The 119,803-nt window shown below is 39.4% G+C and overlaps 1 protein-coding gene across 2 annotated transcripts; it reads left to right on the top strand.

Annotated features, from left to right (window-relative positions):
• The first annotated feature begins 36,492 nt into the window (after window positions 1–36,492).
• cab39 (calcium binding protein 39) lies at window positions 36,493–115,847 on the top strand. Of its 2 annotated transcripts, XM_073040901.1 has the most exons (9): window positions 36,493–36,676; window positions 66,552–66,693; window positions 89,107–89,271; window positions 101,573–101,691; window positions 104,774–104,942; window positions 105,203–105,262; window positions 107,516–107,581; window positions 108,768–108,911; window positions 112,839–115,847. In XM_073040901.1, exons 2-9 carry the CDS (start codon window positions 66,580–66,582, stop codon window positions 113,025–113,027), a joined length of 1,026 nt encoding a protein of 341 aa, XP_072897002.1. In that variant the 5' UTR covers window positions 36,493–36,676; window positions 66,552–66,579; the 3' UTR covers window positions 113,028–115,847. The 2 variants fall into 2 exon arrangements, with proteins under 2 accessions (XP_072897002.1, XP_072897003.1); XM_073040902.1 differs by lacking the exons at window positions 36,493–36,676; window positions 66,552–66,693 and adding an exon at window positions 68,319–68,558.
• The last annotated feature ends 3,956 nt before the right edge of the window (window positions 115,848–119,803 follow it).

Here is a 119,803-nt window from a genome sequence, read left to right as displayed (position 1 = left end):
GAACATTACAATGATACTGCTAATATTGCTGTTAACTCATTTTTAGTGATTGCACTGGCTTCTTTCTTATCAGTAAGTTTTATGTCACCTCTGTTTGCTTGATACCAGTTTGTATTGAGACAGGGTCTGTTGTGGATCTATTGACTATGGTTGCATCTGGCAGGCTATCAGATATCAGGAATAAAATAGAAATATTTCGATGTTAACTAATTTTGAGAAGGATTCTGCACCACCTTGAATTAACAGAGGTCATAAAAAGTCACATATAGTGGTTGATGTTGCAATTGTCAATTTTCAATGTCATGAAGATCATATCCAGAGGGCTGCTTGATGAATGAAGTCCTCATTGTTTTCAGCTCATTGGCCACTGAAACGTATTGGTGAGGAGAAATCAAGTGATGTCCTTCTCTATGGCAGAAATAACGAGACCCAAATGTAGTTGCCACAATTGGAGTTGTCTCTTTTCTTGCAAATTATCTATCACCATCTCTGGGGTGCCCTGCCTTGTCTTCCTCTTTCCAGTTGTTGGAACTAAAGTGGTAAATTTATGATTGAAGTTTCATTTTGCTAAGTTTTACAACATGGATGCAGGGATATTACATGTCCCCGAGGCTTTTTAAATTCCCCATTTGGCATGTAGCCTTTTAAATTCATTTTTGGTCTAGGGTGGCAGAAAGAGTCTGAGTTGGATTGGAGTCAAGGACAGTTCACACCAGAGGAGTTTCTGTGGAATGGAGGAAATGTATAATATTAATGGAAACCACCCCCCTATGATGCCATCATTCCAACTTTTATCATCAAACTGTAGATTGCAATACAGCCTCTGATGATAGATGTTCATGCAGAAAATGTGGACGATTTCCCATATCTCAAGAATCTCTCCTGATAAGGCAGACATCAGTGAGAAAATTTCATCTTCAGTGTGTTGGCACAATATTTGATTGATTGATTGATTGATTGATTGATTGATGAAGAGGACATCGGAAGATGAAGACCCCAGACCCAGCACACAATTCATGGCAGTAGCAATCATTGCCTCTTCTGAGATCTGGACTACCTTTAGCCACTTCAAAGAAGGCATGGGAACACCTTGACTGACTTAGAAGTTAGTGCAGATCAGCATATTATCTAAAACTTTATAGATGTGCAGTGGAGAGTTTCCTGACTGGTTGCATCACAGCCTGGTATAGAATCACCAACGTGCAGGAATGGTTCACAAAGAAACAGCATTGATCAGCAAGGATCTCAGTATCCAGGCCTCGCTCTCTCCTCACTGCTTATTGGGAAGGACATGCCTTAGGTTCCGCAACAACAGGTTCAGGAACAGTTATTACCCTTCAACAATCAGTCTCCTGAACCAGTGTGGATAACTTCACCCACCTCAGTGCTGAACTGATTACACAAACTTTGGACAGTTTAGCATATTGACTGCTTGCCAGTCTTTTTTGTGTGCAGTTTCATTGATTCTATTGTATTTCTTTGTTCTGCTGTGAATGGCTGTAAGAAAATGAATCCCGGGATAGTATATGTACTTTGATAATTACTTTTCATTGAACATTGAACCTCTAGCAAGCATCTCAAGGCACTCAAAAGATACCTGAAACACTGTCTCTGCAAATCTCTCCAAATTTACTGTAAGGGTGAGTACATCATCATCATTGTATTCCTCCCGGGCACAGCCCCCATCCGACCTGCATGTATTTGCTTCCAAAGGGTGAATCATGACTGGCTGCATTACAACCTGGTATGGAAACACCAATGCAATTGAATGGAAAATCCCTACACAAAGTAATGGGTGTGTCCGAGTCCAGCACAGGTAAAGCCCTCCTGAGCAGTGAGCATGAAACATTGTTGCAGGAAAGCAGGATCCAACATCAAGGGCTCCCACCATCCAGGACATGCTCTCTTCTTGTTGCTGCCATCAGGGAGAAGGTAGGAGAGCCTCAGGACTCACGCCACCTGATTCAAGAATAATTACTACTCCTCAGTCATCAGGCTCTTGAACTAAAGGGAATAACATCACTCAACTTCACTTGTCTTATAATCAAATGGACTCACTTTGAAGGACTCTTCATCTCATGATATCTATTGTTTATTTATTTATTATTTCTTATTTATGTATTTACATTTTGTTTTCTTCTGCACTCTGGTTGAACAACTAAGGTGTTTTTCATTGATTTGGTTATGGTTATTATTCTATAGACTTACTGAGTAAGCCCACAAGAAAATGAATCTCAGGGTTGTATATGTTCTTTGATAATAAAATTTACTTTGAACATTGAAATTTTGAACTTCAAATGAGATGCACCAGATTCCCAAGACAGACATTCTATCACAGTCCAGATTGGGGTCCCTTTAAATTTACCTTGTTTGTGTTATGATCTGGACTGTTGACTCCTTGTTCCCCTTTAATTCCCTGTTTTCACGTGTCCCTCGGGCTTGGGGATTAAAGGCAATTTACTCTCGACTGAACCAGCGGTTTACAAGTCTCAGGCTTCAGCCGTTCGGCACAAGAACATTATGGAGCGTTAACGAAGTCACCGAAGCTAGTGTGAGCCAAAGTCATCTAGCCGGAGCCAACTAAGTTTCTTGCTGGAGCAAGCCAAGTCTCCTCCCGAAGCAAATGCCAGCGAGCTGCCTTCCCTCGCCAGAGTGGATCCGGCAAGGTTAACCTGCCAGGGTGAGTCAAGAACTCTCCACTGCTTGGAGCTAACTTGGGCCCAGTTATAGTACCGTCTATCGTTCTGTGGTCTCCGTATCCATGTCCTGTGTTTAAAAAGGATCCCGGTCCTGTACCCTAGAAGGGTCCTGACCCTGTGTCAAGAAGAGTCCTGACTCCGCCCTGTGTCTAAGGAGGATTCCCGGCTTAGTGTTTCATGTTTTGTGTTGGAGTATCAAATCCTGGCTCTGAGGTTCCGGTATCAAGTCCTGGGTCTGGTGTTCAAGTATCAAGTCCAAGCTTTGGTGTTCAAGTATCGAGTCCTGGCTCCGAGGATCATGTTCCAAGCCTTGGCTCCGAGGATAGTGTTCCAAGTCCTGGCTCCGATCTGCAAGCTCCGAATCCTGGCTCCGATCCGCGAGCTCAAAGTCCAAGCCCAGACCCTGAGTCCCAGCCTAGTCCAGGGCCTGAGTCCTTGTCCATTACGCCTATTCCTGCTTCCGCTTTGCTCTTCTTGATTTCTCTCTGTTCTATCCTTACATCATGGCTCTCCTTGTAACTAGTAATAAACTCTATTTAGTTAACCCCGCAACACAGTGTTTTGTGTCCTGCATTTGGGTCCTCCCCCAGCACCCTTGCCCCCATACAGTGACACATTCATTCTGGGCTCTGTCATGAGAATAGATTTTCTGAGCAGTTAGAGCAAATCCTTCTTGGAAAAAAAATGCAAAATCCTTGGGAGCCTATGGCTGATGACCATTATAAATAGAGAAGGAGCATTTGGCAAGGTATTGATGACCCTATATCCATGAACAGGGACCACACCAGAAGTCCTGTGTGAACATCAGAAAGAACAATCCTACAACAAACTACTCATCTATCTCCTGCCCCATCTGTGGAAGAAGCTGTGGTTCCTGTATTAGCCTTACTGGCAACTTCAGAATCTACAGAATTGGAAAAGGAGCAAGTCACTCTTCATCCCAGAGAAGAAGAAGTCAATGGAAAGTTGATCAGGGTTTGGAGGGTGGATTGTGAATATAAAGCAGTGGTCAGGGTTAGGAAGAACAGAAGCCATGGTTTTCAGGCTCATGGAGTCACAGGAGATTGTCGGCTGGCAACAGTTTGTATTAATTTCATTTGGGCCAAAAGGAGCACTCTCATTTCTTGCTTCCAATTCTGTTAAGTAAGTTGTAAAAACTCACTGTTGGCCATAACCTCTATATTGAAACCATTATTAGGATTCATGTAGATTTGCCATTTCACATTAGAACTGGATACTGCTTCCTCAAAATCTGAAGCGACTATTAGAACTTAATGGTTTCGGTAAATACCATAATGCTTATTTTATGACATGTCTGCCAATATTGTCCATTCACTCATGGGTTGTGAACATTTTCTTACTGTATTGGAGGCTTTTCTGCTGCACCACTGGATCTCTAGATCTGTGATATATTTTGAATTCCAAAGTAACTTCAAAATAAACAGATTTAGATGGTATGAGTCATGTTATTTAAGATAAATAACAATGTTTATAGGAATTCTCTAAGCTTATTAAGAATTAAGAAGAAAACCCAGCCATTCTTGTCCAGGTTCAGCAAAGTGTAATTCCTTTTAAACCATTGATCTGCTTCACAACATGTCAAAGAAAACCTATAATCTGCAAATTTTGAGCAGAAGTTATATACTTATTTGAACTCAGCATTAATGTCGATTCGGAAGAATTTTATACATATTTAAATGCAACTGATTGAAATTCACATGGTTAAATATTACACCAGGCTACTCGGTTGGCAAACTTAGTCTGGCCTTTCTATTTGATGTTTTTAAGTACCGTTGAACCATCTGGACACGCGACTCAATTGCATCAGCTGGAGCGTGGGAAACATCCCTAGACAATAGGCCTTTGATAAACAAGCCATTCATCCCTCTCTGCTTTCCAGCTCCACTTCTAATTGAGGTGAATTTAGATTACAAACTGAAACTTATTTTATCTCACCATCTAGAATTGCAAACATAAGGTTTTACAGTTTGATCATAAAACTCAACTGGAAGCTTTACATGCTTTTAAAAAAAAACCTACTTAAAAACAGAAAAAAATTTGCATAAATCCAGGTCAATTAAAATACAAACAGTATATTTTGACTTCAATATCCATATTCTACTAAATTATCAAAATATCAACTAATGCTCTTATAAATGATTCAAAACTATGCCAAACGCACTGCAATAAGCCATTTGGCATCACATCTCTGGAAATAAAAATTCCTTATTTTATGCTGTTTTCAGATAGGAATAGCTCTTTGTCAGCCTGACAATTTTTGTTAGCACATTAGAAACTTAGCATTAAAATCACCCACTGTTCCCTCTCCTAAAGAGTGAGGATGAAGTCAGATTTGATGGCAATATCTTCCATAATTTAGTAAGCTGTGAACACTGACTCTTAAACTAATGTATGGGTTACAATCTTTTCAGAGATACAGCAGGCAGCCATTGAGGACAGTGTAAACGAATCCCAGCAAAGACTCCGAGATCAGAGAGATGGTCAGAAGAAATTCAGGAAATGCAGCAAAATAATGCATGCAATGATTAATATTGCAGCCAAATCATTAGAAATGATAAAATAATTTACAGACATAGAAGAAGAATAAAAATGGATGGAATGTTAGGTACCTCAAGAGTAACATTTTGTGTTATTTATATAATGGATCAGCTAAACCACTTTTTGGATATTACACACAACTCTGGGCATCATACCTTACGAATGATATATTTATCTTGGGGTAAGACGTAGCATTGCTCCAGCAGAACAAAGAAGATCAAATTATGTATTCTACTGATGTCTATTATAAACCCACTGACTCACACAGCTAACTGGACTATACTTCTTCTCACCCTGTTAATTGTAAAAACACCACCCCCTTCTCTCAATTCCTCCGTCTCCATCGCATCTGCTCTCAGGATGAGGCTTTTCATTCCAGAACGAAGGAGATGTCCTCCTTCTTTAAAGGAAGGGGCTTCCCTTCCTCCACCATCAACACTGTCCTCAATGGCATCTCTTCCATTTTGTGCACGTCTGCTGTCACCCCATCCTCCCGCCACCCCACCAGGGATAGATAGGGTTCCTCTTGACCTCACCTACCACCCCACCAGCCTCCGCGTCCAGCACATAATTCTCCGTAACTTCTGCCATCTCCAGTAGGATCCTACCACCAAGCACATCTTTCCCTCCCCTCCCCACATTCTGCTTTCCGCAGGGATTGCTCCCTAAGCAACCCTCTGTCCATTCATCCCGCCCCACTGATCTCCCTCCTTGTGTTTACTCTTGCAACCAGAACAAGGGCTACACCACCCTCAACACCTCCTTCCTCACTACCATTCAGAGCCCCAAACAGTCCTTCCAGGTGAGGGGACACTTCGCCTGTGAGTCTGTTGGGGTCATATACTGTGTTCAGTGCTCCCGGTGTGGCCTCCTGTATATCGGTGAGACCCGATGTAGATTGGGAGACCGCTTCACCAAGCACCTACTGATAGAAAAAGTGGGATCTCCCAGTGGCCACCCATTTTAATTCCACTTTGCATTCCCATTCCGACATGTCAATCCATGACCTCCTGTCAGGTTGGAGCAGCAACGCCTTATATTCTGTGTGGGGAGCTTCCAACCTGATGGCAGGAACATCGATTTCTCAAACTTCTGGTAATCCACCCCTCACCATTCCCCATCCCCTTTTCCCTCTCTCATCTTTTCTCCTTGCCTGCCCACTGCCTCCCTCCGGTGCTCCGCCCCCTTTTCTTTCTTCCATGGCCTTCTGTCCTCTCCTATTAGATACCCCCTTCTGCAGCTCTGTATCTCTTTCACCAATCGGCTTCCCAGCTCTTTACTTTACCCGTTCCCCCCTCCCCATTTGACCCATCACCTTGTGTTTCTTTTGCCCCCCTCCACCTTCTGATTCTGACTCCTCATCTTTTTTTCACCAGCCCTGCTGTCGGTAAACGTAGACGGTACTCTTTTCCACAGGTGCTGCCTGGCCTGCTGAGTTCCTCCAGCACTTGAGGAACTTGAATTTCCAACATCTGCAGATTTTCTCTTGTTTGTGATCAAATTATGAGGACAGGTTCCAATATTTTGTCTTTCTTTCCTGCGAATACATGGATAATGTGGTGATATGTTTCAGCAATATGAAATGATAAAGGGTTCATAAGGGAAATAGAGTGGAGATATAAATTAAAATTAATACATACATTTAAGAGAAGTGTGAAATGTTTAAAAACTATGTAAGCTATTGACATAGTTTACATAGCTGTGATCCTATACATTGGATTCACTTTGGATCCAATCTCCATGCAAATGGAGACGAAGCAGAAATTGGATCCATTTTGAATCCAATGAGCTATTTTCATCCTATTTTTCAGACCCTCCCACTGTGATGTTCTGGATGAAGTGGAGTTAGTACATGTATTAGTGTGTAATGTCAGCATTTATTTCAAGATGACTAGAATGTAAAAACAGCAACACATCGCTGCAGCTTTATAAGGCATTTGTCATTCAGCACTTGGAATACCGTGAGTGGTTTTGGTTCGCTATCTAAGAAAAGATCTCCAGAGGAAATTCACAAGAATGATCCTGGGAATGAAAGGGTTAATGTATGTGGAGTGGTTGATGGCTCTGGCCCTGTACTCACGAGAGTTTAGAAGAATGAGGGGGGGATTGCATTGAAATCTATCAAGTATTGAATGGCCTACAGCGAGTAGACATGGACAGGATTTGTCCTATAGTAACAGAATCTAGGACCAGAAGGCACAGCCACTGAATTGAAGGACGTCCCTTTTGAGCAGAGATGATGAAGAATTTCTTCAGCCAAAGGGTGGTGAATTGTCACAGACAATGCCATGGTGGCTATTTTATTCGTTATATTTAAAGTAGAGATTGATAGGTTCTTGAATAGTAAATGTGACAAAGGTTATGCAGAGAAGGCAGGAAAATGGGATTGAGAGGGATAATAAATCAGCCATGATGGAATGGTGGAACAGACTCAGTGGGTGAATGACTTAATTCTACTGCTATATCTTATGGTCTTATTTTCACCCTATAAACAAGATCACTTGGTCTTATTACAGTAAATGGTGCTTGGGTATGTGTATAGTCAGACACTGAGTTCCAACTTATAATTGACCCTTCAAAGAAGCATGCAACAGTTTGGACATTGCACTAAATATCCAAAAGATAGAAGTCCTCAACCTATCTGCCTCAATGCAAAACATCAGTCACTCACAATAAAAGGCAATGAGATGACTATGAGATTTACAGGAGTGAGACAGATTGGCTGGTTAAGTGGTGTTACAACAAAGTTCAGGGCTCAAAGTTCAAAGTAATGTTATTATCAGATTAATGTTATTCGCTGTCTCAGAAAGGCAGTGCCCATTATTAAGGACCTCCAGCACCCAGGGCATGCCCTTTTCTCACTGTTACCATCAGGTAGGAGGTACAGAAGCCTGAAGGCACACACTCAGTGATTCAGGAACAGTTTCTTCCCCTCTGCCATCCGATTCCTAAATGAACAGTGAATCTTTGGACACTACCTCACTTTTTTAAAAAAATACAATATTTCTCTTTCTGCACATTTTTAAAAATATTCAATATACATATACTGTAATTGATTTACTTGTTTACTTATTATTATTTTTTATTTTATTTATCACTATATTTTTCTCCCTGCTAGATTATGTATTGCATTGAACTGCTTCTGCTAAGTTAACAAATTTCACGTCACATGCCGGTGACAATAAACCTGATTCTGATTCTGAAGTATATCTATGTCACCATACTCAACCATGAGATTCATTTTCTTGTGGGCATTCAGAGTAAATACAAGAAACACAATGGAATCAATGAAAGACCACACCCAATAGGACGGTCAAACAACCGATGACCAAAAGACAACAAATTGTACAAATCAGGAAGAAAAATAAGTAAATAAATATGCTGTAAATATCAAGAACATGAGATGTAGAGACCTTGAAAATGAGTCCATAGGTTGTGGGAATGGTTCATTAATGGGGTGAGTGAAATTATCCCCTCTAGTTCAAGAGCCTAATGGTTGAGGGATAATAACTATTCATTAACAAGATGGTGTGGGTCCTGAAGCTCTTGTATCTTCTTCCTGAAGACAACATCGAGAGGAGAACATGTCCTGGATGGGTGGGATCCTTGGCTGATGGATGTTGCTTTCCTCTTGCATCTATTTTTCACATTAAATGTGTTTCTGGGACTGTTAGAGCCTGTGATTTACAGTTTGGAGATCGTTTGAGTGATCCAGCACTTTGCTGGCTCCGAGAAGATTCCGAAAAGCAAGCACATACTCCGACAGCCTTGATGTGAAGAAATTCGAGACGGGGCACGACTCCATTTCACCATTTATAGCGCCCATTAATTGCCGATTAAAATATCTACAAAGACTGAGACATCGAGTTGAATGCAGAAAGCGAAAGAGAGTTTCAGCGCTGACTGCCTACCTTTTGATCGCTACCAGAGAAGGATTTTGTGAGCAGTCTATCACTGTGTGGTTCCCTGTGGCAGGTGGGTAGGCCTCTCTTCTTCATGTGATGTCCCTATCTTTCAATGAATGTCAGTGATGGTGTAGGATGGTATTGTGTTTCTGCATTTATGGATTGGACTATTGCGTTTAAGGACTGTGGACTTTTTCAGACTAATGCCTTTTATATCCTGTGCTTTTTTAAATCACCCGTTCCTTTTCCATTTTGTTGTGTGAGGGGAGGGTGTTTGAGGGTTGATGCTCTGTTGAGTTCTGCTAGTTTTTTTGTGCAGGGGAGAGGTTGATCTTCTGGGGTTGATGTTCCTGTTCTGTTTTGTGCAGCAGGTGAGGGGTTTTGTGTGTGGGCGGTGTTGATGATTGGGATGCCATTCTTTTTTGTACAGGGGAGTGTGTGTGATATTATGCTCTGAACGACTTTCATGTTCTTTGTTTTGTGGCTATCTGGAGAAGCTGAATTTCAGAGTTGTATATGGATACATGTGCTTTGGCAATAAATGAGCCTTTGAAACTTTGAACTCTGTGTAGATGTGCTCAATGGTGAGGAGGGCTGTATCAATGCTGGATGGGGGTGTATCCGCTACTTTTTGTTGGCATTTGTGTTCAAGGGTATTGGTGTTTCCATATCAGGCTGTGATGCAATTAATCAATATGTGCTCCACCACACATCTGTAGGAGTTTTCCAAATTTTAGATGACATGCCAAATCTATGTAAGCTTCTAAGAAAGAAGAGGTGCCACCATGCTTTCTTCCTAATGGCACTTACATGCTGGACTCAGAACAGATCATCTGAAATGATAACACAGAGGATTTTAAAGTTGCTGATGCTCTCCACCTCTGATTCCCCCCAAGAGGACTGGCTCACGGACCTACAATTTCATTCTCCTGATGCCGATAATCAGCTCCGTGGTCTTGCTGACATTGCGTTGATGTTGTAGCACGACTCAACCAGATTATCAATCTCCTTCCTACATGCTGATTCATCACCAGCTTTGATTTGGCAGATGACAGTGGTGTCGTCAGCAAACTTAAATATGGCTTTGGAGCTGTACTTAGCCTCACAGTTATAAGTAAAAATTGAGTAGAGCAGGAGCTAAGCATACAGCCTTGTGCCAGACCTGTGCTGTTGGAGATTGTAGAAGAGATGTTGTTGACAATCCAAACTGACTGGGGTCTGTAAGTGAGGAAATCGGGGATCCAATTACACAAGGGCATGGTTTTGAAGGTTATTAATCAGTTTTGAGCTGATGATGATGCTGAATTCCAAGCTGTAATCAATGAAGAGCATTCTCATGCTTGCATCTTTGCTATCCAGTGTTGAGTGAAGAGCTGGTGAAATGGCAACTGCTCTGACTTGTTGCAACTTTAGGAAAATTGATGCGGATGTAAGTCGCTTCTCAGGGAGGAGATGATATGTTTCTTCACCAGCCTCTCAAAGCACTTCACGACTATTGATGTAAGTGCTACTGGATGATAGTCTTTGAGGCAGGGTACCACATTCTTCTTAAGCACTGACAACATTGAAGCCTGCTTGCAACAGGTGAATACTGCTGAAGGGAGATCAGTGAACATCCAGCCTGATAATCAGCACAAGTCTTTAGTACTCGGCCAGGTACCCTGTCTGGACTGGATGCTCTCCATGGTTTCACCTTCCTGAAGAATGCTCTGCATCAGCCTCTGAGACTGAAATCACAGTGTCATTGGGGGCTACAAGAGTTTGTGTAAGTTCCTCCATGTTTTGATGGTCAAAGAAGCATAAACGAGCTTATCTGGGAGCGAAGTTTTGTTGTCACCTCTGTTGACTGGTTTCACTTTGTAGTAGATGATTGCACTCAAGTCCTGCCATAGCTGTTGAACGTCCTTCAGTGATTCAAGCTTGGTCCAGAATTGCCACTTCGCCAATGATATGGCGTCCAGTTTGTATCTTGACCTCTTGTATTTTATTTGGTCACAGGACCAGAATGCCACTGACCTGCCTCTCAGCATATTGTGGATCTCATGGTTTATCCATAGCTTCGTGTTGGGAAAGACTCAAAATATTTTGTATGGACACAGTTGTCTACGACTGATTTTATAAGGTTTGTGACAACCGTGGTGTACTCATTCAGATCGCATGATGAGCCCTTGAACACAGCCCTGTCCACCGTCCCGAGGCAATCTGCTCCTCTCTGCCTCTGGCAACCATCTCTTTGTTGTCCTTATCTCCAGGGCCTTGACCATTAGCCTCTGCCTGTATGACAGTAGGTGGAGGACAGTCAAGAGATCAGACGTCCCGAAATGCAGTCTAAGCATTGAACGGTAGGCTCTCCTAATCATAGCACAGCAGTGGTCGAGTGCTTTGGGATCCCTGGTGCAGCAGGTGATATGCTAAAGATAACTGGGCAGAGATTTCTTCAAGCAAGCCTGATTGAAGTCCCCAAAAATAATTTGTAAAGCACTTAATCATTAGATGTTCCAGGTTGGGGGAAGTTGGAGCATCACAAAGAGTTTATTATGAAATGCAGACCTTCACCTTTTGCCTTCTCTAAGTCAGCAGTCTGGTCCTTCCTGTGCATCGAGTAGCCCTCGGGTCTTACCAACATTTCTGGCATGTCCAGAGTTAGCCTTGTTTTCATTAAACAGAGAATTCAGCAATACCTCATTCCCCTAGGATACAGCAAACTTGCCCTTAGGTCCGTATTCTTGTTCTCCAGTGATTAAAATTGCTAACAAGATGCTGGGTGGAGGAAGTTTCGTACCCCTCTGTTTTAGCCAGGCTTGGAGTCCTCCTGTCCCCGCCCCCCCTTTTCAGCCTTGGTGTTGTACTTTCATCCACTTTCAGGTTCCGTATCTGCATGCTTGAGAATCAAGTCCACCAAGTCCCTCAGAAGATTGTAAAATCACTAGATTGGTAAGATGGTTCAAAAGTATGTTACTTAAAGGGAAATTAAAGGCTGCAGATTGCAGTGAGAGGAATTTAGAAGAGGTACATTTAGAAGTTTTGTATGTTGCATGCAACACTGTGGTTCACCAATACCATCTTGCATCAACCTTGCGCTCAGTATCAGCAAGACCAAGGAAATGATCGTAGACTTGAAGAAGAGAAAGTCAGCAGAAAGTCCTCATTAATGGGTCAGCAGTGGAAAGGATGAGCAGCTTCAAATTCCTGGGCATCATCGTCTCAAAGTATCTACCTTGGGCCCAACACATTGATGCAATCAAAATTAAGGTACACCAATGGCCCTGCTTTCATTTCCTGGACTAGAAGCAAAGCATCCTTGTCCTATTGTAACTGCCAAAGAAGAAGGAGAACTGAGGGCTCCACTCGCCTTCGGAGGTTTTTAGATTTCGTGGCTCTGGAGATGGGCGGGATCAGAGGTCGTTGTATGGGCGGGAGATTGGTGTGTCCTGGGAGATGGAAGATCTAAGGCTGTGTTCCCAGAGACCTGAGATATTTGCCAGATCTCGGAAAAAGCAACACAATAGACTTTTAACATTGTAAACCAGCGAGTTGTTTGTTATGTCTCCCCTCTCACTTGAAACAGTGACACCTCTTTCTGCCTTATTAGGGAGAGAGGGAGAGGGAGAGGGAGAGGGAGAGGGAGGAGGGAGAGAGAGAGAGAGAGAGAGAGAGAGAGAGAGAGAGAGAGAGAGACAGAGAGAGAGAGAGAGAGAGAGAGAGAGAGAGAGAGAGAGAGAGAGAGAGAGAGAGAGAGAGAGAGAGAGAGAGAGAGACACTGTGGTATGTCGAATGCCGGGTGAGCGAGCAGTCTTTGGGTTAACTGCAATTCTGTGTCTTTGCTGTTGCTTTGCTCACGCTTGAGTGGTTGGTGGCGGGTGCCAAAGCTTTTTTTTGCCAGTGGGAGGGGGGGGGGATCGTTGCTTGCTGCCGCTTACGGGGAACTTTGGAGTTCTAACATTTAACTGTCATTCATTCTTTGGGGCACTCCTCGGTTTTTCGTGGATGGTTGCAAAGAAAAAGCATTTCAGGGTGTATATTGTATACACTTCTCTGACATTAAGTGTACCTTTGAAACCTTTGACGTAAGAAAGTTAATTAATTTTAACACAAACAAGTACAAGTACAAAGTTAATAGATGTGAAATTAAATTACGGGCTAAGGAATAAATTTCCTTGTGATTTTCATCTCTTCAGTGAACATCTGGAATGAACGCTCAGAATTTGTTGCTATCATGTTATAAATGAACACTGTTATGGCTTCCTGATTGACATTTTGAGAAGATATTTAAATGTTTAGAGATATTACTGTTATTTTTTTTCATGGAAGTTAGTTCTATAAACTGGAGTAAGCAAGTTTGAAATTTGGATCTAGTGTATGTGTGCCACTCAAGATCCTACCACTGGTGTCCAAAATATTCTACTGAAAATGCAGGAGTGAGAAGGGGTTAACAATATGCAAATGTTGGAGCGAATCAGCTAGATGAGTGTGTAGCTCTGCCTGCACAGTGCATTTGCTGTTGTGGAAATCCATGGTGAATTGAACATGTGCTGATTCATTCAGTGGAATGTGTCACTGATTGGCATGGAGAGTTCTTGCCAGTGTTGCTCAGGGCATTGTTTTCCCCAGCTCTAGCATTGTTCAGCCTTTAGCTGGCCTGCACAGGGACCGTTCTGGCTACACTTGCACTGCTCTTGATCGTTTACTTCAAAAGCGACCAGCCTCCAACATGGCTGGTCTGGCAGTAAGTGCTTTGGAAGTAGAAAAATAATATCTGGGAGTATGATGAAAGAAGCTGCAAGTTACCAGCAGGGCAAGCGAGAGGTCACCCAAAGGGCAGCCGCATCCACAGAGAGCTGAAAGGATGCATAGAAATATGCCTGTGTCTTATCTAGCGGGTTATTGTTGAGCTATGGTAGTTGCTTGCAGATACAACAGTGTCCCCAAACTAAGTCATATTCATCACTGCCTGTGGCTGTCAAATTTGTCAATTGCCTTGGCTTTCATTTCACAAACTATTTCAAGCTCTGACAGGTGATACTAACAATATTTGTCATTCATATTACTTCAATATACCAGGGTTCTCTAATCTGTGCAATGCCATGACAAGCACCTATACCTCTTTTTCTGCTGGAAGCAAGAGGGGACACAGTGCTTTTTTTCCAAATGACAGGCCTTCCAGTGTGTAAGTTGTCAATGTCTGCACATGCATTGCTCTCCACACTCCCCATTGGAACCCTGCAATATTCGGTTATAAGTATTATGAATTTTGTCATGGTACTTGCAGTGCATCAGATCATTGTTGTCCTTGACCTGTTCTTCTGTACTAAGGAGCAACAGACTACTGGGTCTGCATAGCATTTTATTGTTCATATATCAGCAACTACCACCTCCACCCTCTACATCTCTCATCACCGCTCCATTCGCATTTCACAAAGTGCCAGGAAAGGGAAGTCCTGGACAAGAATGAAAACAATAGATGAGAAATCTTATGCTGCAGCCAATTATTATTATGCTCTACATAGTATATTTGAAGTTTGTTACTTAATCATGATTGCCACTTCCAAGTTTGCAATATCTTTGAGGGGAAGTATGCCTCTGTCCTCCATGCCCAAGATGCAGTTGATACAGAGTCTGGTGGCATGCAGCAGTGTCATCAGTTGGCATACAGCAGATATTTACTGTCTCCCAGCAACACTTAAACAAATGCTAGCATTTCAAGTTAGCTTCAAATGCAATACTTGGCCTTTATGACAGGAGGATAGTCTGCTCGAGTGTAAATTATAAGACTTCTCCATAACAGAGTCACCTTCAAGCTCCTGTACCAGAAGAAGACAATGAAGCCTTTTGCAATACATGAGATATTTTTGACATATGCCATCTTTTCTTTGGTGAGAACCCTGACCAATACTTCCTCCATGATGTCTCTTTGTCCATTGGAGATGCTTTATGCCATCTTTGATCTGACACTCAGAAAGCAATCCCCATTAGTTAGAAGTGATGGTTCTCATAGAGAACTTCCCCCTGAATAGATCCCAGCATGGTGGGTGGCAGAGTGTGTCTTTAAGGTGGGAATTTCCCTAAGTCTTTTGAAATGGCATATTGGTTACTATAAATATTCACACAGAATACCTGGTAACCACGAGGAAATCTGCAGATGCTGGAAATTCAAACAACAACACACACAAAATGCTGGTGGAACACAGCAGGCCAGGCAGCATCTATAGGGAGAAGCGCTGTCGACGTTTTGGGCCAAGACCCTTCGTCAGGACTAACCGAAAGGAAAGATAGTAAGAGATTTGAAAGAATACCTGGTATTTGTGTTTCTATAGGGAATACTTCACTGTATATCATGTGAGGAAATTTCTAAGCAAATGTTCATAAAAGGAAATGTCAAGTTCTCTGCACAGCACTATTTCAGAGAAGATTATTATGTCGTCTAAACAATAGTATTTCTGTTTGTACTATTTTGTGTCTGTACAAACTTGACCCTGAATAAAAATTGGTGAGGGGGTGGGGGGCAGGGGGTGACCGTTGATGATCAGGATGCAATTCTTTCTCATCTGGGGTGGGGGTGGGGTTTGATCTTTCTCTCTGAACGACCTTCAAGTTCCTTCTCTCTTCGTAGCTATCTGGAGAAATACAAATTTCACAGTATATGGAAACATGCTTTGATAATAAATGAACTTTTGAATATATCCTAGGAGTCCATTGTAATGTGAATGTAACATTCTTTAGAGGTTTAATGTGGTGTTCACTGGTCACCTTAAAGGCGAGTTTTTTTCCTATTATACTGTATTATCACAAACTGTTATCAACTCTCCATTTTGCAGCAGGAATTATCTGGAACTGATAAACACAAGAAAACCTGCCAATGCTGAAAATCCCAATCAACACACACAAAATGCTGGGGGACCTCAGCAGGTTTCCCTATTGGATTTGATGACTGGTTTACAAGAACAGCTGCTGCAGAGACCCCCCCTGAATAAACATTGTTCATATGGTTGGTGCATGCTCGCTACCATTGGTTATGTGTTTGCTTTATTCAAACCACACTGTTGGACTCTAGATGGTTTGCCCACATGTGTGTACAACTGCTCGGCTTCTTTGGAATTCACCTGGAAGAGTATCTGGTGTGCTGAGGTGCAATGGGGTAGTGGAGCTAAAGGGCAGATTGGTGTTTGGGAAGTTTGGACAAGAGAGAGATGCTACAACATATATGCCACATGTAGTATCGGTTGGGGATACGTTAAGAATTGTTCATTGTGATCAACTGCCTTCTTTGTGCATTTCAATACTGTTTTGGATAGCATATTTCAAAAGACTCTCTCCTGCCTTTCTGGAGAAGTTGACTGTAACAAGGAGAGAAAAGAGAAATATGTTTTGCATAATCTAATTTCTTTCACAGATAAAGTACTTTCTATTACTTCAAAATGACTGTACTCTAATATATCTGTGAGGATACTGAGATATTACTGTATAACAAAATTGTGTGTAATTGAAACTAGTAAGCCTTAATTCTGTACCTGGACCAGAATACCAAATGTTAGACACGATCCTTTCTATTAGGACATGTGCCAAAAATACAGACTCAATTGAGATAGTATAGCAAGACATCAGAAATGCTGGATTTCCAACAAGTGACCTTTCAGTAACAGTGGAAAGAAAATTGAACTGGCTGTGGTTGGTAAACCAAAATAGTCAAAATTTCAAATGGTATTGTTTGCATTGGTTATCTGAGAGAATGGTACCAATCCAAGAAAGTCCATAAACTGGACCCTGGAGAATATAATCAGTGGTATTACAAACATGTTGCAATCCATAATTACAACCAGGATCACTGAGACTTGTTTGACATCAAGCAGGGCTGAGAGTACTAGCAGGTAACAGCAGTCACACAGATTTGAAGTACTAACTTATCAGTCAGGTTATTTCTGGAATCCCAAGGCCAGCCTGAGGTTGATTCTTTCTACTGTCTGAAAAAGAATTAACTTTTGAAAAGTACATGTAAGGTTGCAAAGTTGCAGAGTGATTCAAATATGCACAGCTAATAGAAACAAGTATGGTAACAAAGGGCAAGAAAAATGCAGCCAAGGTGGCTAAGGCATTATAAACAGTTGTGAAGGTCGACATGAAGGCTGTGAATGAAGTTTCCTGGCTGTGGGGATAAATTTCCTGTATGTGGATTGTGGATTAGCAAATTATTCTTGCAATCATGCTGGAAGAAGTAAACATCAGAAGAATCTAAAGATTAAAAGTACCAATTATACAAAATGTACCTGCAACAAACATTCACACAATGTTGTTGATGCCAAGACACGTCAACTTGCTTTAGGAGAAATGTGTAATGTCTTCCCACAGAAAGCTATGAATCACAAGAGTAAACCAAGCAGTCATGTTCTAATGATGAAGACTGTACAAAAGCTTTCCGGAGAGCTTCCTAAAGGTGAAGAACAACAGGAATGCAGAAAACCATGAAGTGATGATCATTCTAATAGACTCATGAGATGTGACTCCAATATATTAAGCTGCATCATGATAGGATTACCAACATTATTACGATGCAAGCAATTAGCACAGTTGCACAACTTCACAAGTGAATGTGCAACTGTTCTGCAGAAGTGCAAGAATATGGAGACAGCCGAGGAAAACAAGTGTAATAGTAAACTGAGGTGGCAAAGAACTGCCCCCATTGGGGTTTGGATAGGACGAATCCTATATTAGATCAATCCCAGACACAGCAGCAGGAGATGGTTACTTGACACTCATGCACAACAAATCATACAAAGCATGACTGATGAGGACGTCCCATATTAGGTGTATAGACTGGCACTGTCTCAAGAAGACTTCTTACTGAATGGAACCACTTGTGGAGATACTAAAACATGCACCACTCTTTTTAAGGAAAGAGAAAACCACAACTCACCAACAAGCCCGAGGAGAACTACAATCAGTCATGGCCAGATCTGGAAGGAGGGTAGGATTTGTGCACGACTAAGAATAGAGATTGGGCAGTTACTTATTTTTATTTCTCTTTGTTATCCATTATTGAAGGAAGGGTCTAATATATGTGAATTATGTAATATTGTTGATACCACTGTAAAGATCATAGCATGAGAGTTATTGCTCCCAAAATATTGCAGCAATGTACAGAATGGAGAAGGATTTTCCAGACTCTACATTCTGGACAGAGGCTGTCTGCCTGTGTAACATTGCATTGAGATGCACGACCAGAATCAGGTTTGTTATCACTGACATGTGTCCTGAAACGTGTTCTTCTGCTGCAGCACTACAGCGCAATACATAAAACATACTATAAATTATGATAAGAAATAGATATAAAAACAAGTAGTGCAAAAATAGAGAATAAGAGTGAGGCTGTGTTCATAGATTCATAGGACACTGTGTGTCCTCTTCCCTGATGGTAGAAGTGAGAAGAGGACACGTCCTGGTTGTGGTGGTTCTTAATGATGGATAGCACCTTTTGAAGATGTCTTCTGTGGTGGGGAGGCTAGTGTCCATGATGGTGTTTAAGTTTACAACCCACAGAAGCTTTTCCTGGTCCTTTGCAGTGACCCGTACACTGGCGATGCAACCAGCTAGAATGCTTTCCACAGAACATCTGTAGAAATTTGCTAGAGTCTTTGGTGACAAACCAAATCTCCTCAAACACCTAATGAAATATGGCTGCTGTCATGCCTTCTTCATAATTGCATCAATATGTTGGAGCCAGGATAGATTTTCAGAGATGTCGACACCCAGGAACCTGAAACTGTTCACCCTTTTCACTGCTGACCCCTTGACGAAGACTAGTTTGTGTTCCCTCAACTTCCCTTCCTGAAGTCAACTCCTTGGTCTTATTGATGTTGAACACAAGGTTATTGTTGTGACACCACTCAACAAGCTGATCTATCTCACTCCTGTACACCTCCTTGTCACCATGGCAGATTGTGCCAACAACAGTTGTGTCACTGGTGAATTTATAAATGGTGTTTGTGCTGTATCTAGCCACACAGTCATGGGTGTAGAGAGAGTAGAGCATCGGGCTAAGCACGTATCCTTTAGCTGTGCCAGTGCTGATTTTCAGTGAAGAGGAGAATGTTATTTTCGATTATCACTGACTGTGATCTTCCTACAAGGAAGTTAAAGATCAAGTTGCAGAAGAAGGTACAGAGGCCCAAGGTTTATTTATTATTAAAGAATACAACTCTGAAATACCTTTTCTCTAGATAGCCAAGAAACCAAAAAGGAAAAGAACAGCAGCACGATCATCAACCCCCAAATCCCTCCACTCACACAAAAAACGAACAAAGATGGGACAGGCACATCAACCCCCAAGTCCCCCTCCACCACACATAAAACAATGAGAAAGGCCAGATAAAAAAAACAGAATATAAAAAAAAACTATAAGACTGGAAACATGCTTATAGTGCAAGTCCATATCCAAAGTGCAGGAAACCTGGGTAAAATTCTCTGGGCAGAGCAGCAGCCTTTCACCTGTGGCAGCAGAGCGATCCCACTAGTGATCAAAAGGCAGTCTCCCCTCTCCAGTAACAGAGCGATCCCACTGGCGACCAAAAGGCAGTCTCCCCTCTCCAGTAGCAGAGTGATCCCACTAGTGATCAAAAGGCAGTCTTCCCTCTCTGGTAACAGAGTGAGAAAAGGCAGTCTCCCCTCTCCGGTAACAGAGTGATCCCACCGACGGTCAAAAGGCAGTCTCCCCTCTCCGTAGCAGAGTGATCCCACCAGCGATCAAAAGGCAGTCTCCCCTCTCCAGTAACAGAGTGATCCCACCAGCGATCAAAAGGCAGTCTCCCCTCTCTAGTAGCAGAATGATCCCACCGACGATCAAAAGGCAGTCTCCCCTCTCCAGTAACAGAGTGATCCCACCAGCGATCAAAAGGCAGTCTCCCCTCTCCGGTAACAGAGTGATCCCACTGACGATCAAAAGGCAGTCTCCCCTCTCTAGTAGCAGAATGATCCCACCGACGATCAAAAGGCAGTCTCCCCTCTCCAGTAACAGAGTGATCCCACCAGCGATCAAAAGGCAGTCTCCCCTCTCCGGTAACAGGGTGATCCCACCGACGATCACAAGGCAGTCTTCCCTCTCCAGTAACGGAGTGATCCCACCAGCGATCAAAAGGCAGTCTCCCCTCTCCAGTAACAGAGTGATCCCACCGATGATCAAAAGGCAGTCTCCCCTCTCCAGTAGCAGAGAGATCCCACCGGCAATCAAAAGGCAGTCTCCCCTCTCCGGTAACAGAGTGATCCAACCGACGATCAAAAGACAGTCTCCCCTCTCCGGTAACAGAGTGATCCCACCAGTGATCAAAAGGCAGTCTCCCCTCTCCGTAGCAGAGTGATCCCACCGACGATCAAAAGGCAGTCTCCCCTCTCCAGTAGCAGAGTAATCACACCAACGATCAAAAGGCAGTCTCCCCTCTCCAGTAACAGAGTGATCCCACCGACGATCAAAAGGCAGTCTCCCCTCTCCAGTAACAGAGTGATCCCACCGGCGATCAAAAGGCAGTCTCCCCTCTCGAGTAACAGAGTGATCCCACCGACGATCAAAAGGCAGTCTTCCCTCTCCAGTCGCAGAGTGATCCCACTGACGATCAAAAGGCAGCCTCCCCTCTCCAGTAACAGAGTGATCCCACCGACGATCAAAAGGCAGTCTCCCCTCTCCAGTAGCAGAGTGATCCCACCGACGATCAAAAGGCAGTCTCCCCTCTCCAGTCGCAGAGTGATCCCACCAACGATCAAAAGGCAGTCTCCCCCCTCCGGTAACAGAGTGATCCCACCGACGATCAAAAGGCAGTCTCCCCTCTCCAGTAACAGAGTGATCCCACCGACGATCAAAAGGCAGTCTCCCCTCTCCAGTAGCAGAGTGATCCCACCAGTGATCAAAAGGCAGTCTCCCCTCTCCAGTAGCAGAGTGATCCCACCAGTGATCAAAAGGTGGTCTCCCCTCTCCAGTAGCAGAGTGATCCCACCGACGATCAAAAGGCAGTCTCCCCTCTCCAGTAGTAGAGTGATCCCACCAGTGATCAAAAGGCAGTCTCCCCTCTCCAGTAGCAGAGTGATCCCACCAGTGATCAAAAGGTGGTCTCCCCTCTCCAGTAGCAGAGTGATCCCACCAACAATCAAAAGGCAGTCTCCCCTCTCCAGTAGCAGAGTGATCCCACCAGTGATCAAAAGGCAGTCTCCCCTCTCCAGTAGCAGAGTGATCCCACCAGTGATCAAAAGGCAGTCTCCCCTCTCCAGTAGCAGAGTGATCCCACCAGTGATCAAAAGGCAGTCTCCCCTCTCCAGTTGCAGAATAATCCCACCGACGATCAAAAGGCAGTCTCCCCTCTCCGGTAACAGAGTGATCCCACCGACGATCAAAAGGCAGTCTCCCCTCTCCAGTAGCAGAGTGATCCCACCGACGATCAAAAGGCAGTCTCCCCTCTCTAGTAGCAGAATGATCCCACCGACGATCAAAAGGCAGTCTCCCCTCTCCAGTAGCAGAATGATCCCATCGACGATCAAAAGGCAGTTTCCCCTCTCTAGTAGCAGAGTGATCCCACCGACGATCAAAAGGCAGTCTCCCCTCTCCGGTAACAGGGTGATCCCACCGACGATCACAAGGCAGTCTCCCCTCTCAGGTCACAGAGTGATCCCACCGGTGATCAAAAGGCAGTCTCCCCTCTCCAGTAACAGAGTGATCCCACCAACGATCAAAAGGCAGTCTCCCCTCTCCAGTAACAGAGTGATCCCACCGGTGATCAAAAGGCGGTCTCCCCTCTCCAGTTGCAGAGTAATCCCACCAACGATCAAAAGGCAGTCTCCCCTCTCCAGTAACGGAGTGATCCCACCAGCGATCAAAAGGCAGTCTCCCCTCTCCAGTAACAGAGTGATCCCACCGACGATCAAAAGGCAGTCTCCCCTCTCCAGTAGCAGAGAGATCCCACCGGCAATCACAAGGCAGTCTCCCCTCTCCGGTAACAGAGCGATCCCACCGACGATCAAAAGACAGTCTCCCCTCTCCGGTAACAGAGTGATTCCACCGACGATCAAAAGGCTGGCGCTCACCTTCTTCATTCATGTCGATATTTCAATCTCCCTTGTCGCCTTTAATAGGTGAACAATGTTAGCTTTAAATGGCAAAATTGAGTCAAACATTGGCTCACACCCCATCCTGCAGCCTTCTCGCTATGAGGCTCGTGCACGCTGCCTCTGCCACACTGGCTGTGGTCTCCTTACGAGGAAGCCAAATGCCCAGTTGCAGAGGGAGGTACGGAAGCACAGGTTTTGAGCCGTATTAATTAGTACTGAAGGGATGATGCTGTTTGAAAGCTGAGCTTTGAAAGCAGCTCACCCTGCTATTCTTGGACGTTGGTATGATTGATGTCATTTCGAAGCAAGGGACCTCTGACTGCAGCAGTGACAGACTCAAGATGTCCTTGAACACGCCTGTTTTTCGGCATAGGTTTTCAGTGCCCTACCAGGTGCAGCATTGGGTCCTGGTTCACCCTCTCAAACGAGGTCCTGACATCAGCCTCTAGGACAGATAGATATCACAATGTGAATTTTTTTTAAGAGATATAGCACCCTTGCCTGTTAGCTCAAATAGGTTATCGATCATTATCTTAGTGAGTGAATTCAGACTCTGGCCATGGGAGTATGAATTTCTTTAGATTTCATTTTAATTTTATTATTTTACTATTTGAAACAAAAATGAAGTCTTTAGTTGATAGTTAAAAATATTGAATTGTCTCATTGTGGTCAAAATCTAGAATAGTTAAAGGAGCTTTTTTGATGTAATCTAAATGCTTTAAGACTAATTTTGCCTATGAAAATGAAATGTCAAATGTATTTTATCAAAGCTTGATAATATTAATATCACTGATGTATTATTTTCAAATGGCAGGCAAATATCCAATGAAGAATAATTATATGAAGAATGCCATGTGATCAAATATCACATAAGTAAGACTGAAGAAATATATTAAACTGTCGTTAGCAACCATAGTAACACAATAGTCGACTGTCTTCTTTTCATTCACACTTAAGCTTATTTAATACTATTTAATACTGCTCTTAGTTTGCTTTATCTGTTCATTGAATGCCTTTATTGAATTGTATAACTGTATAAAAATATGTTTACTTATTTTTGTGACCATCCATTACAGTGATGTTCTCAGTTCAACATGCACATCAATGAGATCTTCAGCTTGCAGGAAGAATCCTCAACCAGAAGGCAGTCTGGAAAGCATTATTGCTCTGCCTCAGTCATAGATCCAATGTAATATCCCTACTTTGCCAGCTGATCCCTTGTCCTGCCTTTCTGGGTGCAAAAATTTAGGGTTGTTCAGGTGGTACTTCCTCACTTTTTTTTCCCCGCAGGAGGATGCTAAGTCACCCAAATCTTTAAGTTGACCCACTCAAAATACTCTAAGTTACAGCTGACCTCATGTCCTCTTGGGTGTTTGGAGGGTGATATTTCCTGGCTCTTGCTCCGAAGAAGCCCTTGTGCAACTCCAGACATTTCTGTATTGGCATGAAGAGTATATCTAGTGTCCACTGCCTGTTGCTTTTCTGGTATCAACTCTCAGAGTGACTATTCCAGTCGGTATATATCATACAGGGTCAAGGTAGTATCTGATGATTAGCTGCTGTTTTCAACACTGAATATGGGCAGTGCTACACCTGGCAAACGTACCTGCTTATAGAAAGAACTACGTTTCCATTATATGTGTTTAGGATATTTGTGCTTTCTATGTTTAATCTATCTATTCACATTAACAGTAGTTTCCCAGACAGGCAGCAATGTTGACTAAAGAAGCTGTTCCCAATTCTTCATCACTGCATTAAAGGTGTTTCTTTTTTTTTCAAAAATCTGGGATTAATTATAGATTTTCACTACTTTGAGTCTACTAATTAAAAGTGCACATGAAAGCTGATTACTGAATGTTAAATCTAATTTATAATTATTCTTTGATGTTTTATGTTAGAAAATTAGTATAATTTGCACTATAATATCCTCTACAGGTAAAATAATAGCAGTGTTCTTAATATTTTATTTTATTTTCATTAACTGCCATTTTTTGCTTCATTCAAATGCTGATTTAAGTACAATCTTTCCTTATTCTTGTCTTTTTTGAGAGCATTTATTTTAAATTGTCTCCATCAATTTTCTCCTCTCCAGTCAACTCATAAAGATATAGTCTCATAGCAGTCAGTTGTTCGTTAACATATTACTGGAGGATTCATCCTGCAATTACTGATCTTAGGAGCACTGATAAACAGGTTGATTGTCGGGTTGCGCCTTAATTATCTGATGTTCAAACATATACAAGAAGTTGCTGGTGGTGCTCAGTCACAGCGCTCTTGTCACACTTTCGTTTCCCTGACTGGAACATTTACTGATTAAGTGCCAACTAAGAGAATTCTCCTTCTGATCCTAACCACAGTTTACATGCCACAAAAATCACGTGAGGATCTGAGTGCTGCCATCAGTAAACAAGAGGCAGCCTACCTGACACCTTTCAAATCATTGTTGGGGACTTCAGTCAGTCAGTGGTGTTCCGGTCTGTTGACCAAGTAAAATACAAGAGGTCCAGATGGAAGGCTGTTTCATGTGCAAAATGGTAATTTCAGACCAAACTTGAATCACTGAAGTATGTTGAACAGGTGTGGCAAGTCTTGAATGCTATCCCCTCCTGCAAAGGGACATAGTTGATAGGGTGATAGTATTGAAAGCTGAGCTATAGTCAACAAAGAGCATCTTCGCTGACCAGACATTTCAGGATTGAATGAAGAGCTAATGAAATGGAATCTGCTGTTGACCTTTTGTGACTATAGGCAAAATGGAATGGATCCAAATCCTAGATAAGCTCAATATTCATTTTGACCATCAAAACATGGTGGCAACATCACAAATTCACACAGCACCTGATGATCATGTGATTTCAGTCTCAAGAAGGCGAAGCCACGCAAATCATCTGGTGCAGATGGGGTACTTGGCCAAGTACTAAAGTCCTGTGCTGATCAACAGCCTGGAGAGTTCACTGATATCTTTAACCACTCACTACGGCAGTTTGAGGTACCCACCTACTTCAAGAAGGCTTCAATTGTACGAATGCCTATGAAGAACGTGGGAACCTGCCTCAATGACTATCGTTCAGAGGCACATACATCCACAGTGATGAAGTACATTGAGAGGCTCGTGATGGGCACATATGTCAAAAGATAAACTAGCGCATATTTTTCTAATATAAATCCCACCTATGATAGATGCAACACTGAGGTGGCTACCTTAACTCATACGTTTTGGTCCTGCATAAAGTTAAATAATTTTTGGAGAGATGTTTTTAGAACGTTATCAAAAGTCATAGGTTTGGTCTTACAAGCTAATTCATTTACGGCAATCTTTGGGATTATTCCAACGGAAGCGGGAAATGTTCCTGCTTTCGCTCAACGCATGAGAGCTTTCTCAACTTTATTGGCTAGGGGAGCTATTCTATTGTACTGGAAGGATCCCAATCCACCGACTGTTTTTTTTGTTGGCTCTCCTCCATTATGTTATGTTTAAGTTTGGAGAAAATTAGGAGTCGGACATTTGATACATCTTTTAAATTTCAGCAAACTTGGGGACCTTTTATTCAATATTTTCATATGATCTAATTCCTTTTACTTTTTCAGTTTTTTTTCTTCTCCATGAAGTTTTAGATTTGAACAGAAGGATTTTTCCTTTTTTTTACCTGTATCCTCGAAATGGACTGCCCAGTCCATTTTTTTTTTGTTTTAAGTTAGTTTAGTGGTTCTTTTTCTCCCAAGTAACAGAAATTTTGAATTTTTAAAAAATGAATTGTTAAGAGGAGCTGTGGTTCTTTTTATTTCTCTTTTTATTAGCTTAATACTATATATGATTTTGACAGTGTGTATTCCTTTCTTTCTTTGTACTATTATTGAAATATGTATTTGCGATAACTTCTCCTCTGACTTGTATTTATCCTTATTCTTTTAAATCAATAAAAAAGATTGAAAATGAGAGGTTGGTGATGAAACATATAAATTTTTGCCTGAGAAGCAATTTGGATGCATTCCAGTTTGCCTATAGTCACAAGAGGTCAACAGCAGATACCATTTCATTGGCTCTTCGCTCAATCCTGGAACAGCTGGACAGTGAAGATGCACACACCAGGATGCTCTTTGTTGATGACAGCTCAGCATTCAAATCTATCATCCCCTCAAAACTAATCAATAAGTTTTAAGTGCTAGGCCCAAATACCTCCTTGTGCAACTGGATCCTTGATTTCATCACTTGCAGACCTCAATCAGTTCAGATTGGCAACAACGTCTTCCCCACAATTTCCAAAAGCACAGATGCACACCAAGGTTGTTCTTTCTTTCTTTTTCAATCGTTTTATTAGTATTAAAAATATTATGAACAAAATACAGTTAATATATTAATAAAGGGATTACAAACCTACAAATTCCCATTACACATGAAGGAATACATAAGCAATGAATACAGTATAAATAAGTTTTCCCAAAACATGAACCATATAGTATATATATGAACAAGGTAAATCTAGATATTTCATAATATATAATATATAAAAAAAGAAAAAGAAAAAAAATATATGCAAAATTACTAACCTACTAATCTAATATCTAAGGAAAAAAAGAAAACAAAAAAAAAGAGAAAAAACTAAAGAAAAAGAGAAAAAAAAGGGCTGTTTATAGTATCTCACAAGAATACATAAACATCAATGTCGTCAACTCTGATCCTCTCAACATACATACAATTAAAGCTGAAAAAACCAATAAGCTTGACACAGGGCCATATTACATCATATGAAAATATTGAATAAATGGTCTCCATATCTTTTCAAATTTAATAGAAGTATCAAATACAGCACTTCTAATTTTTTCTAAATTTAGACATATCATAGTTTGAGAAAGCCAATGAAATACCGTGGGAGGATTAATTTCCTTCCAATTCAACAAATTAGATCTTCTAGCCATCAAAGTGAGAAAAGCAACCATTCGACAGGCGGAAGGAGATAAATGGAGTGAGTCCATCATCGGTAAACCAAAAATTGCAGTAATAGGATGGGGTTGTAAATCGATGTTCAGTACCGCAGAGATAATATCAAAAATATCTTTCCAATATTTTTTCAAAAGCGGACATGACCAAAACATATGAGTTAAAGACACAATTTCTAATTGACATCTGTCACAAATAGGGTTTATATAAGAATAAAAATGAGCTAATTTATCCTTGGACATATGGGCCCTATGTACAACCTTAAATTGTATTAATGAATGTTTGGCACATATAGATGATGTATTAACTAATTGAAGAATTTTATCCCAATTCTCAATAGAAATAATAAGATTGAGCTCTCTTTCCCAATCATTTTTGGTCTTATCAAAGGGCACTGAACGTATCTTCATAATTATATTATAAAGTTTTGATATAAGCCCTTTTTGAAAAGGGTTTAATTCAAACAAACTCTCCAAAATATCTGAAAACACAAAATTTGGAAACGTAGGAAGTACCGTACTTAAAAAATGCCTAACCTGTAAGTATCTAAAAAAATGATATCTAGGCAAATTATATTTATTAGATAATTGCTCAAAAGACATAAAACAATTGTCCAAAAATAAGTCGGAAAATCTTAATAAACCCTTCGTTTTCCAAGCCGAAAAAGCTTGATCTATAATTGAGGGATGGAAAAAACAATTAGCTACAATAGGACTATTTAAAACGAATTGAGTCAACCCGAAAAATTTCCGAAATTGAAACCATATACGTAAGGTATATTTAACTATCGGGTTATCAATTCGTTTCAGCAATTTAGAAAGAGCCAAGGTTGTTCTTAACCCCCAACTCTACTTGTTTTATACTTATGACTGTGAGGCTAAGCACACCTCCAATGCCATATTTAAGTTTACTGACGACACTACTGTCATTGGCTGAATCGAACTAGGTAATGAATTAGCATACAGGAGGGAGATTGAAAATCTGGCTGAGTGGTGCCATAACAACAAACTCTTACTCAATGTCAGCAAGACCAAGGAGCTGATTGTTGACCTCAGGGGAGGAAACCAAAGGTCCATGAGCCAGTCATCTTTGAGGAATCTGAGCTGGAGAAGGTTAACATCTTTAAATTCCTTGGCGTTATCACTTCAGAGGATCTGTCCTGGGTCCAGCATGTAACTGCCATTCGGAAGATAGCACGGCAGCACCTCTACTTTCTTAGAGGTTTGTGAAAATTCAGCATGTCATCTAAAACTTTGAAAAACTTCTCTAGATGTGCTGTCCAGAGTATATCAAGTAGTTGAATCACTACCTGGTATGGAAACACCAATGCCCTTAAATGGAAATGCTACAAAAAGTATTTGATACAGCCCAGTCCATCACGGGTAAAGTCCTCCCCACCATTTTGCAAATCTACTACACTGAGTGCAGTTGCAGAAAAGCAGCATGCATATTCAATGGCTTCACCATCCAGTCCATGCTGTCTCCTTGCTGTTGCCAACAGGAGAAAGGTACAGGAACCACATCACCAGGTTCAGGAACACTTATTAACCCTCAACCATCAAGCTCGAACCAGTGGTGATAACCGCACTCAACTTCACACAGCCCTTCACTGAACTGTTCCCACCAAGTATGGACTCACCTTCAAAGACTCTTTATCTTATGTTTTTGATATTTATCGCTTATTTATTTATTTCTTCTTCTTTTTTCTTTTTGTTTTTGCACACTTTTTTGTCTTTTGCACATTGGCTGTTTGTCCATCCTGTTGGGTGTGGTCTTTGATCGATTCTATTGTGTTTCTTGTATTTAATGCAAATGCCCACAAGGAAATGAATCTCGTGTTTGTATATGGTTATATATATGTACTTTGAAAAAGGATCTAGTGCTTTCCTGGTGTATATGACAAATAAACTCTTCTCGAACTTTTAGCTGGGTACAGGTATCAATTTTAGCTGAAGTTTTGATAACAATTCCCTGATGCGTGTTTTCACCATGCACCCGTCTGACTGATATATGCCACTCCACATTGACAGGGAATCCTGTAAATGGAACTATAGGGAAGACAGGTGATAGGGATGGGTTCCTCCTCGTTGATAGGTCTCCTGATTTTTTTGTTGGCCCTGTAAAGAAACCTGTAAACCTACAGCTACGTGGGTCAAGGATTACCTGGGACGCAGGACAGCTGGCGTTTATAGAATTCCCTGTGAATGCGGAGCAGCATATAATAGCTAGATGGGACTCACAATGGAAAAACACATCAAGGAGCACAGGAGATGTATCTGTTTGGGCTACCTGGAGAAATTGATGGTAGCAGAACTTTGCATTCACAATGGTCTTAGGATTGACCTGGTAAGAAGGAGAATGAAACTCTGGCTGAATGGTGCCACAACACCCTCTCACTCTATTTCAGCAAAACCAAAGAGTTGATTATTAACTACAGGAGGAGCAAACTGGAGGTTCATCAGCCACTCTTCATCAGGGTGATCAGAGGTGGAGAGGGTGAGCAATTTTAAATTCCTCAGTGTTTTCATTGGATTTGTCCTGGGTCCAGCACATGATGCCATTACAAAGAAGGCATTCCAGCTCCTCTACTTTCTTAAAAGTTTGCGAAGATTTGGCATATCATCTAAAACTTTGACAAACTTCTATAGATATGCAGTGGAGAGTATACTATTTGGTTGTATTGTGGCTTGTGATGGAAACACTAATGCCCTTATATGGAAAAGCCTCCAAAAAGCAGTGGATACAGCCCATTCCATCACGAGTAAATCATTGTGCATAACTGCAATGAGCGCTGTCACAGGAAAGCAGCATCCTTCATCAAGGACCCCCACCATCCAGGTCATTCTTCCTACTGCTGCCATCAGGAAGGAAGTACAGGAGCCAGGAACCCTGAGGTCCCACACCACCAAGTTCAGAAATAGATATAACTCTTCAACCATCAGGCTTTGGAACCAGAGGGGATAACTTCACTCACCCCAATACTGAACTGGTTCGAAAACCTATGGACTCATTTTCAAGGACTCCACAACTCATGTTCTCGATATTTATTGCTTAGTTATTTGTTATTATTGTTTTGGTTTACTTTTTCTTTTTGTACTTGTTCTGTTTGTTGACTTTTGCTCGTTGGTTGTTTGTCCCTCTTTGCTGTGTGTGTTTTCTCACTGATTCTATCTGTTTCTTTGTATTTTCAGGGAATGCCCAAAGAATAGTATATCCTACAGTATATAATAGTATATTCAGGGTAGTATATGGTGACATATATGTACTTTGATAATAAATTTACTATGAACTATTGATGTGAAATGAATATGCCTAATACTTCCTTGAGTCATTAAAGATGATACTGAATGCAACAGATCCCAGTGAGTCTTTAAGTTAAACTAATGGCGCAGAAGATAGGAAATTGGTCAAGTAGAAAATTAAAGACAACCATCAGATGTAATGCATTTGGAAAATCCATGTTGCAGCAACATTCTCTATGAAGCAAATGCAATGACATTATGTAGATCATGCAAGGTTCCATTTTTCAAATAAAACGTGGATGGAATGGTCCGTCATTGTGTGGTTCTCCATCTAGTGGCTTGTATGTGAACTTTCAAACTCATTCTCTTTTTGAGGCTGAGCAGCTGGAATTATAGACTGAAAAAAAACATACTTCTCTTTGAATCTTCCTGCCCAGCAGAAATTGAGGTTGTTTCCATTGTCAATATGGATTACATTAGAATTGATATATTTTGAGCTCCCTTAAGGATCTGCTAGTCAAATGTGGTGACGGAGTTGAAAATTTATCACATTTAAGGGAAAAGAAGTTGCTAAAACATATTCATTCCCATGAAAGGCAGAATTAGTTCCTGTTCTCTCTCCACATTGAGTAATTGTCCTTTCTTATATTTCTACCTATTCATAACAAAACAGTGTAGGTATAGATCCTTATTAAGTGATTCATATGTATTTTCTGATTTCAGGACAAAATTGATTTACAGACATCTGTGTGAAAGATATGCATTTGTTAGCCAGGAATGGGCTGCAAACTAGAGTGAAGAAGGTGTTCTGAGCATAATATTTGTGGTTAAAAAATTCCATTTTCCTTCTTGACAGGCAGAACATTCATCACAGTCACTTAGCAGTTGCCACCTTCAGCCAGCTTGTATCCCAAATTAGCCCATACCGTGAATGGGCAATTTTATTGCCCTATATGACTTTATCATTGTTAAAGTCAGATAATTGACATCCAAAGCACTTGCCAAATGTAGGATCAGATGAAGGCTTTGAAAATTCAGTATTTAAGTTTGATGGAAGTTTTATTGTTATGGCAACAGACATTATCCTTGCAAGCAGCAGAAATGTAGATATTCTTACACAAACAGAAGCCTTGGCCAGAAGATGGATTCATGCAGATTCTCTCCCTCCGCAGCATCCAACCCAAAAATCTCCCAACCCCATACTGCCCATTTCTATCTCCTACCCGAGATTCAGAACAGGACAGTGACAGTATTGTTTCTGCCTGCTCTTGCCCCACTGAACTTATCTCCCTAATACTTTGAACTCTATCTTGCCCAGTTCCTTTCTACCTACATCTGTGATATCTTGCATGCTCATTACTGTTTTTATAGCTTTCAATTTTCTGACCCCCGTTGCCTCAACTTCACCTTGGATGTCCATTGCCCCTCTGCACCACTCTCCACCAGGAAGGTCTTTGGGGTCTCTGTTTCTTTCTTGAACAGTAATTCAACCAGAGCCCCTCTACTAACCTCTCTATCACCTGATAGAACATGCTATTTCTGAACAAGTTCTCCTGAAGCTCTCAAGGGCTTAGCATCAGACTGTGTTTGATAACTTCATTGATTTGCTCAATTTTATACTGTGGGTGTGGCTGGAGGTCTGCATTTATTGTTGCCTCTGTCCTTGAGAAGGCAGTCCTTCCTGAACCATGTGAGAGGAAGCTCTAGTATTTTGGCCCATCATTAACAAAGGAACAGCACCGTATTCTCAGATCAGGATGGTGTGGGACTCAGAAGGGAGCCTGCAGGTGATAGTAGTTAACTTATTGCTCTTGTCCTCCTTGGTAGCAGAAATGACAGTTTTGGAAGGTGCTATTGGAGAAACACAGGTGACTACCTAGAGTTCATTGTGTAGATGTAACACACTGTAGCCAATGTATGCCCAATGCAGTGCATGATTATTTAGAATGTGAAGGAGGACCTCCTTTGTTCTGCATAAGTGGAAATTGTACTATCATGCTCATGAAATGTGAGTTGTGTATAGCTCAGGGGTGTTAGGAAGTGCCCCTCACTACAGAGTACTACTTAGTGCCCCTCACTACAGAATACACAGCCTCTGATTTTGTCTTGTTGCCACAGAATTTATATGCCCATTTTGACTGTGTTTCTGTTTAATGGAATCCTCCTAGGATGTTAGCAGTAGAGTTATTGAGTGATGGCAGGTAGTTGGTTGGTTGGCAAGTCCTGCTTTTTGTAGATAGCCATCGTCTGGCATAGATATTAGCTCCATTTGTCAAACTGTATCTCGTGGCATGCAGCATGTGCACAATTTCAGTTGCTGCTGAGTTGTGACTGGAATTCAACATTGTACAGTCATTACTGAATAATTGTGAAGCAGCAGAGATATTTTATATCAGATGCATAACTCAAATAAAAGTTATTGCTTACAAAGCTAGCAATTCAACCAAAGTTCAGAACTTGTTGCTTCCACAGATAAAATAAATGAATCCACTTAACACATCTGACTGGTTTGTTAAGGAGGTGAACCGCAGGTACACTATTTTTGCCAGCCTGGAATTAGCCTGAAACATCTGTGATTTTACAACCAAAGGCAGTATTTTTTGCATTTCGGTAGTGCGCTCTGTATGTGGTGATGACATATGACATCCCTATGCAGCTACCTACAGTGACATGAAACTGCAAGAACACCCATTAAGGAATTTGTGAAGTTATGAGGGCAGATTGGCTGGGGTAGATTAGCAACTATATTAAGGGGCAAGGTTGTGAGCAAGTAATAGATAGCACTTAAAGTAAATAATATGTGATTTACAACAAATAGACATTCCTTATGGAACAAAAACACAAAAGGAAAAGTGGTTTAACCACTGATAATAGAGAAACTAATGGTAATATTAAATCTTAAAAGGCTCAAAAAGTTTCCAGAAACATTAGTAAGCTTGAGAATTAGGTAACTTTCGGAACACATAGCCAAGAAATTGAAGAAAAAGGGGAAAACTAGCTTCTATTGGTATATAAAAAGAAATAGATGCACAGACAAATTTTGGTCCTTCACAAAAAGGATGGGAGAATTTATACGTAATTGAAAATAAGAAAGTAGCAGCGAAATTAAACAGATATTTTGTGTTCATTTTCACTGAAGAGCCACTAGAATACTAGAATACTCCCAGCGATATTGGAGAACAGTCCAATGCAAAATGAGGAAATTAAAGAGATAACTATTAGTGAAACAATAATACTGCAGAATTTGGTGAGTGTGAAAAGTGATTTAAAAAAAACCCAAGGACCTGATGATTTACAGCCCAGACCTTTGAAAGAGATTGTGGTGATCTGGCAACCACATTTCTAAAGTCTAGTTTCTGGAATAGTTTCAAGAGTCAGGAAAGTAGAAAATATGATTTGTTATTTTAGAAAGAAAGGAGAAAGAATATGGGAATTAGTGACCTGCTTGCTTGACATTACAAGAATTAACATGAGGGAAAGCTCTACAATAAAGCATCAAGACAGTTGGAAAATAATTGTATAACAAAATGGACTGAATATTGATTTATGCAAGAGGAATTATGTTTGATTAATTGACTGGTCAAGAGTTTTGAAAAGATCCTTCACAAGAGATTGGTAAACATGATTAAAGCATGAGGAATTAGGGGCATGAGGAATTAGGGACTATATTAGCATGGATTGTGAATCAATTAAAAAACAAAGGTAAGAAAATCTCACTCTTCTTAATTTTGCTGAATGTATTGAATGGGTTACTGCAAGAAGTAATGCATTGCTATTCACAATCTGCTTCAGCAATTTATCGGAGGGGAGTGCATGAATGTATAACTAAGTAACACAAAGCTAAGTGGGAAATGATCACTGCTAATAATGGAGTGGCAAGTGGAGTCGAGGAAGAGGTGAGGCAAGCAAGTGTGTAGCTGAATCGAGACGAGGGAAAGCAAGGCCCGTCCACCAAACCAAGAGCGAGGACAGACCCAAGGTTTGATTGATCTAAACACCAGACTGATTTGGAAACGTTGGGTAAGGCTGAAATGTGGTGGCAAGATCCAAGTCTAGAGTGTATCAAAGTGACAGGGCCTGGGTCCTAGCACGAGAAACGACCTGATGTTTGGATGATTTAAACACCAGTCCAGATTGAAAAGGCAGGGTGTTGGGACCAGAGGCAAGTGTTGGGCTGGTTCTGCTATCTGCTCCTTTTTGTTTATTCGGCTCTGCACTGAACTGGAGTTGTGGCCTGCACTGGCTGCAGTAATACCTAGTTTCGTGACTGTAGATTCACTTTCATTCTGAATACTATTTGCTTACTTTATTGTTTGCACAATTTGTTTTTTTTTTGTCTGTGTGCACATTGGGTGTATGACGGTCTTTTTTAAAATCGGTTCTTTCAGGTTTCTTTGTTTCGTGACTGCCTGTAAGAAGACAAATCTCAATGCTGTATAATGCATACACATAGTACTTGGATAATAAATGTACTTTGGAAGCAATTCAATGTGATGGAACTAAGGTTAGGTGAGTGGAGATGTTGCAGAGTTGAGGTGGCGGGGCCTGAGAGTGCAGAGGGACCCGAGGTTTGATCGATTTAAGCTCTGAGCCAAATTGGAAAAGTCGGGCATGGGCCAAACTGAGGCAGTGGGGCAATGCTGCAAGAGCGTATTGAAGAGGCAGGGCCCAGGTCCGAGAACAAGGAACAGCCTGGGTTTTGGATGATTTAAATGCTGGGCCAATTTGTAAAGGTCAGGGTGTCGGGGGCCAGAGGTGAGGGTTGCTGCTCTGTGAGGTTTACTCGAATCTGTGGTTGTGGCCTGCAACTATCACATTGTGGACTCACTTTTGAGAACTTTAGTTCTGGATACTATCTACTTATTTTTATTATTTGCACAATTTCTTTATTTTCTCAGCATATTGGCTGTTTGACAGTGTTCATTTGTTTTATTAATGGGTTCTATCGGGTGTCTTTGTTTTGTGGCAGCCTGTGAGGAGACGAGTCTCCAGTTGTATCAAGTATACATAATTTGATAATAAATGTACCTTGAACCTTGAATGAGAATAGTGATGTAGATACAATGAGGGTTCATGGGATTATAAATTAATCGAGTGAACAACAAAATGACTAGTGGAGTTCAAAGTAGGAAAATGTGAGGTCATCCACTTTGGAAAAGAACAACAAAAATGTGGAGTTTAAAAAAAAAATTGTGAGCGATTGGGAAATGTTCTTTTCTAGTAAGGGACCTTTTGTGTCCTTATATGCAAAAGTTGGGAAGGAAAATATTATAACGAATTTCATTGCTAGGGATTTGAGTACAAGGATTAAGATGTCTTACAACAATTATAGCAGGCCTCGGAACAACCACATCTGAGTGGCGTGTACAATTTTTGTCTTTTTATCTAAACTAAAGGGAGCTATTTGCCAGGTGAAAGTGCAGCAAAGATTTACTAGAGAGGTTTTCTGGGGTGGCAGATCTGTCACGTGAGGAAAGATTAAGTAGACTGGGTCTCTATTCACAGGATTTTATACTGGTAAGAGGTAACTGCAAAGGGCCCAATAGTATAAACGAAGGATATTACCCCCGACTAAAGATTCTGGAATCTCAAAATCAGGGGTCGGCCAATTAGGACAGAAAGAGAAATTGTTTCACACAAAGGTTGTTGAGCCTTTGGCATTCGTCATCCGAGGACTGTGCTGCCTCAGTCATTAGTTTAGCCAGTTGATTTGATGGTGCAGTAAGAGGTAGAAAATCACCACAACTAGGGTGAACAGGTTAGAAGAACACTCCATATTCTAATGTCCCATTGAAGTTGAGGTTGGTCATTGGGTTGGGAAAGACCCAGGTCTACCCCAGTCTCTAGAGGAAGGGCACATGATAAGTTTTAAACCATGGGGACAGAAAGGCTAATGAACCTACATTACTCCCACCTTTACAAAGTGCAGTTGTAAATTTAGATGAAAGTATAGGTTATTGCTATCGCTCACAACCCACTAAGTCCGGAGCCGAAGCTCCGCCTCCTAGTCGCTCTGCGGAAGTGGCGGCGAATGATGCAATTACGCAGCGCGAGGAAGGCAGACGCAGTACGTCGTGCACCGCCCCGTACGTGAGGAGAAGGAAGCTGCGGCGAGCCGAGCCGGGGTGGGGAGAGTAAGTGAGGGCGGAGAGCGCAGGCAGGAGAGGCAGCGCCGCACTAGCGCACTCACAGGCCGTACGTAACAGGGAGGCCGGAGTCGGCAGCGAGGCCTAGGAAGCCTACCTAGAAACGGTGAGATGCCAGCTGAGGGGGAAGGCCATAACCCCGGCTCCACTCGCACTCCTTCCTCCAATCGTTGCCCGTACAACGTTCCGGCCATGGGCCATTTCGCAACCCCGCCCTCTGTTCCACCACCGAACGCACCGCCCTGTTCCCAGCTGCCCAGCCTCCAGCTTACACCGAGCCAGCTGAGGGCATCTAGCATCTTGGGCCCAGCCTGCAGGATGTGAAGCTTTGCCCGATTTCACAGGCCGCCGCCTACCCAATCCCTTGACACTAGAGGCATCCTTTTCTCATACCCCCCGCACCTACGTCCAGCCTTGCCCTTCCTTCCCCCTCACCTCCCAGCCCTGACTTACCACACGCACGACCCCGGGCCTTCCTTTCCCTCCCTCCCCATATTCCCCACGGGCCTTTCTTCCCCATCTCCCACCCCCTCCCCCGGTCTTCACTTCTCCGCCCCCCCATATTCTCCCCTCGGGCCTTCTTTTACCTTCCCTCCTAACTCCCCCCCCCCCCCCGGTCTTGCCTTCCCTCCCCCACTCCCCCATTTTTCCTTCGGGCCTTCCCTCCTGCTACCTTCCTATCCGCCCCCCCCCCCCCCGCTTCCCCTGCGCTGCCCCTCTATTCAAAGATACTTAGCAATCCTACGTTTACTGTTTAAGTCCTACCCATGTACCCAAGTAAAATGCATTGCTTCACAGGTCCACTGTTCCTTGGGCCACTTTTTCAATTGATCTGGATCCTTCGTTATCCACCACACCACTAATTTTGGTGTTGCCTGTAAAATTGCTAACCATGCAGTTTGTTAATATTGATGACAAAGAAAGGGGGAAGCCACCATTGAATTGGTTTCCATTCTGAAAATCTGCCACAATTGACTCCTTCCACCAAGCTCACTTTGTTTCTAGTTGGCTACCTCAGCCCAAATCCCATGTGATCTTCCCCTTCTGGACTGGAGTGTCATGTGGAACCTTGTCAGGTCTTGTTAAGATCCATATAGACACATCTGTCGCCTTGCATATGCCAGTCCTTTTGGTCATCAAATACAACAGTCAAATTTGTGCAATGCAATTTCCTACACACAAAGCCATGCTGACTTGGTATTCAATTCTTGCCTCTCCAAATGTCAGTAGATCCTATTCAATGTGCTTTGTTTCCACCTGCTTCTATTCATTGTCTCAGTAGTGTTACTATATCTCCTGATTTGTCTGATATTTCCATCTGCTTAATGTTGCTTATGATTGTGTCGTTTTAAGTTGTCATCTGAAGTCAATGCTATAAGCAGTCAGTATAATGCTTTACAGTGCCAGCTGTAAGATTGGGGTTGAAGTCCCACTACTGTCTGTCAGGAGGTTGCATGTTCTTCATGTGGGTTTCCAATGGGTGCATCGGTTTCCACCCATGTTCCAGAGGTGTACAGGTTAGGGTCAGTAAGTTGTGGGCCTGCTAAAATCGTGCATGGAAACATGGTGACTCTTGCGGGTTGCCCCAGCACTTCCTTTGATGGTGTTGGGCTTTGACACAAATAATACATTTCACTGTTTTTCAAAGTACTTATGACAAATAAAGCTAATCTTTAATCTGAATTGTATAATCTACTAATAACAAGTCACTAATTATGTTAACATGCTGAGCGTGGGTGTAGTGTTTTCATTCACGATGTTTGAATCATGTATTTAATATTTGCCAGACTGCCATGCTGTTGATTAATGCTTTATAGTGTTGACAAGTGATTGGCACAAAAATAGTCAAATGCAGAAACATTGTCTAACTTTATAATTTGTGTGTGAGTACAAGGCCTTGAATTGACTTGTGGCCCATAAAAGAACATGTAGCTGTTTTCAATAGTACATAACATCATATTGTGTTGTATTGGAAAAAGAATAAAGGCAACCTATTTCAGGTCCTTGCTTGTTGGTGTATTGAGATTCTTGAAGGTGACCCATCTCCTAGTTTTTCAGGAAAGCTTTGTTCTTAAGCCCAGTCTAGATCTTTTGTCAGTTAACGATTCTAGTGAAATTGTATCAAGTTATACTCACTAACTAGAAACAGCTTATTAGTTTGACATTTTAATGTCAAACTTTTGATTTTCACAAGGCCTATTAGGTGGTGTTAAATGTAATTGAAGGCTAATTTATAGTTCAAAGTTAGATTTTTAATTTTGTACTTGTGATCTTGTTCGCTCAACAGAAAGTAAAGCTGATCTACAACTTTGTACTCAGTTTGTGCAATATTTTAGTGCAATTCTGATAAATTGTTATCTGATTGTTCAGAAATCTAGATGGTTTGGCATCTAGCTCACTCTTTAGTCTGTAGCATAGGCCCTGGCCAGGGAACGTTTTTGACCAGTTGGAAAAACTACTGAAGTTTACAAGCTGAAACCTATAGAGTTCTATTTCCTTCTACTTTTAAACTCATTGGGGTTCAGTTTCTTGCTCCCTTTGAACTCACTGGTAAAGCTGTTACCATTGTAACATTTTAAAAAAAACAGAAGTATGCTGAGGTATTTAAAGGAGTAATGTTCATCAGTCTGAAAAATCTGCTTGCCTGGCACTAAAGTTTCGACGATCACATCATCAATTTTACTGCAAATTTGCAATAGTTGCAAATTGAAAAACTTTGCACTTCAAATTTTATGCTTTACTGATTCTTTAGTGAGCTTCCTGACTGCAGTTGCTTCAGTTCACTTTAATTTATTTTTCTGATATATTTTTCATTTTTCAGTGCTTTATCCATTATTCTGGAGTTGAGGGATGGGATAGTGTAGCTTGTAGAATTTGGCATTGATGATGTTGCACCTCCTGGAAATTTCATTTGTCGTGGGCAGAAGAGAAGTTGTGGTGTACTCCTGTGTTCTGAACCCAGCCAGAATATAACTGAAGATGCCAGCCTTCTGTTTTGTGGTATTGTAGATGGGAATAAGATCATCTGAAGAGGAAAAGGCTATTACATTTTAACAGACCCATCAATTTGAGGTTTGCTTTCCTCAAAGAAAACATTGTAATATATTCTGAGTATTTGTGACGTAGGGTTTTTTTTCTGCTGTAATGGAATTTCTTTAACTTTTGTGAAAAGCAAAGTATATTATTGATGCCTCTTGGCTAAACAGTGTGGAGTGTAGTAGTGATATTATTAGACTGTATATATACTGGGTCATTTCATATTTATATTTTATTTTTTCCGCTTGGAGCTGCAGGATGTAAATCAAAGAAAAAGGTAACTGGTACAAGTTGGTTTTCAGTTCTGAAAGCTATAAAATGACAATGGTTGAATGTAATTTTCCAATCTTTAGAAGTTTTCAAAAGCAATACAGTTAGTGAAACATTCCTACTGGAAATTAACTGAGTTGAGGATAGGACATTTTGGTCAACATGGACAAATTGAGCCAGTAGCGCCTGTTTCTGGTCTCTGATTCTTTTTACTCAATATGATGTGATTTCCTTTCCTCAATATGGTTTAATTACAAGTGAAATCAGGATAAAACTTAAGAAATATAAAGATAACTTAAAGTTAAGCTTTCTGTTGCACCAAGTGAGATATAGCATTTATAGCTATACAGCTTAATGCCTTTAATGCATAGATAACAATGTCCTGGTTTGGAATGCAGCTTATGCACTTTGAGTTGTTGATAGAAAATTAGAATCTTTTAAATACTAAAATACAGAAATAGTTTGAGGACAACACGAGTGAATCTGCAGATGCTGGAAATAAATAAAAACACAAAATGCTGGCAGAACTCAGCAGGCCAGACAGCATCTATGGGAGGAGGTAGTGACAACGTTTCGGGCCCAAACCCTTCATCAGGAGGAAATGTTTAGTCAAAGTTTGGCTGTTTTTTTTAATCTTCACTATTGTGCTGAACCTCAATTTCCTATCTTGCTGAATAACCAGTTTGGCACATATATTTTAATTTACTTGTAACTTCATTGACAATTTCTTATATTTTTTGATGGTTGTGGACAAAACTAGTGTTTGTTGTATATCACCAAATTTCAAATATTGCCAACTTGAATTGCTGCAATCCTTGTGGAACTCCCTCCCACTATATAGTTGAGGAGAGAGTTCTAGGATTTCGATCCACAATCATGAATGACTTGTATATTTCCACATCAGAATGATATATGGCCAAAGAGGAAATCTGCAGGTCATGGTGTTCCGATGAACCTGTAGTCTTTGCCCTTGGTGATAGAAGCCAGGGTATGTAATTTCACGCTATGTGCTTTATCACTGTATTTTGAAGCTGGGATGAATGAATATTTCAGTGCCAATGATGCAGGTTATTTTATATGAAATGGAATTGAGCTTCTTAAGACTTGATGCTGCACTCACTTGATGTTCCATCATGTACCTGAATTGTGCTTTTGTGGTAATGGGCTGGCCTTTGAGTATTTGGAAGATTTTTTTTCATAGACTCTAGCCTCAAGTGCTCACGTAGTCATGGTATTTGTATCGGTAGATTAAGTTGACTTTCTGGTCAGTGGTGACCCTCAGTGTTGATGGTGCTGACTCAGCAATGGTAAATACTGTCATCATTCAACACCCGTCTCTGAATGCATGATGGACGGAAAGTCTTGATGAACTAGCAGTTGTAGGTGGGATGCTGTCCTTAGAAACACCATCACTGTCTCCACTGAGTTGGGTCAGTTAACTTCTAACAACTCCAACTATCTTTATGTATGTCATCATCCTTTAGTGTTTTTCTTTTGATACCTTTTGACTTCATGATGCCTTAACGACAAGGGCAGCCATGCCGAAATTCAGCCGGTTGGGCTAAGGCTGCAATAAAGGCAGGATTGTATTCTGGTTATAACGAGGATGGGCATTGGTGAGTAAATATTGACTTCATGTTTCATCACTTGTCAATTGAGAGTATGCTGGGTGGTAGTTAATTGGAATGGAACTCTCTTCATGCCGAGCAAGATCTACCTAGTCCAATTTTTCACAATATCAGATGCCAGGTTTGACAGTTGATTCTAGAGCATAGGTCTTAAATGCTGCAGCTTGATGTTATCTGGGTTCCAAGACTTTGTGGCTTCACGTATTCTTGATATTATATGGAATAGATAAACTTGGCTGGGGACTGGATTTTGTAGTTCAGAATTTTGACAAGATAGCCATGAAAGGAAGTTCACAAATATTCAAGTTAACTGTAGAACTTGGACAGTGAAAGCTGTGGGTGCTCCATGAAGTTGTCATTCTTGGTGATCTGAATCAAGTGGTGTTTGTTTTGGATCATTTTTATTTTCTGTTCATGCAGTGACGCAGTGTGTGTAGCTCCATTAGAGTTCCTGAATGTATCTGAACAACATAAAAATATAAGTAATGCATTTCCTTGCCCTATTTGGGTGGAAAATATTGAAAAGCAACTGGAAGTGATGGGGCTGAAGGTGATCTCGAAATATGGTGTTTTGATTTGGAAAGCAGTATCTTGTGTGTCAGATACTCTGGAAATATTCCAATTGAACTTTATTTTGCCAAAACTCTCTGATGCTTAGCTTGGTAGGATTTGAATCTAGTTGTGCTTCTTTAGTATATAGATTTGAGTTCATATCCATATCAAGGATTTGAAGTTTGGAGTTCAGTAGCAGGTAGAATAGAAACAATGTCATTAAGCAAGTTAAGATTGATTATTTATCACTTAATAGCATATAGCCAGTAGCTTGTCTCATTATTTATGGGAGAATTAAGTTTGATTATCTTTAGACCAGTTTCATATATTGGAATAACTAAGTTGGGAGTCTCTAGCTCAGGTTTTAGTACCTTATCAGCAGATGTTGTCAGGGCCTGCGATCTTTGCTATGTGAATCCACCCGTGTTATGGATTTTCAGCAGAATAGCTACATTGCTGTGGCTTCTTGGTCTTTTCTGACAGCTACGGAGATTTTTTTTGTTGAAATTTGGAAATGGGAGATTTGAACCACAAGTGAAAAGGAATGTTCAAGGACGAATGTCATAGAATCAAATTTGTTTTGATGTGTTTGAGTTTATTAACATGGTTACTCATTCAGTATTGATCTTGTTAGTTGCTTTGTAGTAGTGAATTTGAAACCAATCATACAAAAGGTGACTGGAATCATAGGTTTAGTAGGGGTGATTTCCTTTCTTGAAGTAAATTAGTGAAGTGGCATTTCATCCTTGGTGCTATCATTTCAGAGGATCTGTCCTCTGTCCAGCACATAATTGCCATTATAAAGAAAGCACGACAGTGCCTTACTTTCTTAGAAGTTTGCCTGGATTTGGCATGTCATCTAAAACTTTGGAGAGCATATTGACTGGTTGCATCATTGCCTGGTATGGAAACACCAATGCCCTCGAACGGAAAAGCATACAGAAAGTAATGGATATGACCCAGTCAATCACAGGTAAAGCCCTCACCAACATTGAGCATATTTACATGGAGTGTTGCCATCAAGAGGAGGTACAGAAGCCTCAGGATGCACACCACCAGGTTCAGAAACACCTACTACTCAACCATCAGGCTGTTGAAACAGAGGTGATAACTTCACACCTCCATCACTAAACTATTCCTACAACCTATGGGCTTGCTTTCCAGAATTTTTCATGTTCTTGATATTTATTGCTTATTTATTTGTTTTTGTTATTACACTTTTGCACATTGATTGTCCATTCTGCGGGGTAGTCTTTTATTGATTCTGTTGGGTTTCTTTATTTACTGTGAATGTCCACAAGAAAAAGAATCTTAGCGTTGTATATAGTACCATATATGCATTTGATCATTTACTTTGAACTTCAAGTTTGAATTCATTGTTTACAATGTTTTTCAAAACAACAATCCATAACCAAGTTATTACCTTTGGGGCTACACTACTCCGTATAGGTATACGAAAAAAGTCTTTAATTTAGTTAAAAGAATACATTTTTCAACATGCTATAAATTGACATCTGCACCTCATTACTGCTTTGACTTTTCAAATTGTCAATGCTAAGTTATTATGACTGTAAGTTACTTTATCACTTTGTGTCATAAATATGAGTACTCATAAAATACTTGTTCCTGGCTAAACCAGTATTATAAATACTCTTCTCAAATTGGTTTTCTGAAAGTGATGGTGAATTACTACAGTCTTGGGGTAACACTGCTTAAGATCTTGCATGCTAGGAATTGCAGGACTTTGGGCCTAAACACTTGAAGCATTAATGTAATTACTATTTAGGATTGGCTATAACTTGGAGAATTGGCAGGTGTTATATTCTTTTATTCCTGCTGCCCTACTCCTCAAAGGGCTTGGAATTCTGGGTTTGGAGGTGACATTGAAGAGCAATTGTGCAAAGATTAGCAAAGCACTTCAATCAATATTACAGAAAGTAAGAACATTTTAAAAATAACTTCAATACAGTTACAGATGGTGGCAAAGAAATGAGCCAAAACAATTAACAAATAGTTTGTAACATGCTAAATTTATGTGTTTGCAGTAGGGGTCAATGGGAATCAGTGAATTTTCATAGCATCCTGCTTGATTAATTTTCACATAATTTGGGTGTCAGTAGCAAGTGAATTATGGTTATGCATTTCTAGTGACTGAAAAGTTGGTAGACTTTTTTTGAACTTGTGATGGTACTTTAATAATACAGAAGAAAAGGAGTCCTTAGTGATTTGCAGAGTTTGGAAGCAGTGTTGTTCTATCTGCCTGCAGCCCTGGCCCTCATAGGTGGAGAATGTTGCATATCTGAGAAATGTCAAAGTTTGACTGAGTTGGACTTCATCTTGAAAATGCTAAGCAATGCAGCCATGTTACACCAATGGATGAAAGCAAGCTGGAATTGCATCTAAAATTCCAGCACAGAAAAAGCAGCCAATTTGTACTGATGGAGTTTTCTTGAATAAATATACTACTGTCCAGCTTTTTAGAGTGAAGGCAGTGAATATTTAAGATTGTAGATTGAATGTTGTACTATATTGTTCTTTGCTTAATGAGTGTTTTGCAGCTTCTTTGGGCAGGTGAGTGAAGAGTGGTGCCTGACAGGTGATGTGAAACTGTATTAAGTTTGGAAACCGAAATATTCCAGTCTCTGAGCTCCATATAACAGTAATATTTGTCATGCCTTACTGTGTTACTGCCAGAGGATTCTACAATGATAAAAAGTTCAAAGTAAATTTTATTATCCGAGTACATATGTCACCACCTACAACCCTGAGATTCATTTTCCTGTGGGCTTACTTAACAAGTCTATAGAATAGTAACTATAACAGGATCAATGAAAGATCAACCAGGATGCAGAAGATGACAAACTGTGCAAATGAAAATATATAAATAGCAATGAATAGCAAGATAGTCCTTAAAGAGAGAACAGTTGTTGTGGAAACATCTCAATCGATAGGCAAGTGAGTGTAATTGTTCCCTTTTGTTCAAGAGCCTGATGGTTGAGGGGTAGCAACTGTTGTTGAACCTGGTAGTGAGTTCTGAGGCTCCTGCAGCTTTTACCTGATGGCAGTAGTGAGGGGGGAAAAAAGCACAGACTGGGTGGTGAGGGGCTCAGATGATGTACACTGCTTTCCTACGACAGAGTTGCATGTTGATGTGCTCAATGATTGAGAGGGCTTTACCCACGATGTAGTGGGCCGAATTCACTCACTTTTGTAGGATTTTCTACTCAAAGGCATTGGTGTTTCCCTACCAGATCACAATGCTGCCAGTCAATATACTCTCCGTCACACATCCATTGAAGCTTGTCAAAGCTTTCAGTGTCAAGCTGAATTTCTGCAGACTCCCAAAGAAGAAGAGGCACTGTTACACCACTTTTGCAACTGCATTTACATGCTGGGTCCAGAATAGGTCGTTTGAAATTCCAACACCCAGGAATGTTACTAAATGACAGTGGGGATAGTTTGAATATTTCCCATTGTTTGAGTTTGGGATTTTTCTATGTCTTGATTGTGCTTATAGTGATTTACTTTCTGTCAAATTACAATTGGAAGTGAATGCTGAAATTATTAATATAAATCCCCACTTCTGTTAGTGCAGAAAGATAATCTATGAACTAATTAACCTATGAATAAACTGAAGAGTGTCTGTTTTATTTTGGAGATATGATAACTTGCATGCATCAGGCTTTTATATTTGCTATATTATATTCAGAAGAGAACCTTCCCCGAAATCTTATTGACATTAGTTTTCTTGAGACTTCTTAGTGCTGTTATCAGTTGAATACTGACCTAAGGTTGAACAGTCACACTCAACTTCTAAAATTCTGCTCTCACTGTTGTAACTAACTATATGTTAATTATAACTATATGTAACTATGTGGTTTTGTGTAGGTCTTGTAGCTTTAGTTTTTGGTTTGTTGGGTGGTAGAGTTGGTCTTTTGAATTGGTGTGTCTGGGTAGTTTTTGTCTGGTGGATTTGGAGCTCCTTTCTGGGGAACGCGCTAAGATGGTAGTGCGATATTAATACGCAGCAGCCTCTCTGGACTCTGGATTTGGGGATTACCCAACATTATGTGGATTTTCTGGTGGTGTCTGTTTTGTCTAATGCTTTTGTGATATCATTCTGGAGAACGTTGTCTCATTTTTTAACTGCATTGCATTTGTGGTTTCTAAATGATAATAAACTGAACTGAACTATTTTCTTTTGAACTGGAGTTGTAGTGGGGCAGGTAAAATTTGTTGTCGTCATATGCAGGCTCTTGATTTGTCCATGTCACTTGATAGCACTGTGGGCTAGTGTTTATTGAGAACAGACTGATGGCATAGACATGGACAAGATTGCTGCTCTGCATGCATCTATTATACCTGGGAGATCTCCCACTTTGTCCACAGGGTGATAATGTTGTAGTGGCACTGGAGCAGTTTGGCTGCAGCTTCATGGTCTTTGCAGTAGTTTATGCAGTTGTACACTGAGGTAGAGGACTGCCATGTGATGTTGGGGGACTAAAGAAGGCTAAGATGGTTTATTCAGGTCACACTGCTTGATGCAAGAACCCATGTAGCTGTGATAGGCACTTCCTAGTTTTTTTCATTTCTTTATTGGTTGTTAATAACCTCTTAAAGCTGTTGACTGAATAGTACTTGTATTAGTGACTTATTGGCAGGTTAAAGAGTTTTTTGAGTACAGATTCAGATACAGTTATAGTGACTAGAGAAAAAGAGCTTTGGTTAAGTTTTAAGCTTTGGAGATTTTACAAAATTTTTTCTTGGATTGTTTTGATATACTATGGATTACAATTTTCTTTCAGAGAACACAAAAGGGGAAGTATTTGGAGGAACTTCTCTCAAAAGCAGTTCCTTTTTTGCAAAGTCAACTTGTCAAAGTACAAATATGTCAACATATAGTACCTTGAGATTCATTTTCTTGGGGACATTAACAAAATAAAAAGAAATAGAATTTATGAAAAAATATAATACTGACAGATAATGTGCAAAGGAAGGCATATTGAGTAATATATAGATAATACTGCGAATGTGTTCTAGATTCCTTGAAAGTAAGTCTGTAGGTGTGGAATTAGTTCTGAAGTGAGTGAAACCACCCACACTGTTTCTGGATGGTTGTAGGGTGCTAACTGTTCCTCAGTCTGGTGGTGCTGGACCTAAGGCTCATGTACCTGCTACCCAAAGGTAGTAGTAAGAAGAGAGAATGGCCTGGATGGTGGGCGGTCCTTTGGATGTTGTTTTCTTGTGGCTGTGCACCTTATGAATACACTCAATGGTGGGGGTGTTTACCTGCAATGGACCGGTATCCACTGCTTTCTGTGGACTTCACCATTCCTGAGCATTGGTGTTTCTGTATCAGGCCATGATGCAACCTGTTAAGGTGCTCCCCACTGTGCATTTATAGAAGTTTGCCAAAGTTTTAGGTGACATACTGAATGTCAACAAACATCTAAGAAAGTAGATGTGCGATTGTGCATTCTTTGTGATAGAACTTGCGAGTTGGTCCCAGGACAGATCCTCTGATATAATGCCAAGCTATTTACAGTTACTGACCCTCTCTGCCTCCAATTCTCTAGTAAGGACTAGCTCATGAACTTTCGGCTTTTTCCTCCTGTAAACTATAATCAGCCTCTTGGGTTTGCTCTGCTGATGTTGAGTGAGGGGTTGTTGTGGCACCATTCAACCAGATTTTCAATCTCATTCTTATATGCTGATTTGTCACCACAACGGTAGTGTCATTAGCAAACTTAAGTAAGACTGGAACTGTCCTTAGCTACAGAATCATGGGTATAAAGCAAATAGAGCAGGTGGCTAAACATACAGCCTTGTGGCATACCTGTGTTGATGGTGATTGTGGAGATGTTGCAGTAAATCCATACTGTCTGGGATCTGCATGTGGGTAAATCGAAGATCTTGTTGCACAGGGAGGTATCGAGGCCCAGGTCTCAGAGCTTAGTTGATGAGTTTCAAGGGGATGATAGTGTTGAATGTAAGCTGTAGTCAGTGAAGAGCATCTAGGTGTATGCATCTGCATTGTCCAGGTGTTGTAGTGTTGAATGAAGGACCAATGAAGTGGCACTTGCTGTTGACCTGTTTGGTAGGCAAATTGGACTGAATCCAGGTGACACTTCAGGCTGGAGTTGATATACTTCATGACCAACATATCAAAGCACTTCATGAGAGCATCATATGCTGTTAGTAGTCTTTAAAAGTGATCTTGAGTCCAGCCAAGAGTGTGCCAGCAATGAGAATTGATCCGGTCTATTCTGGCACTGAAACCTGGAAGTCAATCCATTTTGGATGGACAGGATAGCTAATGAGCAATGTGATTTTGCTTTTGATAATGGTTATTCTTTGTGTATTGAATCTTAAAAAACCCACATTTCCTTGTCACCCCTGCAAATTTATTTAACTACCTAATGTTTGCGACACAAGCTGTGATTTAAAAAAAAATATTTTCATGATCATCTGAGTACAGGATCACTCGGAAGAGGGCACCTAATTTTAGGCCAGCTGTTTACATTAATCCTTGACCAAGGTTGTGTACGTTTCTATGCACGTGATACCTAAAATCTGCCTCCATCAAACAATGAATTGTTCTGAGTAAATGGTTGTGTTAGTAGCTAAACTTTATAATTTTACTTTCCTTGTAATCCTAAAATGGCTATTTTCATTTGGGTTCCTCATGCTGTGCAATTGCTGAAGTGAATGAGGTTTGATGTTTTTAATAGAAAATTTCATGCTGATTTGGGGTGTGGTAATGTACTACTTGGTTATTTTGTACATAACATGGTAAAACCAGTTAACTGGTTGGAAAAGAATTCCCTGAGATGGCCCTTAATACATTAATGGGGTATTTGACTTTAAGGTTGTCATTGAAGTCATAAATTTCCTACAAAAAGTTCAGTTCCATGTGTTTTGGGAAAATAGTTACACTGTTTATTGACTCTTTGCTTAAATACAAGCTCAATAACAGAGTTGTAAGAGTTTAAAGGGGCAAACAGGAACCTATTCAATATCTCAATGTTTGGAAGACTTCCTCGTGTTACTTTGCCAGAAAAGTCAACCTCTTTACACAAGTTATGCAGTTTGCATTATTTTGAAGTGCATTTTCATTTTCTAGTTTATTTGTAGGAGTTTAGAAATCCAAATTCACATTTTAAATTTTATTAAAACTTCATGGCAGGCAGTGGATTGTATCCTATTGTTTATATATCCATGTTCTAAGAATGTGCTGATCGGTATTTGCAGTCTAAAATTAGGCTGATTAAGGATCCAAACTTATTCTGTTATTTAATTTCATTTGGGCTAGATTTGAACTAAAAATATAGCACTGAATACACAACTGTGACAAACCCAATGCTACTTTGGGTTGTGAAATTTCTTATTTTCATTGCAAGTGCAGCAATGTAGAAGTTTGGCTATGAGCCAAAACTTGATATTTATTTACACTATGTATTCAAGCTTAAATAGAACACTTCTGTTTAGTTCTGAATTGGTCATCATAAAAAAACTGTAAGAAAAAAGCCAATAAAAATCACTTTCTACTTATTAACTTAATTTTCATCTTCAAATAATATTTCGAGAAATGTAGGCCATTTACTGGTGTTTTCCCATTCATTAAGCTCCTAACTGTTAATTCCTACTTATTAAATTATACAGTTGCTTAATATATATTTGGCTAATTTTTAATATTAATTTTGAATTTAATTAACCTCGTGTTCAAAAATTTACCAATTGAATTGGTGTCTGTTGCCAGTTTGTGAGTTCTAAACTTTCATTACCATGAGTTTTTCACTGTTTCCTAATTTCAGTTCTGAAGTTCTTAAAATTACCGTAGATTCCGGATTTTAAGCCGCTACTTTTTTCCCACATTTTGAACAGCTTTGAACTTTGCGGCCAATAATCCGAAGCGGCTAATGCATGATTTTTTTCATGCCGCCTCGTAAACATTTTGCCTCGTAACAGTAGACCAATAAAATTGATGAGTAGTTCACAGAGGTCCAATGAAATTGTACGATAAATCAAGCGCACTTTCACAATTAAATTATTGTAAATCAGTCATTTGTACTCACCCTCATCAACATGGAAAACACTCGAAGCATTGTGCTGCCTACTTAGTTTAAACTATATTTGTTTTCTGTACTACATCGCGGGATGCTATGACGTCACACCCGGTTTCGCGGTGTCTTGTGGGAAAATGCCGGTTTGCGATGAAACGGGACGGAGGGAGGGAGCGCATTACGCGAGCAGCTTTGGATTTGAGCGAACTCTGCTTTTAAGTTAAAGGTATCAATAACTTTTCCTGGTAGGCTGCAATATATATATTTTTTTACCAGTCGTTAGGAGATATTGGAATGTTGTTCAGTAAAGAAGTATACGCAACGTATATTTAAAAGTAGCCGCGTACGGGCACGGTTCGAAAAAAAGCATTTGCAATATGTATTTGTTTTTGTTACCATATGGATTTAATTAAAAGTTAAAAAAATCCTCACGTGTAATATCTTTCTGTGTAAATATCTCATATTACAACGTGGGACACCTGCGGCTGAAAATCCGGTGCGGCCTAAAATCCGGTGCGGCCTAAAATCCGATGCGGCCTTTACAATAAAAAAATGATTTTATTTCTAAAATTAGAGCCAGCGGCTTAAAATCAGGTGCGCTCTGTAGTCCGGAATCTACGGTAGTATGCTTGTCTTCCCAATTCATTGAAATAGTTTCCAAGGAATATATCTACCTAAAGCTTTTGCACAGTACTGTATTTGCGACTGTGGAGCAGAGAGCGAGTTAATAAATCAAGTAGGAGCAAACGATGTTGGGAATGGTAAGAGTGGACCACCGTGAGATGTGTGTCGGGCAGATGGCAGAGAATTGCTAGGGGTTGGGGTTGGCGTGTGTGTAGGAACACCCAACCACGAGACACCAGGCAAGATTGTTTGATTCCAAACAATTGGTTTTCTGATCATTACAGAATGTGTCTCTGGTGCTTCCCACTCCCTCCCCTCTCCCTGTCCCCTTTCCGCTGTCAGTCCATAATGTCAGATCAGGTTTTATCATCACTCATGTATGTCATGAATTTTTTGGGGGAACAGCAGTACAGTGCAAACACAAAATTACTACAACAGTATGCAAAAAATCTTGGGTACCCTAGCTATACATGCCTAAGACCTTATATATATATATATAGCTAGGATGCCTAAGACTTTTATCTTTGTGTATCCGTGTATCTTTGTCTTCCCGATTCTGTGTGAATCTTTAGTGTATTCCTGGAGGACAGTACCTTTCTTGTCTTTGTAGCATGTCAAGGAGTGTATGGCTCCTTAGGCTATTGAAACTTGGTTCATTTGTGGAACTTGCATTATAAATTTACTTGCTATTCAATCTGGGATCTTTAAATCTAATTTCTATTAATTCCAATGAACATATCATAGAAATGAGCCATTTAACACTGGTTTGATTTTAACAGTGTTTGGAACATTTGTAATTTTGTACAATACCTTTAATATTTTGCAGTGCTTCTCTGCCTCAAGTACCTGGTTTGAGTCACTGAATTGTTTGAGTGTCTTATTTGCCGCTTTATGAATTAGCTGTTGGTTGAGATTTATTTGCAGGAAGCTAAGATGTCAGGCTTGCACAGTGGGTTCTGGTTAATTGGGACACATCAGGACCAGTAAATTTTGGCCCAATTAGGTGAAGTTTCATGAGCATAGTTAAAAAGCTGTAAATAAAAGTAAAAAATGTGTTCTTTTGACTATAAAAGAGCAAATCAATGTAGATCTGTACTGTAAATAATGGACTGTCCTCATACAATTTTCGATTGCAACCTTCAAATTTTCATTTGAAGGTGATTCTCAATAACTTAAAATTCTTTGTAGTTTCTGACTTGAAGTAGTGAAATTATTTCATTTTCACTCTGAGCTGATTTTTTTTTACTTCTCCAAGCCTGAATGCTTAAAAACACAGTGAGCAAAACAGTTTTGAATTGTCTTCCTGCTTATTTCTCACTAGCATTAAGTGACAGAAATCACTGCTTTTTGAACAAATACATATAACTGATGCTATTTAAGAACTGTTCACCCTAAAAGCACAGTGCAGTGTCTAATGGCCACACAAGTGCACTTGACTGACGCTAGTTAGAAACCAGCAACAGTCTCCTGCCCCAATTAAGAGGCATAGTGTCCCAAAATAAATGAAAGGAATTCCACCTATTTTCTTAATTAGTTTTTTGTTCTTTAAGAATTGTCACAAATAAGTGGCTGACCCGATTAACTAATGGGCTAACCGGAATCCACTATATTTCCAATAGTTTCCAAAACATTTCTCCTGTTGGCTGGCTATGATCGAATATTTCTGCAAGCTATGACCTGATACTTCACTGGGTAAACCAATTAAGCACTAACGTGTGAACAAGAGATGGCTTTCCAGATCAGTATGTTGTGAAAACAATGAGAAAGCAGGCTTTATTTAGATGTAATATTACATCATGAAAAACGATTGTTTTACTCTTGAATAGGCAAGTGTCTTTTGAAGGAATATTGATCTTGATAATTCTTTTAAAAAAAGTCAAAGTTGTGTAGCTCACTCTAAAACTAGGTTCTCAGATTCGAATACAAGAAATAGTGAAGACATGAATTGAGTTCTGTATTTAGAAATTTGATTAAAAGAAAATAAGTTGGCATATACTTGAAACATAGTACACAGTTTACAAAATAATCCATTGTAAACACGTCCAACAGGTAGAGTGGTCCAGCCATGGCTATCAAAATATGTTGAAGTAACAGATCAAAGGAATGGTGTAATGCTGCTGAGTAAGGTGATAAATTTAAGGATCAAGATTTTGTAATTCAGCAGAGAAGGGTCAAAGCATTGATAAAGTGATCACTCAGGGTACTCCCAAGCAAATGCAGATTGAATGACCTTCTAGAGATGACAGAAAGGAAGGGATTAGTTAAAGAAAACATAGATTTTTTTTAATAGTTGTGATGATGGAGAGAAAACTTTACAGTGTGTAAAGAATTCCAATGATCATTAATAAAAAGATTAGCATTGAAAAATTAAAAAATTGTTTTGGAGGAACTGATAGAACTGAATTAATCTCCACGATCTGATAACTTGTACGTTAGGATTTTGAAGGAGGTGACTATGGGGATAGATGATGCACTGGGTTGTCATCCCACCAGATTTCCATAGTTTGTGAAATAGTTCCCACAGATCAGACAGTAGCAAAACTAGTTGGCATGTAATTTAGTACAAACTGTAGTTTTACATTGGGGATCTGGAAATCAAGGTATTTGATTTGGCAATTGTTCATTCCTTTCATTTTTAACATATTGTTACATCTTCAGAAGACATCTTTAGCCCTTACTTTCTGATGGCCACGAATACTATTTGAAAATAACTAGACACAGACCTGTCAACAGTTTTTGAGATTGTAATTATTGTTCGTTGTGATGCTTTGTTCTTCCAACAAACAATTAGAACTGCATTTGTTCTTTGAGGTCAATGTTAGTGCATTTGACTCATTCTAATATTTTCCAGTGATTCTTTTGGCTTATAGTTCATTTAGTTACAGAAGTAAATATTAGGTCTTGAAACTAAGCTATCCTAGGCAACTTTATAATTGATATTTCTCTTTTGTAATAGATATAATTCTGCTGAAGTTCAAAGTGGGACCTACGCTCAGGGTGAAAGTTATGTAGCATTTAATCGTTGTAGATCATCTGTAGATTGATTACAGGGGTTTGTTGCATTTAAAATGAAGTATTATTATTCTTTATTCAGACTTTAACACTAATTTAGCTTGTAGTTAATGGGTGCAAAGGTAGAATAGAGAGAAAAGAACAATAATTCAAAGGGCAATTCAGACTGGTATGCATGGATAATAGTTTGGTCAAAGCACATTTTCCATTGTATTTTCTGGATTTGGTCAGTTAAATGCAGATTATATTGTATTCAGAGCTAGTTTTGTTTGCATGAGGTGGAACCCTGGTCTCTCTGCAACCTTTGCACAATAGAGCCTAGATTAAGTCTGCTTTAAATTGTGACTAAACAATTTTTTTCTGGATTTTTGCACACTTTATATAATGACCAGTCAATGTTTAAATTGCAACGTGCAGGGTTTGGATGGCTTCTAATTTATGAAGGATGGACCAAGGTGTACAGCCACTTATATGGGAGTTTGTAACAGTCATGAGAAAGATATGTGGAGGGTTTCACCAAACTGTTAGAGTTGGAAATTAGCTAAAGCTAATTTCCCCATCAAATATGATACTTCTGCTCTGATTTCACTAGTTTGGTTTTGGATGCTACCAGGGGTAGGGATGAGTTCAGTAGCTAGGTCTTTGCAAATTCAAGCATGGGTTTCAATTTCTCTGTTGTTCTTGCATATTCTTAACAATTCAAAAATAGTCAGCACAGCTTGTGTTAGGATAAAACTAGATGGGCATCAGTGTATTTGGAAAAGCCTGCAATGTTTTCAAGTGATATTGTTGAAAACTAGCATGCAATTAACATGGGAAATCGAGATATGGATCCTTTGAGACCATCAGTGGTTTAAAAAAAAATAGAAATGGGAAATGAAATGCCTGGAATAGATCAGGATCAGACAAGTGGGTTCACTGATGTAAATGGAAATACAGTGACAAGCTCTGAGGATTAAGAAAGTTTTGAATTTTAAAGAGACTCGATTATCTCCTCTGATCTTCCCTCGGAAAATACCATTCATCTGTACACTAGGGGCAACTTACGGTCAATGAACCTACAGACTTGCACTGAACGTAATCAGAGGGAAAACATGACTGTCCTTTACAGATGCATCAGAAGTCCAGTGAGAACTGTAGTCTCAAAGCACAATCTAGCAACACGGTTAGCTCTGCCACTGTGCCACCCTCAACCTTGGGTGTTCTTCCAAAGTTCTCTTGATTTTCCTTTGCTTTATAAATAAGGATAGTGGCTGAATAACCACTTTCAGCTAGTTGTAGGGCAAGACGATCTTGTAGAGGTCAAATCCTGCTTGATAAACATGGAATTTGTTTGTGAGACAACTAAATTGGTCAGAAGTACATTGGTGCATCTTTCATAATTCTTTGAAGACAAGTCATTTTCCATAAAGTGTGGTAAAGTTAAAACTCAAAATGAATGTATATTACAAAATAATTAAGAAATTGACAGATGAAGGGGGTGCAGGAATAAAACGGAGGTACTCAGTCTGGCTGAACGCAATTAATGTGTTGTAATGCTGCATTAGGCCAAAGCTCACTATGAAACAAAATTACCTAGAAAGCCATCTGTGAAGATTGTTGATGACAAAAATAGGATGTGTTAATCTAAATGAAAACAAGTGGTTACACAGATGTAAGTGAATAAGCAAATGGGCAAAGCGGTGGGAAATTTTGATGTATTCAAAAGTGAAGTCATTCACTTTGGGCCTGAGTGCTGGAAAGTATTCTGTTTAAAATGCCCAGTCTAGAACAGTGGTTCCCAAAAGTGGACAATATTGCCCCCTTGGGCTGGTGGGAGTTTCTAAGGGGGCAATAAAGATAAAGGGAATAGTGGGGACGGGGGTGATCGGTAGCAAGGGGGTGGGCAGCTGAGGGATTACTAGCTTAATTTTAAAAAAAATCAGGATTGTTTAATGTCATTTCCAGTACACAGGTGTAAAGAAGACCAGAATAATTGTTATTCCAGGTCCAGTATAGCACGAAAACAAACACAATGAGATAAAGATATAACCATAAATAAAACAAATTAAATATAAATATGTAAACTTGTATGCATTGTACGTCTGTAAAGTGATGCTAGGATGCTTATGTGAGAACACTGTTCTTTGACTACGGTTCAGCATTCAACACCATAACTCCATCCAGGCTTGACACGAAATTCAGAGACCTTGGCCTTGACACTACCTTGCACAGCTGGATCTTGGACTTCCTGTCAAATTGGGCAGGTGGTAAAAGAGGGCTCCCTCACCTCCACCCTATTGACTCTCAACACCAGAGCCCCTCAGGGCTGTGTACTAAGTCCCCTCCTTTACTCCCTGTATACCCATGATTTTGTCGCCACCCACAGCTCTAATCTGCTAAGTAAATTTACATTGATTGGCTTAATCTCAAACAATTATGAGGTGGCCTACAGGGAAGAAGTCATCTATCTGACACAGCAGTGTCAAGAAAACAACCTCTTCCTCAATGTTGCAAAAACAAAGGAGCTGGTTGTGGATTGCAGGAGGAATGGAGACGGGCTAACCCCTATTGACATCAATGGATCGGGAGTTGAGAGGGTAAATGGGTTTAATTTCCTCAGCACCCACATCACCAAAGACCTCACGTGGTCTGTACACACCAGCTGTGTGGTGAAAAAGGCACAACAGCACCTCTTACATCTCAGATGGTTGAGGAAGTTTGGTATGGGCACCCAAATGCTAAGAACTTTCTACAGGGGCATAATTGAGAACATCCTGACTGGCTGCATCACTGCCTGATATGGGAACTGTACCTCCCTTAAACACAAGATTCTGCAGAGAGTGGCACGGACAGCCCAGCGCATCTGTAATTATGAATTTCCCATGATTCAGGACATTTACAAAGACAGGTGTGTAAAGAGGGCCTGTAGGATCATTGGAGACCCAAGTCACCCCAACCACAATCTATTCTAGCTGCTACCATCCAGGAAACGGTACCGTAACGTAAAAAACTAGGACCAACAGGCTCTGGGACAGCTTCTTCTACCAGGCCATCAGACTGATTAACTCTCACTGATTTGAGTATATTTCTGTGTTGCATAGTAATATAAATTACTATGATTGCACATTTAGATGGAGGCGTAAGGTAAAGAGTTTTACTCCTCATGTATGTGAAGGATGTAAGAAATAAAGTCAATTCAATTCAATAGGCACCGGAGTATTTGTACATTAGGTGCATGACAGGAAATGATAAAGTAATAGTGGTTGAGGTTGTGGAGGGATGGGTTAGTGAGTAGAGGTGTTGAGCAGCCTTACTGCTTGAGGAAATCAACTGTTTTGAGTCTGGTGGCCCTGGTGTGAATGCTGCATAGCCTCCATTGTGATGAGAGTGGAACAAGCAGTCCTTGAGCAGGGTGGATGGGATCCTTCATGATGTTACTGGCACCTTTCTGTATACATGTCCTCAATGTCAGTAATGCTTTGGGCAGTTTTGACTACCTGTTGTGGAGCTTTCCTGACCACCACAGTGCAGTTTCTATAACATGTTAGGATGCTGTAGAGTGCTCAACTGTAGAATGATGTGAATGTAGATGTGCACTGTCCAGCTCTCTTTAGCCTTTTCAGATAATAGAGGAGTTGGCAAGCTTTCCTGATTGTGTACAATATGTTCTGGGACCATGAGAGGTTGTGCTAATTTTCCTGAAGACGATAACCGTCTTGTTGACATTGAGGAAGAGGTTATTTCCCTAGTACTAGGCCTCGAGCTCTTCCGCCACCTCTTTGTAGGCTGTCTCATCATTGTTAATGATGAGCCCCATCACTGTTATGCAATTGGTTAACTTGATACTGTGATTACTCAGGGACGTGGCTGTGCGTTCATGTGAGCAGAGTGGGGGCAACCGTGCTGAGAATGATAGGAAGGGAGGAGTGGTTTTGCATCCTGATTGAGGTTTGTTTAGGAAGTCCAACACAGTTGCACAGTGGTGTGCTTAGACTGAGGAATTGGAGTTTGTACACCAAGGTCTGTGGGACAATTGCGTTAAATGCAGAAACAACATTCAGGATTATTTATAAGCATTTAACCCTCAGTGCCTCAATTGATTATAATAACACAATTAGATCATTTCTTGCAGACCCACTATTCTTATTCAATGCTTGATGCACATTATAGTTGAAAATCAATGTGCCACTTCTATATTTGGCATATCATAAGGAATCTGTACTGATTTGTGTTCAGGCCCGGCCTGCATATTATCAATATTCACTACTGTAGTACGATACCCATACTCTAATCACGCAGTGACACAATTCCTGTGAATTAGGATATTGTATTCAATGGGGTAAAGTTCAGGACCTTTTGAATGGGCCTGAGCACATTTCTCTAGCCCAGGGCCCAACTGAGATATCACTGCCCATATTATGTACTTCATGCATAGTTAAGTTTTGCTTGAGCTATGGTGACATAGTTTTTCCCTTTATTAATTCCAGTGCTTGAGGTTGGACTTAAGTAATAGGTAATTGACGGTAGCTGTTAACCCTTAACAAAAATGGCAGAAGCAGACCAAATGAAAAAGTGTAGACAGTAGTGTGTGGAGTATCTGAAATATGGATTTATACAAGTACCAGGTAGCCAACAGCAGCCAATATGTCTCTTGTGTAGAAAAACATTTTTCAAATGAGGCAATGAAACCATCCAAACTCCTTGAACATCTGAAGAGAATACACTTCGATAAAGCAAACAAGAACTTGGCATATTTTCAGTCACTTTGTTAAAAACTTTCATAAAACAAAACAGTGATGCATTGCATGCTTTAAACGACATTTCATTGCAAAATCTGGAAAGCACCTTACATTTGGAAAAGAGCTGATTTTGCCAGAGTTAGGGAGGTTCTGAGTACTGTTTTACCGAAGTCACCAGTCCAAATAATGAAATTGACTCTGTGGAACGACAGCTCTGTTCAAAGATGAATAGCTGAAATGTCTGACACATTGTGCAACATACTTAGAACAACAGAATTTGCTCTGCAGTTGGATGAGTCAACTTTACCAGGCAATGAATCTTTGCTTCTTGGTTATGTTTGCTTCATAAAAGATGAAAGCATAGTTGGAGAGTTATTTGCAAGGGGACTAGAAGCAGGGCTATGGGTAACCCTAGGTAATTTCTAAAGTAAGTATGTGTTCAGCACAGCATTGTGGACCGAACGGCCTGTATTGTAGGTTTTCTATGTTTCTAAACAGATATGAAAGGGAGGTTGATACTTCAGGTGGTAAAGCAATTTTTCAAAGAGAAGGACTTTCTGCTCACTAACATTGTTTGTAGAACTGATGGGGCACCGTCAATGACAGAACACCACCATGGGGTGAGTAGTTTCTTGAAAAAAGCTGTATCTGACATTCACCATGTAATTCACAGACAACATCTTGTCACAAAAAAAAAAGTGATTGGCTGCATACATCAAATGCTGTTATTGTAGTGGTAAATAAAATCGTCCCATGCTCTCAATTCTTAATCCTTTTGAGAGCTTTCTATTGAGAATAATGAACAGTTTGAATGCTTGCTATTGCACACAAGTCAGATGGCTCTCAGAAGGAAACTGAAAAAATTCTTTGAAGACTTGAATGCTTCATTTGGTAATCAACTCAAGAATATTGGGCTTGCCATTGGTTATTTGTCAAAATTATTCACAAAATTTAAAGAAATCAATCTTTAGTCACAAGGAAATGATGTGAATCTTATCAAAGTCAAATCAGCCATCTCCACATTTCTATCCAGGTTAACCCTTTTTAAGTGCAACATTGGCCATAGTGACCTTTTTCAATTTCCAAACTCCACGACTTGAAGGAGAAAAAAATACCAGGTGATGAACTTCAAGTATACTGTGCCCAATAGGGTGAGCTGCATAAGGATATGTCAGAGAAATTTCAGGATCTTCTCTTGATCCAAATTCCAGATTGGGTAATAAATCCATTCCTGAACATTTGTCAGGAGTAATTAACAGGAAGGATGGAAGAAGAACTGATCTTGCCACAAAATGACTTTGAGCTGAAACTGAGGTTAAAAAAATCATGTCAAGACTTTTTCTTTGCAGAAAGAAATCTCTAAATACTATCCTGCACTGTGGAAAATGGTCAATATGTTCCTTATTGCCTTTCCAACATAATATTTAGTGGAGAGCAGCTTCAGTGCAGTTACCCAACTTCATTCAAAGCAGTGAAGGTGACTTCAAGTTACTGAACATGGTGATCTGAGACTCCTGAGTGACATTCAGTCTAATGTTGAGAATCTGATATCACAGCACGAAGCCCATCTATCTCATTGAAAGGAGAAAAAGCAATGTTAGGAAGTTGGACTAATGTACACTTTAAAATTGTTGTTTGTTTTTACTGTAAATAATTTTATTTGTAACTTTAAATAGATTTGAATACTTTTTGCAATTATTTGTCTCTTCGATGAACATGCAGTTCCTATTTTCATTCACTGTGCATGGTAAATTAAAATTCTTTATAGTTTTTAATGTCATGTACCAAGTTTTTCTGCTAAATTGATAAATACACATTCTGTGTGGATATTTTATTAGAAGCATTATAGATGCTAGTATTTCTTAAGCAAACCACTACTGTTCATCAGCCCTTGTAAATTTCCAGACTTTTATGGACTTCTGAGTTTTGGAAGTATCAGACGTTTGTGCATCTGTCACTTGTTGGACTTCATGTTCAACTGCAGAGCTTGAAGATGGTGGGATTTCCCCAATGATATGCCGGGGAAACTGTTCTTTCATTTTCTGACCATACCTGCTGCAAAATTGGAGTCCCAGTTCACTTAAATGAGAATTTCTAGCTTGCAGATTAGGAAAAAAAGAGTTAAATGATTTATTTTCACTTACTTTGCAGTTTTATTCTGTTTGAAATTCAGTTGTCATGTTTAGATTGCTTCCTGAATATTGAGACATTTTAAGAAAAGGCATGAATGTTCCTGGATTTCATCATGTTCATTATACTTTGCAGAAGAGATAATGTTCAGAGTTTTCTCTAAGGAAATGTTCTAAGAAGGTTATCATAGTGGAAATGGGTAGAATAGGTTGCAGTGTATTGGACAGGAAGTTCATGAAGCTGTGGCTTCTATGTGCTGTGCTTGTGAAAATGGAGCAGAGGAAGTTGGGGGATGGAGAAAACCACCAGTTTAGAAGAACATCAGGTGGCTGAGCTAAAGGAGATTAAGAAGGGTGTGATCTTAAAATTCTATCTGATTGAAAATGGGGTGGAAATATAGGTTAATGACGCAAGGCACATCAGGGTTACTATTGATATGAAGGGTGGAGCCCTGAGCAATTTGCCTGTTTTTACTGCTGATGCTTTGGCTTGTATATGGAAGTTCAAGTAAATTTATTATTTATTTAGAGATACAGTGCGAAAGTCCCGAAAAATGTAATGCCCATTACAGCACATAAGCTTCCAAGTCTGTCCTGAAGAAGGCACTACAGTATATGTAGTATACAGTATATGCCTGAGGCATTACTTCCCGCAATTTTTATTTTTATTTTTATCAGGATGTTAGGGGAAGGGTTGATTGTGTCTCATAATGTGCAGTTGAGATAGCCATAAGATGGAAGTAAAATGGCAAAAGAAAGTGAAGAGTCATGTGAAAGTGAGATCAGTTGGTAATCAGCAGCAAAAGAAGTGAATTTTTAAAAACTGATGCAGAGTGTAGCACCTATACAATCACCCATATATTGGAAGAAGAGTTGAGAGGACTGCATCTGAGTAGGACTGAAATTATGATGGTACTATATATCCTTTTAAAAAAAGCGGGCAACACTAGGACCCATGTGAGCTCCCTTATCTACGTCTTGCACTTAGAGGGTCAGTAGAATCAAGGAGCAGTTAATCACTTTAAAAAAGATTTTAGCTAGGTGAAGAATGTGTTGTGCCTTCGTCCAAGTTAAACAGTGAAGATCCATCAGACCATTCTGGTGGAGATAGAAGTGTAAATGGATTGGATGTACATTAGAAGATGATCTGTTTGTTACCTGGAAGCTGTTGAAATGTGAGGGTATCAGAGGAATCAAGGTGTAAATGGGGAAAGTGCTGATCAAGGGCAGAAAGAATAGGGAAGATAAGGGAATAAGGAGGAATGTGAGCAACCTAACACAGTGCATCTACCATGCTGAAGTTACTTTGTGGAATTCTACCATCTGGAATCTCTTGTGCCTCCAGGTAACTTACTTCATGATGCTTTAATGGGTGTAAACCAAGTGGTATGGGTTGTGTACTAAGTAAAATATCAAACCCTGAACAAAACTAGCAACAAAGTTAAGGGATGATAAAAGTGACATTCCTCATCATTGGGAGAAGGCTATGATTTTAAAACAACAATGTATGAACATAAGATCATAAGACGGAGCAGAATTAGGCTATTTGGCCCATCAAGTCTGCTCTACCATTCAATCATGGCTGATTCTTTTTTCCCCTTCTCAACTTCATTCACTGGCCTTCTCCCTGTAACCTTTGAGGCCGAGTCCAATCAAGATATCAATCTCTGCCTTAAATGTACCTAACCTTCACAACTGCCTGTGGTAACAAATTCGAAAAATTCCTCTGGTGAAAGAAATATCTTGGCATCTTTGATTTAAATGAATGACCTTCTATCCTGAGGCTCTGTGCCCTTTTGTCCTAGACTCCCCCACCATAGGAAACATCCTTTCCACATCTACTCTGTCTAGGCCTTTCAAAATTCAAAAGGTTTCAATGAGATGACCTCTTATCGTTCTAAATTTGAGTAAGTGCAGACCCAGATGTATCATACATTCCTCATTTGATAATCTTTTAATTCCTGGAATTATCCTTGTGAACTGCCTCTGGACCCTCTACAATACCAGTGCATCTTTTCTTAGATGAGGAGCCCAAAACTAAAGGTTAGTCCTCACCAGTGCCTTATAAAGCCTCAGCATCACATACCCGCTCTTGCATTCAAGACCTTTTGAAATGAATGCTAACATTGCATTGCCCTGATTACCACCGACTCTACTTGAAAAGTTAACCTTTAGGGTGTTCTGCACAAGGACTATGAAGTCCCTTTGCATCTCATATATTTGGATTTTCTTCCTGTTCAGTAAATGGGGAGAACACATTTATTTCTACCACCAAAGTGCATGACCATTCATTTTCCAACATTGTATTTCATTTACCACATTCTTGCCCATTTTCCTAATCTGTCTAAGTCCTTCTGCAGCCTACCTGTTTCCTCAACAATACCTGCCACTCCACCAATCTTTGTAATCATCTGCAAATTTGGTAACAAATCCATTTATTTCATCATCTAAATTATTGATATACAGCTTAAAGAGAAGGGATCCCAACACTGACCACTGCGGAACACCACTGGTCACTGGTAGCCAACCAGACAAGTATCCTTTTATTCCCACTCACTGCCTCCTACTAATCAGCCAATGCTCTAACCGTGTTAGTAACTTCCCAGTAATGTCATGGGCTCCTAACTTGTTAAGCAGCCTTGTGTGGCACCTTATCAAAGGCCTTCTCAAAGTCCAAATATATAACATCCACTGCATTCCCTTTATCCATCCTACTTGTAATCTCCAAAGAATTCCAATAGGTTTGTCAGGCAAGATTTTCCTTTCAGGAAACCATGCTGACTTTGTCCTACCTTGTCCTGTTTCACCAAGTACACCATAATCACATCCTTAACAATGGACTCTAACATCTTCCTAATCACTGAGGTCAGGCTAACTGATCTATAATTTCCTTTTTCTCTGCCTTCTTCCTTTCTTAATGAGTGGAGTGACATTTACAATTTTTCAGTCCTCTGGGACCATGCCAGAGTCCAATGATTTTTGAAAGATCATTGCTAATGCCTCCACAGTCTTTAACACTACCTCTTGCAGAACCCTAGGGTGCAGTTAGATAGATAGATAGATAGATACTTTATTCATCCCCATGGGGAAATTCAACTTTTTTTTCCAATGTCCCATACACTTGTTGTAGCAAAACTAATTACATACAATACTTAACTCAGTAAAAAATATGATATGCATCTAAATCACTATCTCAAAAAGCATTAATAATAGCTTTTAAAAAGTTCTTAAGTCCTGGCGGTAGAATTGTAAAGCCTAATGGCATTGGGGATTGGCATCCAATCACCTGGTCTGGGTGACTTGTGTACTGTTGGGTTTTTAAGGTTTTTGAGCACCTTCTCCCTTGTAATCGTAACTGCACTCACTTCACTTCCTTCACACACTACAACATCTGGCACACTGCTAGTCTCTTCCACAGTAAAGACTGATGTAAAATATTTAGTTCATCTGCCATCTCCTTCTCCCCATATTATTTATCTGACCTCATTTCTAGCAGTCTTATGTCCACTCTAATCTCTTTTATCTTTTACGTACTTGAAAAAGCTTTTACTATACACTATTATATTTGCTAGCTTGCTTTCATATTTTATCTTTTTCCTTCTAATGATTCTTTTAGTCGATCTCTGTAGGTTTTTAAAAGCTTTCCAACTCTGTCTTCCAGCTAATTTTTGCTTTGTTATATACCCTCTGTTGTTGTTTTTACATTAGCTTTGACTTCCCTTGACAGTCACAGTTGTACTATTTTGCTCTTTGAGTATTTCTTCATGTATGAAATACATCTGTCCTGCACCTTGCTCATTTTTCCCAGAAACTCAAACCATTTCTGCTCTGCTGTCATCCTTACCAGCATCTCCTTCCAATTTACTTTGGCTATCTTCTATCTCACAACACTGTAATTTCCTTTACTGAAATCCTGCTATGTCAGATTTTATTTTCTTCCTATCAGATTTCAAGTTGAACTCAATCATATTGTGATCACTGGCTCCTCAGGGCTCTTTCAGTGTAAGCTCACTTATCACCTCTAGTTCATTACATAACACCCAATCCAGTGTAGCTGATTCTCCTGGTAGGATCAACAACAAACTGCTCTAAGAAGCCATCTTGTTGGCATTCAACAAGTTTTCTCTCTTCAGAGCCATTGCTAACCTGATTTTCCCAATTGACATGCATGCTTAAAATCTCCCATGACTATAGTGACATGAAGTTAGTTCCATGAAAAATATTGGGGTGGTTGTATTTCACAATAAGTGATCATTCCTTAGGAGGTAGCCTATGAGTTAAGAATCGCAAGCTCTTTACGTATGATAAGTAAGTGGTTCTGTTTGTTCCCTTTTTGTGTTTCACTGAATCTGGTCTGTAATGGGGTGATATAGTTGCAGAAAAATATCTAAACCCACATACATTTATGAACTGCATTTGTCTGCTGATCCCAGTGAAAACAGTAAATAGTTTTGTTGCACGCTGGTTTAATTAAAACATTGATTAGTTGGGGCACCGATTAATGGAGCATCTATGGAGGGAAATAAATAGTTGATGTTTCAACAGAGGAAAGAAAATGGGTGGAAACTAGAATAATAAGATGGAGGGGGTGGAGGAATGCAAGCTGACACGGTGAAGGGGAAGGGGATGAAGTAAGATGCTGAAAGAGGGGTGAAGAAGGAATCTAACAGGAGGTGACAATGGACCATGGGATAGAGGAAAGGAAGTGGGAGCTAATGGGCAAGACATGAGAGCAGAGGAGGAAAAGAGGTGAGAGGGTATGCATTCCCCTTTCGAGTTATAAATGCAATTCTTTTCTCAACTATTTCTTGGTGAATGTTCAGATGATGAGGCTTTGTATTACAGAAATTGGTGAGGTGGACCGTATGTTAGGATAACTGACCATCTGACATGTGCACACGCACCCAAGCGCATGCATGCAGCAGGGATTACAGGAAATGTTTTGATGTCTCTGAAGATTAGCTTAGTTATTAGCTAAATAACTCGAGCGATTCACCATGGTGAGGCCTGGATCTTAATATGAGGTACAGTGTGCTGTTTGGACGATCTAAACGCCAGCCCAGGTGAACTGGAAAAGCAGGGTGGCGAGAGTCGGGCAAGGTTGGATCACTTTAAGTGCCAAGCCTATTTGGAGAAGCTGAGATGACTTCTCTGACAGTGAAATCTAAGCCTGAAGCAAATCACTGGGTGCTGTGTTCTAGACCCAGAAGGATTCACTATGGCAAGGCCTGGGTCCTGGTACGAGTTTAGAACAATTTAAAAGCAGGCCCAGATAGTCTAGGGCTCCTCTCTCCACAATGGTAAGGCTGTGACACTGCCCTGGCTGCTGTGCTTTGTGTCTGCAGGCCTTATGGCAACTTGCCCTGCTAATATGATGAACTGAATACTGAGGCTTTAGGCCTACTGTAGGCTGCTCTGGGGATTTGGATCCCAGGACAGAAATTGTTGTTGCTTGCTTCTATTGTTTGTATGGTTTGATTTTGTGTTCCCTCTGTGGGTCCTTTGGGGGTTGGTCTTATTTTATTAACTGAGTTCTTTTTGGTTCCTTATTTTGTGACTGCCTGTGAAGCAAACAAATCTCAAGGTTGTATAATTCATACGTTCTTTGATAATAAATGCACTTTGAATCTTTGAAATATCATTTCACTGAAGTCTTACTGAGATGTACAGTACTTGGCTCTCTGAAATAGATGAGTAAATATTTATAGTTAAGCTGCTCAAGAATAATTGACTGAATATTGAACAAATTGCAAGTCTGACATCCAGAATTAAATTGCAATGACTGCATTTCAGTTCTTTCAGCTAGTTCTGTATTAAATGAAGTGGTTGGCTAATTCCTATTGTAGAAGTTAAATGTTGTTATTAACCACAATGTCTCCAAATGTGGTTAGTGTATAATCTGAAATATTAATTTTCTGAAGCATATTTTTTCTCTGTCGTTCACAGGTGGAAGAGTCTGGTTCAGTTGACAACAATGCCATTTCCATTTGGCAAGTCACATAAGTCTCCAGCAGACATTGTGAAAAATCTGAAGGAAAGCATGGCAGTACTAGAAAAACAGGATATTTCTGACAAAAAGGCAGAAAAGGTACAGTAAAAGTTCAAAGTACATATGTCACCATATACAACCCTGAGATTCATTTTCTCATACCATCATTAAAAATGTGAAATAAATTCATAATTTTTTAAATTGCATAATAAGAATGTTAGTAACTTATTTTTCCCGAAGATGTACTGCAGTTCTCTGTGCAAGTATCTGAGCTTTCAGGATTGAAGCCTGAAGCTGTAAAAGTTATTTAGTATTCTAACAAAAAACTTTTTCACTTTTGTGCTTTATTCTCCAGTTCTGCAGTTACAATAGTTACATATAAAATTCTGGAGGAGTGACCGAGCTGCTTGAACTCTTTAAGATATTTAATTTGAAGCCTTCATTGGTCAGGGTCGACCATGGATGTTGTGTTCTAGCTATCTAGATAAGCAAGACAGGACAGTACAATATGGAATGCAAGCTGTTGCCCATGTAGCAAGTTCCCCCCTGCACATCTGATGTATGCAAAAGAACAGTGACCAATACAGTTGGCACCAGTGATGTTGCAGGAGTTCCTAGTCAGCATTGAAGGCAATGCAGGACTGCCTCAGGGACTCCCAACTCTGGATTTTTCCCTTGGGATTTACTCCCAAAGCCTTCCCCCATGAGTGGGTATAGCTGTAAGGCAGTGGAGGTTTGAGATCAGAGTTGTCCTTCTAGATGAGCTGCCAACCACATCTGCCCAAGGCAACTGATTTTAAGATGCCAATAACCTGCCTTTGCCAGGAGCTGGACATGGTTGTCAGAGGCTATTTGCTGTGCACACCATTGGGAGCATTTAATAGGTAGTGTAAGCTTATCTCCACTATCACTCCCACATATAACAACCCCAAGTTACTGGCATGGTTAGAGCACTGGCTTTAAGGCTCCAGTAATCTGCCTTTTCCCCTTCTCTTGTCAGAAACTGTTCCACGAGGCTTAGTAGCTAAGCTACATGTGAAGGCTAGGAGCTTGTCTTGGTTGTCAGAGGCTATTTAAAGCGCATGCCATTGGCTATAACAGCCCTAAGGAACTTTAATTGGATAAATATGCACAGAATTGTGCACTAATTCTTTAGGCATTCAGCCATTTTGAGCTGAATTACATCTTCATGGTAAGTTTTTTCATCAGGTATCCGTGAAGAACAGGAGATCTCAATTTTAATCAAGCATATTGTTTAATACTCCAGAATGCTTTCTAAATACTAAAGATTATGGTAAAACAAAATGAAATGCAGTATTCTGCAGTACTTGACAACAAATTTTAATCCATTTGTGGCAGTGAGAGGTGCAATACAAGTACTATACCATACCTACCAACTTAAAATTACTGTTAAATATTTAATTTATCACTGAAGTGCTGCATGATTTTTACCTGTGTGCGTTGCACTAAGGCTCTCCTGCCTCAGGTGAGGAATTTACTCCAGTTGGTTTTGAAGATGTAGAACCTGAAGGTTTCACACATGCTGCAGAAGTATTTTGCAGCTATTTACTAAAGCATACCTAACATTTATACCATCTTCAGAAAATTCTTAAGGATTTCCAACTGTATCACTTGCAAAATAACTGGAATTCCTCTCTCCATATTTGATTACAGATCTTTTCAGCATTTGTCCAAAGTATTTTTGGCTGATTGGATTGGTTGTTGTCTTCTTGATCTTCAACTGATGTGATATGCGCAAGATCCAGTGTTAAAAATGAATTCAACATGTGGTATTCACCTGTTCTGATTTCTTGTTCTTAAAGCTCTGAGTGAGTTCTTTGAGCTCTGAAGACATCAAATTTAACAAATTCACCTGGTATCTTTTTGACACTTCTTCATTGGCCAGATCTTTGCCTCCTCCTCAGGAGGCAAACTATCTTCTAATATCTACCATAAGTGTACAGGTAAGTCATTGCTGGTCTAATCGCATCAGGTGATCTCCCCCGATGATATGCCAGGACTACGTTGCCGCCTCCTTTTTTATGTAAGGTGTAGGACCTGCTCTTGCCCTACTGAACTCTTCACAATTTGACTCTATCCTATCTTCCCTGTTCTGTCCCTTCCTGTCTACTGGAGGCACTTCTTCACTCCATGTTTTTATCATCATCCAATTCTTTGGTTCCATCTGTCTCATTACCATGGATATCTTGTCTCTGTATATATCTCCATGTTCCATCAGGTTGGTTTTGGGGCCCTCTGATTTCTAAACAAGTAAAAAACCTGACCATTTCCCCTCCACCAATGCTCTAATTCACCTGACAGACCTTATTATTACCTCAACCAATTTTTAAATTCCTTGCACTTTTTACCGATCCAAGGTATAACAGTTTATACTTACATGAGTCGTAGCTATGTCTCTCTTCTTATTTTTATGTGTAATGGTCTTTATTGTGTACCTGCACTGGCAGTACTCCTCAGCATTTTCTCTATCATATTAACTCCACTGATGCTGCTTCCTGATTCTGATTTAATTTGATCACATTTGCGACCACTTCTGCCTTGCTCTCAAATTCACTTCGACTATTTCTGACGTTTGTGGATCCGTCTTCATCACAGGAGGCAAGCTATCCCAGGCTTCCACAGATACTTTGACTTTGCTTCTTCCATTCTGTCTCCTGCAAGGATAGCACCCATCTTCTCCTAATTTGTCTCCATAGCATCTGAAGCTTTCCACTCAAGTACTTCTGAAATCTCTTCCAGGAAGCATGACAGCCCTCTGTGCCACCACATCTAGACTTCCTGTGCCCAAATCATACTTAATGGGGACCAAAAACATTTTCTCCCTTCTTGCACATCTGCTCTCACCAATACCCCTCTCCACTTCCCAAAGAGAACTACAGTACATCTCCATTGGACCTCCCCTTTCACTCCACGAGCCATTGCATTAGCATTCTTTCCTTCATCAATTCCATCAGGGGAAGACAAGGCAGGTGGAATCCTACCTCCTGCTTCATCTTCCCCTCTTTGTTCTGACCCCCACCTCTTATTTCTACAGGCGTCATTGTCTCCATGATTCCCTGATTCACTCTCAACCCTATCCATCCGCTACTCCCCATCCCATATACTTTCCCCTGCAGCCATAGAAAGTGCAACTTTTGTGCCTTCTACCACCACCTTCACAATTATCCATGGACCTAAACAGCCCTTCTAGAAGAGGCACTGATCCCTTATACCTCCTGCAACCTTGACAATTGCATTCAGTGTTTTCAGTGTGGTCTCCTCTGTATTGGTGTGATCCAAGTGTAGAAGAAACATGCATTTGATCTTAGTCCACGGTCAGCGGGAGACACTCATGGAGTGAGTACTGTTTTAGATTCGCTCCATAACCTTAACTTTTTTTAACCTTTGATCACCCTTATTCAACTTATTTTTACCTACACCAAAAGATCCTTGCTATTTTTTTGGACTTATCGTTAAGAGTTTATTGTGAATTTTTGAAGATATGTACTCAGAAATGGCTCTTAGATCTAAAGGACGAGAACCTGGGCGGAACCCGAATGGTAATGGAAAGAAGCAAGCTCATCCGCAATGCACTGAATTAACTTATGAATTGTTATTGGAGGTTTTCGATAAAAAATTTGATGAACAACAACAAATTTTTAAACAAAGGCTTTTTGAGATTATATGGATAAGACGGATTCAGTAATTAACCAGCAGCAAGTTCTTATCGCATCTCTGCAAGAAGATGCTCGGAAACGAGATTTGATAATTGAAAAATTGCAACAGGACTTACTTTCAACTACTAAACTGGTGGAAACACTTAAAGCCAAGAGTGTCGACTTTGAGAATCGGTCCAGAAGACAGAACCTACGTATACTTGGTCTCCCAGAAGGTATCGAAAAAGACGACCCCAGGGAGTATTTTGCTCAACTTTTAAAGGATGCGTTCCCGTCTGTTTTTCCAGACAGTCCGCCGTTACTTGGATCGCGCGCATAGAATTATGCGTCGATCACCGAATGCTTCAGCTAAACCTTCAGTTGTAATTGTCCGGTTCCATTATGTACATGTTAAAGACCAACTTATTCGTGTGGCTCGACATGTAGGAATGATTAAATTTCAAGATCACAATTTCCGCTTAGTGGAAGATTTTAGTCCTGAGGTAATGAGGGCACGGCTTCTTTTTAAACCGCTGATGTCTGAATGTTATGAGAAAAATTTAAAACCAGCGCTCTTATACCCTGCGAAGCTTAGAATCTCTCCACTGAACGCTCCTCGCCGGGTTTTTCTTTCTACATTTGAAGTGAGAAGTTTTCTGAATGAGAATTACCCTACTGCTACAGGTTTTCAGGCCGAATGAATGAGTGATTTCGATCGTGTAAGATGGTTTTTGATCCTCCAAACCTGATTTTGTTTCTGGTTGTTGGTGTAGGTTTACTCTACACTTTATACTCAAGTTAAAGTGTTCTTTCGACATATTAATCGTTTTGTTTTACACACTTTAACCATTATACTGTATTGCTGACTATTTTCTGTTCCTTCGAAGGTGTATTTTTAATCCTTCAAAGGTGAATACTTTTTTTTACTAAGATGGTGGTTTTTTGATAAAACATTTTTGGTGTTTTTTAAGATGGCGCTTTTTTTCTCGTCTTCTTCCTACAATGCATCGCTTATTACAGTTTAAATTTTTTTTTGGTTTGTTTGGATTTTAACCCGATTTATAAGTTTTTAGTGATTATATTTTCTTCGGTTTTTTTCTACTATCAATTATATTAAGAAGTCTGGTTCTAGTATAGTGATTATAATTTTTAAAGTTTGGGTGGTTTTTTTAATATATATATATATCCTTTATATATGGAGTGGTCTTCCGCTGATATGGGGGTAGGGTTAGTTTCATTTTTGCTTTTTCCCGGCCTTTTTTTGGCTCTGGTTTTTTCTCTCTTTCTTGAGTGGGAGGGGGGTAGTCTTTTTTCTAATTCTATTTTTTTTCTATCAGTTTTTTTTTAGTTTTTTCATTTGGGCTGATTTTGAACTACAAATATGTCCGCGATGTCGTCACTTCCGGGTCCGCTTTTTGTTTTTGTTCTTCTTCCGGGGGCATGAGTTTGTAATTTGGTTAACCCTTTTTATACCAAAGGGTTGATTTTAGAACTATGGCTCAGACCATTAATTTTGTTTCTTGGAATACTAATGGTTTAAACCATCCGATTAAATGAAAGAAGATTTTCAAAGTATTCCAAAGACTTAATGCTCATATCATTTTTGTACAAGAAACTCATGTGAGGAAGGAGGACAACTATCGCTTTTTTAGGTTTTGGCAGGGTCAACAATATCATTCGAATTCGAATGCCAAAGTAAAGGGAGTTTCAGTTTTTATTGACTCCTCTATTACATTTGTCCAACATGATATCTTTTCGGATCCGAATGGTAGATTTTTGTTAATTACGGGTTTACTTTTTAATAAAAAGGTTGCTATGGTTAATGTCTATGCTCCAAATGTGGATTGTCCTGATTTTTTTAAGTCCTTATTTACTACTTTACCTAATCTAAATGAATATAAGTTAATAATGGGTGGTGATTTTAATTGTTGTTTAAATCCTTTGATGGACAAATCTATATCTACTCAGACTGTACCCAATAAGTCGGCCACTTGTATCAACTCTTTTTTGACTGATAATGGAATTTTTGATATTTGGAGATTTCGGCATCCTAAGGACAAAGAGTTTTCTTTTTTTCTCACATGTTTATCATTCTTATTCGAGAATTGATTATTTTTGTATTGACTCTTGTTTGATTCCTTCGGTAAATGGTTGTTATTATGATAGTATAGCTATTTCTGACCATGCGCCATTAAAACTTTCTATTAAATTTACGGACACAGTTCATAATGCTAGACATAGATGCATATCATATTTTTTACTGAGTTAAGTATTGTATGTAATTAGTTTTGCTACAACAAGTGTATGGGACATTGGAAAAAAAAGTTGAATTTCCCCATGGGGATGAATAAAGTATCTATCTATCTATCTATCTATCTACAATGGTGGTTTGATTCTACCTTATTGCAAGATCCGGACTTTATTAAATTTATGAATGAACAGATTGATTTCTTCTTCTCAACCAACTCCACGGAAGATATTTCTTACGGAACACTTTGGGACACTTTTAAAGCATATATACGTGGACAGATTATTTCTTACTCTGTTCGTCTGAGAAAACGCATAAAGAAGGAAACTCTTTTATTGGTTGATAAAATTAAAGAGATTGACAAGAAATATTTGATTACTCCTAGTAAGGAGCTTTAAAAACAAAGGGTTGAACTTCAAACAGAATATAGTTTATTACTTACATCTTCGATTGAAAATCAACTGATGAAGTCCAGATCTGATTTTTATATACTAGTGATAAATCGGGTAAACTATTAGCTAGTCAATTGAAGAATGCTTTGGTTAAACGTCAAATTACTAAGATCTGTCAGCAAAATGGGGATTTGACAATTAACCATGATGAGATAAATAAATCATTTCAAGATTTTTATACTTCCCTGTATCATTCTGAATTTCCTCAGGATTGCATTGCCATGTGTGATTTTCTTGGGAAATTGAATTTCCCAAGATTATCACCAGATGATCTTTTAATATTGGAAACTCCTATGACTGATGCAGAAATCAAAGGGGTTATTTCTTCCATGAATTCAGGGAAAGCACCTGGTCCGGATGGATATACAGCAGAATTTTTAAAATGTTTTTCCGCTACTCTCTCTCCTTGGTTATATAAGGTTTTTGAAGAAGCAATTAGATTGGGCAATTTGCCACAATCTTTTTGTAGAGCTTCTATTTCTTTAATATTGAAGAAAGATAAAGACCCTACTGATTGTGCATCCTATAGACCAATATCCTTACTGAATGTAGATTCCAAGATTTTTTCCAAGTTACTTGCATCCAGATTGGAGAAGGTATTACCCCAAATTATTTCGGAGGATCAAACCGGTTTTATTAAAAATCGTTATTCTTTTTTTAATGTTAGGAGGTTATTGAATATTGTGTATACTCCTTCACATAATGTGTTATTTCATTAGATGCGGAGAAAGCATTTGATAGAGTTGAATGGCCATACTTATTTAATGTGTTGGAGAAGTTTAATTTTAGTCCGACATTCATTTCCTGGATTAAACTGATTTATCATACCCCAGTAGCCTCGGTGTTTACTAATAATCAAAGATCTCCCTTTTTTCGTTTATTTCGGGGCACTAGACAAGGCTGTCCTCTTAGTCCACTATTATTTGATATTGCTTTAGAACCCTTGGCAATTGCTATCAGAGAATCACAGGATATTCTTGGTATTAATCGTGGGACAGATATTCATAAGTTATCTTTGTATGCAGATGATTTATTATTATTTATTTCCAATCCTGAGAAATCTATTCCTGTAGTTTTATCATTGTTGGCTCAATTTAGTGATTTTTCTGGGTATAAGTTAAATCTTAATAAGAGTGAATTGTTTCCTTTAAATAGACAGGTCCCAATTTATGGAAACTTACCTTTTAAATTAGTTAATGATTCTTTTATTTACTTAGGGATTAAAATCACAAAAAACCACAAAGACTTATTTAAGGTTAATTTTGTACCCTTAATTGATCAGATTAAATGCTTGTTTACTAAGTGGTCACCATTATCTTTATCTCTGATAGGTCGAATTAACACTATTAAGATGGTTATTTTACCTAAATTCTTATATATTTTTCAAGCGGTACCAATTTTTATTCTGAAATCTTTATTTACTAATGTTGATTCAAAAATTTCCTCATATTTGGCAGAATAAAAATCCTAGGTTAGGTAAAATATACTTACAGAAGGCAAAGAAGGAAGGTGGATTAGCATTGCCTAATTTTAGATTTTATTATTGGGCAGTTAATATCAGATATTTGATATGTTGGTTGAAAGATTGGGATGGATCTTTTATCCCTCATTGGGTGAGCCTGGAAATTAAATCGGTACCAGGTTTTGCACTGGGTTCTATTTTGGGGACTTCTCTCCCTTTTGCTCTTTCTAAATTGCTGAAACGAATTGACAACCTGATAGTTAAACATACTTTACGTATATGGTTTCAATTTCGGAAATTTTTTGGGTTGACTCAGTTTGTTTTAAATATTCCTATTGTATCCAATTGTTTTTTCCACCCTTCAATTATAGACCAAGCTTATTTGGCTTGGAAGACTAAAGGATTACTACGATTTTCTGACTTATTTTTGGATAATTGTTTTATGTCTTTTGAGCAGTTATCTAATAAATATAATTTGCCTAGGTTTCATTTTTTTTAGATATTTACAGATTAGGAATTTTTTAAATACTGTACTTCCTACTTTTCCAAACTTTGTGTCTTCAGGCATTTTGGAGAATTTGTTTGAATTAAACCCCTTTCAGAAAGGGCTTATATCAAAACTTTATAATATAATTATGAAGATACGTTCAGAGCCCCTTTATAAGACAAAAAATGATTGGGAAAGAGAGCTCAACATTATTATTCCTATTGAGAATTGGGATAAAATTCTTCAATTAGTTAATACATCATCTATATGTGCTAAACATTCATTAATACAGTTTAAGGTTGTACACAGGGCTCATATGTCCAAGGATAAATTGGCTCATTTTTATTCCTATATAAATCCTATTTGTGATAGATGTCAATCTGAAATAGCGCCTCTAACTCACACGTTCTAGTCGTGTCCGCTTTTGAAAAAATATTGGAAAGATATTTTTGATATTATCTCTGCGGTATTGAACATTGATTTACAACCCCATCCTATTACCGCAATTTTTGGTTTACCAATGATGGACTCACTTCATTTATCTTCTTCCGCTTGTCGAATGATTGCATTTCTTACACTAATGGCTAGAAGATCTATTTTGTTGAATTGGAAGGAAATTAATCCTCCTACTGTATTTCATTGGCTTTCTCAAACTATGTTATGTTTAAATTTAGAAAAAATTAGAAGTGGTGTATTTGACACCTACTAAATTTGAAAAGATATGGAGACCATTTATTCAATATTTTCATATGATGTAATAGGACCCTGTTCCAGGCCTATTTGATTTTCCAGTTTTGATTGCATATATGTCAAGAGGATCGGAGTTGACGACGTTGATGATTTTGTATTTTTGTGAGATATTATAAACAGCCCTTTTTTTTCTCTTTTTTATTTTTTCTTTTTCTCTTTTTGTTTTTTTTTCTCTTCTATTAGTTATTAGATTTTTAGATTAGTTCTTTGCATAATGATTTTTTTCTTTTTTTCTTTTTCTTTTTTTATTTTATATTATGATACACTTAGGTTTGCCTTGTCTATTTGTATATTGTATCATTTACGATGTGGGAATACTCATTTATACTGTAATCATTGCTCTTGTAATCTTTTATAGTTGAAATGTGTATGCGTGTAATCTCATTATCTATGTATCAATTTTATTTTATTGTTATTAATAATGATAATAAAAAGATGGAAAAAGAAAGATCTTAGTCCACATCCTCCTTCCTGAACTTCAGACTGCATGTCATTTCAACCCCCTTTCAGACCCCATACTAACCTGTCTGCCCTTGGCCACCTTCATTTCAGGTGTGAACTAGAAGAACAGCACCTCATATTCAGTACATATTGCTATCTTACAGCATTAAGTTTTCTAATTTCAACTAACTCCACCTGTGTACTATTCCGACTGCCACCAGCCCACCTAAGATGTTTTGGATGTTTAGTTCATCTTTTTCATTCTTCCCCCCCCCCCCCCCCCACACACAATTTACATCGTCCTCAGCACAAGAGCATAGAGTTAACTCTTTGATTGATCAGTGAATTTCATGGGCACGCTAAATTATAAATTCTGTCTTTGTTCTACCAGGATGGGAATTCTTAAATATCCCTTTCCTAGTTTACCAATAACTCTTAGACTGATCAGTGAATTTTATGGGCATGCTAAATTATAAATTCTGTCTTTGTTCTACCAGGATGGGAATTCTTAAATATCCCTTTCCTAGTTTACCAATAGGTTCCATGAAACCCTCCCTGTGTTCCCAGCTTTTTTTAATGCTATACAGCCTTGCTATTAACCGAGGGGTCCATGGATCCCAGGTTGGGATCCCCTGGTGCAGAGCATTTTTGTGCTTTCTTGATATATCTACTACATATGGGGTATCGCGGTGGCTGGCAATCCATGAAAATACTTCTGGGCTTTGAAAGTTCTTAAGAAAAAGCATTATCTGAATATCTGTCTTTCTTGCTTTCCTCAAGTGTTCATTTTCTCTTGGCATAAAAGCACTGAAGTCTTTAGATGTGTTATGCCCTTGAAAACTTGGCTTCTTTTATTTCCCAGCAGCCAAATAACTTAGACAACACCGTAGGCATGTACAAGGTAGGATAATCCTTATTGTGCTTTAAATCTGAAGCTTTTTTTTTCCTTTCCAACTGTTTGAAAGGAAATGGTACTTTGCAACAATCTCTGACATTATGGATTTCTTCAGAAGACCAGAATTGTTCTGGAAGAGGTTTGGAAGAACTCATTATTTTTCAGTACTCTTGATCAGATTTTTTCCCCCACAGAAGTATGAAGCTTTCGGATGCCATACCAAATTTTCAGCACAACAACTATCAAGCTGTCAGGGTTCCATCATCAGCTTTTCAAAAAGTCCTTATTTTTTTAAATAATCAGCATGTGTTCCATCAGAACTGGAAACGCTTTCTATACATTATAAAGCAAACATTTACCATAAAACCTTGTCTAACAGGGCTAACTTTGGGAAGTTCAGTGAGTTAGCTTTTCTTATTCATCTCCGAAATCTCAAAATTCAGTAATGCTTTTTCCTTGCGGTTCTCACTTTTACCCGTCTCTACTTCATTACCTGTAACTTCTGTATAATTGTGAAAACAATATGCAATTTTGTTTGTTCTGCTGTTATCTGCTGGAACTGTTCATTGAGCTTTCAGAAATCAGTCTGAGGGAAAGAAGCTGTTTCTAAAATGTTGTGCATCTTCAGCTCCTGGGTCTCCTCTCAAATGCTAATAATGAGAAGAGAGCATGTCCTGCATGCTGAAGGTACTTCATTGAGTTATCGCCTTTTGAAGTCCTTGATGTTGGGGGGGGGGGGGGTGAAGGGGCTGCTGTCCTTGATGGAGCTGGTTGTGTCTACAGCGCTCTGCAGCTATTTCTGCACCTGTGCATTGGCGCCTCCATACCGGACAGGGATGCATCCACTAAGAATGCTCTCCCTGGGTACATCTGTAGAAATTTGCCAGAGACTTTAGTGAGATACCTAATTTTCTCAAACTCCTCATGAAGTATAGCTGCTGGTGTGCCTTCTTTGTAATTGCAGCAATATATTGGGCCCAGGAGATGTTGACACTTGGAACCTTGAAGCTACTCACCCTTTTCATTGCTAACCCATCGATGAGGACTACTGTGTTCTCTTGATTTCCCCTTCCTGAAGTCTTCGATCAACACCTTGGTCTTACTGATGTTGAATGCAAGGCTGTTGTTGTGACACCACTTAACCAGCCAATCTATCTCACTCCTGTTTGGCTCCTCGTCAGGATCTGAGATTCTGCAAACAATAGTTGTGCCATTGGCAACTTTATAGATGGCATTTGATCTATACCTAGCCATATAATCATTTCCTGGACAGTGGTGGATGAATTTGTATTGACATGGAGAAAAATAGTCATTAACGTTTTCTGGTTGGAGACCAAATAGTAAAGCCTTTTAGTACCGTAGATTCCGGATTTTAAGCCGCTACTTTTTTCCCACATTTTGAACAGCTTTGAACTTTGCGGCCTTTAAAATGGAGCGGCTAATACATGATTTTTTTCATGCCGCCTCGTAAACATTTTGCCTCATAACAGTAGACCAATAAAATTGATGAGTAGTTCACAGAGGTCCAATGAAATTGTACGATAAATCAAGCGCACTTTCACAATTAAATTATTGTAAATCAGTCATTTGTACTCACCCTCATCAACATGGAAAACACTCGAAGCATTGTGCTGCCTTATGGCAGTTATTTAGTTTATAATATTTTCGCTTAGTAATTCATTTTCTAGTTAAAGTTAGAAGAGTTTTAACTATATTTGTTTTCTGTACTACATCGCGGGATGCTATGACGTCACACCCGGTTTCGCAGTGTCTTGTGGGAAAACGCCGTTTGCGAATAAACAGAAAGGTGGGGGTCGAGCGGCGGAGCGAAACGCTGCTTTTAAGTTAAAGGCGATCAATAACTTTTCCTGGTAGGCTGCAGTATATATATTTTTTACCAGTCGTTAGGAGATATTGGAATGTTGTTCAGTAAAGAAGTATACGCAACGTATATTTAAAAGTAGCCGCGTTACGGGCACGGTTCGAAAAAAAGCATTTGCAATATGTATTTGTTTTTGTTACCATATGGATTTAATTAAAAGTTAAAAAATCCTCACGTGTAATATCTTTCTGTGTAAATATCTCATATTACAACGTGGGACACCTGCGGCCGAAAATCCGGTGCGGCCTAAAATCCAGTGCGGCCTTTACAATTAAAAAATTGATTTTATTTCTAAAATTAGAGCCAGCGGCTTTTAATCAGGTGCGCTCTGTAGTCCGGAATCTACGGTATATTTACAGTCAGGGGATCTCAACCTGGTACCCCTTAATGGTATTGGTCCATAGCATAAAAAAGGGTTGGGAACACCTGATTTCAAAGTTCAAAAGTTCAAAGTACATTTATTATCAAAGCATGTATCCATTATACAACTTTGAGATCAATTTCCTAGCAGGCAGCCATGAAACAAAGAAACCCAAAGACAAACCCCATATATGTATATTCAAAAAAGACTGTCTAACACCCAATGTGCAGAGAATAAAAACCACATCAAGTCCACAAAAACAAAGTATAATAAGCCATAAAAAAGACTGTTAAATATACAATGTGCAAAAAAAACCATGCAAACAGTAACTGCAAGCAAATAGCATTTTGGAACTGAAATCTGTAAAGAGAGCCCCATAATTCAGTGCAGAGCCAAGTAATTGACATGGAGCAGCGATCTGAACTGGCCCACACCTCATCTCGGGGCCCCGACACCCTGAATTTTTCAATCTGCACTGGCGCTTAACTCTCCGTCTGAACAATAAGTTCTGCCGCTTTGAGCAACGATCTGAACCATCCTGTGCCTCACCTTGGGCCTTGACACCCTGACCTTTATAATTTGGTCTGGCACTTAAATCTCTGTCCGAACATTGTGTTCTGCCGAATGGATACACCAGACTTCACCGCCTCGATTTGGCGTGTAAATCTCCGCCAGCACATAATGTTCAGTTCCATCGATATGCTCTAGGGCCTGGACCCCATGGCTTTGAGTCAGCCTGTGCCCAGCCTTTCATGGTCTTTCATGCTTTCAGTGATTGCCCACAACTTCGCCTCAATTTTGCCACATCAAATTGCCTCTAAGTCCAAAGGGAAGTTACAGACTATTACTTGTGATGATCATTTGCCAGAAAAAGTGTGGCAACAAAGTATTTAGTTGTTTTTCTTGTTTCGTTAGCCACCAGCCAGAAGTCGCTCAGGTTCATCAGTTCCATCTTAAATCAGAAGTTTCAGTTTAGGTTGTCAATAGTTATATGTTGTTAATGTTTATAGGAGCAGCAGAATTTACGATATTGCCATCCTTTAATGCATATGTCTTGAACTCATCTTTCACATTTTTGTATTTAGCAGTAAAACACCTCGCATGGGGACTAAAATAGTAGATTTATAATTTAGATGATTAATCTGGAAATGAGTTCAGATCCAATTTCAACTCAATTAATTGAAATGTCATTTTATCTATCTGGCTAGACACATGGTTGATACTTGTATTTACAGGCCTTCATATCGATGGATGGGTACTGGATTTGTATATAACAGTGAGAATCCCAAGAAAGTCATCCTTCAAAGTCCTCCATACCAAGATTGGGACCTTATTTTTGAAATGGAAAAGTTATCTCACAGATGCAGCAGAAACCAGTATAGTTAGTCAGCCTGTATTTGTACCTTTCACATAATTTCCTAGCAAAAGTGCACTTAAGGCATTGTAGAATTCAATAAGGAAGGGAGTTGTCTTGAGAGCCATCAGCTTTGATTCAGTGTTCAGGCCAAACTTGAGAGAGTTTTAGTCACCTGCTGTCTGAGCTGCTAAATCAGTACTGTTTCACATGAACTCTTGTCTGCACACTTGATCATTTTTGATTGTCATTAGGAATAGCTCAGTGGTACTAATGACCAAGCCCTAAAACAAAAGGCATAACTGCTGCACTGGGCTTCCAATATGAAGGAAGTAGCAGAATGTATATTGATCTTTGTCAGCCTGCCTGCTGCCGACTCAGTTGTTTCTTGCTTATTTATTGGAGACAAGTCCTTGAGTATATTGTACATTATGTTTGTAGTTTTGCCACCTGCCACATTTGATGGTCAATATCCATGATTTGCTGCAGAGTTCCATTAATATATATAACATCTTATTCCTCACCAAATCTGGCAGCCAAACCTGGATTAATGAATCATTGAGAAAATTTAAGATAGAAGCTGCTGTGCTGGGTCCATAGTAATTTGTCATCGAGATCAATGATCTGGATGATAATGTGGTAAACTGGATTGTCAAATTTGCAGTTGACACCAAGATTTGGAGTGTAGTGGACAGTGAAGAAGGCTATCGAAGCTTGCAGTGGGATCTGGACCAGCTGGAAAAATGGTCTGAAAAATGGCAGATGGAATTTAATGTAGACAAGTGTGAGCTGTTGCACTTTGGGAAGACAAACCAGGGTAGACTTTCACAGTGAACAGTGGGGCACTGATGGGTGAAGTAGAACAGAGGGATCTTGGAATACCGATCTATAATTACTTGAAAGTAGTGTTACAGATATATATGGCTGTAAAGGTAGCTTTTGGCAAATTGGCCTTCATAAATCAGTGTATTGAGCACAGGAGTTGGAATGTTATGTTGAAGTTATATAAGACATTGGTGAGGCCAGATTTAGAGTATTTTGTGCAGTTTTGGTTACCTACCTAAAGGAAAGATATCAAGATTGAGAGTACAGGGAAAAATTACAAGGATGTTGCTGGGACTTGGCTTTAGGGAAAGATGGAATGGGATAGGACTTTATTCCCTGGAGTGAAGAAGAATGAGGGGATATTTGATATAGGCGGTGCTTTGTGGGCTTGTTCTTTCTTGAATTGGCTACAATTGCAGTCAAGTAGCTCAGATTCAGATGACATTTTCACCTTTATTTGGCAAAGTGGAGCATTGCCTAGACATGTCTTGACACAAAACACTAGATCAGGGGTTCCCAACCTGGGGTACAAGATGGAATTTCGGGGGGTTGCGACAAAGAGTGGCTTGTGTGCTTGAGTGACAAGTCACGAGTCATCACTCAGCCACCTGCCAGTGTGCCTTGAGAAGTGGTAGTAACAATTGTCCCAAGCACACTCCAGTCTCCGGCTGCCCGAGTCGAGAGAGACGTAAACACACTCCAGTCTCCCGCTCCCCGAGTCAGCATTGAGGAGTCTCATCAGTGTTACCTGGAAGTTACACCTCAGAGTTGAGGAGTCTCATCAATTTACTGTTTACAATTTTTTCTGAGTAAATTAGAATCTAATTGCTCAATTTATATTTGCATTTTATGCACTGAGTTAAAAGCTTATTTTTTTTTAAGTTCAATTTGTTCACCCGCAGTATTGTATGTGGTTCAATTTGTGGTTCAAAAATTAGAAATTAGACTTCATCTTCAAATGTGGTATTACTTTTGTATGGGGTGCGAACATTAATCAAATATTTCCTAGGGGTGTGGGGCATAGAAAAGGTTGGGAACCACTGTACTAGATTAATCCATTCAGTTTATTACTTTCCCTATTAGCCCCTATTCTGAATCAAGCAGCTTTTAGTCATTACAAATTTGATGCTAATCCTCAGTCTGAATTTTTCTGGGTCATAACTCTCTTATAAGCCTGGACGACAAAAAGCTGGGAGTGATGAGACACTGTGATTGACCAAAGAGCTGCATTGAAATTTAGCTTGATGGATATTGGGAACTGTCTCTTCCTTGGTCAGACTAAGATGTTAATGATTGTCAGAGGGCAATTTCCTGACCTCCTGGGGCGTGCTGCAGGACTTTTATCAGTCATATGCCTAGCGAATTTCAGCTGCGTCATCAATAACTTCCACTCCATTCGCAACAGTACTGATATCTGCTGCGGCTGTTCAGTTCCATTTGTCACTTTTCAAATAACTTAAGATGTTGTACTGATATGCAACAAGCCCTAGCATGGATTTGTGTTGTGGGTTTTTTCTTCTACACAAGTTCCAGGCAATGACTATTTTCAGCAACTATCTTACCATCATGCTATCCACAATCAGCACAATTTAATGTCTGCCAAGACCTGTTGCATCAGTTTTCAAAGACTACTTTGGAAACAAATCAGTTCATAATTTTTGCCACCTAGATTAAGAGCAGTGTTATGAAGGGTTATCACTAATTCTAAGTAGTATACCATTCTGACTTACAAATGTGATTCTTTGTTGCAGTGTTAAAATCATGAATCCTATGTTCCAGTTATTACCATTGCATTCCTTAAATCTCAGAAATACTGGTATATTTAATTTATAAATGGTCTGTTGAGTTGACACTCATTATCTGTACCTTTATTCCAACATTTTGTATGGAGGAGAAAGGTTGTTGATGAGGAGCTTCTAATAAAGTTGAAGTGTACTCTGTAACCCTCTGCAGTTTGTGACTTTTTTCAATAGTATGAGATGGTTTTTCATTTCTGAAGCTGAGAATGTAATTGCAAGTTTTGAAGTTTGTCTACGGGTCTTCATGTGTTGTTTCCATATCAGCAGTTTTGTTTGACATCACTATCAAGTTCGTTCTTCAAGGTTGATTACTTGGCAGTCAGAAATACAGTATATTTATGTCTTCTGGTTTAAGATGGCGCTGGTGAAGCACAGCAACCACTTGCTGCTAGCAAGCAAAACAAACAAACCAACCTATAAATTACTGTAATAATGACATTTTCTTGGATACAATCACTACAATCAATAACCTGTAACTTCCTTTTCGGTCTTGCGCTTTTGAACCGCCTGTATGACGTGGCACTTTTGAGTGTGAACTGAAGTCTCAGAGGTGAAGGACAGTTGCAAAGTGTCATGTGTATGGGCAGTCTGGAGGTGGCAGGGCCTGGGCCTGAGAGTGGGGAATGAGCCTGTGTTTGGCCATTGCTGGTGCAGTTCAACACAGCAGAACTGAGGTGAGGTGAGGCAGAGTCGAGGTGGTGGGGCCCGAGCTCGAGAGTGCAGAAAGACCGAAGGTTTGATTGATTTAAGCTCCAGGCTGAATTGGAATGGTTGGGTACAGGCTGAATTGAGGTGTCAGGGCCCGAAAGTGAGGACCACCCAGCTACAACTGAGCATCACACAGGTCACACAACTTCATTGGGAGGCAAAAAGTAGTAGTTTTTCACTGACTTATGAGAAAGTTGAAAGGACATTGACCTGAAAATTAACTTTGGGATTCTGTTCACTAGAACTCTTCAAAGGTACTTGTCAAAAAAGATGTGTTCGAGCAAGAGCAAAATTATGCTGTGCTTCAGCATTAGGTCAAAGTAATAGTTGATTGTGTAATTTTCCTTGGTAAGAAAGATTGAGGTATAATCTGTGCTTGTTGGGCTTGATGAGCTATTTACTTGGATTTGGTCACCGATTCAACATGCAAAAATGTTGCTATTGTCATCCTCTCAAATTTTTTCAATCTTCTAGTGAGTCTTTACTTCTGCAGTTAATTCCAGAGCAATGGCAGACATGAGAGGTGCCATGCACAAAGCCTGACTGACTGGTTACATCATGGATCAGTATGGAAACACCAATGCCCTTGAACGGAAAAGCCTACAAAAAAGCAGTGGATACAGCCCAGTCCATGACAAGTAAAGCTATCCCCAACATTGAGCACATAAACAAGGAGTGCTGTCGCAGGAAAGTGGCATCCAGAATCAAGGACTTCTACCGTTCAGGCTATGCTCCCTTTCAGGAGGTACATGAGCCCTAAGAATCATACCAGCAAGTACCGGAACAGTTAATGTCTTTGAACCATCAGGTTCTTGAGCCAGAGGAGATAACTTCACTCAACTTCACTTCACTCACTGCAGCACAGAACTGATCTCACAACCTATGGACTCACTTTCAAGGACTCATCTCTTGTTCTTGATATTTATTTCTTATTCATTTATTATTATTATTTTGTTCATTTTATTTTTGTATTTGTGCAGTTTGTTTTCTTTTGCAGATTGGTTATATGTCCATCTGTTGGCGATTTTTAAAATTCATTGTGTATTGTATTGTGAATGCCCACAAGAAAATGAATCTCAGGGTAGTATATGGTGATGTGTACTTTGATAATAATTACTCAGCTTCTGGCAATTTTAGTCTCAATATTTAGTTGGTCTAGTTAAGCATTTAGTTACTGATGTTGCAGGGGATGTTTATGGTGAAAGTTTTTATGGTGATAATGTCATGTATAGATAAACACTTGTTGATAGTCCTTCTCTATAACTTAACTATGTCTGCAGCCTTTTATTCTAATAATTGGAGAGGATCATGGGAACCTTTCGGATTTTGCTGCCCACAAATGCACATCTTTTGTTTGCTTCATGACTGCATGCAGGTCATGATACTAACCAATGAGTCTACAACAAAACCAACCTCAATTGAAGATCTGTGTTAATTGCCACCACATTATCCCAATCTTAACACAATATTGCACCTTACTTCCAGCAAACTTTGGGAATGATGCTAATCTTCAGAATTAATGGGGAAACTGTGTGACCCATGACTATATTGCAGAAGAAAGGTTACTTTAACCTCAGTATCAAATATGCAATGCTGTCAGCATTTACACATTGTCTGTGGTCCTTATTGTTGGCACTTTGGCTGAAACTTATTAGAGAATGGACCTTGTACTCAGTGATACAATCTGAGACATTCTACCAACCTGATCTTGCTGCACTACACTGCCATCCTGCAAAGAGTTCAGCATGAGATCCTAGTAAACACTGAACACCTTCCTTTTGGGAAGGTAAACCTCGATGAAATGAATACTGTTTTTCTATATGATATGTGGCAAAGACTTGGGGTACTCAAAATAGACAACTTGTGGCACTTGAAAAGTATCTCCTGTTGCTATCTGCAAAACCCTCCATGTGGCACTTTGGGTTTTGCTCTTGTAGGAGTTTTCTCGCTCCAGAAATGGGTAATTAATATAATTTTATGTACAATACTATAGCTGATTAGCTTCCTTTAAGAATGTTGATTCTACTTATGGTTTTATGCATGCTTTATGTGGAATTTGCATATAGTGTCAAATATACTATCAAAAACTTTGATCTGGATTTTTTTGCTTTAGGATGTGAATATTTAAGTGAATTTTGGCAGAGTTTGCTGTTTACATGATTCTCAAACTCAGTTCATCTCATTCCTCGCCTATGCCCTGTATTAATCCAACTTTGATCAAATAGTATCAGATTTTCTATATTTATACACAAACTGCTGTTATTCAGTCCTTTTAGCACCATCATTTGATGGGATTCGAGGTGTTTTTCAGACTGGGTCTGAATGAAATTACATGTGTCTTTTTCTAATCATTCCTTTGCATACAGCTGAGCCGCTAATGAACATGGCACAAAATCAAGATGAGGCTGGAATGGGGAGAGAAATGTTTATTACTCATGAGACCTTTGGTTCTGCAATTTGAAAAAAACCTTTAATTGCAACATTCATTCCACTTCATGACATTTAGAACTATCATAACATACCAAAAATCAGGCCTATTAATGTCACCTTGCATATTTTATTAAATTAAGCATTACTTAAATTTTCCTGATTGCGACTGAGAACTTCACTAGCTTAAGTTAGTAAACAAGGATGATTATTACTTCAGAATAGAAGTATTTTCCATCAAAGTGGCTTTTTGCCTTGGCTCATTGTTAGTGCTATTGCCTGAGCCAGACATTAGATTTAGGCTCTTTCTCCTGAGACATCTTAGTCATATTTCCTAATAACACAGGGATGTTGTTCAACCCATCGTGTCTGCTAGGTGTCAGCATTTCCATTTCTCTGCTTATTTCTCTCTCATGTGCTTCTAAATTCCTAAACCTGCTATCATTGAGCTATGTGAGGGGTGACCTAGTACACATGAAGCTGGCAGCATGTCTTTGTAACGTGTGAGGAAAAACTAAGCACCTGGGAGAACATGCAAGTGCCACTTGGCACCAGATGCCAGGATCCCTAGGTTGAGAAGGCATTCTTTTCAGAAAAAGCTTCTTTTCAGAAACAAGGTTGAGATTTGAGATGTTCTTTACTGCATTCATTTGGTCACATTTTTGAGAGGATGAATAGGTATATCAATGAGCATGGTTATAATTTAAATGGACCTCACTAGGCTCTTTGGAAAAGGAGAAACTGGTGGAAAAGATAAGAACACACAGGATTCTTAGTGTTTTGGCAAATATGATTGGCTGAGTGTGATGGTTAAGGATTATTTTTCTGATTAGAATCTTGTGCCCATTGGTGTAGAGCAGGGATTGGTTAAAAGGAAGATTCACTAAGATGTGTGGCATGGAGCATTTTGGTTCTGAAGATAGACTAAGCAGTGTTTGTGTTCTTTTTGGAGCAGCAAAGTTGAGTGATGTCTAGATGAAAAACTAAAATTTACAAGGGGTAAAGATGGGGTAAGTAGGGAGAAACCTGTTCTTTTAGAGCATAGGTTTATAGCACAAGGAAGGAGATTCATCCAGAGGAAAACCACTGTCTTAAAATGGTTAGTAGAAGCATGCACTATCAACATTAGATGAACACTTGAAGCAGCATAGTAAAGGATAATTCAGGACATATCCTGGAAAATTGAATTACCATAGATATGTACTTGATATTGAGCAGAAGCAGAGTGAATCAGAGATTGTATTTGTGCTGTATGCCTGATTCATTCCTCATGGGGACTCGTGCCTTCTGTGGCATTTTTCAGTAAAGTGGAGAGAAATGTTGTTATCCTGGCCAATGTTCATCCCTTGGCCAACATAAAAAAAATTTGGCTATTGTGGTTTGTGTAGTTTGACACATGCAGTTTGGCTGCATGCTTGCATTCTCATTGCTTACTTTAAATTAAATTAATTGGCTATAAAGTGCTTTTGAAATAGCTAATGAAAGATCATTGACCCGAAATGTTGGCTCTTTAAAGTTAACTGAATTTTACAGGAGCATCACTAAGAGCATCCTGACAAGCTGCATCTCCATCTGCTATGGAAGCAGCAGAGCGTCGGACTGGAAGTCCCTACAAAGGACCGTGAGAACAGCTGAGAGGATCATAGGGGTCTTCCTACCATCCATCAGGAACATTTATCAGGAGTGCTGTGAATCCAGGGCCTTTAGTATTATTAAAGATCCCATCCATCCAGCATCCTTTTTGACTTGCCACCATCAGGCAGGATTCTCCAATGCATAAAGACAAGAGCAGTCGGGATGGGAAACAGCTTCTTCCCTCAGGCCATTAGGCTTATGAACTCCCTGCCATCTGGTATCCGAAGTGTTATCAGATAACTTGTACAGTACCCTACAATGTTTATGCACTTTGTTTATCTATGCATAATTCATACATCAATTTAGTTCTTACTTTCCTAACAAGTTACTGTGTTTAATGTACTATTGTACTTTACATGCTGGCCCAGGAAAAATGTTGTCTCATTTGGCGGTATATGTGTCTTGAGTTAAGACAATAAACTTGACTTGATAGTGTCAAATAGCACAAATAAAGGCTCGTATGCTCTGAGTTTATGCCAATTATTGAACATCAATTTACACAAATCCTACATTAACCTTATTTTCCCTACGTTCCCATCTATTCTCTCAGATCTACCACTCAGCTGCAAATTAGGGGCAGTTTACTGCAGGCAATTAGACTTTGGAATGTAGGAGGAAACAGAGCATCCAGAGGAATCCTACATGGCCACAAGTTAGATAGTACTGGATATCAGAATTGAACTCTTGTTGCTGTAGAGATCAGGACACTGAGATTTGGGGGTGGGGGTCAGGGTGATGTCAGTGCTATCTACAGATGCTGCATGACCTGTTAAGTATTGCAACTAATTTGTTTTTAACAAAGAATAAATTGACTCCTTTTCCTGGTTATCTCCTACAAGTACTTTTGTTCATCCTTTTGATGGTTTGTCTGGGAATCTTTTTTTACTACACTTAAAGATGCAACCTACAAAGCAGGTGTAACTGATGTATGAGTTTATCTGTTTATGATTATTCAAAAAATATATTGGACAAATATCTGGTAGACTTGGAACAACCAGGATAATTTGGGTGGGAAAACCTTGGGAATGGGAGAAAGCACTTTTGGTTTTGCGACATTAGTATGTGTACCATTGCCGTGAAGATTATAATATTTGATTGTTTATCAGAGAATCTGTTTGTTTTCTGACTAGGCAACAGAAGAAGTATCAAAGAATCTGGTGGCCATGAAGGAGATCTTATACGGCACAAATGAAAAAGAACCCCAGACTGAAACAGTGGCACAGCTTGCTCAGGAGCTTTATAACAGCGGCCTCCTTAGTACTTTGATAGCAGATTTGCAGCTTATTGACTTTGAGGTGAGAGAAATTGTATTTAAAAGCAAAACACTTTAGGGTGTACAACCACATATAATTTTCTGTGATAAGATTGACAAAACTTTATGCATGTTGGAGAACACCTTTTCTGAAATGTTTTTATCTTCTGAGAGCCATTGAATTTGTGGGATATAGGGCCTGGGCATCCCAGTAATAAATAGGAGCTCTTTTCTGACATACGAAAATGAAGTTCAAAGCAGGCACATCTATTTCGACTGACATTGTAGTACAGTAGGCCATTCAACTGAACAAGTTTAAAGGTACATAAGAAATGGTATACTTAAAGTTGCAGCCAAGGATATGCCTGCTTGGCCCTAGGTTAAAAGTATCTTAGGTGGAAAAGAATTGGCATTGAATATGTGCTGTAATCCTTTCGTAAACTATATAGGTAAGACAGATAAGTTTCTACTAGTGCAGGGCTGAGACCTTATCGTGGTTCCTTGCACATCACATGTTTTAGGATGAAGGGCTTGAGATTATGCCAGGCTTCCAACATAGAAGTTCTGTCATTCATGCACTTTGATAACTATGTTTTATTGATCCCCTTTAATGCTCATTCCATTAACAGGCTTGTTCCTAGTGACACGCTTGTTCCCAGTTGGGTTCTAAGTGAGTTATCAATATACAGTAGTCAAGGGGTCTTAAGACTTCATATACATTAGACAAGCCAAATTAACTAAAGAAGTTCAGAAACTTGTATGAAATGCCTTTGGGCAGTTTCTTGACATCGATTATTTTAGACTGCCAGTTAAACAATCTTATAGTAGATTATTCTCAAATAGACAATAGACAGTAGATGCAGGAGTAGGCCATTCAGCCCTTCTAGCCAGCATCGCCATTCACGGTAATCATGGCTGATCATACACAGTCAGTACCCCGTTCCTGCCCTCTCCCAATATCCCGTGACCCCACTATCTATAACAGCTCTATCTAACTCTCTCTTGAATGCATCCAGAGACTTGGCCTCCACTGCCTTCTGGGGCAGAGCATTCCACGTATCCACCGCTCTCTGGGTGAAAAAGTTTTTCTGCATCTCTGTTCTAAATGGCCTACCCCTTATTCTTAAACTGTGGCCTCTAGTTCTGGACTCACCCATCAGCGGGAACATGCTTCCTGCCTCCAGCGTGTCCAATCCCTTAATAATCTTATATGTTTCAATCAGATCCCCTTTCATCCTTCTAAATTCCAGTGTATACAAGCCTAGTCGCTCCAATCTTTCAACATATGACAGTCCCGCCATTCCGGGAATTAAGCTTGTGAACCTACGCTGCACACCCTCAATAGCAAGAATGTCCTTCCTCAAATTTGGAGACCAAAACTGCACACAATACTCCAGGTGGGGTCTCACCAGGGCTGTGTACAGCTGCAGAAGGACCTCTTTACTCCTATACTCAATTCCTCTTCTTATAAAGGCCAGCATGCCATTAGCTTTCTTCACTGCCTGCTGTACCTGCATGCTTGCTTTCATTGACTGATGTACAAGAACACCTAGATCTCGTTGTACTTCCCCTTTTCCTAACTTGACTCCATTCAGATAGTAATCTGCCTTCCTGTTCTTACCACCAAAGTGAATAACCTCACGTTTATCCACATTAAACTGCATCTGCCATACATTTGCCCACTCACCTAGCCTGTCCAAGTCACCCTGCATTCTCCAAACATCCTCCTGACATTTCACACTGCCACCCAGCTTCGTGTCATTGGCAAATTTGCTAATGTTACTTTTAATCCCTTCATCTAAATCATTAATGTATCTTGTAAACAGCTTCGGTCCCAGCACCGAACCTTGCGGTATATAGACTTTTAATATAAGTTTGAGACATGTTAGGTGTTTTACACATTTAATTGGCTTTAAGCTTGAAAAAAGATTGGTTGTAGTTACTTGCCAACTTAAACTACTTACATTAGAAAATAAGTGCTCAATAGAATATTCCGTAATTGTAATACCAATATTTAATTGAATGGGATTAAAAGAGGCTTAGTAAATGTCAAATAGTGAGATTTGGGGTGGCTTTTTCAAACAAGCAAATTAGAATTTTGATGAAATAGGAAAATGGAATATTGATAAAGCAACGAAAAATATTATTCATCTCACAGGAGAAATTTCAGTAGTAAATTGATAGTAAGCATTTTGTAACAAATGAAAGTACTACAGTTGCTTGAAATACTCATGTTAATAGTTTCCTGACATGTCAGATGATAAACTCTTTATCCAAACAAATATTTTGTATCTGTTTTAAAGATGGCATATATTTTGCAGGACTAGTGGGGAAATGAGGTCTTATGAGGTTAGGGAGCATGTAATTGTAATGAAGCTCCAAGACTTTGGCCTCAATACCCCCTTGTGCAATTGTATCGTAGATTTCCTCACTTGCAGACCCTAGTCAGTTTGGATTAGCAACAACATCTCCCTCCATGATCTGCATCAGCACAGGTGCACCTGAAGGCTCTGTGCTTGGACCCCTGTTCTACTTGCTGTACACTTACGACTGTGTGGCTAACCACAGCTCCAATGCCATGCTTAAGTTTGCTGATGACACCACTGTCATAGGCAGAATCAAAGGTGGTGATGAATCACATATAGGAGGGACACTGGAAATCTGGTTGAATGGTGTTGGAGGACCGGGGAAAAAACTGGGGAATTATAGACCAGTTAGTCTGACATCGGTGGTGGGGAAAATGCTAGAGTCGGTTATCAAAGATGTGATAACAGCACATTTGGAAAGAGGCGAAATCATCGGACAAAGTCAGCATGGATTTGTGAAAGGAAAATCATGTCTGACGAATCTTATAGAATTTTTTGAAGATGTAACTAGTAGAGTGTATAGTGGAGAGCCAGTGGATGTGGTATATTTAGATTTTCAAAAGGCTTTTGACAAGGTCCCACACAGGAGATTAGTGTGCAAACTTAAAGCACATGGTATTGGGGGTATGGTATTGATGTGGATAGAGAATTGGTTGGCAGACAGGAAGCAAAGAGTGGGAGTAAACGGGACCTTTTCAGAATGGCAGGCAGTGACTAGTGGGGTACCGCAAGGCTCAGTGCTGGGACCCCAGTTGTTTACAATATATATTAATGACTTAGACAAGGGAAGTAAATGCAGCATCTCCAAGTTTGCGGATGACACGAAGCTGGGCGGCGGTGTTAGCTGTGAGGAGGATGCAGGGTGACTTGGATAGGTTAGGTGGGTGGGCAAATTCATTGCAGATGCAATTTAATGTGGATAAATGTGAGGTTATCCACTTTGGTTGCAAGAACAGGAAAACAGATTATTATCTGAACGGTGGCCGATTAGGAAAAGGGGAGGTGCAACGAGACCTGGGTGTCATTGTACACCAGTCATTGAAGGTGGGCATGCAGGTACAGCAGGTGGTGAAAAAGGCAAGTGGTATGTTGGTATTCATAGCAAAAGGATTTGAGTACAGAAGCAGGGACGTTCTACTGCAGTTGTACCAGGCCTTGATGAGACCGCACCTAGAGTATTGTGTGCAGTTTTGGTCCCCTAATCTGAGGAAAGACATTCTTGCCATAGAGGGGGTACAAAGAAGGTTCACCAGATTGATTCCTGGGATGACAGGACTTTCATATGAAGAAAGACTGAATCGACTAGGCTTATACTCACTGGAATTTAGAAGATTGAGGGGGGATCTTATTGAAACGTATAAAATTCTGAAGGGATTGGACAGGCTAGATGCAGGAAGATTGTTTCCGATGTTGGGGAAGTCCAGAATGTGGGGTCACAGTTTAAGGATAAAGGGGAAGCCATTTAGGACCGAGTTAAGTTTGGTGAAAGAATAATCAGTCATGTGCTAAGCCAAGTTAAGAGAGGAGATGGTTAAGGATATTGTGGAGAAAGGTGAAGTCAAATGCTTTGAGTAGTCTGGTTTCTTTTGAAAAGCAAAGTTGTATGAATTTGAGAATCTGCAATAAAACTGCTGAAAATACTTGGGTCAAGCGTGTTTTAGGTGGAAAGAAACATTTCAGGGTGATATCATCCCCCAGCTCTTCCTAATATCCACAGTTTTTTTTCCCCCCCTTCTCTGAAAATCTATAGCACTTGGGCATAAATACAAGTATTTATAGCCTGCATTCTCCAAATAGTTAGCTGTACCTTTGTTATTTGGCTGTTCCCATGAATTAATGTCAGCTTTTAATTAATTCAGTGGAAATGGATTTAATATAGGGCAAAATATTGACAAAAGCAGCAGAAATTTGATAAAACATAAACAGTTTTATTTAACTGCTTACTTCAAGGTAAGTGTTCAACATAAAGATTGACGAAAATTGTAGTTGCAGCATTTTAAAATCAGTTTCTTTTAGCATTGTGTTTTACAATAAAATGAAAATTAAAAAACTGCAGATGCTGGACTTCCTGAAAGAAAAACAAAATGCTTTAAACTGCTCAGGCAGCACCACTGGAACCAGTTATTGTTTGGGCTCTGGGACCCTTTTTCAGAACTCCATTACCTGCTGAATATTTGCAGCGTTTTCTGATTTTTGTGCTTAAGTATACCACTCTGATACTTAATTGAGAGTTTTCTATTTAATGCTAATATGTGATTGTGTAGGTTGAACATAATTCTAATACTGCTTTGTATTGTATTATTTGAAATCAGTTGGATTCAAGATTTCTATTCAATAAGCTGTTCCTAATATCCCACAGCTAAATATATTGTTGTGTATGTGGCCTGGTTACACAACAATGCTATTAATAAAAACGCTGGAGATGGGAGCTAAGGTTCATGGTTCTTTACTGGCAGAAACCGAACTCGGCACACGTGCACAGATCAATACACGCCTAATAGTGCATGCTCAATACGTGCCTAGTAGTACCTTATTATACTGTAGGCCATACAGTATAGTGTATCAACTGGTTTTTTTAAAAACTGGGTCACTATGCGAAACAAATATGTCTACCCTTAACATACAAACACCTACCATTTGTTTACTTAGTAACTTAATATCAATTCATAACAAAGTAACATAATAATATCAAATTATAACAAGTCCCTTTTTTTCTTTTGGTTTTTCTTTACTTTTTTTAACTTTTGGTCTAAAATCCATTTATAACTCAAGTCTCCGGGTAATGTCTGACTTGAAATGTTTGCTTCGGGGAATGAGTCTCCACAGGTACCTCAGGTAGGTCCTCAGCACTGATGACAGGCTCATCTGTGGTGGAGGCTGATGTGGTCACAGTAGGAGTGTTTGCTTCTATGTCCGGGCAAGGTGTTGTGTTTTTCACCTGAGCATTCAGGATTTGGTCCATAAGCTGTCTCCATACATTCTCTCCCACCTGTACTCTATACATCAGTGGCCCATCTATGGCAGAAATTATACCCAGCTGCCTCTTTTCAGTTCGGTATTAGACAATGGATGCAGGAGTCGGCCATTCGGCCCCTTGAGCCAGCACCGCCATTCAATGTGATCATGGCTGATCATACACAATCAGTACCCTGTTCCTGCCTTCTCCTCTTGACTCCGCTATCTTTAAGAGCTCGCTCTAACTCTTTCTTGAAGGCATCCAGAGAATTGACCTCCACTGCCTTCTGAGGCAGAGCACTCCATAGATCCACAACTGTCTGGGTGAAAAAGTTTTTCCTGAACTCCGTTCGAAATGGCCTACCCCTTATTCTTAAACTGTGGCCTCTGGTTCTGGACTCCCCCAATATCGGGAACATGTTTCCTGCCTCTAGCGTGTCCAACCCCTTAATCTTATATGTTTCAATCACATCCCCTCCAATCCTTCTGAATTCCAGTGTATACAAGCCCAGTTGCTCCAATCTTTCAACATATGACAGTCCTGCCATCCAGGGAATTAACCTTGTGAACCTACACTGCACTCCCTCAATAGCAAGAATGTCCTTCCTGAAATTTGGAGACCAAAACTGAACACAGTACTCCAGGTATGGTCTCACCAGGGCCCTGTAAACTGCAGAAGGACCTCTTTGCTCCTATACTTAACTCCCCTTGTTATGAAGGCCAACATGTCATTAGCTTTCTTCACTGCCTGCTGTACCTGCATGCTTACTTTCAGTGACTGATGCACAAGAACACCTAGATCTCGTTGTACTTCCCCTTTTCCTAACTTGACACCATTCAGATAGTAATCTGCCTTCCTGTTCTTACCACCAAAGTGGTAAGTCAAACATAAACTGAACATAAAGGCAGCTCTTGACCCAATGTGGTTTCAAGGGGTCCCAGTAAAACTGATGTTAATTGGAGGCAAGGCAGACTCTCCATCAGTCACTGTACAAAGGTAATGGCGGTTGTCTGAGGCCAAGAACTTGAGCAATTATATAGATTAAGTCACTGCAGGAGTTTATCAGGGCTGTGTGTGTCGCTCCTTTTTATATCTGTTCTGGGGCAGGCAAACCCTCAGTCTCTGGGGGTTAGTGCCGGCTGTGGTCTTGGTTTCCCAAGGTTCCCAACCCCAGCTGTGCTCCCACTTCCTTTCAGTCTCACGGCCTCGCTCTGCCTCCTCCTCCCGCTCCTTGGCTCGTTCTTTACGCTCTTCTTCCGAGTGTTGTTATCAATTAAAACATGGTGTTCCGATATGATGTAGGTTCATTAACCTTGTTGCCAATTTTTTGTGTATGTGGTCTGGTTACACAACAATGCTATTTATAAAAACGCTGGAGATGGGAGCTAAGGTTCATGGTTCTTTACTGGCAGAAACTGAACTCTGCATGCAGATCAATACGCGCCTAATAGCGCATGCTCAATACATGCCTAATAGCACATGCAACATGTGTCCCTACAACATAAAAGTAGTCCCTTGTTATACTGTAGGCCATACAGTACATATATTAAGTATTATATATCATTATAGAATCCAATATTGAAGAAAATAATGAGAACAATTGGAATTTCTAATAGACTTCACATTGGCTTCAAATGACTTCTGCAAATTTACTTCACCTAAATCTGGTGAATAGTTCTGGAAAATATTTTCAATATTCATTTTAAAAGCCAGTTTTTAGATTGAGATGAGGGATTTATTAATGTTTTGAATTTTTGGAATCCTGTACTCTTGAGTCTTGTGAACACTTCATTATAAAATCTAAGATATATATATTTTAGATTTTTGAACTTGAGAGAAATCAGTCAGGAAAATGGATTTCTGGGTACTGTTCAGAGCAGTAGGATTGTATTTTTTTGGCAAAGTAGGCATGATTTCTACATGTTACACTCAAGTTATTAATTTCAGAAGAAGGCTTCTCTTACTTGGCTAAAGAAGTTCTTTTTACCCCAGTAGCAAGACATTATTCTGTTGTTGGAGATATCCCGCAGATGTTGAAAGTCTTGAGCAACACACAAAATCCTGATGAAGGGTCTTGGCCTGAAGTACTGATTGTTATTCCCATCCATAGATACTGCCTGACTTGCTGAGTTCGTCCAGCAGTTTGAGTGTGCTGTACATTATTCTGTTAGCTTTTTAGATATCAAAGCATTTAGGGATGTGAAGCCTATGCAAGAAAGTAGTGCTGTGGCAAAAGAGCAGCTGTGGTCTATGTCAAGCAGGTTTAAGGGCCTAGGGCTAATTCATGCTTCAATTTCTGTAATGTTTCTGCAAGAATCAGAAGGTAGCACAAGCATTTGGATTATTCAATTATCTGATAACTGGAAAGAAAGTAGAAATATATAATGATGAAATGAGGGTGTAACAATGTGAAAAATTTTAGGTAGCTCAAAATAAACTGGCAAGAACGTTTGGCACAGAAGATGCAAACAATAAAGTTAATGTATTCAGAACTATTATGCCTGGTGGTAGTCCCTCAAAAGAAGGGAACTTCGTGAGATCTGGTGATGGAAAGTGAAAAGCAAAGAGGTAAATGTGGGAAGGATGGAGTAGTAGTGAGAGAGTTTCGGAATTTCTTGACAATACTGAATGTTTAAAATGTAGTAAAGTTTAAGAAATACTTAAAAGGACAAGTTAAAATTCTATAAAACTCTAGTTAGGCCACACTTGGAGTACTGTGTCCAGTTCTAGTCACCTCAGTACAGGAAGGATGTGGAAGCATTGGAAAGGGTACAGAGGAGATTTACTAGGATGCTGCCTGGTTTAGAGAGTATGGATTATGATCAGAGATTAAGGGAGCTAGGGCTTTACTCTTTGGAGAGAAGGAGGATGAGAGGAGACATGATAGAGGTGTACAAGATATTAAGAGGAATAGACAGAGTGGACAGCCAGTGCCTCTTCCCCAGGGCACCACTGCTCAGTACAAGAGGACATGGCTTTAAGGTAAAGGAAGGGAAATTCAAGGGGGATAGTAGAGGAAGGTTTTTCACTCAGAGTGGTTGGTGCGTGGAATGCACTGCCTGAGTTAGTGGTGGATGCAGATACACCAGTGAAGTTTAAGAGACTACTAGACAGGTATATGGAGGAATTTAAGGTGGGGGGTTATATGGAAGGCAGGGTTTGAGGGTCAGCACAACATTGTGGGCTGAAGGGCCTGTAATATGCTGTACTATTCTATGTTAACAGCGTTGAATTTTGATAGGATGAAGGGAAAACTGACTTTACGAAGAACAGGTAATACCGGTACCCATCCCCCTCTTTTCCTTCGCTACATCGACGACTGCATTGGCGCTGCCTCCTGCACGCATGCTGAGCTCGTCGACTTCATTAACTTTGCCTCCAACTTTTACCCTGCCCTCAAATTTACCTGGTCCATTTCCGACACCTCCCTCCCCTTTCTTGATCTTTCTGTCTCCATCTCTGGAGACGGCCTGTCTACTGATATCTACTATAAGCCTACAGACTCTCACAGCTACCTGGACTATTCCTCTTCCCACCCTGTCTCTTGCAAAAAGGCTATCCCCTTCTCACAATTCCTCCATCTCCGCTGCATCTGCTCTCAGGATGAGGCTTTTCTTTCCAGGATGAAGGAGATGTCTTCCTTTTTTAAACAAAGGGGCTTCCCTTCGTCCACCATCAACTCTGCTCTCAAATGCATCTCTCCCATTTCCCACACATCTGCCCTCACCCCATCCACCAGCCTCCAGGTCCAACATATAATTCTCCGTAACTTCCGCCACCTCCAACGGGACACCGCTACCAAACACATTTTTCCCTCTCTCCCCCCCTTTCTGCTTTTCGCAGGGATCGCTCCCTACGCGACTCCCTTGTCCACTCGTCCCCCCCCATCCCTTCCCACCGATCTCCCTCCTGGCACTTATCCTTGTAAACGGAACAAGTGTTACACCTGCCCTTACACTTCCTCCTTCACCACCATTCAGGGCCCCAGACAGTCCTTCCAGGTGAGGCGACACTTCACCTGTGAGTCGGCTGGTGTGGTATACTGCATCCGGTGCTCCTGGTGTGGCCTTTTATATATTGGTGAGACCCGACGCAGACTGGGAGACCGTTTCGCTGAACACCTACGCTCGGTCTGCCAGAAAAAGCAGGATCCCCCAGTGGCCACACATTTTAATTCCACGTCCCATTCCCATTCTGATATGTCTATCCATAGCCTCCTCTATTGTCAAAATGAATCCAAACTCAGATTGGAGGAACAACACCTTATATACCGGCTGGGTAGCCTCCAACCTGATGGCATGAACATTGACTTCTCTAACTTCCATTAATGCCCCTCCTCCCCTTCTTACCCCATCCCTGACATATTTAGTTGTTTGCCTGTTCTCCATCTCCCTCTGGTGCTCCCCCCCCCCCCCTTTCTTTCTCCTGAGGCCTCCCGTCCCATGATCCTTTCCCTTCTCCAGCTCTGTATCACTTTCGCCAATCACCTTTCCAGCTCTTAGCTTCATCCCACCCCCTCCGGTCTTCTCCTATCATTTCGCATTCACCCCCCCCCCCCCCCCCCCAGTACTTTCAAATCTCTTACTATCTTTCTTTTCGGTTAGTCCTGACGAAGGGTCTCGGCCCGAAACGTCGACAGCGCTTCTCCCTATAGATGCTGCCTAGCCTGCTGTGTTCTACCAGCATTTTGTGTCTGTTGTTGTTTGAATTTCCAGCATCCGCAGATTTCCTCGTGTTTGCTCGTAAAATAAATGAGGTTGTGTTGACTGAACTATTGAATTCTCTGGAGATTGAAATTGTTTTAATTTCCAAATTTTTTTTTAACAAATTATGGTATTGAAAATTTGAGATTAATGTCAGAACTTTGAGTCAAGTACTGTGACAAATTGTGGGAATTTTGTTTCTTACAGATTGAGTCAGGGTCCAGATTTGTTTGCTGCTTATGTAAACACTTCGACTCAAGATCAGAATCACTTTTCAAAGCTTATAGGTGACATGAAATGAACAGGATAACATGTATTGATCTTCAGCATTGATGTAATAAATTCCAGTTAATGAGAAACATCGGAACCAGTACATTTTGGCTCAATTAAACAGGTCCCCCATTAGCCAAAATTTCATGGAAATAGTTAAAATTGTATTAAAAAAAAAGACAAACTACTGTTTAAATGAGTTTAAAAAAAATGTATTTAAATGAAATACAGAAAAATTAGAACATTATCAATACTACTACAGTATTATAAAACCATGAGTTCCTATTAGTTATCGACAGAGGATTTAATCCTGTGTTCGCTGCCGAGTTCTTTTGATTGACTGTAAATGAACATACCGTAGATTTCGCACTACAGAGCGCACCTGATTAAAAGCCGCTGGCTCTAATTTTAGAAAGAAAATCAATTTTGTACTTGTACAAGCCGCACCGGATTTTAGGCCGCAGGTGTCCCACGTTGTAATATGAGATATTTACACAGAAAGATATTACACGTGAGGATTTTTTAACTTTTAATTAAATCCATATGGTAACATAAACAAATACATATTGCAAATGCTTTTTTTCGAACCGTGCCTGTAACGTGGCTACTTTTAAATATACATACGTATCGGTAACACACAAATTACGTTGCGTATACTTTTTTACTGAACAACATTCCAATATCTCCTAACGACTGGTAAAAAATATATATACTGCAGCCTACCAGGAAAAGTTATTGATCGCCTTTAACTTAAAAGCAACGTTTTCGCTCGGCTAATGTGCTCCCCCCCACCTTCCCGTTTATCGCAAACCGGTATTTCCCACAAGACGCGGCGAAATCGGATGTGACGTCATAGCATCCCGGGATGTAGTACAGAAAACAAATATAGTTAAAACACTTCTAACTTTAACTAGAAAATACTAACAAATGAATTACTAAGCGAAAATATTATAAACTAAATAACTGCCATAAAGGCAGCACAATGCTTTTCTTCGAGTGTTTTCCATGTTGATGAGGGTGAGTACAAATGACTGATTTACAATAATTTAATTGTGAAAGTGCGCTTGATTTATCGTACAATTTCATTGGACCTCTGTGACTACTCATCAATTTTATTGGTCTATTGTTACAAGGCAAAATGTTTTTGGCGGCATGAAAAAAAATTATGCATTAGCCGCACCGTAGTAAAGGCCGCAGTGTTCAAAGCTGTTCAAAATGTGGGAAAAAAGTAGCGGCTTATAATCCGACATCTACGGTAATTAGTGCAGACACCTTGTGTAGATAATGGATTGCTTTTATGCCAATTGTCAATGCTATTGACAATTGCATCTTCCAAGTCTTCAAGATGATTGTCGATACCTTCAAATTCCTAGCTGCTTGAAGTAGAGGAATTGGTTCATTTTCACTTCTGGCCTTTTCTGGCATCCCCAAGCCTGAATGCTTGAAAACAATGTGAGCAAAACAGTTATGAATTGTATTACTGCTTGTTTCTTGCCAATTAACAGTGACAAAAATTACTGCGTTTCGAATACAAACACATGCAATTGACACTATTTAAAAACTGTTCTTTTTTAACACGTCCGCACAAGTGCATGTGTCTGATGCTACTTTGAAACTTTTCAGCAACAATCTTTTGCCCCAAATTAGTGGCAGTATGTTGCAAGTAAATGAAGGGAATCCTGGCTACATTTTCTCAATTAGTTTTTGCTCCTTAAGAGTAAACTGATCCCAAATAACCCAATTAACCGATGGCGCAATTAACCAGGATCCACTGTATTTTGTTGGATGATTAGAAAAATCCTAATGAAATAGGGGAGCATAAATCTGATGTTAAAGACACAAATTAATACTTCCAATGGATGATTCAAAAGATGTTTGTTTACTGCTACTAAATTGATTTTACTTTATGCTGTGTATATGATTGTCTACCAGAATCTAAAACAGTGCTAACATGGTCCAGTATCACAGGAGTAACAATGGTGTACCTCTGGTGTTTATTCCTTCATTTTCAGGACCCCTACCTAACTAATTTTTTTCCCTTATTTACAGGGCAAGAAAGATGTGGCTCAGATCTTTAACAATATTCTGAGAAGGCAGATTGGAACACGCACACCCACAGTGGAATACATCTGTACTCAGCAAAATATATTGTTTATGTTACTCAAAGGGTGCGTGAGTTATTTTATTTTTGTACACATGCAACAGATGGTTTTTGAACAATTTCCTTACAACATTATCTTCAGTCCATTTAAGAGTTGGTGAGGGTTGATCTGCAAACTGCTTATTTATCAAAATATATTCACCAAGCTCTTTTCTGGACCAAACATCACCTCAATGTCTATCATGGATCCTGAGTTATAATACAAAAGCTTGAGTACCATGAGAATGGCCATGATGTTTGTCTAATTCCTACTCAAATAGAAAAAGCACTTGGATGTTGCATAATCGGAATTGTTTCTTCGAGCTTAGGCAGTGAAGATATTTTGCATGTTTAATTTATAATGCTTAATTTACAGTTGATTTTTTAAACTGCTGAAAAAGTGCAAAATATTATTGTATATTTCCAGCTCCTTCGAATCAATTGCAAATGATGGAACTACTATGGAAACGTACATTGATCTAAAAAGCATTGCAGGACTGCAGTGTTCATTGTAGCAGAGTGTAAGATGTCTTGTTAGCCACAAATAATAGCATAGTTTTCTTACGCCAACACCTGACAAACATACTTGCTGTTATTGAAAATATTTTGGCTCTGCAATTTATTTCATTAAAAAAATCTGTAGCATGCTGTTCAAGAAACAGGTCAATATTTCCTACTGAGCATCTGGCAAAAGCAAGTTATTATTTAGTGGTAACTTGCCAGTAGTATGAAAATCCAAAAAGTATTCAGTTTATCATGTTTGTTCCTCTTATTTAAGATATGTAAAGGCCATGTTTAGTGTTGCTCTAGCTATTACATCTGTTTAAGAATATAAATTCTATATTTTTGAGTAAAGTTTTGAATTCATTACCATTCTGAAGATGCAGTAGAACACCTTAAAATTTAATGAAATTTAGACTGCGACTTCTACGTTAATCTGGAGCTCTGAACTGAAAGAAATTGAAAGTTTTATTCGTGTCTGAAACACTGAGATTAGAGTTACAGTATCTACTTTACTGATCAGAAGTTGCATGAAAGGTTTATGTTCCTTTAATTGTGGATTACAAAATACTTCACATTGAACCAGGGTAAATCATACCAAGCTAGTACAAACGGGAAAAGCCATGTTTGGATCTGCAAATAAAATGTTTCAATACTGTTGAACAAAATGACGCATTCAATATTGGGTCCCTGTGATTGACTATTTGTGTAAATGATATAAAATGTCTCAGTAAGTCTGGATGATACAAACTTAGGTGTTGATGGCGAAGGAGCTTATTGTGGGTTTCAAGGGAGTCTTGGCTCCCTTGGAGTTAGGAGTGGGCTGAGTAGCAGCAGTGGAATTCAATACAGATTGCATTTTGAAAAGTCAAACCAGTGTAGGACTTGTACTATTAGTGGGGCATGAAGGAATGTAATGGAGCAAAGGGACTGTGGAAGTATAAATGCATAGTTCATTCTAAGTGGTGTCATAAATAGATGAGGTGGTGAAAGTGTTTATCATGCTGGCCTTCATTAGTCAGGACATTGAGTATAGAGTTTGGAAATTATGTTGCAGTTGTATGTCATTTGGTGAGGCCGCAGTTGGAGTATTACACAGTTTCCTGTTAAAGGAAAGATATTTACTAGAAGTCCAAGGTTATGGGGTGGGGGGGGGGTTTACCAGGTTTGGTCCTTTCTATTCACGTAGGAGAATATGGAGCAATCTCATAGAACTGTCTAAAATTATGGCGATTCATAATGTTTTATCAAGAAAGTTCAGCATTTGGCATTTAATGTAAGGTAGTAAATTGAATTACACATTGGCTTTGTGGGAGAAGCCAGAGAGTGGCAATAGATGGTTGCTGCTGTCTGATGGCCTGCAACTAGTGGAGTGTTGCAGGGATCGGTGCTAGGTCCATAATGGTTTGTCATCTATATCAACGATCTTGATGCTAATGTTAACTGGGTCAGCAAATTTGCAGATGACACCAAGATTGGGGGTGTAATCAACAGTGAGGAGGACTATCAAAGCTTGCAGTGAGATTTGGACCAGCTGAAAAAATGGGCTAAAAATGGCAGATAAAATTTGATGCAGACAAGTGTGGACTTTGGTAAGACCAACCAGGGTAGGTCTCACATGGTGAACGCGAGGGCACTAAGGAGTGAGGTAGAACAAAGGGATCTGTGAATACAGGTCCATAATTCATTGGAAGTGGCGTCACAGGTAGATAGGGTCATAAAGAAAACTTTTGGCACATTGGCTTCATAAATGAAAGTACTGAGTAGAGGAGGTGGGATGTTATGTTGAAGTTGTATGAGACATTGGTGAGGCCTAATTTGGAGTATTTTGTGCAATTTTGGTCACCTACTACAGGAAAGATGTAAAGAAGATTGAAAGTGCAGAGGAAATTTACAAGGATGTTTCCAGAACTAGATGACCTGAGTTGTAGGGAAAGATTGAATAGGTTAGGACTTTATTCCTTGGAAGGTGGAAGATTGAGGGAAGATTTGTTGCAGGTATTCAAAATTATTAGGGGTATTTATAAGGCAACTGCAAGCAGGCTTTTCCACTGATGGGCGTGACTACAGCTGGAGGTCATGGGTTAAGGGTGATGGGTTATGTTTTAGGAGAACATGAGGGGAAACATCTTCACTCAGTGGGTGTGGAACAAAATAGTAGGGGTATGAAGGGCTATTGTCCCGGTGCAGGTCAATGGGAGTAGGCAGTTAAATAGTTCAGCATGGGCCAAATGGGCTGAAAGGGCCTGTTTCTGTGACTTTGGGAGGCATAGATAAGATGGGACAGTTGTGGTCTTTTCATGGGGGTTGGGGAGTCCAGAACAATGGGATATTGATATATCTTTCTGTTCCCCTATAAAAGGGAATTGAGGGAACTTTGTGCATCGGGTTGTGAGTATATGGAATAAGCTGTCAGAAGAAGTAATTGAGGTAGATACGATAGTATTATTTAAGAAACACTTGGATAGGTACATGCAGGAAATGAAGGCGAGTTGGATGACTATTGCTGGCATGGACTCATTGCAGTGAAGGGCCTGTATCATGTTGTATTGGTCCATGACTGATTCTTTGTGTTACTAAAAGAAAAATCCCATTTTGTTTTCTTATAGGTACGAATCACCAGAAATTGCTCTCAATTGTGGCATCATGCTTCGGGAGTGTATTCGACATGAGCCATTAGCAAAAATTATACTGTGGACTGAGCCATTTTATGATTTCTTCAGATATGTGGAAATGTCAACATTTGATATTGCTTCAGATGCATTTGCTACGTTCAAGGTAGCTAGAAATTTCTTTCTAAGATGACTATGATTTTGTATTTTTGGTCTGGCAGGCCAGCTCTAACACTTAATGTAGAATATTAAAACTGAGATACTATTCTTTTGCATAAGTGCAGAGAATTAAGAACAAGATGACATTCTCCAGATTTTGTAAAACATTCCAGTAATTTTTTAGCTGATCCTTTATAGTTCAGATTTGTCCTGTTGTGTTTATTCTTTTGAAATTTAATTTTTCGTTTATATCTGGTTGATTTTCAGGATTTACTTACACGACACAAACTACTGAGTGCAGAATTCTTGGAACAGTATTATGATCGAGTAAGTAAAGGTATTCTGTTTGAAGTGTGTATGGTGATTACGTTAACTGCATTGTCTTTAAAATGGCTTTTAGGGTACTGTGGCTTTTTGATAAGTTATGAGTGCCTGATTTTTAAAGCATTGAGCATGTGAGGGAGAGAGTAGAAACAGAGGTCATCTTCCTCTATCCAATGCATGGTATACAAGAGTATTCGCATTTTACAATTGTTTTATATTTGCAAATTAGAATTTGAAGTGTATTGTACTTTTTTATAGTCATCGGGTCAAATGATGGAAAGTTACATTTAACTATTTTATGTAGCTTGTGTTTATGGAGTGGCACCTGGCATTGACATATAGCTAATGTCAGGAGGAAATTGCCCTTAAGCTGCCCATCTGCATGTAAGAGATGAGTCATTATAAAATATTAACGATAAGTCATAAAATCATTTGATTTTTAAGCCAGAATTTTCCCTAGTGAATGTCACATTAGATGTTGGTATGTGAATACATTATCTGCTGTCTTCCAAATATTACATTTTAAGTTTCATTATAAATCATTGTAACCATTATTCTTTAATTCCAGTTTTTTTTCCAAAAAATATATAAGATCATTTATGTTCAATAAATAATATGGCAAACTGAGGATGCTGCATTTACTTGTAATTTATATGCATAAATATAAAGGTAACACATTTTTTAAATAACTTTCCATGGGAAGGCATTCATGTTTTATGATTTTATTTTATTTGTGGTAGCTGTAGTTTGAAGGTAGATACAAAGACATGGATCAGTTGTGCCGATGACACAAAGCTGGGTGGCAGTGTGAAATGTCAGGAGGATGTTATGAGAATGCAGGGTGACTTGGACAGGCTAGGTGAGTGGGCAAATGTATGGCAGATGCAGTTTAATGTGGATAAATGTGAGGTTATCCACTTTGGTGGCAAGTACAGGAAGGCAGATTACTATCTAAATGGAGTCAAGTTAGGAAAAGGGGAAGTACAACGAAATCTGGATGTTCTTGTACATGAGTCAATGAAAGCGAGCATGCAGGTACAGCAAACAGTGAGGAAAGCTTATGGCATGCTGGCCTTTATAACGAGGAATTGAGTATAGGAGTAAAGAGGTCCTTCTGCAGCTGTACAGGGCCCTGGTGAGACCCCACCTGGAGTATTGTGTGCAGTTTTGTTCTCCAAATTTGAGGAAGGACATTCTTGCTATTGAGGGAGTGCAGCGTAGGTTCACAAGGTTAATTCCCGGAATGGCGGGACTGTCATATATTGAAAGATTGGAGCGACTGGGCTTGTACACACTGGAATTTAGAAGGATGAGAGGGGATCTGATTGAAACATATAAGATTATTAAGGGAACAACACACACAAAATGCTGGTGGAACACAGCAGGCTAGGCAGCATCTATAGGGAGAAGCGATGTCGACATTTCAGGCCGAGACCCTTCGTCAGCACTTTTCGTCAGATTATTAAGGGATTGGACACGCTGGAGGCAGGAAGCATGTTCCCACTGATGGGTGAGTCCAGAACTAGAGGCCACAGTTTTTTAGAATAAAGGGTAGGCCATTTAGAACAGAGATGCAGAAAAACTTTTTCACCCAGAGAGTGGTGGATATGTGGAATGCTCTGCCCCAGAAGGCAGTGGAGGCCAAGTCTCTGGATGCTTTCAAGAGAGAGTTAGATAGAGCTGTTATAGATAGCGGGGTCAAGGGATATGGGGAGAGAGCAGGTACTGGGTACTGATTGTGTATGATCAGCCATGATTACAGTGAATGGCGGTGCTGGCTAGAAGGGCCGAATGGCCTACTCCTGCACCTACTGTCTATTGAATGATCTGTGGGAAAGAATGAGAAGTAGAACAATATGGAATTACCCTTATGAAAAACAGTGCTGAAAAATGTTGCAAATCAAAGCTGTGAGGCAAATATTGAGCTTTCTAATGATAGGTCTGTCTACCAATCATCCGGCTAATTATTTAAAAAAGCTGTTTTGTAATAATGAGGGGGATGGTTGATTCACAGTTTAAGTATATTAATATTGGTGTGACTTGTCAGGAGTGCCCTCTAGTGATAATTCTTTGCATCTATCTATCTGCCTTGTGGAGTTGGCACCTAGCTTGGTGTAAATCTACTGGCTTACTATTTGGTCTTAAACTTGTGTAGTTTTGTAAATTTGTGCTGCTTTAAGAGCAAATAGTTTTTTAATAGCTTAACATTAGAAGTCATGATACTCAACAAGGTTAATCACCTTTAATTTATTGCAGTTCTTTAGCGAATATGAGAAGTTGCTCCATTCAGAAAACTATGTCACAAAAAGACAGTCACTAAAGGTAAGGCATTCTGCCATTAGAGCAAAAGATTAGAATGAATGAAGATTTTAATTCAGCAAAAGTAAAATGCTGATGCAAAGATGGCTGAAAAGTCAAACTATCCCAAGTATTGTTACAGATATCTTGGTGTAATTGCATATAGTGCAAGGTTACAGATATTGAAAATCTTTGTTTACGTAATTGCTTTGATACGTGTGATAGCTATTGTATATTGCATATATGTGAAAACTGGAAGTTCAATGCCAGTATTTTCCTTGACCACAGGGTTATATTGAATTCTTTGCCCTTCAACTCAAATGATATAAAAAAAACAGAAACTTGGTCTTATTTGTCATCTGGATGGCCGTATCTTAGGGTTTAATATCTTTTAGTGCTATGCAGTAGATATGAATTAATCATTTACAATTTGTTCTGTAAATTAATTCTTTACTCCACAAAAACAACTGAAGTGGCAGAAATTCCCATGTAAGTCAAAATCATGGCAGGAAAACCCTGTAAGTAAATGCTACTTGTGGAAGTTATTAATAGTGCTCCTAAGCACAATAATATTTGGCCTCAGTGACCTACCCTCTATTATAAGATCAAAATGAGGGTGTTCACAGTGCTGTATCTGATTTGTAACTTGAAGCCATTTTACCATAATACCTGGAGCATAATTGGACATTGAAAAGATGCAGGTATATTTGTACCTGGCAACTCGAAATGGATGCTCAGTGGTATTATCATCAAATCTTTCAGCAACACATAAAAGGTTATTCTGCGGTGAATGACCTGTTTCAAGTCACCAAGACTTTTTGTGTTTATTACTAAGTCTGTACAATGATAAAACACTTTCACTTTAATGGATAACTGTAGCAGTTTGAGAAGATGGCGTACCATCACATTCAAATGTGAAATAACTGTTAGTTTTGCCTGTGGCAAGTAAATCTGATAAATAAAGCAAAATTGTGTGATCTATAATATGATCGTAACAAGAGTAACAATCAGGATTTGTCCAATTCAAATATTCTTGCTCTGTTTAGGTGAAATTCCCATTTGAGAAACTAAAAAAAATTCCAGATGTGATATTGTGCACTGTTTGTAGGACATAATTTGAACTTCCATTGATCTGCCATTAATGTAATTCCTAAGAGGCTTAATTCTGTCAATTTAGTCTTTTTTTGAATGGCTATTTGCTTTTTTGTAGTTACTTGGAGAACTTTTACTGGATAGACATAATTTCACCATTATGACAAAATATATCAGCAAACCAGAGAACTTGAAGTTGATGATGAATCTTCTGCGTGACAAAAGCCGCAACATTCAGTTTGAGGCCTTCCATGTGTTTAAAGTAAGATTATACAATCATTTATCTTCGGGGCTGGAGTACTCAATTGTAAAGCTGAAACCATGGTTATATCTTGACTGTGTCAGCATTGTCCTGGCTCTTGATTCAAGTCTCAAAAGTCATGAGCAAAAATCTCAGTTGGAGTTATGCACAATGTAAACTGACACTTTAATATGTTGATATTTGTCAATGTTGAGCAGATAGTAAACCAATAATTTGTCTAACTGATTACATTGCAATTAAAAATCCTATAGAACAAATAGGCATGTTCATTGATTTACTGACCAAGCACTGTTATTCAATTTGCAGTACTATAATATAGTCATTTCATTATTGCTATTTGTACATATATTGGGTGCTCAATGTATCAACATTGCAGTAGCAATTTGAGAGGTATTTGGCTTTTGAGATGCAGTGTTGACACAAGGCAAATTTTCAAATAAACCAACTTTATATTCAGGATTGAGATTTTAGCCTCTGAACTAGTATATGCTTTAATAAATGGGTAAATTTATTCTTGCTGAGTTTTCAAAGGATTGATTAAACATATGGACAGATAAAGCTCTGGAAAATAGATTTGTTTAGATTGATGTGAAATCTCTTTGGACCTGAAAGGATGGAATATTCAAGTGGTTAGGGCAGGAACCAAATGGAGGTCCAAAATATTTGCAAGTCTATGTACGTAATATTATTAAAATGCCATGAAGACATGCAGGAAAAAATCTAAATGGCTAATGAAATTTTTTGTGGACTGGCTAGAATATATGAAAGTGTGTGCAGTAATTAGACCATATTTCATGAACATAAGAACATGGTGGAAGACATGTCTAACGTGCCGAAGAGAGATGATATGGTTGCAATGGGAGGTGAGGACCTCAATCCAATAGCCATCACTAAAGAGGTAGTGCTGAGTAAATTTGTGGGGCTAAGGGTAGACAAGTTCCCTAGTCCTGATGGAATGCATCCCAGGGTACTGAAAGAGATGGCAGAGGTTATAGTTGAGGCTTTGGTAATAATTACCAAAATTCTCTGGACCCTGGGCAGGGCCTGGCAGATTGGAAGAAGGTGAATGTCAAGCCACTGTTCAAAAAAGGATGTAGGCAAAAGACAGGTAACAATAGGCTAGTTAGTTTAACATCTGTAGTTGGGAAAATGCTTGATGCTATTATTAAAGAAGAAATAGCGAGGCATCTGGAAAGAAATGGAAACATGAGGCAGTTGCAGCATGGATTCAGCAAAGGTGGGTCCTATTTGACAAGGTTACAGGAGTTCTTTGAGAATATAAGGAGTGCAGTGGATAGAGGGGAACAGATGATATTATTTACTTGGATTTCCAGAAAATGTTTGCTAAGGTGCAACATAAAAGACTTATCCATAAAATAAGGTTGCATTGAGTTGGGGGTGATGTATTGCCATGGATAGAGGATTGGTTAACCAATAGAAAACAGTTGGGATACATGGGTGTTTCTCCAGTTGACAATCAGTGGTGACCAGTGTGCCACAGGGGTTGGTGCTGGGCCTGCAACTGTTCACTACATACATTAACAATCTAGAAGAGGGGACAGAATGTAGTGTATCTAAGTTTGCTGATGATACTAAATTGAGCGAAAAGCAAATTATGCAGAGAATATGGAGAGTCTGCAGAGAGGGATAGATTAAGTTCATGGGCAAGAGTCTGGCAGATGGAGTACAACGTTGGTAAATCTGAGATCATTCACTTTGCAAGGGAAAAAATGAAAGATTGGATTATTTAAATGGTAAACGATTGCAGTATGGTTCTGTGCAGAAGGATGTAGGATTGCTTGTGCATGAATCACAAAAGGTTGGTTTGCAGGTGCAACAGGCTATCAAGAAGGCAAATGAAATGTTGCCCTTCATTGCTAGAGGGATTGAATTTAAGAGCAGGGAGGTTATGCTACAGCTCTACAGGGTACTGGTGAGGCCACATCTGGAGTACTTGTGTGCAGTTCTGGTCTCCTTACTTGTGGAAGCATGTACTGGCTTTGGAGGTGGTGCAGAGAAGGTTCACCAGGTTGATTCCAGAGATGAGGGGGTTAGACTATGAGGAGAGATTGAGTCACCTGGGACTGTACTCATTGGAATTTAGAAGGATGAGAGGAGATCTTAGAGAAACATAAAATTATGAAAGAGATAAGATAGAGGCAGGAAAGTTGTTTCCACTGGTAGGTGAGACTAGAACTAGGTAGGGTACATACCCTCAAGATTTGGGAGAATAAATTTAGGATGGAGATGAGGAACTGCTTTTCTCAAAGAGTGGTGAATTTGTGGAAATCTCTGCCCAATGAAGCAGTGGAGGCTATCTCAGTAAATCTATTTAAGTCAAGGTTGGATTGGTTGTTACATAGCAGGGGAATTAAGGGTTATGGGGAAAAGGCAGGTAGGTGGAGATGAGTCCATGGCCAAATCAGCCATTATCTTATTAAATGGCGGAGCAGGCTCAAGGGCCAGATGGCCTGCCCCTCCTTTTTCTTATGTTTGAGTCAATCCTCTGGATTTGAGGGAAAATGCCAGCTCTCCATAATCTCTTTTGTTTAAATCAAAAACACATCTTTAGACTTTGCGTTAAAATGAGTAGCTTGAAACTGATGGTAATTATTTAACATTACTGAATTTAACTCTTGGGTTTGGGATTGAATAATACATACAGGTTACTGTTTCCAAGTCTCTGGATTTTGTGGCTTGTTTTAAACCAGTGATTGGGGTTGGTAGTTTGGTTATGTCCTGGTCTAAACCCATCTTGATGAGGTAATAGTAGTTGAGGCTTAGACCAGTAATTATTAAAACCATTCAAACACAGCAAAATAAACCACAAACTACAAAACAAAATTGGCAGGTTATATGAAATACAGACTGTGCTATGTAATACTACAAACTACTATATGCCATTATGCCCTCTACGCTTTGTATCTTTACTGCTTAACACTTGTGCCTTTGGATACTGGCACATTTCTCTGACTCCGTGCTGTCAACACTATCTGCAGTTCCCATACAATCTGTTAACTTTAATTATGGCCCACTCTTTGACAACTCTGATATTTACTACTCCAAAAGTGTGTTGGGGACAGAAGCTGACATCTTATCCTCTATTTGCTGATATGTAAACTTCTGGTGACATTACCACTTTGTAGGGGTTCAGAGAGGAGCCTGTGCTTGTACTGTCAAGTTCTTCAAGCTTTCTTGCCAGGTTGTAGCCTGCTTGAAAAGTTCAGTGCAATCATCTTGAATTTTCCTGGCATTATTGGACAGAACTTGGTTATTTTTAGTCCACTGGGAATTAAATGCTTTTCTTGCTGAGGGCTCATCACTGCTACAGTTCAGGTCATCTTACTGGATTGAATAAGTGGATTAAAATGTTAAGAGCACCGCTTGTGGTTTAGATTTGGGTTTAGAGCATGTGTATCAGATTCTGCCAAGCTTAGCTTGAGGTAAACACTGCTGTGGACATCTTGCCCTATATTTCTTCCTTAGTGTATGACAGCAAAGCTCAATGAAGTGCAACTGCAGTCTTTCCACTGAACCAAGCAATGAGTGCAAGTGCATTACCTTTTCGCTCTCCATCCAGTATTGCGCTCTGCCAGTTGCACTGGGTAGTAAAATATGATATCACAAAACATTTAGATGTAAGAGCCAATGTATTATATGTATTTGTTTAAAGATAGACAAAAATTACACATTAACTGTCTGGTATCAATCATCAACTTCTAGTTTAATTATTCTGTTGGCAAAGAATGATTAAGCCCTTGAACTCCCAATGTTATTGAATAAGAAATTTAGTTTGCGAACTAAAAAAGTAGATGAGATTAATATTGTGTGTCAATGACTGATTGGTTGAAGTAAGGTTAGTAGATAAATATATTCAGCAATTTCCATGAAAAATGTTAATGCAAAGATCTAATTTATTCTCTTTAGGTGTTTGTGGCCAATCCAAATAAGACTCAGCCTATTCTGGATATCTTGCTGAAAAACCAGACTAAACTCATTGAGTTTCTCAGCAAGTTCCAGAATGACAGGACCGAAGATGAACAATTCAATGATGAGAAGACTTACTTGGTCAAACAGATTCGAGATCTAAAGAGACCGGCACCCCAGGAATCTTAAAGCAATGTTATGAAACAGAACTTAAGCAACTGCTGTCTATAACTGAACATCAAGCACCCTTATTCGATTCTTAAGGATTACTGCTAATCTGCTGTCCCGTGAACGGTTTTTGTTTTTTTTTGTTTTGAAGTCAAAGATGAATTTTAGCTGCTGCTTTCCTGCGCATTAGAGCACAACATGGACTTTCTCTGGAGTTTCTTGTCATTGAAATGATACAAACGCACTGTCTTATGGTTAAGTGTTGGTGAAGGGGAATTTAGTTTGTTAGAAGTTAGGAAATTAGAATGGTTGATAAAGGTTAACAACAGTAAAACCAAGAATGTATGCCTAGTTTTTAATCCATTAGGCAACTGTGTAAATTTCTGAAGGATTTGATCTGTACTAACAGTTAAAGTCCCACGCCACAGTCATAAGAGTTAGTGTTGGATATCCATGCTGTTTATTTTTCTTTTTGAACTTGGTGAATTACTTGTCATTTAATTTAGTTTTGAACATTTTTCTATGATCTGTTTTCTGAAATCATTTAATAGCATTTGCTCACAATGATTTAAAGTGAACTCAAACCTATTGTGGGTTGAGGAGCGAATTTAACTCATAAATAACTTTCTGGGATGCAATGTAATGTGTGATGGCCATAGGGCAATCTGGCTCACAGAATTGTGGCACAGATATTTTCCTGGTGCTTTCCTAGTGAATAGCGTGTTCTACCAAGAACACTTCTAAACCAGGGAATTTATTGGTGAAGAAATTGATCCATGAAATACTACTACCACCCTCCAATGCCCCCACCCTAATGCCGCATACACAGATTACAGAATGTAGTGTTTGCCAGCAGGATTTCTTTCCATAGTTGTACACAATTCATAATCCTGGCAAAGAACTGTAGATCTGAAAAGTATTCCTCCCTTCCAACCCTATTCCAGCCCACCCTGGGATATGATTGTCTCCCTGAATGTATTCAACTTTTGAGGAGAATTAATTTGTTGGATAAGAGTTGTTCTTACAGGGAGAGTAATGTACATACACATTTCATTAGTTTATAGACTTTTGCAGGCAATTTGATTTTCAAAAATTGACAATAGATGCATTCAAACATGTTTTAGCCATGTTAATTTTAATTAAAACTATTTTCTGTTTCGGAGTTAGCATTGCAACTCTGCACTTCATTGGAGGGATTTGCCAGTTCCTTGTACATAACTCGTAGACCGCTCAGTTCTAAAAATAATTTTGTACAGTGGAGGAATGTTATTGTATTAGTCTAACTATTTACTTAATATTGAGTTTTGCATATGAATGCTGGTATGTAATTTGAATATTTCTGCTGATCCCATGAAATTGCTGATTTAATATTTGTAGTAGAACAGCACTCAAAAAAAATTCCATACTTAAGCTATCTGCTAAAGAGCTGCCGTGATCAGAATAGGCTATCGTATAAACTGGATGCAACCACACTCCACCCACACCTTGCAAAAAAATAAAACTGGATTTATCTTCACTAGCAGTGAACCCCACATATTCAGATACTAAAATTCGAATTTCATTTAAAATTGGCTAAATAATCCTGCAGAAAAGTTCTTTGTTTGTCCTTAATAAAAGCTCACCAAATAAGGTTGTAGTATAATTTTTTTTTCTTTCCATACCAGTTTTAAACTCTCAGCCCTTGTATTAAATGTGTGTTGGCTTTTAGATTCCAGGGCAACAGGTTTTCCACTTTTAGAAGCTTGGAAGTTGAAGAAGATACCCGAAAGAAGTTGGTACGATTTTACAAACATCCTTGCTACAATGTTTTCTGTTGGGATGTACTGAAATGGATATTTAGTAAATGTTGCACACCAGATCTAAAGCCAATATAAACTGATCAAGCCAAAAATTAGTTTTAAAACATTTCCAAAACTACCATGAATTTGTCTATTCTTTTCCACCTCATGACAATTTCATGATAGACCGAGTGATCTTGTACTACTGATACTAGAAATATTGTATTTGAAGTCACTAATGTGAATTTAGCCATAACACAATTAGTCAATATTTTAAATTCCTGTGGAGTTACTGGCAGAACTAAATTATTTGATTGTCCATTCAATACTTACACTTTTGACACTTCAATTTCAGGATGGATATAATGCATGTTTTGTCAGTGGCTGGGAGGAGTTAATCTACGCCTTGCTTGAAACTTGGTTGTTAATATTGATTATAGTTTACTCCTGGACACTTACGATTGCTTTCAGTGTTGCGTATACACCTCAATTCACAAGTACAGACTTTTTAAAGTTATGTGTACAGCCATCAATCAATGTATTTGGAAACTTGTTTTATTAGAAATATCCATAGGGATTATTTGTTATTTGATGGCTGCATAAAATAACTCAGTGAAAAGCATTTACTTTACTAGCTATTTTGCAAGTCTGTCATTGTTAAGAATTGGAAGCCAGGCATTAATGAGTAATAACTTGCTGTGCAGTCCATATCACAATTGGGTTGTAAATGAAAGCATGAATTCACATTAGAATGATGCTCAATATATGCACACTTAAGATAGCATGAGTCTGGTTAAAGCATTCATAAGCTGATGCAGGTTAGCCATATGTATATTGGAATAATGCTGAAATTATCAATTATATCAAGCTGTTGCGCTGGAATCTTGAAGTATTTGTGAAACTGCCCTCCAAAGATATTTCTGCAGGATGTGAGCACAATTTTTGAACAATTAGAACTGATTTACAATAGTAAATCTTTCTAAACATGTCCTGTCTCATTAGAAACCATTGTTTAACATCAAAACATCACACCCTAAGGATACAAATAAATTTTGATTAAACACGCAATGTTTCAGTGTTTTGATTTTACACTTAAAGCAGATTGGTGTGTGGAAAATGTAATAGTCATGTGTAAGGTATAATTTTGAATGTTGAAGTTGGTATTCAACAGTTTTGCATATCTAATATTTCTCTCAATTTTATGCCTCTTGCAAACAGTCAATTTCCTTCAGCTGAATAAAGATTGCCTCCCTTCTGTGGCCATTTGCTTTGGCTCAACATGGTGCACCAACTTCACACATGACCCAAAAGAGTTCTTGATTTTGGATGCTGAAGACTGGAATTGAATATTCCGTATTTCCGTTGATGATGAGCAGAATGTTTTTTTTCTTTTTCTCAAAACATTGTTTTGAAAAATGCAAAATGCATTATACCCAATTACTTTTTCAACTCCTTACAAGCCATGGCATTTAATTCAACATTTTTACATCTGTACGATAGAAGGTTTGTATTACTGACATTTATTTAGATATAAACTCTTTTACAAAATATATAACACCAGCCAGAGTTCATTTATTGGCTCAGTTCCAAAGAAAATTTTGAACCGTAGTTATGTAAAGTGAATGTCAGGGTACAGATGAGTGTTGTGGAGCAGAGGGACATCAGAATATAAGTGTACAGTTAGATAAAAGTGGCTGCACAAGTTGACAGGATAGTGAGGAAGGCATTTAGCATGTGACATTCATTCTGGACATGGAGTTTAGGAGTAAGGACACTATCTTGCAGTTATACAAGTTGTCAATGAGGCTGCACTGAAGTATTGTGTACAATTTTGGTCCTCCCTATTATGGGAAAGACATTATCAAAGTGGAGAGGGTACAGGAGAGATTTATGAGGTTGCTTCCCGGACCAGAGAGCTTGTGTTTATAGTGAGAGGCTGGGCATGCTAGATCTTTACTCCCTGGAGTGCAGGAGAATGACGAGTGTCCTGAGAGTTATAAGTTATGAGGAGAATGGTCATAGTCTTTTCCACAAGACTGGGGAGCCCCAAACACAGATGTAAGATGAGAGCAAAGAGGTTTAAAAGGGCACTACATAGAGGGTAGTGAGTAACTGGAATGATGAAACAATTGTGACCGGTACAGTTGCAATATTTAATAGACTTTTGGATAGATAGTACATGGAGTGGAAGGTAATGGGCTGAACACAGGCTGTACAGGTTAAACACCATCTGCCAATGTTCCACCCATTTTCAACTGGGTTATACCCTCCTAAATCTTTTGATAACCTGCCTCCCATCTCCAATTTCACCAATTTTCATATCACTTGCAAATTCTAATGTAAACCCCTGCACTTTATCCTTGTAAATATACTTTGCACACCCTCTCGGGATATCACATCCTTCCTGAGATGCAGTGACCACATTACTACTACTCCAGAACATTTGTTTTCTGTTGACCAAGAGAGGGCTGCTGTTGGACCATTAAAATACCTCTGTTAAAAGTCTTTAATTTTATGGTTCTTATTTTCATTGTATAATTCAACTGTCCTCATATATAGTAAATATATATTGACTTTATTATTTTCCTTTGGCCTTATGTTTTTATTTTGTTCTTGGATTTATATTCTTTTAATCTTGTTTAATTACTTAATCCTGCATAACTGCAATTCCATTTGCGAGTTTGCAGATCCATTTATTATCGAGAGGTCCTTGTATCAAAATAATGTTATTTAATTATTCAAGGGCTTGTTTTATAGTAAACTAAAATGATGTTGACATTGGTCATTTACTCCACAACATTTGCCAATTCATTACTAAGGAATTTTTCTGGTTTTATTTTCAAGGAATTAAGAATTAAAATCTTTTGAGAAACAAGACTGAATTCTGCATCAGTCATGTCTGTCTTGCCTCATTTCTCTTCTATGGTCCCTTTTTAAAATAAAGGATTAAATTTCTTCTAGTTTCATATAATTAATCATCTCAGCTTTTTCTACAAATTTATTTGTTCACAGTGTTCTGTGATGGTGTTATCTTTTAACTCTGTTTGGACCACTAGTTTTATTGAAACTCACCATGGTGCTGTGATAGTTTTAATTAAAAATTAATTAAAATCTTATCCAACTTCTGTCACACTTTACACTTTGTCATATTTTATGAATAGCCAACAAAATAAAAATTCCTAGAATTATCTGGTTTTAAAACCGATTTCACAGCAAGTTTCTCTCTGATATAACTGGATTTCAGTAAGAATCATTAAATCTGGATGAAATAAACAACATTAATAATTGTAAATGAAATACTTTAAAAAAAGTTCTATTTACGTGGGAAAGAAATCTACCAATCTTAAGTCATTCAACAACATAAATGTTAGGGGAACTCAGCAGATCACAGGTCATATCTGTGGATGGTAATAGAAACCCTTACCTGGTATGTCCTATGTGAGACTCCAGGCTTTGAGCAACATGACTATCTCTGTGCTTTCTGAAATAGGTGAATATGTCAGTCAAGGGTATTGTTAGGATAGATAAACACCTTGTATAATTTACTTTGGGTAGATGACCTTTCTCAGATCACAACACTGCTGTAAAATGACTTGAGTTTTGGAAATATCTTCCCTTAAGTCTACTGTGCATTAATACAAGGCTTTTCATTATCAATCTCTGTTTCCAGGACAATTTCACCCATTGTCTCAATGATGTGAAATCTATATGCACCTACTTTGAATTTCCAAAGGGTTCAAAGGGCAGCAGAGTGCACCTTCTTACAAACTACTCAACCCTCTGGGCACCACCTGGTCCATTTGCAGTTCCCACATCGACTCATTAGTGATCTTAGACACTATAGAACTGAAAAGGAAGCAAGTCATTTTCAATATTAGGGGCTGTCTATGAAGATAAACAAAATATCACATTCACTAAATCTTCTTTTGGCTTAGTCCATGGTGGTCAGTTTTGATTAACACCAGGTTTCCTGTTCTGTGGCATTCCCTGCACAACTGTAGCATCCCTCTGATATAGGAAATAATGCATGTCACACTATTTTTAAAAATCATTGAGATGTGGTTGCAACTGGCAAGGTCATCTAACCACTCAAGTGGTGGGGATGCTATCACGTTGAACTGCTTCAGTGAAGGTCCTCCCAGTTTGTGTCAGTGTAAACTGAACAATCCAGCGTGGAAGCATAACACATTCTCAAGACTATTTGGTGTGCCACCTGGAACGAACTTGCTGGTGCGGTAGTTCCCATGTATCTCTTAACACCTTATCCTTCTGTTAAAGATCAGGATTGAGGAAGTACTGAGGAAGTACTGTTGAAGTAGTCAAGGCAAGAACATCTTGTGCACTTTGTAGATAGTGTATGTTGTAGCAACGGTATTCCGGGAATGGAGGTATGGATGGGTTAGCTTTCTGAAAAGTTATCAATAGAAATGATTATTTCATAATCACTAGTGAGCAATCTCACTTCTGGCTTTATGATGGAAGGTCATTGATGCAACAGCTGAAAATACTTGGGCCTAAGACACTGCCTGCATGAATTCCTATAGTATGTTTTTATTGTTCATTCATTGTTGTGGACTTCACAGGCTGAAACAACATTTAATTGTCCATCTGCAATTACTCTTGAAAATGTCGTTAGATGTCTTGAACTAGGACAAGCGTTTTGAATCCTGGGACTGGGATAACTGACTAATAAACAATCATTTTCTTTTGGATAAGGTATCACACCAAATGATGAAATATTACCACTTTTTTGGACATTAACTTCATTTTAAGCTACTTAATTAAATATATATTTACTGTAATTCACATTTTCTTTTCTTTTTATTACGAATTACATTGTGCTGCTGCCACAAAGACAAAGTTCAGGATATTTGCCAGCAATTCTGATTCTGGCTTCAAAACAGCACATTCTAGCAATTGTGAATCAAACTGTCATTCTCAGCTCACCTCTGGACAATAGTTCAGTTATATTTGTGACAAAGCAGTAAAAACATCAGGAGCTGAGTAACCCTTGCACAA

Source organism: Hemitrygon akajei, chromosome 3, assembly GCF_048418815.1.
Source record: "Hemitrygon akajei chromosome 3, sHemAka1.3, whole genome shotgun sequence".
Classification (NCBI taxonomy): Eukaryota; Metazoa; Chordata; class Chondrichthyes; order Myliobatiformes; family Dasyatidae; genus Hemitrygon; species Hemitrygon akajei.
The sequence above is the reverse complement of the archived record's forward strand: the minus strand, read 5'-3'. Positions and strand labels throughout refer to the sequence as shown.

Coding starts and splice junctions, on each gene's coding strand:
- cab39 (XM_073040901.1), top strand. CDS start 66,580: ATGCCATTTCCATTTGGCAAGTCACATAAGTCTCCAGCAGACATTGTG. Junction 105,263..107,515: donor TGGAACAGTATTATGATCGA/GTAAGTAAAGGT, acceptor AATTTATTGCAG/TTCTTTAGCGAATATGAGAA. Junction 107,582..108,767: donor CAAAAAGACAGTCACTAAAG/GTAAGGCATTCT, acceptor GCTTTTTTGTAG/TTACTTGGAGAACTTTTACT.